We start from the raw sequence: 144,179 nt of genomic DNA, 5'->3' as shown, positions 1-144,179 counted from the left end.
TCTGGGAGACCAGAGTTCGAATCTTCACACTACCATGGAAACACACTGGGTAATTATAGGCATGTAACATATAACTTCCAATATTTCACAGAAGAAAACTGGGACATGTGTGACCAAGCGACATCAGAGTGTAGTCAAGATGGCAGGCAAATTCAGGAAGAGGTGGCCTTTCATGGCCCTTGCACAGTACTGAATTACAGAAAAGTTCCATCAGAAGCAAAAGCCTCAGCCCTAAATGGGAATGGCTTGGTGCCAGGCAATGGAATGGGGCCGTTTGAGGACACTTCAGTATGCAGTAAAATCAGTTTTTTCTCAGTCGCGCGTGGCCCCAAGGGGCCCCTACCTGTGCCCAGAACGTTTTAAAAAAGAAGGTCCTTAGAGAATATTGAAAAATAAAAACCAGGGCTCCATTCCCACTGGGTAAAAAAGCGGCTTATTTTGCTGTGATTCTGACTCGGATTCTGACTCGAATCTGACCCATCGCTCCCATTAAAAACAGGTGCAAAGAGACCCAGTTTTTTTTTTACCCCTGTTTTTGTTCCCATTAGTATTTTCCCTGTGGTAATTTGAAGCAGGTTATTTTGCTCCCCATTCCCATTGCCCTTCTGGAACCTCTTTTTTTAAAAGCAGCTGTCAATCAAGCGCTTAAGCGCTTGATGTCACAGCCAATCAAACGCTTAGGCACTTTTCCACTCAAAGAAAGGGGAAAAAGAGACTCTACTCCCCTAAAATCTATTCTCTGGAAGAGAAAAGGAGCCTCTATTTGCCCCAGATCCCTTTGCATCTGAGGCTCTTCTGTGTCTTCCCATAGTTCCTCTGGGAAAGAGAGAAGGAGCCTCTATTCCCCCCAAGTCCCTTTGCCTCCCCCATTGCTCCCTGGGCTGTCTAGGGGGCGATCAAGAAGGCATGTACTGCAAAGCCCATCTGCTGCTCAGGCGAGGCAATAGAAAAAAAGAAAAAAGAAAAAAATAATAGTTAAAAAAGGTGTTCAATGGCTCTCCTCACACATCGGTCTATGAATATGGAGCAGGGGGGAGATTGAAGGGGGCGTAATGTGTTTACTGCATTTGGAGCTCAATGTAGTGTGATCGCCTTACCCTGCTTCCCACTCCACCGGGGGAAAGGCTATGCGAATGGAAGAAAATGGCGCTGGCAATGCAGGAAAGACCACAAGCGGGTGACACCCCCAGGCCAGCCCCTTGAGCGCTGCTCCTCCCATCCCCAAGTTCCCGAATCAGACACCCTTTCGTTCCCATTCGTATGTTGCAAATCAGACTCGGGAGGCACAGGAAAACTTGCTAAAAATGCGCTGTTAAATTAAACCGCTTTATCAACCACAGAGATCTGCCTGAGAATTCTAAATACCCCTCCTTAAAACTGCAAATCCCAGAATGCAGCAGGAGGCAGCTAGAGCAGTTAAAGTGGAATAGTAGCACTATAAGAGTATAGTGTGATAAACACCAGAGTTTCCGGGAAAGAAAGAAACAATTGTAGTTAGTGGGTGCAAATATTTTATCACTTTTGGGAACACTGGGGGAAAAATATGCAGTAATTGCTGATTCCCCTGCATCAAATAGCTAGGGTCACAATGGGTTAGAGCTCATCAAACTACAAAACCCAGGATTAGACCATGGTATCTTTCTGGAAGGCATGAAGGAGTTGGGTATCAGAGGCACTGTTGTACAGTGGTTCCATTCCTACCTCTCAGGAAAATTCCAGATGGTAGTGTGTGAGACAGTTGCTCCTCTAAAAAAGAGCTAAAATCTGGCATCCCCCAGGGCACCATCCTGTCTCCTATGTTGTTTAGCATTTATATGAAGCCGCTGGGTGAGATATTCTGGAGATATGGGGCGGGGTGTTATCAGGACGCTGATGACACCCAAATATATTTCTCCATGTCTCAGACCCATGCAGTGACTAAGGATGATGTCTTTCCTCTGAATGGAAAAATCGACTCAAGCTGAATCCAGGTAAGACGGAGGTACTTGTTATTGGGAACCCGAAACCAGGAATGGAGTTATGTCAGCCAGTTCTGGATGGGGGTCACACTTCCACTGAAGGACTCTGTCTGCAGCTTGGGGGTGCTCCTTGACTCGTTGCTCCATCTGTCAGCACAGGTGTATGCGACAGTCAGGAGCACTTGTTATCAGCTTCGGCTGATATGCCAGTTGCGCCCCTTCCTGGAGCTGGGAGACCTTGAAACAGTAGTACATGCGCTGGTAACCTCTCGCTTGGACTTCTGTGATGCACTCTACTTGGGGCTACCTTTGTGCCAAGTTGAGAAACTTCAGATGGTACAAAACTTTGCAGCAAGAATAATTACAGGTACTTCCCGAAACGATCATATAACACCTGTTCTGAAGTCCCTCCAATGGCTGTCAATTAGTTTCCGGGCAAGGTACAAAGTATTGGTGATTACCTTTAAATCCATGCATGGCTTGGGTCTAGAATACGTAAGGGAACACCTTCTTCCATACCGTCCATCCCACTCATTGAGGTTCTCAAAGAATAGCCTACTTCAGCCAAAAACAGCTAGGTTAACCTCAATCACACAAAGAACCTTCTCTACTGCTGCTCTGAAGTTGTGGAATGACCTGCCGTATGACATTCGCCACATTTCTACTCTTGCAGCCTTCAAAAAGGCTCTTAAGACAAATCTCTTCCGGCAGGCCTTCCCGACCTAATTAACAAACTCTAGCTTTCTCTCCCCGTTTATGATTATGATTTCAACTGTGATTTATATCTCTCTGCCTGCCAAAATTTTCCTCCAATTTTAAGCTAATTATATATTGTATTTTATTGTTTTTAACTTTTGATTATTTAATTGTAGTTTTACCATCAGGATCAGGGGTTGGGTAGGGATTAATTTTGTATTTTATTGTAATTTTAAATGTATTTTTACTGTTGTAACCCACCTGGATCCTTCGTAATTGGGTGGGCTATAAATAAATATAATAATAATTATGGATGGAGCCACAACAGTTAATGTATTACCAAATTGCTGTTAACTGTGGAGTGTGCATACGCTGTAGTGAACAAAGGTAGCTTCTTTTTAACATCAGGATGTCAGGGATGATGGGAGTTGTAGCTCTTCACCTCTGGCTCGAACTCACCACCTTGTTGCGCACCGACGCTGACCAGTTTTGGCCAGTGGATAAAGCTTTGCTCTAAAGCAGCAGAGTTACAGAGAATAGGCTGAAGACCCTGACAAACTCTCCAAGCCTTCTCACTCTTGCTTCCACAGAAGTCTTCCCACTTCTTCAGGATTCTGCTGGCTCTTGTATCTTCAGTCAAGACACCAGACAACTCAGTAGTCTTATATAAAAGATCTACTTTATTCTACTATATACAGCTCCAAACTATCCAACACAACAATACTCCTCAATACTCCCAACTACTACCCACACAATACATTGGGATTCATAGTCATTAATATAGTCCTTGGATCATACCACCCACTCTTGTCAGTTTCCACCCAGTGGGCGTGTATAACCATTCTCATTGGCTCTCTTGTTTCTACCCAGAATTAGTGATTTCATCATCTCAGCCTTGACCACTTAACAATTCTCAGGTGTTTCCAATTATCCACTTTGCATTTCTGTCCTTGGCATTCAGGACTTGTTAATTGTATTACCTTCTACACCTGTGTGGCTTCTGATTTGCTTCTGCTGAGTCACCCTGACTCTCACATACATGTTTTATTTCAATCACTGTATGTCCCATGTTGCTTTTTCCTTAACACAGGATTACTACCCTGATGTTATAGGAGAGCCAGTGTGGTGTAATGGTTTGAGTGTTAGACTACAACTCTGGAGACCAGGGTTCAGTTCTCAGCTTGGCCATGAAACCAGCTGGGTAACCTTGGGCAAGTCAGATACTCTCAGCCTCAGGCAGAGGCAATGGCAAACCCCCTCTAACAAATCTTGCCAAGAAAACCCCATGATAGATTCACCTTAGGGTCGCCATACGTCAGAAATGATTTGAAAGTACACAACAACAACAACCCTGATTTTCCAGTCTTCTTGCTCACATAGAGAGCCTCCAGGAATGTTGCCTCTTCAAATCCATCACTTTCCTTGTGAAGAAAGTGATATAAGAAAAAGTCCCATGTGGGAAGTAATGTCAATTAAGCCTATTTACATAGTACACATAGTTGGGAATGCAGCTGTGGATGATGAGGTAAGAGAGAACTGAAATGCAGAAGGTACTGAAGGTGACAATCGATATTCTTTACCCTGGCCAGAAAACAATTGCTTATCACACAAGGATTTGGACATTAGGTAAACCAACTAACTCATCGAGTGTGATAAGAACTCTTGACCACATTTCAGTCCCATGGTGATAGACAGGAACTCCCTAATGAATTGTAACTACGCAGTCTTACGTAGTTCCTCATCCTTCCAGAACTCTCCTACAAATTAAGGGACGTTGTTTTCTCATCACACAGGCAAACACATCCCTGTCATTTAGTGGGTGAATTCGAGCTTTGGCCTGAGGTTAGGAAGTTAACTCTGGGGGGACAAAACATGTTGCATAGCTTACATACACAGCACCTTGTCCTCAGACACCTTACATCTGCTCCCTATGTCCCACCATCAGGCAACTCACTCTGGGTAATGGTAGAGTTGACTCTAGCCCAGGGACATGTTGACAATTTCAGAGAGAAGGAGGTTTTTGTATCTTCCTCACTTTCTTTAGTTTTGGAAGTCAATGCTCTTGCTCCAACTGGTGGCAAAATGAACCAATGCTCTACTTTTGAGGTACCACAATGGTTATCGCTGGGTACTTAGTTGCCTCTAATGCAGAGGGCCATAGGGCCACATCATCATTATCCTTAAACAATAATTTATAAAATCATAGGTTTCATAGGCCACCTGTAGTTGTTGTGTGCCTTCAAGTCCTTTCTGACTTATGGCAACCCTATGGGGGTTATCATGGGGTTTTCTTGGCAAAGTTTGTTCAGAGTGAACTTGCCATTGGCTTTCTGTAGGAGTTACCAAATGGAGTTTTAGGCCATCAATGATTTGGACTCTATACAAGAATTTAGGAAACAATGAAGTATCATCAGAAAATGTGAATGGGTGGACAATCTTTAGACTGGGTGTGATAAAAGACCATCACTTTTCTCCCCCTAACTATGGAAATTATCACATAAGGGTAAAATTGAGAGACTTTACCATGATATCTGTGTCTATGGCTGAATATTATCATACAGTCTTGTGACATATCTGTAGCTGATCTATTTGCACTCTGTTACTCTGCCGCACCTTTTCATTGATGGACAAAACCCACAAATAGATCACAATCATGCTGTTTTCCCAGAACTGAAAGTGTGAAGGTTCATTAATGCAATAGTCCCCATATTGATGTATCCACATGCTTTAAGTGGGCGTTATTCACTTCCTCTCCGCATCCCTGCTCCCAACCAGCTGCTGTGTAACTCACCTTATGGTGTAAAAGAAGTCATGGTGCAATTCAGTCAGTCAGCTATCTTACATTTACAATATTTTTAATTTTTTGTTTGTTTGTTTTATTAATAAATGTTTTTTATTTCATAAGAGATTACAAGTAAAGCCCAGGAAGTACAATTTTAAGTACTTTCATGATGATAGACAAAATTACAGTTATGCAAAAGAACCCACCCAAAATAATATTTATTAAATAAATAAATATTACAGTTTGTGGCTGTGACTTTTGTGGATTTGATTATTTGTGGTTTTGATGAATATGTTCTCTCTAGGAGTCTCTAGGTCCTCCAGCATAACTCTGCCAGAAGCTGATCATAAAGTTCTGCTGGAGAACCTAGACGTTCCAAGAGAAAACACTTCTCTAGACATTTGTAGGTCCTCCAGTGCAATTGTATGATCAATTTCTGGCAGATGTTGACCACAGAATTGAACTAGAGTACCTGGAGATTCCTAGAGAGGTGTTCTCTCAGATAAAAAGAATAGTGGTTTTTTTTATTTGCAGTTTTTCCACATTCATGGAAACTCCTAACCCCAGCGAATGTGGAGAGACTACTGTACTAGGAAGAAAACACGCATGCATGAGCGAGTACAATAGCAGATAGCAAGCTGGGTAAGCAATGCAGTTGTGGTAAGATGCTTCAATGAGCTGCCATTTACTAAACATTGGTATCGCATAGTTCTGAGATAATGCAAAATGGAGTATTGCAATCCTGGAGTCTTCCCATTTGCAAACAGAACATGACTGTAGTGGTAACAGAGCCTCATGTGGTAATGTCCAATCTCCGAAGGATGGGTGGGTAGAAGGACACAAGACTCTGCATTGCATCCTGAGTTCCTTGAAGGGAGGGTACTTTTCTTTTCTTTTTACAAATGACCGAAAGATAAATTACTCCTTGGCATAAATTTAAATGAATTGCATTAAATGAAAATCAAGAGTACCTGAGGAAAGGGGAGAGCAAAATCCAAATAAATATATAGTTTCTTTTCTTCTCTGTGTTCTGTGGGAAACTTTGGTAATGTAGATTTTGAAAGTATACTTCGATGCAGCTATGATAGCTTATAGAAAACCCCCACAGGTCCTGCTAGTACTGTGCCTGCCAAAAAAACATGAATGTGATGAAGTATTACTACTTGACACACCTAAAAGAAGCACCATATTATGACACCATTAAAATGCCATTACAGGCCAGCTGCCTTACGTTGGACAGTGCCAAGAAATGTAGACATGGCTCTTGATAAATTATTCACTTTAATGATACTCCCCAACTCCCTCTCTTTCTTTCATTCTTTTTTATTTTTACATAAAAAAGATTACCAAAAACACATATACATACAATTTAATCGAAATTAATAACAGTACCTAGATTCACATGGGTTGAAATAGCTTCCTTTGACACACTGGAGTCTTTGAGCAAAGTTACAGAGCTGTCAGAGTTGGAGACAATGGCCAGAATCTTCCTAAGGCTGTATGCTAGCAAAGACAGGGGTCACTGTCACTATACCCTCCAATTGTCCACATGTGGCTCCACCTCTGCAGCTGCCTTTAAAATATCCCAGTTTCTCACCCTTCCTTCCACTTTCCTGTTTTGCCCCTGATGTATTTCCACTGGTGCAAACTGAGCTGAAAGCACACAAAGTAGTTTGCATCCACTTAATTTAGCAGGGAAAGAAAAAAGAGGAGGAGTAGAAAGTTGCCTTTCCCAGTAGGCTCAGGCAAAAAGAAACTGTTGCAGCCTCTCCTAACTTGTGTGTTATTCTTCATTAATAAATTTGCCATCTTGACCGCACTCTGATGTTGCTTGGCCAGAATGTGTCCCGGATAGTGATAGGTTGGATGGTATGGATTGTGCAAGATGGTACATAGCAGGTACCTAGCCTTTTTCTTGATCCCAACACTTTTGAAAGAATATTTGGTGAAGACTCGAATGAGGTCTTTCTTGGTGACTGCATCCAGGCTAGTAAGGTCCCTTTCAGGTGAAGCTAGAATAGTTTCCTCACTGTTTTCTTTCCTCCAGAAGCTTTTTATTCAACTGACAATATACTGGTTGCTGCAGAAAGGGCTTTTAATGGGTAGGCACTGTATTGTTTTTAATTGGCAGGTTTTTAAATTTCTTTTTAATTCAACTGTGTTTAAATATTAAACACATTAAATACAGGAGCCCTGATGGTGTAGTGGTTAAATGCTAGTACTGCAGTCACAAGGTTGTGAGTTCGTAAACTGCTTAGAGAGTGCTGACTTCACTATTAAGTGGTATAGAAAGGTAAATGCTATTGCTACATTAGTATTTGTTTAGTTGTGCTTTCAAATTACACTTTTTGGAGTCTATTTCCCCTTGGATATTTCATGTCATGAGTTCCAGAATTAGGGTTAAAGGTGGGAAACAAAATGCAGAATTAAATGCATGCAGTGGAATATTGAAATGGTTTGTCATCTCTGGTGCTCCTGAAGTTCTAGACTTCAACTCTTATCATTCCTAACCACTAGGCCACTGGCTAAGGCTTCTAGGAGGTGAACTCCAAATTACTGGGAGGGCCAAAGGCCCCAAAGCACTGGACTATTATACCGATAGATGGACCCATGCTAGCAAGAAAGGGATGGTAAGAAGTCCCGATAATGAGGCTCCAAGGGACCTGCCACCCTCACATATGCTGTGCTAATAGGGAATATGACTGCCTTGGCATCTATCCAGTTGCTAACTAGCATCAAGGTTATTTCATGTGGTTTCAGCTGCACCATAGCAGGGAAGCCTCACCACCTGTGCGGAAGGAAGGGCTTTTTGATTGGCACCTCATTGATCACCATAACTCAACCCCTTAATTCATAAAAATGCTTCTCCTCAATTGCAGCCCATTAAGCTCTACTAGGAAATAATTGAGCCTTGTTTCTGTTTTTGTCTGGAATGAGTTTGCTTTGATCAGTAACCCAGCTCTGTGGCCTACTTGATTTAAGCTTTTTTCATGGCTATGAGGGATGGATAATGTGAGCTTCCTTGTTGCTGTCAGGAATATGTTCCAGTCAGTGAGTTGCGTCTGCAAGTTGTTAACCCACTGGTGATGGCTCTCACTGCGCTGCAGGAACAGAACTTTGGCAGGCTGCCTTGCAGGGTAGAAAGATTGCCATTTGCAGAGACTGTGGAGATCAGCAACAGAGAAAGGGAATTCACTTACTGGATCTATACTGAGTCTTTACTCTGAGGAACTTGGGGAGCTTTTTGGGCACTGCAACAAGCCTGTAAGGTAGGAAAGAGCTGAGTCAGGTGAGAACTATCCTCTAGGAATGTGCCCAATATGAGTCTGGTTTCTGATTTTCAGACTTGCATACTCCTGCAGTGTTCATCTTACTGTGAGCAAAGTTGGCCATGGAACTCAGAACAGGCATAGGAGGGCTTCAGTAGCCCCTAAGACTAGGATGGAATGGGCAGAGAAACCTCCTGAAATGGCAGGATTGAATCACAAAGACCTCTATGTAGCTGATCAAGGACTGAGCAATATTAAAATATCAATTGTCATTGAACCCTTCCAGGAATAATAAAGGCTGCCTACAGGATACCTAGAGAGTATGTCCTTTGTCCTCAGCATACTTCACTTGCTGAAAACTAAGTTCAAAGTACAAAAGTAGTTGTTATTCCATTAATTCAGTGGGGAGGCAGAATCTTGAGGGAGTAAGTTTCAAAGACTGGGAGCAACCACTATGAAGCCTTTGCCCCTTGTTTCCACCAAATGAGTCTGAGAAGGCGTGGGACAGTGAGAAGGGTCTCTGATCTTACAGCGGTAATGGGTTCATAAAGGGAGATATGATCCTTAAAATAACCTGGATCCAAGCCATATACGGCTTTATAGATCAATACCAGAACTTTGATTTGTGTCCAGAAATGGACTGACAGACATTGTTGCAATGTTGCAACAAGGAAGTTGTGTGCTCCCTGTAGCCAGCTCCAGTTAACAAACTGGCTTCAACTCTTTGGGCATATTGAAGCTTCTGAGCACTTTTCAAAGGCATCCCCATGTAGAGCACATTACAGTAATCCAAACAATATGTAACCAAGGCATGTACTACTGTACCCATATCCAGCTTCTCTAGGAATGGGCACAGTTGGTACACTAGTTTTAACTGTGAATCTGCATGCCAGATCACTGTTGAAACTTTGGCTTCCAGGCTCAGAGCTGACTCCAGGAGTATCTCTAACCTGTGAACCTGCGTTTTCAAGGAAAGTGTAACCCCATATAACACAGGATGAATCCACATTCTCAGATCTGTCTTTTGACTGACCAGATGCATCTCCACCTTGTCTGGATTAAGCTTCAATTTGTTTGCCCTAATCCAGTCAATTTCAGAATTGGGTGGAAAGGAGTAATAAAGATGGACACCAGACCCCAAAGCTCAACATCTCCCAGCAGCTTCATGTAGATGTTAAATAGCATAGGGGATAAGACTGAACCCTGAGATTGCACCTACAGGCAATGGCCAAGAAGGAAAGCAGGAAAACCTTTTGAGAGCACCCTTGCAGACCAAGTAATTCTTTAATTATTGGGGGAAAGACAAAATATAACTGAATAAAGCAACAACTATTTAATTGAATGGCACACATTGGCCCGTTATAAACGGGCACCCTAGGACGGACTCAGACCGTGCTAGGGTTAGAAAGGGGCATCTCTTCCAGATGCCCCTAATCCTAGCACGGACTGAGTCCGTAACAAATGGCGGTGGCCGTTCCACATGGCCGCCGCTATCATGACATAACGGACGCTCTGCGTCCACACATCGTGCCCTGGAAATGACGCCGTAAGTGCATGACTAGTGCCTCGCGGCGTCTCTTCCGGGGCCCAGAAAGGAGTGCGATTTTCGCGCTCCTTTTGTGCAGCATCCGGGAACCGCGCGGTTTGGCTGCTGCGGTTCCCGGACGCTGCAACCGGCGGCGGCGACAGACATTCAAATGAGTTGGATCTCCGTACTTAAGAACAGCTTCACCTAAATCAATGGGATTTAAATTAGTCAACATTAATATAGACTCTACATGATTTCAGTGGGCTTACTCTAGGTATGACTAGGTCTGTATCCAAACAATTCATGTGTACTGCAGAGATGGGAGATGTGTGGACCTCCAGATATTGTTGGACTGCAAATCCCATAATCTCTTCTTATTGGCAAGGCCTATCCAAGGCAGATGCAAGCAGCAGTCAAACAAACTCTGGAGGGCCATCCATATCCTGCCCTTAATATACAGAAAAATTGAATGAAACTTATTGTTCAACTGTTGTCATTTGCTTTACGGTACATCAGCCAGATGTGAGTACCACCATGATGCTGAAGTTGTCCAGACATCCAGTCTCATGGAAACAGCATGACAATTGAATAAACATAACATGCATTTACTCCAAGATACAATCCCAATTTGAAATTCAATACAAATAACAGGATAATTCTGTATTTTGTTTAAATGTTCTTCCATGAAACTTTAAAAGCATCTACTTTTTTCTGAGATTTGTAGCATCAGGTTGTATAATGTATTACAGTACTTACATTATGGTTCATTTTGAAGAATGTGAAATGTATCATTATGTTTATTGTATTTATTATGTGAGCTTTATTACAGTTCCCCTACCTTTCAGGTGTCTTTAACAATATTTCCTGTCAGGCTGGGGATGATGAAGATTGCAGTCCAACAACATCTGGAGGGCAGCAGGTAATGAGAGGCAGATGAACAATATTTGTACTTTGCTATTTAGCTCTATGGTCCCCAATTCATCAAATGACTGGTAACAGCAGGGGTGGAAATAACTTAGCTCTCCACATGTTGTTGGATTGAAACTCCGAGTATTCCTCACCACTAGCCACACTAGACAGGAGTTTCAGTCCAGTAATATCTGGTGGGCTACACAATTTCCACCCCTCTCAGCTATAGAGGCCACATTTGTACTGTATGCAAGGTTTTTGTTTTCTTTTTTTCTGGGCAGAATTTAAAATACTGGTGATACACCTTTATAATCTCCAGGAATCTGAAGACATCAGCATGTATCAATGAAAACTTGAAAAGCTACTCTTGAAAGTAGTGTGTTCTTGTTACTCACTGTGGTAAATTCAAAGCAATAAACTTTCATTTTATGTATTCATCAATGTAACTTGGTTCATAATTTTTTCTACCACTGGTTGCTCTTTAGTTACTTTGTGTTGTTTTTAGGAGGGGGGGAGACAACCTCCAGGATTGTAGAATCACACAGTTGGAAGTGGCTACAAGGGTCATCTAGTGCATCCGTCTGTCATGCAGAAATACATTGTGAGTTTGAGTCCACAGCACTCCAGGCTGACTCAGCCTTCCATTCTTTCATAGATCAATAAGTACCCAGTTTGTTGGGGGCAATTGGCTAACACATTGTAAACTGCTTAGAGAGTGCTTAGTTCACTATGAAGCGGTGTAGAAATGCAAAGTGCTAAAGCCCTCTTGAAGGATACCAATCCAACCTCTATTTAAAGACTTCCAAGGAAGGAGTCCATCACCTTCTGAGGCAGCTCATCCCACTGTTGGACAGCTCTTACACTGAAGAAGTTCTTCCTAATGTTTAGGTGGAATCTCTTGTAATTTCAATCCATTGATTGGTGTTTCAGTCTCTGGAGTAGCAGAAAACAAGTTTACCCATCTTCCACCCGATATCCCTTCAGTCTTTTCTCCTCAGTCTTTTCTTCTCCAGATTAAACATACTCAGCTTAAGTCATTCCTCACAAAGTTACAAAAGTTTTTTTTATAAAATCCCATTCAAATGGCTCTAACAAATATCATTAAAAGTAATTTTGAAAAGTAACTTAAAACATTATATTTCGAGCCAATACAATAACTTCACCCCAGAATTCTCCACTCATTACATTGTTTTTGATATGTGATTTTGTTACACCTCGTCTTTAAAAAAAAAAAAAAGGGGGGGGGGAGTTAACTTATAGGAAAATATGTTACTTGTTACTCCTTATTTCCAAACCCTAATATTAATTCTATAATTCTATAACAAATACATTTTATCTATAATTTAATTTAATGAATATTTCTTTTACAAGCCTCTGATAGCACACAAAAACTAGGCATTGTTCTTCCCTGTTGGAGAAGCCAAATGAATTAATCTCTAACATATCAAGGGGTAGTCACACTGCAGAAATAAAGCAGTTTGACATCACTTTAACTACTATGATTTTATCCTACAGAATCCTGGTATTTGTAGTTTGATGAGGCTCCAGAGCTCTCTAGAATACCTCACCAAACTACGTCTACCCAGGATTCCACCAGATGGAGGCAAATCATTTAAAGTGGTGTCAAACTGTTTTCTTTCTGCAGTGTGGATACATCCTAAATAGAAATGGTGTATGTCTTTTATATGCCAGATAATATATTTCAGTCTTATTTGAATAACACTGCAGCAACTTTTGCTGCAAGCAGAGATTCAAGGAGATGTTTCTCAGTTTTACAATAGGCTTCCATCATATGACTGTTGTAATAGATTCCAGCTTGTCTTATGTGCAGTCAGAACTTAATGGAAAGTAAATAAATCCCTTATTTAGGTATGTAAAGCACTTGAGGTCTAGAGCCTATAACAACAACTGGATATCACAACAAGATTTTAATTCCCAGATGATCTTATCTACAAATCTTAATTTAAGGCATGACTACCAAAAGCAAGAGAGCTAGTATGGTGTAGCAATTTGAGTATGGGATTATGACTCTGGATACTAGGGTTCAATTCCCCACTTGGCCATGTTAACCCGCTAGGTGACTTTGGGCAAGTCACATGCTCTCAGCCTCAGGGGAAGGCAATGGCAAATCCACTCTCAATAAACTTGCCAAGAAAACCCCATGATAGGTTCATCTTGGAGTCACCATAAGTTGGAAATGATTTCAAAGCACACAACAACAACAACAACAACTCCCAAAAGCTACTGCCTAAAGCAGCCACCTTAACCTACCCACTGATAGGGCAGCCCTGGTGGAGATCAGACACAGTGGGCAGCTATACTCCTTTTACCATAGAGACAAGAGCAATATTTATGCCCAGTTTTTGTGCCTTCCCTGTTATTCCCATGTGTAAATACACAAATAGAACAGAATGTGGTACTGGATGTGATGTAATTTTGCCACATCAGCTCACTAATCCAGGTGGCTTGGAATGAACTTTGGCTTTTATACTTTGATTCAGTGCCAGGATTTCTAAAATAAGAGGCACCGGGACTCATCTGCCTGGAAGTCAACCTGAAAAATACACATCTGTATTAACACAGCTGTGGAAGCAGTGAGGGACGTTATTCATTATTAGCAGAGTGGCTGTATTATTCTACAATTCTGTACAAAAGCAAGGGGGGGGGGGGAGAATCACCAAGGGAGGTATTGGGCTCAGAAGTTCGCTTCCTGAGAATCGTAACATTCATTTTTATAGCTGTAGAGTAGAAATTAGAACTGGAAGAGATTGTAGAGATCATTCTGATCAATTCTTGTTGAATACAAAATTTTCAATACAGAATGGAACTGACATCCCTGATTAGTGGCCCTGTTTGTTGTTATGTTGTTATATATCATCACATCAGCTTTGACTTATGGTGATCCTATGCATGAGAACATGGTCTTGTAAACTCAGGGCCATGGCTTCCTTTATTGAGTCAATCATCTATAAAGCTGCTATCCTCATGTCTTACAATCTTCAACTTTTCCCAGTATTACTGTCTTCCCCAATGAAGCATGTTTTATCATGATATGCCCAAAGTATAATACGTAGCCTCTCCAGCTTTTTCTTAAATATCACCATTGTTAGAGAATGCACCATCTTTTGAGACAGTCTGTTCCTCTCTTAAACATTATTATTATTATTATTATTATTATTATTATTATTATTATTAACCTTTATTTATGAAGCGCTGTAAATTTACACAGTGCAGTACATGCAATCTTTTTAGTTAGACGGATCCCTGCCCTCGGGCTTACAATCTAAAAAGACATGACACAGAAGGAGAAGGGAGTGGTGGAGGGAAAGGGTAAGAGGTCCAGCAGTTCCTCTCTACCTCCAAGGCCTGGACCAAGGCAGATGGACTGGAGGGAGGGCTTGGGTTCTTAATGGATGGTTAATCATTTTCCAGGGAAAATACATACTCTCAAGTAGGATAATGCATATACAGTACATAGCAATACAGGAAATGGTTTGATAAACAGGCACCAAAAGAACATCAAATAGTAAGCGACAATTATGCAATGCCTGGGAAGGCTTCTCTGAACAGGATGGTTTTCAACTCCGTTTTGAAGCTAGTTAAAGAAGTGATGGCTCTTGCTTGTGGGGGAAGAAGGTTCCAGGAGTGAGGGGCAGCAAGTGAAAAGAGGCGAATCCGGGATGGGGCAGAGGAAATCCTGGGCTGAGACAGGAACCCTTGACTACCAGAACGGAGGGCCCTGGTGGGAAGGTGAGGAGAAAGAAGGTCTGATAAGTAAGGAGGGGCCAGTCCATGGAGGGCTTTAAATGTCGACAGCAGGAGCTTATACTGAATGCAGAAGGGGAGGGGGAGCCAGTGAAGGGATGCCAACACAGGAGAGATGTGGTCAGCGTGGTGGGTGGAAGTGATAATGCGTGCAGCTGAATGCTGGACAGAGATTAAAGGATGGAGGTGAGAAAGAGGAAGCCCAGCCAGGAGGACGTTACAGTAATCAAGTCGTGAGATCACTAGGGCATGGACCAGGATCTTGGCAGTAGAGGCGGAGAGATATGGTCGGATTTTGGCAATATTGTATAAAAAGAATCTACAAGCCTTGGCTGTGGTCTGGATCTGAGGGATACACGACAGAGAAGAGTCAAAGATAAAACCAAGACTGCGGGCTTGCTGGACTGGTTGAATAGAAATGTTGTCCACAGAGACAGAAAAGGAGAGTTGAAGGGTGGGCTTAGGAGGAAAGACAAGAAGCTCTGTCTTGGACTTAAAGGTAGGAAGTGTCTTCAAATGTTTGGTCAAATTATACCAGTGACACAGTGCCAGAATCATGTGCTGTATTTTAATTAAGAGCAGAGGCCAATTGAATACGAGTCAGCAGTAACACTGCAGCAAAGAAGGCCAATGCCTTCTAAGTCAAGGGAAGTAATAGTCCCACTGGATTCTGCACTGTTCAGGCATCGTCAGGAGTACTGAGTTCAGTTCTGGGTGCTTCGCTTTAAGAAAGATAGAGACAAGTTGAAGCAAGTTCAGAGAAGGGTAGCAAGGATGATAAAAGGTATGGAGAATAAAACCTATAAGGAGAGGTTGTAGAAGCCAGGTACTATATGTTCAGATTGAAGAAGAGAAGACTGAGGGTTGACCCCACAGGCTGCCACAAAGAGAAGGATGCAGGCTTGTTCTCTGTTGCCTCACAGGGTAGAATTAGGTTTAATGGTTTGAACTTAATTGCTGATGTTATTGTATTGCTTTGTACTGTGACATGTGTCACATAGCTTGTATAGTATGAACCGCTTTGATCTGGAGGAAAAGCGGTATACAAATAAAAGTTTTATTATTATTATTTTATTACAGGAGGGTAAATTTCGACTGAATATTAGAAGGAACCTCTTGACAGTGAGAATGGTTTGGTAATAGAAAGAAGTGCCTAGAGAGTCGGTGGGATCTCCTTCTCTGGATGTCTTCAAAAAGAGTCTGCTCAGCTACATGCTGAGGATGCTGTAGCTGGAGATCCTACACTGAGCAAGGGGTTGGACTTGGTGGCCCACATGTCCCATTTCACTTCGATGATTCTATAAGATCACTGGCCATGAAGCAGAGTGAGGCTGATGGGACAACAATAGTCTAGGGAGATTGCTATAAATAAATGTTAATAATAATAATAATAATAATAATAATAATAATGTGCTAGCAAAACTTAGAATTTGTGACATAGGCTCAAAGTGGTTTAATAGTCAGTCTCTCTCCTCAGGCAGGTTTGAGGAATATACAGTGGTCCCTCTACATTCACTGGGGTTAGGCATGAAGGGATCCCATGAATGTGGAAAAACCACAAATAAAAAAAACCCCACTATTCTTTTTACCTAAGAGAGCACCTCTCTAGGAATCTCCAGGTGTTTCAGTGCAACCCTATGGTGAAAATCTGGCACAAGCTGATCATAGAATCATGCTGGAGATCCTACAAATGCCTACACAAGTGTTTTCTCTAGGAACTTCTAGGTTCTTCAGCACACCTCTATGGTCAACTTCCAGCAGAATTGTGCTGAAGGACTTAGAGATTCCTAGAGAGAACATATTAATCAAATCCGCAAATAATCAAATCCACAAAAGTCAAAGCTGCAAATGTGGAGCTCCAACTGTAATTCACTTTGGGGAGGATAGAGATCTCCCACATACAGCATTAAAATGTAGCTTTATTCACTATGCTATAACTTCTATAATCCTTTAGTGGTTAGAAAAAAACACGCACCATGTATTATTCAATAGTTTGCCCTCTCATAAAACTTCTGCCCTCTCCCCCTTTATGTTGCCAGCTTGTGGTTGAACAGAGTGGGGCAAAAAAAGAGGAAATCCCCCCATAAGAATTCTTCCTCTCCATGAAATGTCTCTTTAATTTCCAAATTTCTAGAATTGCAATAGCTTAAAATTTCTGTTGAGCATTTAGAAAAATAGTGAAGGTCACCAAAGAAAAGGGGCAGACAAAGTGACCAAGTGGAAAGCTATCCAACTGAGCACCAGCATTAGAATCCTATAAACCATATATTCCCCACCACCATGTATGAATGTGAGAGCTGAACAGTGAAGAAAGCTTGACGGAAAGCTGACAGTAAACTCATTTGAAATGTGGTGCTGGATGGACAAGAAGACAAACAAATGGATCCTAGAACTGATTGAGCCTGAACTCTTCTTAGAAGTCAAGATGACAAAACTGAGGCTGTTGTATTTTGGCCACATCATGAGAAGGCACAAATAATTAGGGGGAAAAAACAATAATGCTAGGAAAGGTAGAAGGTAACAGGAAAAGAGTAAGACAGGGTACCAGATGGACAGACTCAACCAAGGTGAGCACAGGCCTGAATCTGCAGAACCTAAACAGAACACTGGGGAAAAATTTCACTGGGGAAGACTCTTATGGAAGGTGAAAATGCCCTCATTTTGCTTCTCCTGTTGCTACACCCAGGCTTTTGTATCTTTAAGAACCTATGCAGCAGCATTTCTAAAAGCTACTGGAACACACTCTGGGGCTTTTGCTGGCTACCTTCCCCTCCATTCTTTCTGGTGCCAAAACCCACCTCAACCACAGCACAGCCAGTCAAATTAGCTTGTATTAAAATTCCAAGAACTTTAATACTGATGGAACGTGCTCATTATTCCTTTCTCTCCCCCCTTTCCTCCCTCCCATTTCACAGTCTGGGTTGCCGTATCCCTTAGTGGATTCACTTCTCGGAATATCGTTCCATTTGTAAAACAGTGCTAGATTTCTCCACCCCTCCTTAGATTACATGTGCTTTTTGCAGGCCTCCCTTCTCTTGGTATCACTGCAATTTTTTTTTGTTGCTTAGACACTAGCACTGTTCAGAGGCACTGTTCTGAGAATCAGAGCTCTGAAAAGTTACTTTTGGGGAATACAGCTCTTAGAATCCCCCAGCCAGCATAACCACGGCAATCTGGGCTGATGACAAGAGAAAAGTACTTGGTTTCTTTTATTTTTAAGCTTATAATTATTTATATATCCTGGTTGGAATCCTATATGATCTGTTATGTTAGGTAGCTTTATATATACCTAGCTACATAGCAGAGGTGCTAAGGATTCCCTTTACAGAACTGTGAAAGTGTGCTATAGGACACCAGGCCAGCCATCAGAGCGCAATGCAGACAAATGTTCATTCCACACCGATCTGCATTGGGCACTTTGCTGGTTCTTCTATGTGATACCATAACAACAGCACTCTACTGAATATAGTTGTTATGCAATTTGCACAATTATAATTTGCACAGATTTAAGTCCAGTTATGAAAATGTAAGGGCCCAACAGGATTCCAGCCCTCAACTAATTCCTTAGATTCCAGATGGGTGAGGGAAATTTAAAACTAAAAAAAAGTGTGTAAAATTTCAAAAAACACACAACCACCATAGGTATTGGTTTCAATCAAGTGAAATGTGTCACAGACAGACAGACTTCTTCACAAAATGCAGTTTGATACTGCTTTCACTGTCATGACTTCAACCTAAGGAATCCTGGGATTTGTAGTTTGTTGTGGAACCAGAACTCTCTAACGGAGAAGGCTGAATAACTCACAAAACTACAAATCCCAGAATTTGGTAGCATTGAACCATGGCAGCTAATGTGGTGTGCCACACTGCATTAATTCTGCAGTGTGGCAGCAGGCTCAGTTGAAAGCTTTGGCTCTATTGGAGCAATTTTGATAGTTGAATGGGGAAAGAAGTGATCTTCTCTGATTCTCCCTTGCTTTGCAGTGATATATGTCCCCAAAAAGCTTCTCTAGTGTTAGGGAACCCTGTGGAACAGTGACAGAGGTGGCATTGAGAACTGAGCAGTAGAGGGACGAGGGAGTTACCTTTTGCCTGGAAATGGGAATGTTCTGATTAAATGTCTGGGTCCAAACCATAAAGACAATGGCCCTATACTGTCCCATACTCTTTCTATGAGTTACATTCATTGCCATGAAATCCAGGAAGGCACCTTATGCTTTTGATCCATCTATCGCAGATTGGTAGCAGGCATTAAAGAATTGACTACAATATGCATTTAAACGTGCGTTGCTTTGGTTTTTTACATATCTTGTATTTTAACACATTTCAAATGGCTTTAATTCTATGTAGCTTGTTCATTGCTTTAAAAAAATAATATATCTATATCTATATATTACTGCCATTTTTGTATGTTTTTAATCTGTACTGCTTCTGTAAGCCATTTCAAGTGTCAATATCGGGGGAAAGGCAGGCTATAAATGAATAATATAATAATATAATAAAGAGATCCACAATTATCTGCAAAAACATGTTTGTACAGTCAGGAGGATCAGAAATCTACCTCCTTTTTTTAAAAAAAGCAGTCAAGTATGGGAAACAAAAGATGGGGATATCCTCATATTGTCCTCATTCATAATGCCTTGTTTCCTGAAAAGCCACTTTCTAATAACCATGAAGGCCTTTCCTGATAGATAGAAGATTACACAAACCATGAGTGTGTGTGTGATTCTTGGACTCATGCCCTTTTGCACTGCTGGTTCTGTGAAATTTGTATGTGTGTGTGCGAAAGTGAAATTAATATCCTCTGTTTAGTCTGTGTGCACTTGGCCCGATGCCTAAAGTGACAAAGGAAAGAAAACTGCAGCTTTTAAGGCACAGAAAACCTCACAAACCCTGTTAAAAGGAACAACATGAAAGGGAGACATGGGGGAGGGAGGCTGAAAAGGTGAGAGTCAAAAGGGACAAATGGCAGGAGGAGGGGAGCAAATGAAGGTGCTCCAGAGCAATCCCAGTTACACTGATCAGGGAATATGTTCCATTGAATTCAGGGCCAAATTAGGCATTACACATCTATTCTCAGTGGCTTTCTCTTACAGTATTTTATGGATTGCTCAGTGGAAAATAATTTAGTTTGCTATAGATTTTCATGTTTCATCCTGGCTGCTTTTATTCAGGAGGTTGGCTCTTACAGAGTTGTTAATGTAACTTTAAATTTTGCCTTACTTGCATTGTTTTTGCAAACTTAAAGACATCTTAAGAGGGCTTTTTAAAAACCCTTAGTGGTGATCTATAAGCAATTTCAGATGGCCTTCTGTATCCACGGATTCTTTATCCATGGATTCAACCATCCACGACTTGAAAATATTAGATTTTCAAAATGCCGCTTCTCTGTGGTCACGAAAACAAACAAGCTTCATTTATATACCGCTTCATGCCACCTAAGCAGTGTCTAAGCAGTTTACAACTGTAAGCTAATTTGCCCCCAACAATCTGGGTACTTATTTTAGTGACCTCGGAAGGATGCAAGCCTCAGTCAAGCTTGAGCCCTTTTTCTGGTCTTGAACTCGCAACCTTGTGGTTTTGAGTGAGTGGCTGAAGTACAGGCATTTAACCACTGCACCACCAGGACTTCATGCCCCAGGACACCCCGCCAGCACCCCGCCAGCATCATGGTGGCCCCCATGTAGATGGGAGGGCTCCATGATGATGCCGCTGCCATGTACTAGGGTTGTGGGGCGTGCAGACGCTCCGCCCCTGGGCAACCCTACTATGTGTTCAGGCTGGAGCAAAGCGCCGGTCTGAACCGGACCATAAACTCACTTAACCCTCTGTCCTTTGACTTGCTAACACCTGGGAGAGCAAGCTTGCAACATGTATAATGTGCATTTTGGTTGGCTCCATAAAGGTATCACTATTTTGTGGATTTTGGATGACAGTGTACTTTGAGAATGAGGGAAGCCAGAATCTTATTACAGTTGGCTCTCCATATCCAGGGATTCTACACCCACCAATTCAACTGTCAACAGCTTGAAAATACCCCCCCCCCAAATGAAAATGCCCCTCAAAAAAGCAAACCTTGATTTTACTATTTTATATAAGGGGCACTATTGTAGTACCCCAGTGTATATAATGGGACTTGAGCACCCACAGATGTTGGTATCCACAGGATTCTCAGAACCAAACACCAGCAGATACCAAGACACACTGGAGTTTATCACACTGGCCCTGAAACGGGCCCAGTGCGTTTTAAAATGTGCACGTGTGCGGGCACGCATGGAACGGGATGGGGCCAAGAACCCCATTTTACCGCCCGCTGGAACACCGCCTTTGCCGCCGGGCCTTCCAATTGCATCCCCGTTCCATTCCAGAGGGCGCCATTTCTGAGAACACTTTAGAACAGTTCAGCTATTGAGTGGTTCTGGGACTTCCTTCTACTTCTATGCCATGAGCACTGTTTCCATGCAGCACTGTCATGGTGAGGATGAATCTTCTTTGGGGTTTGATCCAAACTTTAAAGGAGCAATTTAGTGTGTTGACCTAGCAAACTAGGTTCCATACCTTTCATAGTTCCTTTAAAATATGGATTACAAACCTAGAATGCATCCCTCAATCTGGAAGCCACCAATTGCTACTGACATGTATCCAAATCATTTAGAATGAAAAGTTGCTGTGAAAAACTCCTCTCAACAAAGACACCCCAAAATAACCCATTTAGGTCAGTGGTAGTGAGAAGATGATATGAGCAAACAAGCATTGAGTTTGGATTCTGGGGTGGGCAGAGTTTGGCTTTTGAAGCTATCTTGGTCTCCATGAAGTTTGTTTATCCTCAGCTTTCATCTACCCTGCTTTATTTAAGAAGACAGCACAGAGCAAAAACAAACAGTAATTATGTTCAGGTATCATTAAAGGCCTGCTTTGAATCCACAAACACAAAACAATCTCCTCCCCCCCCCCCCCCCGCCACTTTCTTTTTAGCTTAAGCTGAAAACTCTATCCTTAAATCATTTGTTTGAGGAGTGAGACAACAGATCCACAGATCACCTCCACCTCCATTGCCCAGAAGATAAATAATTGCACATAAAACAATTGCATTTTAGCAATTGCAAATGCAAGCAGTTCTATTTGAGGGAAAACATAAAGCAGCAAAGTTTGTAGTGCTGCAAGTTTTTCCTGGTGTCCCTGTGGTTTTCAAATCAAACCACTCCTTCTCTTCTGCTAAAGTTAATACTTTGCCTTGAAAGCTTTCTAAGAAGTAGATAATGAGAGCATCTTCCAGATAAGCAGACTTGTAATTCTTCAGCTCTAAGGCCTAACAAGGACCTGTTCTCCCAGGTGTTAGCAGTTCAAAGGAGAGAAGCTTAGGTGAGTTTATGTTAACTAAATAAGTGTAATTTGCATTGGTACAATGGAGGAAGCAAACATTGCTTCTTGTCTTTCTTTTTTTGGTAGGACAGGAAGCAAAGGAGATTACATCAAAGGGTGCTAAAAGGTGCCTTGTAAATTCACAAAGTAAAAGAGGCCTCTAGCCTAGCTATCTAGGCAAGAAATCTCCTGGGAAACGTGCTTTCTCACAGCACTACCAGTCACTCCTAATCCCATTAGATCAGAAACATGCATGGGCCATTTTATTTCAGTTCCGTTGGTCAAACTCTGGCTGCAGTTGCATGACCGTTTTAATCCACATATGATTTTTTTAAAGAAGTTATTGTTTGCAACACACTGATTTGGGAGATCCATGTGGATTTCTAATTCAGAACACAGCATAACCTGCTTCTTTTTCAGAGTTCAGAGGTGGCTCAACAACCCAGTGTTTGTCAGGACAGCTTCAGGGTAGCTTTCTCTCTCTCATCAGGCAGCATGTAATGGCTTCAGCAATAATAATAATAACATCCAATCTCCGAAAAAATAATAATAATTTGTTTTATTTATATACCGCTATTCCAAAGATCATAGCGGTGAACAGCAAGTAAGCTAATTAGCAAGTAAGCTAATTTGCCCCCCAACAGTCTGGGTACTCATTTTAGCGACCTCAGAAGGATGCAAGCCTGAGTCCAGCTTGGGCCCTTTTGCTGGTCTTGAACTTGCAACCTTGTGGTTTTGAGTGAATGGCTGCAGTACAGGCATTTAACCACTGCGCCACCAGGGCTCCATAATAGTAGTGGAAGGCTGAAAGTTTACATCTTTGGGGAGAGACGGTTGGAAGACTCTTCCCCAACCATATTTTTTCATTTCTTTGTTACTGAAATATCATTTATGTAGCCCAGCTATTCAGTGAAGCTTATTTCTGGTGTAGAAAGTGAATCAAAGGCCCTTTACAAACGGGCCTTTTAGTATGTACTGTGTACATACTAGGGTTGCCCGGGGGCGTCTCTTTCAGATGCCCCCAACCCTAGTATCTACACAGTACGTACAAAATGGTGGCACCCATTCTACATGGGCGCCACCATTAGGACGTCATGGCCGCGCTGCCTCCAAACAGAATGGCACAGACGTGACGTCCTGGCGCTGCGGAAGGGCGCCTGTGGCGCCCTTTCCACAGTGCCGGAAGGAGCTCTGAAACGGAGCTCATTCCTTCATTTGTGTCACTGGCACAGCCTTTACACGGCTGCGCCAGCAACACAAAAGAGAAAGGGGCCAAGCAGCCCCTTTCTCTTTTTCTCCGCCGCTGTCCGGGTGTCCTTGGGGCTGGAAAAGCGGCGGATCGGGGCCTCAGGGCTGCCGCTGTGGCAGCTGAGGCCCCGATCTGTCGGGGAAAGGGGCGGGTACAGGCCGCCCCAAAGGGTTGGTCTGTAACGCGCCATAGAATCCTAGGGTTGGAATAGACCTCCAGGGCCATCCAGTCTAACCCCCTGCCATACAGGAATACAAAATCATTTGTTTGTGGAGTGAGACAACAGATCCACAGATCACCTCCATTGTCCAGAAGATAAATAATTGCACATAAAAGCACTACTGACAGATGGCTATCCAGACTCTGTTTAAAAGCCTCCAAAGAAGGAGACTCCACCACTCTCCAAGGTGGCATGTTCCACTGTAGAACAGCTCTTACCAGGCAATTTCACACTACAAAATTATTTAACAGCCATGACAGCATCCTATAGAATCCTGGGATATGGAGTTCATGGAGGGGCATTTCGAATTCTCAGCCAGAGAGCTATAGTCCTTCACCAGACTCCAAATCCCAGGATTCTTTAAGATACAGCTCTGGCACTGGAATTGAAATGGTGGTAAAATTGCTCCAGATAATAGGACCTGGAACAATGGATGCAAGCTATAGGAAAAGAGAGGCCAAGTCAACATTAGGAGAAATTTCCTGAGAATGAGAGCTTGTTTTACAGTGGAACACACTCCCTTGGAGATTGCTGGAGTCTCTTTCTTTGGGGGTTTTTAAACAGAGGTTTTATGGCCATCTGTTCTTTGATTGGGAGTTTCTGCATGGCAAGGGGTTGGATTGAATGGCCCTTGTGGTTTCTTCCAACTCTATGATTTTATGATTCTAATTGTGTAGGGTGAAAAGGCCCACCATCAGACAGATAGTAATCTGGAGCACTGTCAGAAAGTTTCTGGAGAAGGTGAAAACAAGCTTGCTCCATCTTTGATATGACATCTCATGAAATTTTTAAACATGGCTATCATGTCATCCTGAATCCTCTCTTCCTCAGGTTAAACATCCCCAGCTCCCTAAGTTGCTCTTCACAGGGCATGATTTCTAGACATTTCACCATTTTGGTCACTCTCCTTTGGACATGTTCCAGCTTGTCAACATCCCTCTTGAATTGGAACTGGATACAGTATTCAAGGTGAGGTCTGACCAAAGTAGAATAGACCAGTACTTTTATTTCCCTTGATTTGGACACTATGCACCTATTGATGCAGCCTATGATTGCATTGGCTATTCTAGCTACTGCATCACAATACTGACTCATGTTAGCTTGTGGTCCACTAAGACTCCCAGATCTCTTTTACATGCACTTCTGTCAAGCCAAAGTACCACCCACCCTATATCTGTGCATTTAATTTTTTCTGCCTAAGTGTGATACCCTACATTTCTCCCTGATGAAATTCATTTTGTTAGTTTTGGCCCAGCTTTAAAACTGTTAAGGTCATTTTGAATTCTGATCTTGTCCTCTGGGATACTGGCTCCCCCTCCTAATCCTTTCCTTACAGTTAGGATAAAAGAAATAATTGTAAAGAAAACAATTTTCCATTGGTGAGACAAACTGTGCAAAAATACTTACATTGTCAGTTGGTTTAATGAGGATGAAGTGCATTGGCACTTTTATGAAATCAGGTAACAATGAAAACTGCTTCTTTGTATTTACATTTAATTTTATTCTATGAAATCATATAACCATGAAACTATTGCATATTATTTTACTATTTTATTTTATGCATTTATTCCAGGGCAGTGTAAGAATTTATTAAATGACAATTACAGTAAAATGCAAATCCAAAATTCCATGGTAACCATCCCCCATTGCACAAAACCATATCCTGAAATTGGCAAATGTAAGTTTTAATATGTGCTAAAATGTCATCATGGGGCTCATTCACACTATGCCATTATAGTGCTATGGTTCTACTTTAAGTGCCATGACTGCATCCAATGGAATCTTGGGGTTTTTAGTTTGATGTGACATTAGAGAGTTTTAGGTACCCCATCCTAAACTGCAAATCCCTCAATCAGCACATATCACTGAATCTTGTAGATTTCATAGGTGATAGTTTGACGAAATACAATACTTCCTTTTATCTCTGTGAATCATCTGTTAGTCATCTTAATTGGATGATCCTCAAGCTTTAATACTGTGAGAGGGGGAGCAAAACATGTCATATTTCCTTTCTCCACCTCTATGCTCTGGTGCCACAACAAACTACAGTTTCCAGAATTTCATGGCATTAAGACATGGTAGTTAAAATGGTGTCAAACCAGATTATTTCTGCAGTACAGATGCAGCCAGTGACAACAGTTCTGTGGGGTAGATCAGCATGATCACTGTACTCTCATTATGTTTTAGGTATATCAGGTGCTGTAGGCTATATTTCATAGGAAGGAACTGGCAAAACCACCTCTGAGTATTCATTGCCTAAGAAAACCCTATGAAATTCATGGAGCTGCCATACGTTGACCGGCGACTTGAAGGCACCTACACACACACACATCCTAGTTGGCCAAGGATATGCAGTTGCTATCCAAAGGACCCTGAATAACAAAGAAAGGGAGAAGTCATGAATTGTGTAAATACCAAGTGACTTGGCCAAACTCTGAAATGTCTGAACAAATCCAAAAGAAACAAAACGAGAGGTGGTGGTGGCCAATTCTCTGTACTCAAAACATCATTATTATAAACAAGAGCTGAAAATTCAAAATAGCTAGACTTACGCTGGTGCCTATTTCAGTCAACAAGGATGTAAAATGGTCCATGATGAGGGGAGAACTAAGTCTTCCAAAGCACTTCCTTTTGACTTAGCCAAGACATCCATGACAAAGGCCAATTCTTATTTGGCTAACTTCTCTGTGCCATTCTCATCCTGGACTATTGTTACTCTTTCTCACAGTCTTTAAAGTAGATATCCCAGAATCCCCAGCCAGCCAGAGAGTAGCAATCCACACAATGGTTAAGATCCTACATGTGACACAGAGCTATGATGTCGTCATACCCAATAGACCCATAGTTGGTGACTGATCCCTCTTCCCTTCCAGACACCATCAATGGGTTTGTTGGATACAATTGCTAAAACATAGGGAGTGTGCACACTGAACAACCTTGCTGAAATTAAGACTTTAGAAACAGCCATTTGGTCAAGCTGTGTAGAAAATTATGTATTATGGGAAATGGTTCTCTGAATGTAGTTTCTTTGTCGCTGACTGTTTCCCTCCATTGTGTAAGCCTCCACCTGCAATCCAAATGGTAGAATGCAGAAACAGGTGGACTACCTTATCTGCTGTTAGTAGATTTTTCTGGAGACTTGATTCCAAGGCTTACATGCATGGTAAGGTTTTGCTGTCAGGCTAATTTCAAAAAGGGAAAGTTAACAAATGTGTAAGTGGCAGGAAGAACTGGAATGTAGGGCCTTGGGGTACTCTTCTTGAGATCTGTAATGTATGATTTAAGTAGCTGATGATAGTGGTAATTTTCTTCACATGTCTGTCCTGAAGCTGAATTAATATGTGTTTATAAAACATTATAAATTATTCAATCCAAACAATCCAGCAGAAGTGTGAGGAGGAAAGAATGTCCCTGGGACACACAGGAACAATCCATAACACTGGTAAAATTCCTCCTAGCTTAAATCCATAAATAAGCTACTTATGAGCCCAGACCTGATGAAAGGTTTCTATTTGCAAAGAAATATTTCATTGTTTGGTGATAATGAAGATATATACTTTGGGGAAGAGGGGAAGGTCTATTTTCAGTGACATCAAAGGTATTGAAAGACAGAAGAGGCCCAGCTTAATGGTAGGAAGGAAACTGGGGTGTATGTTCCTTCTCCTGCAATTTCTTGACACTATGGCTTTGGTGGGAGAGAAGCAGCAAAGCAGAAGGATGGACAGTGGCACTTTGCAGATGGACAGATGTACTTTAGCATGAGTAACATCCATGCAAGTTCAGGTTATTAGCTATATTATTATTAGCTTAATTTATTAAGCGCCGTAAATGTACACGGCGCTGTACAAAACCAAGTAAAATCCAGAATATATAAAAAAGAATATATAAAAAGGTTCAAATATATTACATCTGTTAGTTGCAAAGGTACCACAAGACTCTCTTTTTGTATTATGCTGGAACAAATCAACGTGGCTACTTCTGAGATGGCTGTTAAAAAAGATGGTGTGAAGGAAGGGGCAATTTGCCTGATAAACAGAGAAGAACAGAGCAAGAAGCCTGTACCCCCACTGTCGTCTCTCTTTTGATGCTTTTAAGAGCACTTATGCAGATGCAGACTTTTGCTTTTGTATTCTAGGGGGGTGTTCCCACTTGGCAGATAAAACGGATTATATTGGCGCGATTCTGATTCGGATTATGTTCCGGGAATAATTCAATTTTTTTCCATCATTTCCATTACCAAAAGGGGCAAATTACCTCAATTCATTTAGTCCCTGTTTTCGTTCCCATTTATTTTAAATCGCTTTATTTTAAAGCGAATTAACTTGCTCCCTGTTCCCATTTGTGTCCACAAGCTGTCAATCAAGTGCGTAGGCTTCAGACGTCACAAGTCTAGGGTTTTTTTATTTTTAGGGCAGCCAATGAAAATTGGCTGCATCCAAGACTCTTCTGTTGTGTCTCCCCAGACTAGAAGGAGGCTTGGCAAATCGGATCAAGGAGGAGAAGGCAGCGGGCTTCATTATTGGGGAGAGAATCTTTGGGGAAGAGAGAAGATAAGGCTCGACCCCCCCCCCTCAGATCCCTGGGCATCCAGGCTCTCCATTCCCCCAAATCGCTTTAACTCCCCCATTGCTGTCTGGGGGGCAATCAAGCAGCCCATCCCATAGTTCCTCTGGAAGGAGCCTCCTTTTCCCAAAATCTCCTTGCCTCCCCCATTGCTCCCTGGGCTGTCTGGGGGGCGATCAAGCAAGGATGTCCTGCAAAGCCCATCCCATAGTTTCTCTGGAAGGAGCCTCCTTTCCCCAAAATCGCTTTGCCTCCCCCATTGCTCCCTGGGCTGTCTGGGGGGCGATCAAACAGGCATGTACTGCAAAGCCAATCTGCTGCTCAGGTGCTCAGGCAGAGGTGAAAAAATAAAAAAGAATAGTTAAAAATTGTGTTCAATGGCTCTCCTCACACATTGGTCTATGAATGAGGAGCAGAGGGGAGGTTGCAATCCACCGGGGGAAAGTCTATGCGAATTGAAAAAAATGGTGCTGGTGATGCAGAAAGAGACCAAAGAGGGTGACACCTCCAGGCCAGCCCCTTGAGTGCTGCTCCTCCCATCTCCAGGTTCCCGCATCAGACACCCATGTCGTTCCCATTCGGATACAGCGAATCGTACCCCACTTTCAAAAATAACCCGCTTTATAATCTTCTATTTTTTTTAAAACCGGTTTATAGGCGTCTAATTCGAATTATACGATATAATTCGATTTTGAATCGAATCGCAGTGGAAACGATTCCAGGGCATTGAGGAACTAATTCGGGCATCAGTGGGAATGACACCTCTTAATTCGCTTCATGATCCGCTTTATAGGCAAGTGGGAACACCCTCTAGGTAAGGTAAAGGTATTCCCATTGACAAGGTTGTCAAATTGTGTCCGACTGTAGGGGGCAGCCCTCATCTCCATTACCAAGCCAAAGGACCAGCGTTGTCAGAGACTACTCTGTGCTCATGTGGCCAGCATGATTACACAGAATGCTATTTACCTTCCCACTGGAGTGGTACTTATTTATCTACTTGCATATATGCTTTTGAACTGCTAGGTTGGCAGAAGTTAGGACTAATGATGGGAGCTCACCCCATCATGTGGCACCCTGGCCTTGAACTGCCAACCTACCGATCTTGCAATCAACATAGACCACCACATCCCCTTTGCATGCTATGGAGGCATTAAGGAATAAAAAAAGCACAAGCAGGAGCAACCCTTATGACAGCATGATCCTAGATACCAGTTCATTGAGAAGTAAGTCCTACTGAATGAAGCAAGATTTATTGCCAAGACAATGTGCATAAAGATTGTCATCTAGATCTCTCTATGGCGGTATCCAGACCGGCACAAAGCCCAGGCCTGGATACGTGCTAGGGTTGCCTTGCGGTGTCCTTTACAGATGCCCCGCAACCCTAGCACGTACCTGCAGCGTTGTAATAGCGGCGCCCTGTCTACATGGGTGCCGCCATTATGATGTCATGGCCGCGCCACCTCCAAACGGAGTGGCATGGGCGTGATGTACGCACGTCGCTGCAGGGCACTTGTGGCGCCCTTTCAGCGGTGCCGAAAGGAGCTCCGTTTTGGAGCTCCTTTCGCCGTTTGTGTCACTGGCGCATCCTTTACACAGCTGCGCCAGCTACACAAAAGAGAAAGGGGCCAAGTAGCCCCTTTCTCTGCCTCCCTGCCACTGTTGGGGTGTCCTTGGGGCATGAAGCCCCAAGGACACCCCTTTCCAGGCTGCGGGGAAGCAGCGTTTTGCCGCTACCCTGAGGCCAGGAAAAGTGGCGAATCGGGGCCTCTGGGGCTGCCACTGTGGCAGCTCAGCCCCCAATCCGTCGGGGAAAGGGGGGGTGCAGGCCTCCCCAAAGGGGTGGTCTGTATCCCGCCTACGTGTGCATATGCATGCACACATATATACATCAATCAGAGCATGGAAGCAACTTTTTGGGGGCTCCTGGAATTCACTAACCAGCCTAGTGGATTCCAGGAGTTACATTCCAAAAAGATAACCTCCCCTTCTCATGCCAACTCAGATTTTAAATGTTTGCCTAGGAGAATTAATCAAATAAGTAAGGGTTTATTCAGATGATGTGGGTTGAGTCTTTGGTGTTCACATGCATTTCAAATGCACCTGAATAAGTTTTTGGGGAAGCTGCCAAAACCCCCAGTTAACCCAGGATAATTGATCTCAGTGTTTTTTCTGAATTTTCCTAAGAGATTCACATTGTCAGCTATGTGAATAACAGTTGTGGGAAGACCTGGGATAAACCAGAATAAAACTTTGCATGTCTTGAACATGTTTTGAATACATCCACATACATTCTCTGACAGTTCCCCATCCAAGTAGTGACCAGGGGTGACCCTGCTTAGGTTCTGAGAGCAAATGGGATCTGGTGTCCACAAATGCTCTCTTTCAAAAGGGAGAAAGAAGGGAATGAATGCACAAAACAGAAAGGAATGAATAAATGAATCTTTAAAAATTAACATCTATGTTCAGCATTCTAGTATCTCCATATCTTGTAGTTTCTAAAAAAGCCTTCTACAACTGGTTATCTCAGATATGTAAAACTACAAACTCCAACATCCTCAGAAATAATAAACATAACTGGAGGGTAACGGATCATGAAAAATAGGGGCTGGAGTAATTACTTTCCCTCCAGAATCCATTTTCTGGGGGTCCAGGAGGACATCTATTGGACAATCATGTTATTGGTCAATAAATCTCCAGTTTGAAACAGAACACTAAGCAAACATGAACCATGCTGTCTGTCTCCTGGCAGAAGTCTGAAGCTTGAGTGGAGCACTTTATGAATGAGATTTTTTTCCATTGCAGCCTGCAAGATTATTTTTTAATACTACATCAATCAGCTAGTAAGCGGGTCATTACTCAGGGCAGCTGTTTGCTTTTAAAAAACAGCTTCACTCCTGACTCCAAAAGGAAGCCACCTTCCATCAATGGACAATGGGGTGAGACTGTGTCAATCTCACTGTCATGAATGAACCCTCACATCATGCAAGCTAGCTCTTTGAAGCCAATGGGAAGATGTGGGGGAGTTTTTGGGTGCACAAGGGTGACTCAAGGATTTGGCAATGGAAGGGATGCAAAGAAAGGAAGCACCTTCCGTGCAATAAGCAATTATGCAAAGTTTGGAAAGCATGACCGGGGGGGGGGGGGGACTGACTTCCGAACTCCCAGACAGTGAAGTGATGTGATAATTATCAGCACCATCTATGACAAACTCCAGCAACTGGGATTAAGATAATCATATAATGAAGGGGAATCGCCTCAAACTTCCTGCAGAGAGTCTGGGCGGGTGTGCACCCATGAAAGAATGTAGACTCCCAATACAGTTTCAAGGAATAAAATGGTCTATCAAGTTGCCACATAATCATCTGAATTCCCAGAGGCCTGGTGTGGCAAAGCTATGAGAGTGTGCTTTCTCTTGCTTTTAGGCTCTAACACAAGGGGGAGAGCCAGTGTGGCAAAGTGGTTTGAGCATTGGGCTACAACTCTGAAGACCAGGGTGAAATTCCCACTCAGGCATGGGTGACCTTGGCCAAGTCACATGCTCTCAGCCTCAGGGGAGGGTTATGGCAAATCTCTTCTGAACAAAGCCATGAAAAACCCATTATAGTGTTGCCTTAGGGTCGCTGTAAGTCGGAAACAACTTGAAGGCACACAAAGGTGTATACTAGGTAGACTCTGGGCTTCACAGGTCTGTTTATATTTTTTTTAACTGAAAAGGGCTGAACAGGAACCAGAAGGGAGGACTAGAATCACATACCCTTAATGTTTCACAGATGCAAAGCAGGACATGTTTGGCCATGCAACACCAGTGCATGATCAAGATGTCAAAATTATTAATGATTAAAAATGTACTAACTGGAAGAGGCTACATCAGTTTGCTTTTGCCTGAGCCTACTGGGAAGGGCAAGGTTCTGCCATTTTCCTCCATTCCCCTGATACATTATTTGAATGCAAACTACTTTTGCACTTTGAACTCAGTTTTCAGCAATTGGACTAAGTTGGTGACAAAGAGGGAAAGTGAGGAGAGAGAAACTGGAACATTTTAAAAGTAGCTAAAAAAAAATTTATGATAGAGGATTAATTAGGATTAACTAGGATCCTGCCAAATGGGACACTTGGAGGGTATGCTGCTAAACGTTTTTGGTCTATAACTCCCATCAGTTCCATCCAGCATGGCCACAGGTAAGGGACTGTGGGAGTTGTGGGACAAAACATCTGAAGATATAGACACTGCATTCCCCCCCCCCCAAAAAAAAACCCAAATTAAGATAGGCCTAAAGGGCTTTGAAATTGATTGTAGCAGCAACATTGTGAATGGTGAAGAAAGCGAGCCATTTTTAAAGCAACTGAAAAAGTAGAAAAGTAGAAAAAGAATATTAATCAGGCCTCTCTCTGCCAAATCAGGACAGTTTAAGATTGTGGAACCAATGGGTGGAAATTGCAAAGTAGCAAACTTTGGCTCAACATTAGAACTATTTGATACTTCAATTGCTGAAATCTTGAGAGGTGATGGTGTTCTCTTAATAGATGTATTTAATGAAATGCTGAACAGCCACCATTAAGAAATGGTGTAGTTGTCTCCTGCTTTGTTGATCCTACATTGAGCAGGAGGGTGGAATAGAGCATCAAAGCGTGACCCATAGGCTATGTTACCCACCCACCCCAGTCCCTGGAGAAGTCTCAGGAGGACTTTTGGTGTACCTTTTAAACATAACTCCACCACTAGACACAGTTTAGCGCCCACAGTTGCTTTCTAAAAGGCAGAAAACATTGAGAAGAAGCAAGATGACACTCCAAGGTCAAAAGAAACCTGGAATAGGTCCTGCAGAATCCCTTCTAGATCCAAACATCTATGTTTTTAGCAACTGTGTGTGAATCACCAATTCCCTGATCAGAAGAGTAGCTGGGGACCCAGGCTCCTTGTGTGTTTATGTGCCTTCAAGTCATCCATGAAATTTCATAGGATTTTCTTAGGCAAGGAATATTCAGATGTGGTTTTGACAGTTCCTTCCTCTGAAATATAGCCTACAGCACCTGGCATTCATTGGCAGTCTCCTATCCAAATACTACCCAGAGCTGACCCTATTTAGCATCCAAAATCAGAGCAGGTAATTCTTTTAGTCTCTTAAAGTGGATCTTGTGGGGTATATGAATACAGTATGGATCTAGTTTTAATTCAGGAGGGGTAGAGGGGAAAGAAGTTTGAGAAATTCTTCTGGAAAACCACAACCTTCTGTTTCCTGGTTGTTGACTCAGAATATTCAAGGAGTCATACCAAATGTTGTGTTCTTCCTAGTTCCCATCTGTCAGTTTCTGGCTTTGTGTGGGAAATGTAACACAGTTTGCTCCAGACTCAACACTGTGAAAATGAGCATCAGTCTTTATTATATACAAAACCTCACACCCTGAAAGCAGAGAAAAGGAGGGGAGGGAACGGTATAAGATGTAGTCATATCTGTCCAGAAAAAACTATTTTCTCTCTTTTAAAAATAACAATTTTTACTACAATATTGTGCTAGGCTTTTTTTTTTAAAAAAAGCAGAAGGTATAATTTTCTTTGACCACTGGCCACAGCTGTAACCCACATGAAACAATTTGCAGTAGATGTTTAAGAGCTGGAACTGCTGATCACAGTTTTGTTAAGTCGTTTTAGATGATACAACCCACAGATTTGGATGTGGTCTCGACCAGCCCAGTCCACAACCCAGTTAAGCTGAAATGTCTGAATCTTAGCTAATCCCGTTTTGTTGAATTTAACAGCGGTACAGATGCTTACACACGTATCCATCAGCTTAAATGGGTCATGGATCAGGTGGCTTGTATTATGCCAAATTCACATCCTGGAAAGCTGAGACTGCCATTTTGCAAGGGAGGCTCTTTCAGATGTGGCCTGCTTATTGCTTTTCTAACTCAGCTCCATTTATTTACTAGACTTGTGTGAACGGAAACCAGAGGTTTGCTGAATAAATCACAGTCATTTGAGGTTATAAAATGGGTCATCTAATCTGGTATTATTCTGTAAATACACCAAGCACACAGATGGATTTGTGATCCCACTCTGATTGCTTGTGTTCTGTCCTTGATACGTTTAATACGATTACCAGTTGTACAAATTACAGATTTCTACATAGTAACCTCTGGTTTACCAGAAACTGTAGCAATTATTGTAAAAACCTGGATACATTTTATGGACCAAGGATTTCTGGGTCTTGGTGCCAGTAGAACATAGGCTGAAATTGCCCTGTCCTCAAGGTTAGATTTATATTATGCTAGGTATGCCACAGAGTAGAGCTCCTAACAAATGGTTTCTGTTCTTTTTCAGTCATCGGGGTAGTTGTGTGACATATATCTCTGTTTTCTCCCAGTTCTGACCTCCTTTAAAATTGCCTGCAATACAGAAAATGCTGGTCACTCCCTTGACAAGCTGTTGATCTGCTGGAAAAATTAAAACTGTTACCAGCAGGTATGCCATTATGAGAAATGTACTATGAGGGAGCAGGAAGTATCCATATTTAGAGCAGTATGAGAAAATTGGGTTGACTCACCAGACAGAGTAAAACTATAATAAAGCAGGAGAAAGAACAGAAAATAGCTATTAAAATGATCTGGAGAAGGAAGCATTATCCTGACGAAGGGCATGTAGATTCTGTTAAGCCTATTTTATTTAATTGGGACTCATTTAAACCTTTCCAGAATTACTTAAAAAAAAAAAAAACTAGATAAAAGCAAAAGTGCCATCATGCAAAGCTGTATACTGTATATATAAGAAAAGGGTCACACAGTGGCCTAAATATAGGTTTCCTTAGATACAATGCATTGTACAAAATCACACACACACAAAATTATGATTTGGCTATATAGAGTGGAAGAAGTAAGGTTTGATCTGAATCATAGAGTTGGAAGAGACTACAAGTCATCAGTACTTCATGCCTTTTATTTCTCTCTGACTTTACTTTTCCAACAGGCCTTTCCAGACTAGGTTAGATCCATTAGATCCATTAGACTTGCCTCTCCCTAATATCAAAATTGATTGAAACCATCACCCTCATCCCCCCTCCTCTAGAGGAAGACATTTCTAGTGCTAATCTGCCCAAAATTTTAGTGTATTCATATTGGACAGTTTACATTTTTTTTGATGTTTAATCTTTTTTAGGGATTGATCATGGTTTTTTTGATGGGGGGAGGGGTCGGGTTTTGGGGTTTTTAAATTGTAATTTTTAATTGTTTGATGTTTTATTTATACTGTTGGAATTCGCTTTGATTCCTTTGTGAAAAAGTGGAATACAAATAATAATAATAATAATAATAATAATTATTATTATTATTATTATTGCAAATCCACCCCTGCCCTCTATGTACAGTATCATAAGTGTCCAAGAACATAACTAACATTATAGGTTAGTATGTAAACAGATCTTGTAGCACCTTTGAGACTAGCATTTAGTCTCAAGGGTGTGACATACTGATTTTACAGACTAACATGGCTATATCTTTGAATTATGGGTTAGGAGAAAGAAATAACATGCAATTGTTGGATGATAGAACCAGACAACATTTAAGAAATATAAAACAATTTTGCAATGTATGTGATTGTTGTTGTATTTGCTGTCAAATCAACTTTAATTTATTGCAACCCAATGAATGGGAGAATGTCAAGTTTCCCTATCATCAACAGCTCTGCTCAGGTCTTGCAAACTTGGGTCCTGGCTTCCTTGATTGAGTCTATCCACCTATAATACATCTTCCTCTTTTCCTAATGCCTACTTTACCAAACATTATTGTCTTTTCTGGTGAGTCCTGTCATCTCATAATATGTCCAAAGTATGACAGTCTCAGTTTAGTCATCTTTGCTTCTAGTGAGAGTTCAGGCTTGATTTGTTTCAGCTCCTATTAATTTGTCTTTCGAACACCCCATGGTATCCATACAACTCTCCTCCCACATCATAGTCAGGCACAATGCAACAGATATTTTAAAAGCCAACAGTTGGTTTGTGGTTGTATTTTAAGAATACAGTGACCTTGGGCATGTCACACACTCTACCTCAGAGGATGGCAATGGCAAACCCCTCCTGAAGAAACTTGCCCAGAAAACTCTGTTATAGGGTCGCCATATGTCAGAAACAACTTGAAAGCACACAACGCATACAGACACACAGCCATGTACATTTTGGATTGCCTCTTTTGGATTTTTTGATATGTCAGTCTAAAATGCATGCTTAATGCACAGCTGCAAATGAAGAATTGGTTTTTAGGAAAGCTTTTTCATTATGTCTGACTTGACAGTCCTTGTCAACACTATTGCTCAGAACAAAGAGAGAAACTACATTTTGCCTCTCCTGAAGTTCAATATCCTTTCTCCTTTGGGTTTATTAGTAGCATGCTGTAACATGTTGTGTGCCATGCAGACATGCCTCAGAAGTAGCTCTCTCACTGGGTATAATGAGATTTTGCCTCTGCACAAGTTTGCATGGAATTGTGCTGCAAAGAAGCAGTGTGTTTATGTTGAATGAGCAGGACATCGAAAAGGGAGGAACAAGCAGAAAGAGCGGAAAACCACCATATTTCAGAGGCTCCAGAGGGGTATTCTCTACCTCCCAAGTGGACTTTTAAATCAAAGGGGACATTGTGATTAGATTAAGGCCTCAGAGTGACACAAGCTCTCCTTCGGTTTTGCTTTGAACTTTGGAGGGCTCCCAGGCTGAAGTGCTGTTCAAAGACACTTCCTTTGGATGAATAAATAAGGGGGAGGGTCAAATCACCACCTCATCTTGCCTGCATCCTCCTCTTCTCCATCCAGTCACACAGCTCAGGTTTCAGCAATTTCTCCTTTCCCCTCCAACAAAGGGAAGAGATGCAACTGGGATGGGAAAATGGCAACAACCAAGGCCCTACAGAGAGGCAGGGGGAGGAAGAAGACAGAAGAGGAGAACTGCTTTTTAAAAACAGAAAGAAGAAAAATACCCAATAAACTATATATAAACATTGGCCAACATTACACATTCGTGGCTAGTCATGATACAGTTGCACTGAAAAGTGGTGCAAGCTAGTCAAAACTAATTGCAATGCTTTCATGGGCATCAATTAATCCAGTACCTTAACCCATTAAAAACATTTCCAAACAGAAATTAGAAATGTATTCACTGCACTGCAATATAGTCAGAAAATATCATTTTACGTTAATAAGGCAAAAAGGTGACATGATAGCTATGTTTAAATATTTGAAAGAATATCATGTTGAGGATGGAACAAGCATTGGATTCAAACAATCAGAAAAGAGATCCCACCTAAACATAAGAAAGAATGGTAAAAGCTGTTTGACAGTGGAATACGCTGCCTCTGCAAGTGGTGGAATTTCCTTCTATGTAGGTTTACTTATTTAATATTTTTTAAAAATGGCCAATAGCAAGCATCTTAAAAGCAGCATTAAAAATGATGGAAAATTCTGGAAAATTAAACGAAGAGATATGAATACTTCTTTTAAGATGATGCCTGCTATGATTTCTGGCAAAGCTTAGAAGAGTTACTCTCTTGGATGATGATGTTTCACCAATATTCTACATCAGCTCTTTAGGTATGTATGCATAACTAAAAGTAACATCTGCTGGCATTAATGGTTATTTTACGGATTTCTAACACATTCCATGTAGTGTCTTGGCAGAAACTATCATGTTTAAGATTAATTCCCGAGCATTCTTCTCAGCCTCAGAAGAGAAATAAAGCTGCTTCTTTTCCAAAAACTGTTGGGATTTGCATGTAGTTTATAGGATGCAATTTCCTATATTGTGATTACAGTGACATTCTAATATTCTTCAATCCATAAACAGAAGCTTGCTTTGGCTCAGCTTGCTTGAGCCTGTCTGGAGTGCCTTAGTTTTCATCCCTGATGGAAGCATAAGATGCAAACTCCAAAAGGTTGTATAAAAGACCTTTTGAGTTTGACAAAAGCAGAATCACCCAGTGATAGCTGTGGGCTTCCATGTCAGTGGAGCAGTGAATCCACTCTGGGCTTTAGCCAAACTTTTAAGGAGCCATCTAAGGTGCTGAATCAAAGGTTCAGCACCTTTGATATCTAGGCCTGCATCTGCACTGCCATATCAGGACTATCTCGAGATTTCAGAGACTAGAGATGATCCTTTGTAATGTCATAGGGGGCAGGCCATGATGTTACAAGGGTGATATCACAAGTGGCAGACCAGTAGTGATATCACTAAGCATGATAAGTTCAGGATCAACCACAGTTGCATACTATTTCTGTTATGTACCTTCAAGACATTTCCAAGCTATGGTGACCCTTAGGCAAACATATCACAGGCTTTTCTTGGCAAGATTTGTTCAGAGGGGGCTTGTCTTTGCCATCCTTTGAGGTTGAGAAAGTTTGACTTGCTCAGGGCTACCCAGTAGGTTTCCACTGCTGAGCAGGGATTCGAACCTTGACCTCCAGAGTCATAGTCCAACACTCAACCATTGCACTGGCTTTCTTGCACTAAGAATACCATTCCAATAAAAACCAAGAAGTCTAACAAATGAAGAAAATAGATATATGCCTACTTTTCAAGGCAGTGCGCTTACCCAGAGGCATTACTATGGGAGTGCAGGGGATGCGGTCCACACTAGATGACACCATAAGAGGTGACACCATTGCTTCTCAAACATATACCTTTTGGCACAAACATGCTGTGGCATTCACCTGTGTCCCATTAAAATGCTGAAGAGGTGATATGAGTGGGGTGAGGCTCAGTGGAAGGTGAGGCTCCAGAGTTTTTTAAAAAATAAAATTTCAAATTTCAATTATTATAATTCTTTATTTTTTTTAAAAAAAATCTTTAAAAACATCACATGTTATCGTGTGCTAGTCTATGACCACAATAAAGATTCTATTCTATTCACATTTTACCAATTTTCACTTTAAGCTCATGAAACTATGTATATGTAAATACATTTAGGCTGTGCGTATGATATTGTAATTTAAAAGTATAATCTGTGCTAGGTGTTTATGTCACAACTATTACCATTGCATTCATATATATGAGATATATGGAAATTACGATTTATGAGTAACAGTAGTACAAAACCATTACTAAGGATTTTGTATGGTGTGGTATCAGAGAAGGTGAATGGTGTAGTGGTGATACCATGAGTTACCACACCCGGTGACACCAACCCTAGTGATTCTATTGCTCTTGCCCTGAGATTTCTCCCCTTGCCTTGCGAACAAGAGAAGCATGTGAGCATCGCTGCCCGTATGCACTACCTTTACACATTGCTCATTATGATTGCACAATGTGTTGTCAGCCATGCTTGTTGACCACTGATACACATATGTCAGGCTGTACTTGTAGTATAAGGGTTGCATAATGTAACTCTGCCAGCAGATATTTACACTATGTAGAATCTCAGCCAATGATTCTTCAACAAAGGGATTACTTTTCTGAATGCCGCCTTTCTCTAATATTCAACTTATCTCTCTTCAACTCTTCACAGAAAATAACAGTGTTTGCAACGATCCATCCATTGACACGATTTCAAGGTGGAAGTTACTTTTCAGTTCCAGCAAATCAGTGCTGTAACTCATTTTATTTTTGTGCCCACAAATTGTGTGTGGCCTATCCAGATATACCTTCCTGATTAATGTTATCCTTTCCTCCTCTCCTCCACCCACAAAACAGCTCCTCTTCTTCCTTAGATTTCTGTGTGGGCCTCTGGAGCTGGCCAAATGAAAAGAGATGCATCTCTGCCAAGGAACCTTTTTACCCTTATCATCTCCCTGGGAATTGTCCTTAATTTCTTCAGACATGTTGTCATTTGTCCCTGGATGGACTAACAGAGGTCAAACTGTAAAAGTGCTGCTAATTGCTTAGTAAACACCACTCAGTTACGACTGGCAAAGAAACTGACTTGAACAAATTTTACTGGCTGTGTAGGGGGAGTGATCCAGAAAAACTAGTTTGGGAGCAGAACCTAAAAAGGTAATTAGTTAACATTAATTAATTAATTAGGAGCCGGTGTAGTGGTTTGAGCATTGGACTATGAATCTGGAGAACCACAGTGACAGCTGGTGGCTTCCATTTCAGTGAGTCTACTCTGTTTTAGTGCCAATTTTAAAAGTGCTGTTCAAGGTCCGAAATACTAAACCCCAATAGTGTGACATTTTGCACAACTCCTTTAAAGTTCAGACTAACCCTGGAGAGATTCACTGACCCACAGATATGGAGGTGACCCACTACCACTGCTCACCTGTTAAAGGCATGGAGTAGCATCCAACATTGCTTTTGTAGACTCTACACCATGTTTATGATAAATTCCAATACTCAGTAGTAGAACAAACTACTCAGTAGTAGAGCATACACTTCTTCATGCAGAGAGGTATTGAGCTGATTGCTGTATATCCATGCACAACTGTAATATTTTGCCATGAGCTGCAAGATCTCTAAGAGACCTCCTGACATACTTTAACTTTAAACCATTCCAAGAAATATCAAACCAGAAAATTTAGTCTGGTTAGCTTAATTAAATCATCTGTTTGGATGGCTATCCACTACAGCTGTTGGGAAATGCCTGACCTTTCCCAATCTTTTCCTGTCTATCTCCTTTCCTCTTGGCACCTTGAATGGCCTTAATCGATTTAACAGCATTTTAAATAGCTTAGCTTATCACTTCCTAAGCAACTTAACTAAACTGGTCCCTGAGAGGGAGATAAGAATACAAGAATTGCCCGAGAGTCTAGCCTTGGAAGGTGCTGAGCAATTCCTTCATTGATTTTTGTTTTTGGAGAAAGCAGAGGTTAGATAGCCACTTGTCAGGGGTGCATTACATCTAGATTTCTCTACTGGTGGGTTGGAGCAGATAGCCTTTGGGGTTCCTTCCAGTTCCATGATTCAATGATTTATATGCCATCTTTTCTCCATATATTGCTCTCCTACTCCCCACTGCCTATTCACATAAGTTATGCAGAAAGTAAGTGGGGACTGATCTAAGTGGGGACTTGAACCTGGATCTTCCAAATCCCACTAGTCTCACCACTACAGTACACTGTAGTTTGTCTTGATGGGGTACAGATATTGCAACCTAGACAGAGGTCATCTTTAACATGTAAAGCCCCTCTTTGAAGTCCACATCACATTTTATAGTGTTAGAGAATCTTAGGACCTAGAACTAGAGTATATTCATCAGAATGATAAGGACAAGAGCCTTACGAGAGAGAGAGAGAGAGAGAGAGAGAGAGAGAGAGAGAGAGAGAGAGAGAGAGAGAGAGAGAGAATCTAGTATAGTGGTTGAGTGATTAGGAGTCAAGGAGACAAGCCATTGATTGGCAACCCACTGAGCAACCTGTTTTCTTGGCAAGCTTTGTTTAGAGAAGGTTTGCCATGCCTTCTTGTGAGGTAAGACTTGCCAAAAGGTTACCCAGTGGGTTTTCATGGCCAAGCTGGGATTTGAACCCAGCTCTCCAGAGTCATAGTCCAATGGTCAAACTACTGCATCACACTGGCTCTCTGGTTGCCAATGTCTGAGTGGGCTCAACTACATAGGAGATTTGATGGTCCAGTGTTGACTGATCATTTTAAGGATGGGCTTATCTCCCCCAGCCTACTCGTGGGAAGATGTTGCCCTCCCCTGCACTCCCTATTTCAGGGCCCAGGGTCTGAATCAATGTAAGCCAGGCACATACATTCATGTTGTCATTAACTGCCATTGGATTGATCTCAACCCATGGTGACCCTATGTATGACAGATCTCCAAGTCACCCTATACTCAACTGTCCTGCTCAGCTCCTGCAGACTTGTGGCCGTGGTTTCTCTAATTGAGTCTATCCATCTGGAATATGGCTTTCCTTGTTCCTATTTCCCCCCATTTTCCTAAACATTATACCGTAGTCTTTTCTAGTGAGTCCTTTCTTCTCATGATATGGCCAAAACACAACAACCTGTTTATTCATCTCTGCTTCCAGGGAGAGTTCAGGCCTGCTCTAGGACCCATCCGTTGGTCCACAGTGTTCTCAGAACTCTTCTCCAGCAGCACATCTCAAATAAGTTGATTCCCCCCCCCCCCCAAGCTTTCTTTACTTGCCAGCTTTCACAACCATACACAGAAATAGGATATACGATGGTATGGACAATCCTAAATTTTGGTATTTAATTATATATAGTTTCACTTCAGGATCTTGCCTAGTTTCTTCATAGCTGCCTCTCCAAGTACTAGTCTTCTTTTGATTGCAGTCGCTGCTCTGATTGATGATTGAGACCAAGTATGGAAAATCTTTTCATAGTCTGATTTAAACTTATGTAGATCATCTGTGTTCATAATTTTTTGTTTTCTTGATCTTCAACTGGAAACTTGCCTTTGCAATTTCTGCCTTGACCTTCTTCAATAATTGTTCCATAGTCCTGATATTTTCTGACAGTATTACAGTGTCAGCTGCATATCTTAGATTGTTGATGTTCCTTCCTCAGTTTTCAGGCCTCCCTCCTGAGTCCAATCCTGCTTTTCATATGTTGTTCTCAGCATACAAATTATACAGGTTCATAAGAGAAAGCCTTGCCTGACCCACTTGTCAATTGGAAACTATTCCATTTCTCTGTATTCTGTCCAAACAGTAGACTCTTGTTGTGAGTACAGGTTACACTTCAGGACTATCAGATGTTATGGGTGTAGAAAAAGTGTTTTGCTTGCAGAAAATCTCATGTTCATTCCTTGATGTTCTTGGAAAAACTGTTGTATGAACAACTTAAAAGCTGTAACCAGTCAGTGTGTACCAAAATTGGCCTCAGTCAGAATCAAAGGAAATTTCTTTTTGGACCACAACTCTGGTCTCAGTATATGGCTATGTACTCTAATCCTAAATGTTAACAATTGGAAGATGAAGTTTTCTTCTACAGGGGAGCAGAAAAACCAGGATCAGAAAAGGACAACACCTTTACTTTTTTGTTTGTTCCTTCCTTGTCTTTCTCCTTTCTGAAAAAGCCATTACAGCTGCTTTATGTTGGACTTTTCTCAGGGCCCTGCCCCTGCTGAGGCTTTTAGCACTTCCATTTGGGCTTGTATACGTGACTAGATACCATCACTAGCCAGGGAATGGCCTCAGTGCAGCGTTTCTGGGTTTGGGGAGTGTAAACATTCACAGAGGAAATTTCAGCTAGCAATGATGGAAGGGACAGGAGGTAATAACAAGGGGCATATGCCGACCATATCTACATGCTTGTTGTGGCCCTTGAAGTAGTTTTGCCAGTTGCTTATATCACAACTATTACCACTCAGTGATATATGGGAATTACAATTTATCAGTAAAATTCAAAGATATAGCCATATTAGTCTGTAGAATCAGTACGAAGAGAGATCTCGTAGCACCTTTGAGAATAACTGAAAGAAAGATATTGACAGCAAGAGCTTCCGTAGACTTCAGCTTACTTCCTCAGATGCATTTGAGGAAGCAGACTGAAGTCTACGAAAGCTCATGCTGCCAATTTCTTTCTTTCAGTTACTGTCAAAGGTGCTACAAGATCTTTCTAGGTACTGATTTATGAGTAAATAAATACAAAAAACCTTACTAAGAATTCTATATGAGTGCAGAATGGGAGGAAGTCAATGGTGGAGTGACAGCATAAGTTACTGCACCAGGTGAAACCAACCCTAGTGACACCACTGACCCTAAGGCTGTCCTATCACGAGGTTTTCTCAGCAAGCTTTGTTCAGAGGAGGCTTGCCATTGTCTTCCTCTGAGGCTGAGAGTGTAACTTGCCCAAGGTCATCAAGTGGGTTTTCATGGTGATTTGAACCCTGGTCTCCAGAGTAGCAGTCTAATGCTCAAACTACTACACTATACTGGCTCCATGACAACACTATGTCTATCTAATAGTTTAAAGAGCTACTCCCAATTGGAGTAGATAGTGGTAAGCTAAGTGATCACATTCAATAAGATAGGCATGTATGTTCACATGAGCATAGAAAAAGTATAGACATATATAGATAGCTTTGGTCAGGCCTCACCTGGAATACTGTGTCCAGCTCTGAGCACCACAATTCAAAAAGGATGTTGAGAAGCTGGAGCATGTTCAGAAGAGGGCGAACAAAATGGTGAAAGGTTTGGAAACCATGCCCTATGAAAAGCAACATAGGGAGCTGGGTATGTTTAGCCTGGAGAAGAGAAGGTTAAGAGGTGATATGATCGCCATGTGTCAGTATTTGAAGGGGTGCAATACTGAGGAAGGAGCAAGTTTGTTTTCTGCAGCTCCAGAGAATAGGACCCAGAACAATGAATTCAAACTATAGGAAAAGAGGTCCCACCTTAACATTAGGAATTATGTCCCAATGGTAAGAGCTGTCTGACAGTGAAATACATTGCCTTGGAGAATAATGGAGTCTCCTTCTTTAGAGGCCATTAAACATTAAAATTCCTTCTTGAATTGTGGTGCCCAGAACTAGACATGATATTCAAGCAGAATAAAGTAGTAGTGTTTCTTCCCTCCATCTAGGTACTGTATATAGCCTAGAATCACATTGGCTTTTTCAACTGCTGCATCACATTGTGGTCTACTACTTAGCTTGTTGGTCTACTAAGACTCCCAGATCCCTTTTGCATGTACTATTGTCAAGCCAAGTGTCACCATATCTATACCTGAGACTTTTTTTTTCTGTCTAGGTGTATTGTCTTTCTCCCTGTTGAAATTAATTTTGCTAGTTTTGGCCCAACTCTCCAATCTGTTAAGGTCATTACATACCTAGAATACCTAGAATAGCACACAATAATTTTAGAACTGCTCCAGGGCTCTTTTTGCTTTAGTCTGGCCCTGCATGTCACATTTGGACCATGGGCCTCTTTAGAAGTCTATCAGAATTGCAGAACCCTTAGTAAGAAGCAGGAAGAACCAGGATGGTGTAGTGGTTTCATTATTGGACTAGGTATCTGGAAGATTAGCATTTGAATCTCTGGTCATCCATGGAAACTCACTAGGCAACCTTGGGCAGGCCATTCTTGCTCAGCCTGAGAAGAAAGTAACAGCAAGACTCTTTTGAATACATCCTGCCAAACAACCCTATGACAGGGTTTCCATAAGTCAGAGTCAATTTGAAGGCACACAACACCACAACAAATAGGGAGGGAACAACGTTGATGGCAGCTTCTACTTCAGGTGAGTGGGACCAGTGGTGTCACTGGGAATGCAAATGCATGCCCTTCCTGGCTGTTCCATTACTGGGATGTCTCCCTTGGGGGAAGCCCAGCAATGGAGCAGAAGGAGAAGTGAACAGAACCCTTTCTGAGTGACATCCTTGGCACCAGGTGATGCCCTGGCTAGTGATGTTACTGAATGGAACATGTGGCCCTCGAAATGTTTTTGAACTGAAACGTCTACCAGCCCTAGGCCAGCACAGGCCATGTTGAAGGATGATGGGAGGTGCAGTCCAAAACATCATGGGAGCCATATAGTTCCTCCTTTTTCCTACAATCAAACCTTTGTTGTGACATCCTTAAAAGAACAATTAGGGATTAGGAAGTGAATTTCACACACTGCTTCCATTCTTTTAAGATGTCTTGGTAGCCCTCATCTGGCTGAGCTTTTTGGATGTCCAGCAGATGTCCAGGGAACACATGGCTTGCAATGGACTCATTCTGGAGCAGATTATGAAAAGTTTGCCCACTTACTAATAAGAGGAAATGTCAGGGAAGAGGCTTAGGCATACTGAAGAGAGAACCAGATGCTAAATGAATGCGAACAACTGTTAAGAGGAGGAATAATGACGCATTATGGGCAACTGGAACTTTTTGCAATGGACTTGTGCTGGATCAGCCTCAAGGGAGGCCAGTTGATACAGGCTTTTCACTCTGGTTTTCCGTGTGCATATATTAGCCAAAATATCATCAGAAGCCGCGTCTATAACCTTAGGCTAGACTGGAACGTCATGTTTTATTATTTTCTAAACAGTGCCACCTGGTGGTGAGTTCTCTTCAAAATGAAAAGAATGCACTGGAAGGTCCCACAGCCTTCAATCTGCAAAAAGTACAATGGATGGAAAGGGATTTGGCAGTAGGTCTTTGATTTCAGATCAGTTGGTAATAATAGGTACTAATTGATAATAACTGTTGAGTTTTTTTCGTGGTTAATATAATAGCCACATAAACAGAATCTGACTGTTTTATTTCTCTAATTTCCTATGAGTTCCATATAGTGCCTTGGGCACCATTGTGTGGAAAAGCAGGATATAAGTGTAAGTAATCATAAAGCCTACATGAAAGCATGCATTGCATAGTAGTTTGAGTGTTGGACCAAGAAACATGCAGGGGTAGCTGTGTTGGGCCATTTAACAAATCCAAAATAAATAAATAAATCCTTTTTTGTTTGGATGGCAATGGCAACCCTCCTCTGAACAAATCTTACTAGGAAAACCCTATAATAGGTTCACCTTAGGGTTGCCATAAGTTGGAAATGACCTGAAGACATACAACAACAACTATCTGAATTTCTTCAGTGCCTTATAGATTGAGGTGTAATACTGGAGAGAAGAGAATCCCATTCTTGCCTCTGTCACTGGCCTGGGGAACAAGGATTACAGTATCTCCACTTCCAATTATGCCAAGCAGAGAGGCAGCCCAAACCTTCCCTTGGCTGGGAGAAAGAGAGGAGCAGGGAGCTGGCTTCCCATTCCCTGACAAAAAGATATCAGATGCAGATTTCCTCTTCCCTCCCCATTCCTTTTTCCTTTTGTATCAAGTCTATGAGACTGGGGGCCTGCCAGCAGAATTCCTTCTTCCTTCTTCCTCCCCCCCCCCTTTTGCATTATGTCTTAAATTGTATCAGATCATGAGTCTGCAGGATGGGATTTATTATCCCTGTGGCACTAGGAACAGGTAAGTAGGTATAAATTAATAGTGATGATAGCCTTGATGATGGTGATGTAACCTTTGATCCAGATCATGTTCAGCACAGCTAGTCATGTGCCACAACTCACAGGACCAGATGGAAGTATGTGCCCACTACCGATCTTTGTGTGTGAAAAGCTGTAATTTCAATGGGGCTATATATTAATGAGACTATATTAATAAGGCTGCAAGTGTGGATGTATGGCAAAATGTGTGCATGTCATGAGCTGTAGGATCAGAAAAAGGGTATTTGTTGAACACACACACACACACCACTCTATATGGGCTAGTCTACATGCAAGTGTATTATGTGAATTGTTATGGATTTTCACACATTTGCCTCATTTGTCTTGACTTCCCTGCACAAATTTGCATCTGTTTTCCCTCCCTCTGCCAAAAATGCATAGCCATCTGAAGCAGATGAATGGCCACACTTTCTATAATGTGCATCATTGTGGATGCTCCAGCAAAGTCTTTTTCTGCAGTTCCTGCAGAGTTTGCCCCACCAAAGGCCTAACTCCTCCAAATCACTTGCTGTGGGAATCACATTCTATTTGAATAGAATGAGGAGTATTTTAATCATGTAGACAAGCCCTCTGAAAATGCAAAGTGTGCTTTTGCAGAGCACCCTCCCTTGCTGGACCCTAAGAACCAAGGGCTTTCCATGCAGCACTCCAAAGGGGAAATCTGAACCATCAGAAAGTTTGTTTTTGCTTTCATTTCCCCACATCACACCACTTATTTGGCTCTTTCTTCCAAGTCAGGCACATGGGCCCTGAATCAGTGATTTCTCTCTTTTTTTCCAACAGCCTGGAGTGAAAGGCTTTCATGGTTGGCATCCAATGTTTTTTGTGAGTTTTTTGGGCTCTGTGGCCATGTTCTAGAAGAGTTTATCCCTGATGTTTCACTTGCATCTGTGGCTGGCATCTTCTCTGAACGTTTAGGGTCCAGCAAAGGAGGGTGTTCTGCAAAAGCATGCTTTGCTTTGCTTTGCTTCTCTGAAGATGCCAGCCACAGATGCAGGTGAAACGTCAGGAATAATCTCATCTAGAATATGGCCACATAGCCAGAAAAACCCATCAAAAACCTATGCCTGGAGTCACTTCCCACAGCATCCCTTTTAACATGATCTTGCAAAGCTCCCCGGGATCAAGTCAGCAAAGCCAACCTGGTGTAAAACAAGTCTGATGAATCAAGGAACTATCAGAGACCCCTTTTCCTTAGTCTAGAGACACACAGAGAGAACATGAATCCCCTTGGATTTTCCAAACAGCAACTGAGAACTAGAAAATCCTTAAACAGCCAAATATACTCTATGATTGGGGGCGGGGGGGGGATTTCAAAATCCCAGCATCTCCCCCACCCCAGGGCCCTTTCCCCTCTCTACATGAAGAGGAAATCAGGTGGTGGTAACATGTGTGGGTTGCCTTGCTCTCCAAATGTTTGCAATTAAACTTAATTGAATTCACTCGAGTTTGAACTGGTCCTGGAGCCCAGCCTACACTGAATGGGCAGTTCTGCTTCTCTCTCTCTCTCTCTCTCTCTCTCTCTCTCTCTCTCTCTCTTTCCCCCTCCCTCTTGCAGGAGTTCCCTCCTTGCATCCCTCCCTCCTTCTCCCCCCCCCCCCTTCATCCTCTCCTCCCTATTAAAACAACCTCCAAGTCTCACTTGTTCAAAAGCCCCCATCGAGGCAGAGAAAACCCAACAGGCTAGGGGAAGAAGGAAAAAAGAAAGAGAGAGAGAAAGAGAAAGAGAGAGAGGGAGAAGAAGTGGAAGGAAGAAAAGAAGGAGTGGAAAGAAAGAAAGAAAAAAGGAAGGAAGGAAGGAAAGAAGGGAAAAAAGAAAAGGAAGATAGGAAGGATATATATAAAAATTTTAAAACTGATAAAAGAAGAAGGCAAGGGAGGTCTGGAAATTATTATCCAGCCACCGTTGCTCCAACTGCTGAGGCTGTCGCTGCAGATAGAAGCTCCATTCAGTTCAGACCAAAGAAAGAGCTTTCTTCTTCTCCTTCTTCTTCATTCCCTCCCTCCTTCCTTCCCTCCTGGACGGATGCTGGGGCTGCAACTTTCTTCCAACTCCGATGCCCGGCGCCTGGAGGACTCCTCCGGTGGAAAGAGCACAGCTGAGCTCGAAATCTCTGGTCTGGGGTCAGGGAAGCCCCCGGTTTGACTCCAAGAAAGAGGAGGAGGAGCAGGAGGAGGCCAAGGCAGCTGGGCAGCCTGCAAGGCTGAGATTGGAGCGATCCCAGGTGGCTCCAAGGCGGTCCTCTTCCATGCTTCTCCGGCCAGCGCTGGCCAGAGTTTGCCAAGCAGAGCTCCAGGAGAGGACCACTTGATCTCTCCCTTTCTCTCCTCGGAAGCTGGGAGGCAGTGATCCTGGGATTCCCCTCCCCACCCCATTGGAGATCCCTTGGGCTTCTTGGAAGGTCTTGGATGAGCAGCAGGAGAGCAAGGCGGCAAGGTGAGAGGCAAGGCAGCAATGAATGAATGAACGAAAGGGAAAGGCCGGGATGGACTTCTTGTTTGTTTCAGTTTTGCTGAGATTTATATACACACATACACATTTGCATATATATACACACACACTCTTAGGAGAAACTCCTTGCATATATATATGTGTGTGTGTGTGTAGGCGGGTTCTCCTAAGTTTCTATATATATGTATATATTTGGAGGGGGGTTCTCTTAAGTTTTTACACATATATAATATATATAGGGAGGATTCTTCTAGGTTTCTAGGAGAGTGCTGTCAGGAAAGCCCCCCATTTCCATGGAGCCCTGAAGGGCAAAGGAAAACCAATGGTGGGATCTCAGTCTTGAATGCCTTCCCACCCCTCTGTCTTTGGGGCTCTCCTCCCCAGACCACCCCCTCCCTCCCGCCTCTGGAGACCTTTAGGACGGCACCCCCCCCCCCACCCTTTTGGGCCACTTGTTGCCCCAGGCCTCCTCTGACAACCCCAACCCTTTCTAGCCTTGGAAATGTTTGGAACTCCAGCTCCCAGCATCCCAGCTGCTGCAGCCATGGCCCAGCGGGAGTGCTTTGGAGCTGAGGCTTTGGGGTGCTGCAATCCCAGGCAGCTAAGGCATCCCCCCCGCAAAGCCCCCGGACTCCTTGAGGGATGGAAATTTGGGACATAATGTTGAATGTGGATATTTTAATGTGTTGTGAGCCGCCTTGATTGCTTCCTCACAGAAAAGCGGGATGAAAATAAAAGTTTGATTTCTTTATTTATTATTAAGTTGTTTCCAACGTGTTCTGGCGATCCTAAAGCAGATCCATCCCAGGGTCTCCTTGGTAAGTTTTCTTCAGAGGGGGTTTGCCCTTGCCATCCTCTGAGGCTGAGAGAGTGTGACACGCCCAAGGTGGGCCTCCATGGCTGAGTTGGGAATCCAACCCTGGTCTCCAGAGTCATAGTTCAAGCCTCAAACCACCTGGATCTTATTGTTTTGCCTCCCTGATCTATGCTCGATCGATATATATATATATATATATATATATATATATATATATAAATCGAGCATAGATCAGTAGGAGGAGGGTCCTACCTGGTTTGAGCGTTGGATTATGACGAATCCAGCCTTGGCCATAGAAGCCCACCGGGTGGCCTTGGGCAAGTCACACTCTCTCAGCCTCAGAGGATGGCGAGGGCCACCACTCACCCCCTCCAGAAACTTGCCCAGTAAACCCCCCATGATAGGGTCGCCTCAGGGTCGCCCTACATCGGAAGTGACTTTGAAGGCCCACAGTAACAACATTACAATATATATATATATATATATATGAATGAATGATATATGTGTGTATGTGTATATCAACGATATGCTGGACGGACACACACACACACACACACACACATATATATATGAATGATACCTCTGTGTGTGTATGTTTGAGCGGTGTGTGTGTGTGTGTGTGTGTGTATATATATGAATGATGTGCGTGTGTGTTTCTCTCGTATATACAGAGGCTCCCAGGTCATAAAGGCGCCTTAGAGGGTTGAGGGCACTGATCTGCTTCCAAATGTCAGGAGGCGGTGGCAGGATCTGGGAAGTTGGGCTGCTGCTTTTTTTGGAGAGGAGGGTGGGAAGGAGGAGGACAGGACTGCAAACACTGTAGCTATTAAGGCACTTGTAAAAACCTGAAACGTGACTTGCCTCCCTCCCTCCCTCCCTCCCTTCCTTCTTGGCCACTTCAGGGGCTGGGAGGGGAAGGGGGCGGAGGAAGGGTGTTGGATTCCCAGATACATTCAATTCAAAAACCTAGCTGTGTGTTAAGTTTTTTTTTTGGGGGGGGGGCAGTCTGCCACGGGATCTGGGAGCACCTTTGAGACTCACGGAAATGAAGAAGCTAGGAGCATGAGGAGCACCTTGGCAGACCGATTCAACATCAGTCCATTTAGTCCAACCCCATTCTGCCATGCAGGAACTCTGAATCAAAGCATCCCTGACGGTCATCCAGCTTCTGTTTAAAGACCTCCAAGGAGGGAGATTCCACTACACTCCAAGGGAGTGCGTTCCACTGTCGAACAGCCCTTACTGTCAGGAAGTTCCTCCTAATGTTGAGGTGGAATCTCTTTTCCTTGAGCTTGCATCCATTGTCCCGGGTTCTGTTCTCTGGAGCAGCAGAAAGAAAGCTTGCTCCCTCCTCAATATGACATCCCTTCAAATACTTAAACAGAGCTATCATATCACCTCTTAAGGGTAAACATTACCAGATCCCGAAGTCTCTTCTTGTGGGGCATGGTTTCCAGACCCTTCACCATTTTGGTGACCCTCTTCTGGACACGCTCCAATTTCTCAACATCCTTTTTGAATTGTTGTGCCCAGAACTGGACACAGTATTCCAGGGGAGGCCTGACCAAGGCAGAATAGAGTGGCACTACAGTGGGCCCTCTCTTTACACAGGGGATCCATTCTGGACCCCCCCCCCCAAAAGGGAAAATCTATGCATGCTCATGCCCCATAGGAAACAAGGTGGTGCGTGCATGTAGTGGTGGCACACGTGTGAGGGTGCACACACCATTGTTTATATTGTTGCGCAGCTTCCGCATAAGCAGGAATCAGCGTATAGTGCACCCACGTATGGCTCAGGCACACTATATTATGCCCCTTGAGCTAGACACTATACTTGTGCTGATGCAGCCTAGAATTGCATTGGCCTTTTTAGCTGCCGCATCACTCTTTTGACTCATGTTCAACTTGTGGTCTACAAGGACTCCTAGATCCCTTTCACACACAGTCTCCCTCAGCCAGTTGTCTCCCATCCTATATCTATACATTTAATTTTTTTTATCTAAGTGCAATATGCATAAAGGTGTCGCTGTCCCTCCTTTTACAGCAGGTGGGGACCTGGAAAGAAGACCCCAGACCTCACAGGTCTTACTTCTCAGGACACACAGATGGCTTCTTGGCAGAAAAGGTTTTAGAGCTGGGTAGAATTTATGGGGAATGGTACAAGTGTGCTATTCAGGTGTTTGTGTGCACGCACATGTGTGTGTGAAGGGGGAGCAGAGGGTCTCAGGGGTTCCATGTTTAAACAATTTAAATATGTTGCTGTTTCTTCCCCTTCTGTGTGATTCTTTCTTCCTGGTCATTGGTGGTGTTGTGGGCCTTCAACTTGTTCCTGACTTACTGTGCTCCTAAGGCAAACTTATCTCTGGGTTTTATTGGTATGATTCATTCAGGAGAGGGTTGCCAGTCCTTTCTTCTGAGAAGTGACTTGCCCAAGGTCAAGGTGACCCTATCATGGGGTTTTCTTGCCAAGTTTCTTTGGGGGCAGGGTTGCAATTGCAGTCCTCTGAGGCTGAGAGTGTGTGACTTCTCCAGGGTTACCCAGTGGCTTTACACGGCTGGGCCATGATTCGAACCCTGGAATCCAGTCATGGTCGGCGCTCAAACCATCATACCACACTAGTTCTTGTATATTTATTATTATTTATATCTACCATGTGAACATATGTGTCGTCTTACTGAACTGGACCACTCGGTTTACTGTTATCTATCCAATTGTCAGTGCTTGTGGGCCTTCCAGTCGTTTCCAACTTAATGGTGACCTGAAGACAGCCATTTTGTGGGGTCTTCTTGCCAAGGTTTCTTCAGAGGAGGTTTGCCTTTGCCTTCCCCTGAGGCTGAGAGAGTGTGACTTGAGGTTTTCTTTGCAATTTTTTCAGGTTTTTTGTTGTTGTTTTTGCCCTGGCCATCCTCTGAGGTCTGTGAGAGTGTGACTTGCTCAAGGTCACCCAATGGGTCTGCATGGCCATGCTGGGATTTGTAGTTTGTGGCTGCACAAGAGCTCTCTGGCAGAGAACAGCTAAACATCTCGGGGGGGGGGGGGAAATGACACTTCCCAGAATTCCATAACATCGAGCCATGGCAGTTAAAGCGGGCTCAAACTGGATTATTGCTTCAGTGTGAATGCAGCCTGAGAGGCTTAGAGGTCTGGAACCCACGTGGCAGGGGATGCCGGCGATGAGGTCATCCTGATAGAAAGGCCCGCCTCCCTTTGTTGACGTAGAGCCGCACCCTCTCCCGATTGGCTCCCAGCTTCTGAAAGGGCTTCCCCAGCAAAGCAGAAACTGAAGAGCCTGGAAGAGAGGGCAGAGGCAGATATAACTGTGTTCTGTCACTATGCAAAGGGATCATGCAGCACACTGGAAACTAAGGCAGGCTGACAGGATGCCCTCCTTTTCCAGGACATGTCCTACATTTCAATCTGTTGTCCAGCAGGAACTTCCGAATGTCCTCCATTTTGAGCTGCATGACTAAGAAGCATGAATTTATATTTATACGAGTGGGCTTTGTTTAGCTTTTAGATCAGTGGCCCCCCAAACTGTGCGCTTTAAAGGATTTTGGACTTCAGCTCCCAGAATCCTAGACTATTGGTCAACATGGCTAAGGCTTCTGGGAGCTGAAGTCCAAAATCTCTTAAAGGGCACAGTTTGGGGACCACTGTTCTAGATTTTCTGGAATGTCCTACTTTTCCTGGTGCCTTTGTCCTCCTTTGCAGTAGGACATCTGGTCTAAAAGAGCACCAGAAGTGGTATCTTAAGCTTGCTTGCTTTCTTTTGCCCCCCCCCCCCCGCCCCCAATCTTTCTCATTGAAAGATTTTAAAACATAAATCATGCAAACACCCACACATAAAATCTGAATAGGAAACTGAAAACCACCCATGTGTGCCTTCAAGTCATTTCTGACTTAAGGCGACCCTAAGGCCATGAGCCTATCCTGGGGTTTTCTGGGCAAGATTTGTTCAGAGGTTTGGCCACTGCTTTCCCCTGAGGCTGAGAGAGTGTGACTTGCCCAAGGTCACCCAGTGGGTTTCATGGCTGAGCGGGGAATCAAACCCTGGTCTCTAGAGTCGTAGTCCAATACTCAAACCACAAAAATAAACTACACTACCCCTGCCCTGCAATCTCTCCAACTCTCTCCCCCATAAAACTACAGTATATCTATTAATAATCAACATAAAATCAACCTAAACTCAAGCCTAACAATATTAATGCTCACCATCTGAAATGTCTCAGTAATGCTAACTCATTTTTATTTCATGTCTTACCTAAGCAGCATATGTTTTTGTAGACTTCAGTCTAAAACATACTGCAGAAATAATCCAGTTGGAATGCTGGTAACTGTAGTTTTTGAGATATTTTAGCCACCTCTGTTGCAAATCTCTGGTGCCAAAATAAACTACAATTTCCAGGTTTCCTTAGCACTGAGCCAAGGCAGTTAAAGCAGTCTCAAACTGGATTATTCTGCAGTGTGTTTTGGACCCTAATCTATTTCCTCAGATGAGTATTGATAGTTGTGGCAGGGTCTTCTTTTACACATGCGCACTCCCTGGCACAACTGAGGGGAGGAGGAATCAGTGGCAGAGGTCATCAAATGATAAAACTCTTATTGTTGATGCATGATCCATGTCATGATGGAGTACCATGCAGCCAAGATAATGCATTTTAAAGTCCATTTGATCCTCTTCTCATTTGGGGGGCGATGTATCGTTACAAGTCAGGAGTAAATCTCATTGAGTTCAACAAATCATGCGACTGAATAAATGCACTCTTGCTTATCTTTGGCTTACAGGATCCAAATACAGCAGTCTGAGATTTCAGGTATTTTTTTTCCTTTTAAAAAACTGTTTACTGAAATTTGATAGACAGTAAAGAGCTTGTGTCAAATTGCTTTTCTTTTTTGTGGTATAGGAACCTGTTTGTTCCATGTTATTTTTACCTCTGGGACCAGATTTTCTGTTACAGATGTCATGCCCAGGAACACATCTACTTTGTTAATTGAGGTATACCTGTAACTTGGGTTTTGCACTTTTTCACTTTGATAATTCATCTGGAGTGTGCAACTACCACCAGCGTACCAGCTTCATGCTTGCAGTTGCTAAAATGACAGCTAATATGCATTTTCCTATCAGCCAAGATTGATAAAAGAGGTGGCAGAGATGGGGAGTTATACAGTTATAGCATTTCAATGTCATTTTAACTTCCATGGCTCTGTTGTCCAGAATTCTGGACAGCTTGATGAGGGACTTTAAATTCCTTACTGTGGTCCTATGGTGTAGCTAGCATGAAAGCATACCAGTTGTCAGTTCTAAGACACTTATCAACCTACACACTCCGGGATTCCATTGGAAGGTGCCATGATGGTTAAAGTGGTGTCAAACTGGTATAACTGTGTCGTGTGGCTACATCTTTATTAAAGATACAGTACATGAGCAAAAGAAATGGAAGGGAGGCCCACAAATTTTAATCCAGTGCTACTCAGTGACCCCCTAACAGGCCTTTCTTATGACATGTGAATGTGCAGCTGGTTTCATGTTTATAAAGATTTTTTAAAAAGTTTTTGGCTGTTATTGAAGGCTGGGCTCTCCTGTTCTTTAATTTGCACTTAAAACAGAAACCTGACGTTGGCTCTGTCTGAACCCTGCAGCGAAGATCAATGGCATGTACAATCTGGAAGTGATAAATGAGTAGGAGACTAAGGCAACTGTGCTGCTGTGGTTAAAGCCCTACAGATGTAACATAACTGTTCAGTTTCCCTTCCAGTGGCTGTTAAACTGGAAGAGGGGGGAATGCTGACAGTGATTTCATGTTCATAATGAATGAATGCTGGGAATCATTTGTACTTCAAAGATGGATTTACTTACTCTCCTGCCAAAGTAAGTCTCTGTGTCAGCTTCCCAGAAATGGGGTTGTTTGCCATTTTTGGGGAGTGATCAGCTAACGTTTCATCTGGAGGCATTCATGTACAGCATGAGTATAAATACAGTCAGTGAGAACATCCATCACTATCTACAAGAGCCAGAGTTCAAAAATATACCTTTTTTTGGACTCTAACTCTCAAAATTCTCCAAAGGATTCTGGGAGCTGTAGTCCAAAACGTTATATTTCCAAATGCTCTTCGAAACTCCCATTATCCCATTAACAAATAAGCCGGTTTACTGGATCCAGCTTGAATTCAGGATCCGGGATGCCCCAGATGTTATCATAACTAAATCGCTACCTATCTAGCCTGGGTGCCGTCGCCTGGATACATCCCGGTTTGAAGCCTTGCTCAGCCAGCCAATTTTTGAAATCAGAAGCTCCCTGACTTTGAGAAAGTGCTGGCTGAGCAGGGCTTCGACCTGGGATGCATGCGGGCAGTAGCATCCTGGCTAGATAGGTGGCAATTTAGGTATGATAACATCCAGGGGCATCCCAGATCCTGAATTCAAGCTTGAAGAAGTAAACCAGCTTATTTGTAAATGGGATAAGCTCCTTCTCCAGCACAGGATGTTTCCATGGGTAAAGCGAGCAGATTGTGTTGCAGGAAGACTACAATATTTATGCATCTAGTCTTATATACAGTACAAATAGTGAACTCACTAAATATGTAAGATGAGTCCTGCTGGGTCAGATTTATTCCAGTGTTCTGTTCCACAGCTTCCAATCAAATGCTCCTTATAGAAGCCCATGAGCAGGACATTATTGAAATAGCATAATTCCATCTGTGTCCCCCAGCAACTGATATTTGGAACCATACTTCCTCTGACACTGGAGGTAATCAATAGATATCCTGAGTAGCAGCCACTGATAGTCATATCTTCTGTTTCCCAAGTGTGGATCCTGATCTAGCTCAAAATAGCAACAAGCCTAAAATAATCCCAAGATTGGTATGAGTTAAGGAAAACATGAGTGTGGGACAGACAACACCATCCCAGAGGGTTAATGAAGATTCTGCATTCCCTGTGCATATAGAATCTGAACTCATTATTAGAGAGGAATAGAAAATAGGAGTAAGAGAAGAGTAATAGAATGAGGTACCTTACTTTACCTAGTTGTGAAGATAAACAGCTGAGCACTAAAGTCAGAATCATCCAAGCCACTTGCATTCCCCATCACCATGTACCTTGGCCGCACATGTTCCATTTTTGACCTATGAAGTGTTAGAAGGTATGCTGGTCTGAATACAACCAATATTGAATCTTTAGGCTGCCAGTTTGTTGGCATTCATGCCCCGAATTAGCTAGACTCGTGAATAAGGAATTCCCTGACTGAGTCTATTTTTGACCTCCAGTGCTATTTCCTTGCTGCTTGGACCTGTTCCAGTGATTGGGCTTTTCCTTTTGTGGGCTTATCAAATTTGTAACCAGCAGATTGGGGGCTGGAACAGTGCCCAGCAGCAGCAGCAGCAGCAATCCAGTACTGGTGGTTAAGTATCAGACTCTGGATATCACACAGCAAATGCCAGCTGCCCAGTTACAGTGTCTCTGGGGATGTTTTATTCTCACATGCCAGAACAAAAAAGTTTCTGAAAGTTTTCTCACGACTTGCAAGATTGTGTAAGTCTTTGCATATTTTTAAAATAATGATTTCCAGCATTTTTTGGTTTTTTTTGTTTTGTTTATGCAAGCATGTATAATGGGGAGGTGATGTCAAAAAAGCATTGTTTTCAGAAAAAAGATATTTCTTTGTAGCAGAGCCCACTCAAGCTGGGCATGCAATATTTTTGCATAAATGCAATTTTTTTCTATTAAAAATTGTGCAATGTTTGTAAAATAAGTACCCAAATAGAATAAATAAATAAATAAATCTTATAGCAACTTTTTTTTAGTGAGATGTTTCAATGTGTTGAAAAAACATTTCTTCATGAGAATAAGAAAGGTTGACAATATTTTTACATATTCTCCTAGATTCACATGTTAAGGCTGGCATCAAGTTAGGGAATTACAAGAGTGTTAGATCTGTGGTATGTTATCATAACCCATTTTTGGGATTCCTACAAAGAGGTCAGAATACTTTATCAACTACATAGCAATGAAAACTTCCCCTAAGCCCACCTTTTAACTGCACCCAACACAACCATTTCTATGATACTGGAGAGTGGAGTGATCAGTGGAGATGTGTCCAGCTGTAGTTCCTGTATCTAGATTCACTGCAAGATCTTAGAGCGGAGGACCTCCAGGACCCTTGGAGTTCTCTGTGAATGTCTGTTGCAGTATATCCAACTACAGGAAAATAGCTGGATACATCTCTACTGATTCCCCTGTTCTCCAGTGTCAAAGATGTCAAACAGGTATCATATGGTTCTCTCCATGGTTGGAATTGTTGTTGAAATTGGCTAATGAAAACGTTGGGGAAGTTCCATTCCATTCCTTTGCCAAGAATTTACCAGATCTTGTGCTGCATCTAAACTGCACAATTAATGCATTTTGCCATGACTTTAACTGTCATGACTCAATGCTATGGAATTCTGGGATTTGTAGTTTTCATTTAGCCTTCTCTGCCAGAGTGCTGTAGTGCCACAACAAACTACAGATCCCGGGATTCTCTAAGATGGAGCCATGACAGTTAAAGTGGTGTCAAATGGCTTAAATCTGCAGCATGGCAACAACTTTGGAAACAATGGGAAGCCAGTGCAATTGGTTCAGTAATGGGGATATACATACCTCCCAACATTTTAGAAAAGCATCTGGAACACATGTGGTCAAGCACCGTCGGAGTGTGTTGATGATGGTAAAAAGTTAATAATGATAAAGAACACACAAGCTAGGAAACGATACAGTAGTTTGCTTTTGCCTGATCCTACTGGGAAAAGTAAGATTCTACCCCCTTCTACTACCCTCACCTGAATTAACTTGAATGCAAACTGCATTTGCACTTTGAGCTCAGACTGCAGCAACTGAAATAGGCTGAAGACAGATGAAGAATGTAGGGAGGAGGAGAGAAGAACTGGAACATTTTAAAAGCAGCTGAAAAAGTGGGATGATGAAAGATTATTTGGGAAAGTTGGGAAAGCCCCCTTGTCTGCCTCCAAAGGACTGTGATTGCTGCTGTTGCTGCCGGGCGGCTCCCTGGGCTTGAGACAACACCTGCGCAGCTGCGCATTGGCCAGGGAAGCTGCCTACGGACTCTGCCATCTCCAGCGTCTCAGCTCCTCAGCAAGCAAGCCAGGACTGCGGAGGGACTAGTAACACCTGGGGGAAGGCGAGGAAAGGGGCGTGCTGGTGGCAGCAGCATGCATATAGCCGGCTTGCCTGGCTTCCTTCCTTGTCCCACCCCCTTGTCTGCCTCCAAAGGACTGTGATTGCTGCTGCTGTTGTTGTTGTTGCTGTTGCTGCCGGGCGGCTCCCTGGGCTTGAGACAACACCTGCGCAGCTGCGCATCAGCCCAGAGAAGCTGCCTACGGACTCTGCCATCTCCACAGAGATGCGGTGGGTGGCATTGAGGCGAACCCCTGCTAGCGCTGTAGCAGCAGAAATGACTGCTAGTGCCATTTCCTGGCTGCTGCCTTTGTATCGTGAGGAGGGGTAGAGGTCATGGGTATGGGGGATACGGAGGATGGGGAGGAGGTGGATATCACTTTTGGCTTGAGCGGGGCTCCTATTGAAGTAGTGTGGGGCAAGGGGAGGTATGGCGGTAGGAAAGTGGGAAGCCGTTACAGGGGAAGGCGGGATCGATGTATAATATCTATCTCACCTTCCATCCACCTTCCTAATCAAAGAGGCCTGAGGGTCAGACCAACCGTGCCACAAACCCTGTCTCTGCTCCTGTGCAATGCCAGGTCCATGAAAAATAAGACCCACATAATTCACGATCTTCTGGAAGATAAGAACTGTGACCTGGCTTGCATTACTGAGACCTGGCTAGGGCCTGAGGGAGAAGCTGTGTGGGCACAGGCCCTCCCTGCCAGTTTCTCAGTTAAGGACCAGACCAGGTTAGGTGGGCGGGGGGGGGGGGGGAGTTGCCTTGATCTATAAGAACATCCTTCCCTTAACTAGGAACCATGTTCGACAAACCTCCTATATCGAGTGTATTTACCTGACCCTAAAAGCCAGAGACAGTTTGGGGATTCTGTTGGTCTACCGGCCACCCCGTGTGCTAACGGACTCCCTGCTTGAGCTGACACCACTGGTCTCGGAGCTGCTGTTGGAGTCCCCCAGGCTTCTTGTCCTGGGGGACCTCAACATCCCCTTCGCGGCCATCTATAGTCCATCGGGTGCAGCTCAAGAGTTCATGGATACCATGACAGCCATGGGCCTGACTCAATTGGTTATGGGGCCAACGCATTCTGCTGGTAATACTCTCGATATGGTCTTTTGTACGGACATGGAAACCCCGTGGGCGGAAATAACTAATATTTCCGCCTTGTCATGGACGGACCATTTCCTGGTTGAGGCTAACATCAAGGCTTCTACCCAGATCCCCCCCGGGGGTGGCAGACCCATTAGAATGGTCCACCCTCGAAGGCTGATGGAACCCAAAAGGTTCCAAGAAGCCCTAGAGGGAAACATGGTTGGATCTGACAGCGATTCTGTTGACGCCCTGACTACCATCTGGGACACCAGTCTCTCCAGGGCTATACAGAGTATCGCTCCCAAGCGTCCTCTCAGGCCTGCTTCCAAAAAGCAGCCCTGGTATACCGAAGATCTCCGGGCAAGGAAGCAGGTTCTGTGATGACTAGAGCGCAAATGGTGGAGACATCAGGACTTAGCCTACAAGGCACTCCTGGACTCCCTTTTGGAGGACTACGGAATGGCGATAGACGCAGCAAAGAATTCGTTCTATGCTGCGCGTATCACGTCCGCGGAGTCGCGTCCAGCAGAGCTGTTCAGGGTAGTGAGGGAGCTTACTCAGCTACCCACCTCCCTGAACCCTATTTTGGAACCATCTAAGGCCTGCTGTGACGAATTTAACAACTTCTTCGTGGATAAAACCTCTTGGCTAAGGGCTGATCTTGACGCCATTATTAGTTCAGAAACCAGAGCAGAGGTCTCCAGAGCTTCCGTGGACTCAATTGTACTGGATCACTTTGAGTCTGTAAGTACTGAGCATGTGGACAAGATCCTTAGAAGTGTTAGGAAGACAACTTGCTCTCTCGATCCCTGTCCCTCGTGGCTAGCGGCTCAGGGGGGAGCGGTTGTAACAACTTTGTTACACCGCATAATTAATACATCTTTCAGGGAAGGGTAATTTCCATCCAGCTTAAAATTGGCCATTGTAAAACCGCTGTTAAAAAAGCCCTCCCTAGACCCCCTGATGCATAACAATTATCGGCCAGTTTCGCTATTGCCTTTTTTGGGGAAGGTGATCAAGAGGGCAGTTGCAATCCAGCTTCAATCGATCTTGGATGATACTGATTATCTAGACCCATTTCAAACCAGGTTCCGGGCGGGCTATGGAGTTGAGACTGCCATGGTCGCCTTGGTCGATGATCTCTGTCTGGGCATGGACAGGGGTAGCGCGTCCCTGTTAGTGCTCTTGGACATCTCAGCGGCTTTCGATACCATTGACGATGGTATCCTTCTGGAATGCCTGAGAGAGCTAGGAATCGGGGGCACTGTGCTCCAGTGGTTCCGTTCCTACCTCTCGGGCAGATTCCAGATGGTGCAGCTGGGGACAAATGCTCCGATAAGAGGGCGCTTACATCTGGTGTCCCTCAGGGAGCTATTCTGTCCCCATGCTATTTAACATTTACATGAAACCGCTGGGAGAGATTATCCGGAGGCACGGGGCGCGGTGTTATCAGTGCGCTGATGACACCCAAATAGTCTTCTCTGTGTCTCCGACTGATGCAGTGACCAGGGATGGCATCTCTCCTCTTGATGCCTGTCTAGACTCGGTAATGGGCTGGATGAGGGAAAACAGACTCAGACTGAATCCAGAGAAAACGGAAGTGCTTGTGATAGGTTCCCCCGGTCCGGGATTGGAGGTTTGTCCACCTGTCCTGAACGGGGTCATGCTCCCCTTGAAGGACTCTGTTCGCAGTCTGGGGGTGCTCCTGGAGGTGGATGCGACGGTCAGGAGCACCTGTTTTCAACTTTGGTTGATACGCCAGCTGCGACCCTTCCTGGGCCGGAGGGACCTTGAAACGGTGGTACACGCTCTGGTAACCTCTCGTTTGGACTTCTGTAATGCGCTCTACATGGGGCAACCCTTGTACCATACCCGGAAGCTACAGTTGGTTCAAAATATGGCAGCTAGAGTGGTTACTGGATCTTCCAGGGCCACCCATATAACACCGATACTAAAAGATCTCCATTGGCTGCCCATCCACTTCCGAGCGCAATACAAGGTGTTGGTTATCACCTATAAAGCCCTAAATGGCCTGGGCCCAGGGTACTTGGAGAACTGCCTCTCCCCATATAATCCGCCCCACACACTCAGATCGGCTGGGAAGCATTTGTTGACAGTCCCAGATTCTAAACACGCCACAACATCGCGTAGAGCCTATTCCATCTCGGCTCCTTTGCTCTGGAACACGCTTCCCAGTGAGCTCCACTCGGCCACCTCCCTTGAGCGGTTCAGGAAGGAATTAAAAACCTTCCTGTTCCAAACAGCTTTCCCCTAACTTTTTCCCTTTGTAGCCTCCTTCATCCCCCTCACTATTATTATCTTTGTTGTAAACATCTTATGCTAGTTGGATATTGCTATTGTGATTTTAATGTATAATTGCTGTTATTGTGTATTGTGTTTTTATTCTGTAACTGTTATTGCTGTAACCCGCCTTGATCTACGAAAGGCGGGCTATAAATAAATATATTATTATTATTATTATTATTATTATTATTATTATTATTTGTAGCTGCACAATTGACCAGGCTGACTGCGGATGGTAGGAATTGATAATCCAGTGACAACTTAGCTGTACTAATCTTGGAAAAGTTTCCTTTTGGACCAAATCCTCCAATCATATTAGTGGAAGATTCCAGACTAGTAAAACAAAAAGTAACACTTCAAGGTCTTAATCAATTTCTGTGTGTGTGTTGTGTGCCTTCAAGTCGTTTCCAACTTATGGCTACCCCAAGGCAAACCTATCATAGAGTTTTCTCGGCAAGGTTTGTTCAGAGGAGGTTTGCCATTGCCTTCCCATAATCAATTTCTGAGTTCATGTTAACATCCGACATTGGGTTAAAATAAAGTATAAGCAAATGGAAGGTCATAAGGATGCTTTTAAACATTATTTTGTATTAGCTATTTAAAAAAAACAATTTCCCTGACAAAATATTATGTCTGGCTTTTACGTTACACGTCCTACAGGATGGGTACAACACAATAGTTAGCAGCAGAAGATATGTCTTAATTATCACATAGCTGAAAAGTCTACAGGGTTTGGCTAAATCAATGCACATATCAAATCCCAGCCTTCAAAGTACTTGATGGAAAAATGACTTGAAGTCAAAAAATTCCCACAGACTGCTGCTCTGCTTTAAGTAAGTGGCAAAGCTCCCACTGAGTTCAAGGCAGCCAAAATTACATCTGTCAGCTTGGTTTGATTCATTTGAGACTATGGGCTTAATCGGCTACACCCAGGGCCTTTTTCACATGACCATTTGGCTCAAACTAATCACTCTTTAGCTCACATACATTTTGAATGCCCCTCCTTCTTCATTGCTCTCATGTGTAGCTCCAACAACATTTACTATGCTTTGCAAGATTTAAAAAACGTGCCTTCATGCTAACAGCACAGCACTGACAACAAAGGGACTAGGGCTAAACTTAAGGAAAAGTTTGGAAATTGTGTTGTATTTGGTTACCCTTTTCCCTGTGTGTGTTCTGTTCTGGTGTTTCTTGTATAGCATCTATCCAAAGCACATCTTACCACTAGGGAGACATTTATCTGGAGCGTACTATCTCATTCTATGGAGAGATGTGTGAGTCCCATGTTTAAGAGGCACACCAGAAATACCAAAAGAGGAAACACGAGAGAGCAGCTACAATCCTCTTCGGAGTCCATTTAGTTCAATGGGACTTACTCCCTTGTAACAGAAGAGTCTTAAGTAGAGTGGAGGGAACAAATGAGGGTCACCAGTTAATCTATTATTCTGCTGGCTAGATAAGATAAAGTAGAAGGTCTTGGAGTTGGGTTACCTATTTCCCACCACCACCATCAATAGAGCTCCCCTCACCCCGAATTTCCCTTCCATTGCTTACAACAGCTCCTCTGACAGGTGTTGCACAGGCAATATGAATATTAATTCTATATTGTTGCATCTTGGACATCTCCAGGATTCCCAGATCTCAGGGCTGAGGCTCTCTTTTCCAGTCCTGAGGGTCAGGCAGGATGACTCTCTGGGCACAAGCACTCAAAAGTGTGTGCATATATATATTTAAATATTTGAAGAGGTGTCATATTGAAGATGGAGCAAGCTTGTTTCTGCTATTTCAAAGAATAGGACACAGAGCAATGGATTTAAACTGCAGGAAAAGATATTCAACATTAGGAAGAACTTCCTGACAGTGAGAGCTATTTGACAGTGGAACACACTCCCTCAGAGTCTCCTTCTTTGAAGGTTTTTAAACAGAGGCTGGATGGCCATGTGTCAGGGGTGCTTTGACTATGTGTTCCTGCATGGCAGAATGAGGTTCGACTGGATGGCCCTTCTTGTCTCTTCAAACTCTATGATTCTATATCTCTGAATTATATTCCCCATTACCATGTATGGGCGTGAGAGCTGGGCAGTGAAAAAAGCTGACAGAAAGAAAATTCTCTCATTTGAGATGTGGTGCTGGAGAACAGTGCTGTGGATACCTTGGAGAGCAAGAAAGACAAACAAATGGGTTCTGAATTCTCCCTGGAAGCAAAGATGACGAAATTGAGGTTGTTGTACTTTGACTACATCATGAGAAAGCATGACTTACTAGAAAAAACGATAATGCTACTGCTAGGGAAGATAGAAGGCTACAGAAAGAGAGGAAGACCACACACCAGATGGATAGACTCAGTCAGGGAGGTCACAGGCTTGAATCTGCAGGACAGAAATATGTGTATCATGTGTAGACATTAAGATATGTGGACAATTTTAGAATTACAAAACCTTGCACAGTTAAATTAATGGGCATTAATACAGTGGGTGCTTGGTATCAATGGAGTTTGGTTCCAGGAGTCCCCATAAACAGCAAAATCAGTGGATACTTAAGTCTCATTATATACAATAGCATAGTAAAATGGTATCCCTTATATAAAATGGCAAAATCAAGGTTTGCTTTTTGGATTTTAAAAATTGCCATATATTTTCAAGACGTGGATGGTAGAATCTGTGGATCCAGAGAGCTGCTTGTACTTTCATTTGTTATGTAGGTAAAACACAAATTTGTTAATAGCTGCTTCCTGATGGTTAACTTTATGTATCATGAATTTTGACTCTCCCTTATTGCTGTTTTGAAAACCTGCCAACACTATCTGCTATATAACCATCTCTTATTGTTCAAGAGCCTCTTGAGGTGACCATAGGCCAGATAAAGTCTGAAGACACAGTGATTTTCTCCCCAGATTCTCATTTACACAAACAACTACTCTCCATAATGTGGTAATAACACCAGTAGTATATAGTCTCGCAGTCATGTAAATACTTGCAGAAGGAAAATTTTTCCAGAGTTATAGAGATTTCCTAGGGCCAAACTAGACATGATGGTGACAAATGTGTGTGCAGAATCAAGTCTGCTGCCAAAACTGTATAAAACAGTGAGCTAATCGGGTGATTTAAAGGAAAATATTTGGGGAAGGCAGTAGTGGATTCAGTCTTTCTTTTGAACATGTTCACTACCACTATCCCAAAGGCACGTTTTATCTTTTTCCTCCCAATGGGACTCTTTGGCCAGAAGAGAGAAGAGGAAAATAGTTGTAACATGCAATCTGAAATGGGAAAGCATGGGTGGATTTCAGCTGTTGCAACCTTCCTTCTCTCTGCCTGTCTGTCCTTATGTCCATCCATTTCTTTATTTATCCCCCACCTTTCCCTCAAACTAGGACTCAAGGAATCTACAAAATAGAAAGATTACAAATAAACACATACAGTCAAAACCACACCCAAAATTGTGATTCAAACAGCATTAAATTAACAACACAGTCACAACCATTGGAAACATTGATTTAAACCCAAGAGTAAAAGCAGTACAGAATCCCCCAAAGCTCTTTGTTGATGATTCCAAAAAGTCTACTGGAATAAAAGCAAAGATCTCACCTACCTCCGAGAAGACAGTGAAGAAGGAGCCATGCCATGCCATGCCTCCTTAGAAGGGAATTCCAGAGTCTGGGAGCAGCCATGGAGAAAGCCTTCTGTGTTCCCACCAAATGGGCATATGAAGTGGTGGGAATGAAAGAAGCGCCTCTCCTGAAAATCTCATTGTTCCATACTTTCTATGCTGTGCTTTATGTTGCTTCCTGAGCTTGGTAGAACATGGGTAGGATCCTACTGCAAAGTATCCCATGTAGATAGCTTTTATTGCACTGGAGTGAAGCTAGTGGTTAGGAGGAATTTGAATCATTTCCTTTAGTTTGAATTTTCCAGAAGGTCTTCAAGGTGCAGAACATTATCTCCAATACAGAAGACAGATCCTTTGTAATCTGGACTAAAACTCAGACCAGATTTACTATCCCACTGACATGGGGATTATTAGTCACCACTGCTAGAACTCTTTTTGGACTAGAGTTGACAGAACTCAGGGCCAGGCACTAAGTCTCCAGTTTTCATGAGTCATCTGCAGGTGGGAAATGAGGATGCAAATTATCCAGTTTTAGAGAATTCAGCTGCAGGCAAGAGGAAAGGGCTGTGTGCAATCTCGATCTCAGCCAGGAGAGCAGAAGCTTCCCTCAGTTTCCAAGCCTCCATTGATTTATTCCTGCAATTTACAAAGACTCTTCAGGAGATTGACTTAGGGACTCTACAGACTGCCCCCAAAGGGGCAGCCTGCAGCCACCCCTTTTCGCACTGGATCGGGGCTGTGACAACTCTGGCCTTTTGAGAGTGCAAAAAGGAGCCACAAAAAGTGGCTCCTTTTTGCACCCTTGAAAGGGTGCCATAGCCATGGCACACAGTGTCAGGTGTGTGTTGTCAGGATGCTGTGCCCCAACTCTGCCCCCAGGCCGGCCTTTCTGGCCAGTCTGTAAAGGCCCTTAGTTAGCTTCTCCCTTTCCTCCCAATTGTAGCACCAAGGCTCACCCTGCACTCTACGCTGCATCTACATTCTGACTATAAGCAAGTAGGCTAGATTAAATGTTCCTTATCCAGCTTCTTTAGCTGAGATCTCCATCTTACATTCCAGACTGGAAAACATGTTCTTTGCAAGTGTTTGAATGACAAGCTGTGAGCAACTATTTTTGTAGTCGTGTGTCTTCAAGTCGTTTCTCACTTATGGTGCACCTAAGGCAAACCTATCATGGGATTTTCTTGGCATGTCTTCATCAGAAGAGGTTTGCCATTGCTTTCCCCTGAGGCTGAGAGAGCGTGACTTGCCCAAAGTCATCCAGTGGGTTTCATGGCCAAGCTGGGGTTCAAACCCTGGTCTCCAGAGTCATAGTTCAACACTAAGACCACTATGCCATGCTGGTTCTCTTTGCGCAATTGTAGTTGATACTAAATGCACAATGCTTAATGACATTGTCAGGGGCTGTCTCTAGGTCTCAGGTTTTGCCCTAGAAACCTATATGCCTGGGACAATTCTGGCCTGGCAAACCTAGTTTGGAAGTCTGTTCTTAATGAGAGCTTTGAAAAGTTCATCCTCCAGATAACATGGCAATGTTAAGTGGGGGGATTTGAGGAGCTTTAGTCCCCAGAAATAAATTTTCTAAGCTCTGATAATCATCAGTTTTAAAATGATAAGAAGAGGTGGTTGAACCTGCCCAAATTCTGCCAGGATTATAATGTGAGAATGAACTATTGCGGATCCCATAATATCTAAAGAAAACTTTAATTATCACTTTCCATGAAGCCCACTACTTTTCACTGCAGCCAATTTATAGATTCAGTTGCTTGTCTACTGAGAATCCCAGACACAAACTTGTATGTGTGAAGAACAGCCTTAACACTTCAAACACTTGGCAAAAAATGTAGGGTGTGATCCTGTTGATCTTGCCAGACATATATTTAGAGGTCTTCAATATTTTCTCCATTACAGAATTGGGAATAAGTCCCCCCTGCCCACTCATATGCACAGCCATACATTTGCAAAAGTTTACATCCCCTTATAACATACCTTAAGTTCTCTGAAAATTTCCTCTCCTTTTATAATCCCCTTCCTTGTGATTATTTTTCTTCATGAGTGGGCAGGTTGTTTTTTGTTGTTGTTTGTTTCTAAATAAAAAAAAGATAAACTCTTCCTTCCCCCAGAAAGCTGTATGTTTTCAGGCAGCAATGTAAATGGACTGATGTGAACTGTATGGTCATACTTAAGTAGCAGCTCTTTTCCCAGACTTTCAAAGGGATGCTCTTCAAACATGTATGACTTCAGAGGGTGTAGTTCCAAAATCAGATGAGGCCAACAGATGCCTCTGTTGAATATTATCAGCATACTTACAGGCACTGATAAATGCAAGTAAAATAAGGATAATGAGAAAAGGAGAGAGAGAGAGAGAGAGAGAGAGAAATGAAAACTAATCTAGAACTACCCTCTGGATAGAAATAATTATAGGCCAGTCTTGTTGTTGCCATTCTTGAGCAAGGTGATTGAGAGGGCGGTCGCCAAGCAACTACAGGCAGTCTTGGATGAAGCCGATTATCTGGACCCATTTCAAACCGGATTCAGGGCGGGATACGGAGTTGAGATGGCTTTGGTCGCCTTAGTCGATGATCTCCGTCTGGGCATCTACAGGGGAAGTGTTACCCTGCTGGTGCTCTTAGACCTCTCAGCAGCCTTCAGTACCATCGACCATGGTATCCTTCTGGAACGCCTGAGAGAGTTAGGTATCGGAGGCACTGTTCTACAGTGATTCCAGTCCTACCTCTCAGGCAGATTCCAGATGGTGGTGCTGGGAGACAGTTGCTCTTCTAAAAGAGAGCTAAAATTTGGCATCCTCCAGGGCACCATATTGTCTCCCATGCTGTTTAACATTTACATGAAGCCGCTGGAGAAATCATCCGGAGACATGGGGCAGGATGTTATCAGTACGCTGATGACATCCAAATATATTTCTCTATGTCTCAGACTGATGCAGTGACTAAAGATGGCATCTCTCCTCTGAATGCCTGTCTTGGGGCGGTAATGGACTGGATGAGGGAAAATCGACTCAAGCTCAATCCAGGTAAGACGGAGGTGCTTGTTATAGGAAACCCAAGCCCAGGTATGGAATTATGTCAGCCAGTTCTGGATGGGGTCACACTTCCCCTGAAAGGCTCTGTCCGCAGCTTGGGGGTTCTCCTTGACTCGTCGCTTCACCTGACAGCTCAGGTGGATGCGACAGTCAGGAGCACTTGTTATCAGCTTCGGCTGATATGCCAGCTGCACCCCTTCCTGGAGCAGGGAGACCTTGAAACAGTAGTACATGCATTGGTCACCTCTCGATTGGACTTCTGTAATGCGCTCTACATGGGGCTACCCTTGTGCCAAGTTCAGAAACTTCAACTTGTACAAAATATAGCAGCCAGGTTAATTACAGGTTCTCGTAACGATCACATAACATTGGTTCTGAAGTCCCTCCATTGGCTGCCAATTAGTTTCCAGGCAAGATACAAGGTGTTGGTGATTACCTTTAAAGCCCTACATGGCTTGGGTCCAGAATACTTAAGAGATCGCCCACTTCCATACTGTCCGTCCCGCACTCTAAGGTCCTTGGGGAAGAATCTACTTCAGCCAATAAAATCTAGGCTAACTTCAGCCACCCAGAGGGCCTTTTCCATCGCAGCTCCGAAGCTATGGAATGACCTGCCGAAGGAGATCCATGACATTTCTACTCCTACAGCCTTTAAGAAGGCTCTTAATACGGATCTCTTCTGGCAGGCCTTCCCTGCCTAGTTCCTCTCCCCGTTTACTGTGACTTACGTCACTCTGTCCAGCAATTCTTCTCTTAAATTAATAAGAAGAATTAAATTTAAATTAATGAAATTATATTCTTGCCTCAAGAGCCCTCCCTCCATCCCAACTGTTATCATCAGACCTGGGAGGGAGTGAAAAAGACAGGCCTGATTTCCATCAGGCCTAACTGTGAATTTACTGTAACTAATGTCGCTTTCTTTTATTTTATTGGATTTTATTTATTTTTTGTATTTTATTTTATTCTCTATATTTTTATTGTTGTAACCCGCCTGGATTCCTTGTGATTGGGTGGGCTATAAATAATAATAATAATAATAATAATAATAATAATGATAATAATAATAATCTGGCTATGCCACTAGTACCAATAAAGATGGCCCTACCATATTTTTGTATTATGTACTGTATTTATTATGTGGCCACAGACCATCAAATTATGGTACAGCCAACATGTAAAACATAATACAAAAAGTAAACAATAGAAAATAGAACAAGTGCATGTTCTGCAACATTTCACAACCTGGACACATGTGGCCAAACAACATCAGTGTCATTGGGCTGGCAAATAGTTATTAATGAGGAAAAACATGCATGCTACCAAAGGCTGCAGCAGTTTACTTTAGCCAGAGCTTACTGGGCAGGGATGATTCTTCTCTCCCCCACCTAAGTTAATTGAGTACCAACTACAGCAGCTACCACATTGCAAAATTAATGCAGTTTTACACTGCTTTAGCTGTCATGGTCTTTCTTTAGCAGACTAAAAGGTAGATGCAGCCTACTTTTACACTTTGAACTTAGTTAGGCAAAGTAAGGTAATGCATTTATGACTGTATTTTCATACCTATGGTGAGGGTCTTGTTGGATTTCCTGCCTCAGGTGTCTCATTAAATGTGGCCAGTCTTGGCTGCTAGGCCCAGTGGTGGCTGATGACTTCCATGTCAATGGGGCAGTGAATCCATTCCAGGTTTTATTATGAACTTGAAGGAGATGCCAATAGGGCAGAACCCCATCCCAACTGGTTGTGTACCTTAAATAGCTATGGAGCAGATTCATCATTGGAAACTAAAATATGAAGCAGTCACCATGGATATGCTCTTTCACAGTTGTGTTGGGGAAACTATTAGCTGTTCTGCTCCAGGTAGCAAAGTATATTCATCATGGCAATGACCATCAATAATTTCTGTTCAGGAATATATTTATGTCTCCCTATTGTTTGTGTACAAGTCCCATGCTCAGCTTATCCTAAAATGTATGGCCTTGTTATTTCAACTAAATCTGCAGTTCTAAATTCTGGTATATACCAGAGTGTCTATTCTGCAATGATATATTTTTCTAAGACTTTTGTATGTATGCACACACACATACACAGTGCTCATTACTGTGTGGTAGCCTATCTCATTCACTTGTTAGATCTTGCATTTTTGTTAGATCATGAATAATGAAGCATTACGGAGACTCCAGAGACAGACAAGTTAAGAATGCCAAAAGTTGCCAGATTCTACTTCAAATTATGCAAGGTCTCAGACTATATATATATAGTCTGCCCTTAAAAAAACAAAAGACTTTCTAAGAATAACATAAGCAACATGGAATAACATGACTGATGAAGTTGCTTTGCATGTCAAACTTTTTCCAGCAAGTTCAGGCCTGAAGCTGCAGCTGACTGTGCAGAAGAAAATATGAAGAACTAGCATTCTGAGGGTTTCTATTGCTTTGCTAGGATCTCATGTAACATCTACCTGATGCTTCTCAATTTTTCAAATCATATTACAAGCTAGTAAAATGTGGGCTAGACAAAGTAACTGTTACATGGATTTGTAATTAGTTGACTGGCTGAACCCAAAGGGTGCTCAACTATGGCACCTTTTCATCCTGGAGAGAAGTGACCAGTGGTGTCCCACAGGGCTCTGTCCTGGGCCCAGTGCTATTCAACATCTTTATCAATGACTTGGATGACAGAATTGGGGGCACACGTATCAGATTTGCAGATGACACCAAATTAGGAGTAGCTAATACCTCAGAGGAGAAGATCAAAATTCAAAATGACCTTAATAGATTAGAAAGCTGGGCCAAAGCTAAAATGAATTTCAACACAGAGAAATGTAAGGTACTGCACTTAGGGTGGAAAAATGAAATGTACAGATATAGGATGGGGGACACCTGGCTGAACGAGACTACGTGTGAAAGGGATCTGGGAGTCCAAGTAGACCACAAATTGAACATAAGTCAACAGTGCAGCTAAAAAGGCCAATGCAATTTTAGGCTGCATCAATAAAAGTATAGTATCTAGATCAAGGGAAGTAATAGTGCCAGTATATTCTGCTCTGGTCAGGCCCCACCTGAAATATTGTGTCCAGTTCTGGGCACCACAATTCAAAAAGGATGTGGAGAAACTGGAGCATGTCCAAAGGAGAGCGACAAAAATGGTGAAGGGTCTGGAAACCATGCCCTATGAGGAACGACTTAGGGAGCTGGGGATGTTTAGCCTGGAGAAGAGAAGGTTAAGAGGTGATATAATAGCCCTGTTTAAATATTTGAAGGGATGACATATTGAGGAGGGAGCCAGCTTGTTTTCTGCTGCTCCAGAGACAAGGACCAAGAGCAATGGATGCAAGCTCCAGGAAAAGAGATTCTACCTCAACATTAGGAGGAACTTCCTGACAGTAAGGGCTGTTTGACAGTGGAACACACTCCCTCGGAGTGTAGTGGAGTCTCCTTCCTTGGAGGCCTTTAAACATATGCTGGATGGCCATCTGTTGGGTATACTTTGATTGGGAGTTCCTGCATGGCAGAATGGGGTTGGACTGGTGGCCCTTGTGGTCTCTTCCAACTCTATTATTCTATGATTCTATGGCGGGTTACAGACCGCCATTTAGTACGTAATGAATACGTACTAGGGTTAGGAAGAGGCGATGCTTCCACACACCCCTAACCCTAGTACGTATTCTGTACATACAATATGGCGGTGGCCGTTCCACACGGACGCCGCCATATTTACGTATCGGACGCTGTGCGTCCACATGTGTCGCAGCGTCTATGACGTTGCGAGTCCGCCCCTGTCATAGAGGCGCCGCTTAAAGAAGCTCCATTTTGGAGCTTCTTTTTTGCTCCGTAACAGAGCCGCGAGGTTTGGCTGCAGCGGCTCCCTTACGGAGCAAACAGCGGCGGCGGCAGATCGCCGCAAAGCGGCGGTTTATAACCCGCCTAAATATTTCACTAATAAGCCCATGAGGTGATTATTATATCTATTTTATGGACTAGAAACAGGGAATATTAATGCTGAAAAATTGTGTTTTATCATTATGAAATCATTTTATGAGTTTGTTGGTACAGTGAGTTTTGATCTATGGAATTCCACACATATACAATAGCTACACTGTCTCAGCTTATCTCTTATGGAGATCGATTATAAGTCTTTCTTCTTTACATAAATAATTAACCAAGCAATGGAAAATGAAGGTGTAGTGATAAATTCTGAAACAAAGGAACTAAATCCATATCTATAGAAGTGTATCAGATTGTCCAAATTTCCCAGTTTGGCAGGGACAGTCCTGATTAATCCTCCACTGTCCCACTTTTTCATCAGCTTTTAAAATGCATGTTTCACACTCATTTTTCCACTTTCCTTTTTCATCCTCATCTTTCAGTTGCTCCAAACTGAGTTCAAAGCAGCAAAGTGGCTTGCACTCAGCAGAGAGGAGTGGAGATCAGAGAAGGGAAGGGAAGAGAACAGGATTTTGACCTTCCCTGTAGGCTGAGACAAAAGGAAACTGCTGCAGCATATCCTATTTGTCTGTTCTTGCTCATTAATAATGTTTACCATTGCTGATGTGGCTTAGCCATATATGTCCAAGTTTTAATTTGTAAAATATTGGGAGGATATGAAAGTGCATATTATGCAGTTATTCTCCACCCTGTTTGTTCAGCAGAGGTTCTCCAACAGATATCAGTTGCTTCATCCCTAAGTATAATGAGTGGCTTCTTGGGCAAAGATATGTCCCTCCCAGTTACTGATTGATTGTGAGAGGGTAAGTTCTCGTAGGCCTTGAGCACTGGGAGAAGGAGTAGCTTCTGTCCTCAATATAATGCTTATCTGTCTTCCCTCTGTGGTCAAAGGCAGCCAAATGACTCTGGTGGGCCTGTGTCAGTAGTCAGGAGATGATATTCCAGCTGGAAATTTCCTGGCTGCTGTTGCACACTTGGAGCAAGGGGCTTCACAGAAGGAGAGACTAGATACCTCTTCTTGCAAATCCGTTAGTGTAACCAGAGGCTATGCCATCAGATGTAACCAACAGGTTTCATGCCGTAACAGGTAATTGCATTACTTGTCACTAATTATGTTCCAGCTATGGTTTCACATTCTGAAAGCTCCTAACAGGGACTGAAGGGGGCGGGGTTGAAGTTTTCTGAATTTACAGTCCTGGCTCCAGATTATCTTCAGTAGGATCATTATTATGTGGAGATAGTTGGGAAGCAGAGCAGGTCACAACACAGACTGCAAGAACAGGCAGTGCTGTAACAATGAACTAAAGCACTGTCATTACCCCCCCTCCCCCCTGAAATTTTGGTTTTTGGTTTGTGAGATGGAAAATGTGTTTGTCAAATGGATTTTTTGAACATATATCTGCCCCAAAGAAATCAAACAGCATTGAGAAGTTTGGTTTACTAGAGTCTTCTCGGCAACTGTTTTCAATTGTCCAGCAACTGCACACTAAATGACTCAGGCTATGTTGACCCAAGAAAACAATGCAGCTTAAGGCTGATTAGTTGGAAAATCTAGCATGAGGTACAGTGCCATTTTTGCTGAGATCTATAAAGCATTTTAGATACATATAATTGGAACATGGGCTTGTAATGGCCCCCTGTTGTATGTATAAATACATATTTGAAGTCGAAGGCTTTCGTGGCTGGCATCCATAGTTTTTTGTGGGATTTTCAGGCTATGTGGTCATGTTCTAGAAGAGTTTCTTCCTGGCATTTCACCAGCACCTGTGGCTGGCATCTTCAAGATGCCAGCCACAGATGCTGGCGAAATGTCAGGAAGAAACTCTTCTAGAATAATGACCACATAGCCCGAAAAAGTCACAAAAAACTATACATACATAATTGTGCAGAGGTGTAGCTACATTGTTTTTATGTGCCTTCATGAAATTTCTGGATTAAGGCAAACCCTAAGGCAAACCTATCACAGGGTTTTCTTGCCAGAATATGCTCACAGGGTTTGCCCTTGCCTTCCTCTGAGGCTGAGAGAGTATAACTATTGACTTGGTAACTTCACATGCCCCTTTTCTTTGGATGCATAAACAATATTTTTAAATGTATAGCTGTTATTTGAATTGATTGTGATGCTAGAAATTTGTGGTTGTTGTGTGTCTTCAAGTCATTTCTGACTCATAGTGACATTAAGATGAACCTATCATGGGGTTTTTCCTTGCAGGTTTCTAAAGAAGGTTTTTTTCCCCATTTGCCATCCTCTGAGGCTGACAGAGCATGACTTGGCCAAGGTCACCTGGTGGGTTTACATGGCTGAGTGGGGATTTGAACCCTAGTCGCCAGAGTCATAGTCCATAGCATTTATTTCATAGAGGCATCAAAAAAAGTGTAAGTGCAAAATTAAGTGCATTGACAAATCTTAACATGTTTCAAGATAGCATAATATCTTCTTTTAGGAGCCTCTTTTGAATTATGTTTCCCTTCAAGATAGAACTCTAACTTTTTTGGTCAAGACATGATTAATTTGGCGTGTTGCTAATATCCAAGGGAAATAGGTGCTGACATTTCATATGATTTTGCCAGCTCGATAACAGACAGCAAATGAATGTTTGCAACAAAAGACTTCCCAGCCAGCATGGTGTGGTAGTTTGAGTGTTGGACTAGGACTCTAGGAGACCAGGGTTCAAATCACTGCTTGGCTATGGAAAACCACTGAGTGAACTTGGGCAGGTCATACTCTCTCATACAGGCTGTTTCCGCACTGCAAAAATAATCCAGTTTAACACCACTTTAACTCCTATGACTCAGAGCTATGGAATTCTGGGAATTATAGTTTTGTGAGACATTTAGCCTTCTCTGCCAGAGAGCTCTGGTGTCACAATAAACTACAATTCTCAGAATTCCATAGCATGGAGTCATGGCAGAGAAAGTGATGGAATATTTGTGCAGTGCAGCTGCAAACACAGAGAGGAAGGCTCCTCTGAAGAAATTTTGCCAAGAAAGACCTAGGATAAAGTCATTATAGATGAAAATCAACTTTAAGGAACACAACAACAACAACAACAACAACTTCAAAAGTACTTATTTAGTTTTATTTTGCACACAAAAAAATAGTGAAGCAGTTCTACTTTTCAGCACACAGGAATAAGGCCTTACATTTTGTGCAATTACACTAACCCTGAGGCTCGCAACATCACAGGGAGGGATTCATCTTAGTATAATGTTAAGTTGTTACTTCATAATAAGTTACTTTTAAGTGGAAACAACTTACATAAATTGGTTATTATGTGCCTTCAAGTCGTTCACAACTTTTGCCTACCCTAAGACCATGGGGGTTTCTTGGCAAGATTTGTAAAGAGGGAGTTTGGTTTTGCCCTTCTCTGAAGCTGAGATAGTGTGATTTGCTCAGGATAACCTAGTGGTTTTCCATGGCTGAACAGGGATTCAAACCCTGGTCTCCAGAACCAGCATGGTGTAATGGTGCAAATTCTGAAAATTTCTATACCTTGTTTGTTTCCTGTTTCACAAATGAAATATGCTTGCGGACATTCAGCTGGAGGACACTTCTAGCATGAAACCGCATGATGGGTTTCCCTTAAGGTTGCCCTAAGTCAGAAACACCTTGAACGCACACAACAAAACTGTTAGAATCCTGGTGTATTCTACCAGATATATAGTGGTTGATGATAATGGGGGCTAGGGTAGGCTTAGCTTGGCTTGTAGAGGGTTGTAACTGTTAGCTCCAGGTGGCGCTCCCTCTCGCTCTCTGCACCTGGAGCTAACAGTTACAACCTAGCTTTCCCTCTACAAGCCAAGCTAAGCCTACCCTAGCCCCCATTATCCACAACCACTATATATCTGGTAGAATACACCAGGATTCTAACAAAAACAGACGTCTCACTGTTTTTCAGCCATATAGCCTTTCTCCTCCCTTGACCATAATTTGGAAGCTATAGTTTGTAACTCTCCATTTTTACACCTACAAGCCTGTTATCTTTAAACTGGGTGGGGGGGGGGGGCATATGGTCCTACAGATATTGCTGGATAGCAACTCCCATTGGCCCACTGGCCATCATCAATGAGGAGCGATGATGGGGGTTGCAGTCCAACATTACCTAATGGGCTGCAAGTTGTCCAACCCTTCCCTACACTGACCAGATTACCCCTCTCCCAAGAAGTGGTGTGTAAATTGACAATGATCTTTCTTGATCTGTTGCAGATGCATTGCGAGAGGTTTATATGTATCTTGAGAATACTTGGAACCACACTGTTTGGGGTGTCCCTCCTCCTTGGAATCTCAGCTGCTTACATTGTGGGCTACCAGTTTATCCAAACAGACAACTATTATTTCTCCTTTGGACTCTATGGTGCTATTCTGGCATCACACCTCATCATCCAAAGCCTGTTTGCCTTTCTCGAACACAGGAAAATGAAGCGATCTCTTGAGACCCCAATCAAGCTGAATAAAACTGTTGCCCTTTGCATTGCTGCCTACCAAGAGGATCCTGACTACTTAAGAAAATGTTTACTTTCTGTGAAGAGGCTCACCTACCCCGGAATTAAGGTGATTATGGTAATCGATGGGAATTCAGAAGATGATGTTTACATGATGGACATTTTTAGTGAGATCATGGGCAGGGATAGATCTGCGACATACATCTGGAGGAATAATTTTCACCAGAGAGGCCCTGACGAGACTGAAGAGTCCCATAAAGAGAGCATGCAACACGTCACTCAAATGGTCTTGTCCAACAAAAGTGTCTGCATCATGCAAAAATGGGGCGGGAAAAGAGAAGTAATGTACACAGCATTCAAAGCGCTGGGGAGAAGCGTGGATTATGTACAGGTAGGTATTAACAGCCTTGCCAAGTAAAACATGCCTCCCAAAGAAAGCCAGTCTTGTACATTTTGTGCTGGATGTGGCACAGCCCATCCTAGTCCTCCTGCAGAAACAGTGCCCCTTTCACTCTCCTTTAGAAAAGGTTGAACTTCCTAAATAGGGAAGACAGTGAGAGAGGACATAATGACATGTCACACCAAAGCAAAGCTTTAAGCGGGGATGGGCAGGAGCAGTTCCTAAGCTTAAGAATTTTTCTTGATGTTTTTTGATTAATGCAGGTTTCCAAACTAGAAATAATTCAGACATTCATGTGTAATCTCAGTTCATTATGGGTAGACTCTTGGGCATCTATACTATTGCCATCATGTATTCTGTGTGACTCCAGCTGGTCCTCTGAATTGACTTTCCAGTGGTTGCAGAGATGTCAAGGAAAGCTATTCTCCCTTTGACCAGTTTGGAATTCAGAGGAAGCTGCCTTATGTCAGGTCAATTCACGAGCCTATCTGGCTCAGTATCATGTACAGTTTTTCACTCCAAAAGCCCAATTAACCTCAGGTTGTGATATTTGGATGCTCTTTTAGGGTGGGGATAGACAAAACTGCTGGTATCCCTCATTGGAGAGACCCCCTTTCCCCTCTCTTGGAACTGGAAAAGGGCCAAGGTTAAGACTTCAGATTCCCATCATTTTCTACACTGAGTGGCAATTTTGAAGGATTTCAGGCAGGGGTATTTCTTAGCACTACCACATACCCTCCAACAGTTCCAATTTGCCAGGGACAGTCTCAGTGAATCCTTTCTCGTCCCACTTTTTCAGCTACTTCTAAAATGTCCCAGTTTCTCTCTCCTCCCACTTTTCCTCTTTGTCCCCAACTTACTTCAACTGTGATAAACTGTTTTTAAAGTGCAAAAGGAGTTTGCACTCAGCTAATTCAGCAGGGAGCAGAGCGGAAAGTAAGGAGTGGAATCTTGCCCTTCCCACTAGGCTCAAGCAAAAGCAAACTGTTGCAGCCTCCCCTAGCTTGTATAGTGTTCCTCATTAATAGCTTCTGCCATCTTGACCATATTTTGATGTTGCTTGGTGACACGTTGTCATGTGAAATGTTGGAGGGTATATAGTGATTCACAGAAGATTTGCAGATTTGAGGCAGGCATATTTCCTAGCACTACCAGGAGATGCTGGGGTTAAATCTGGGACCTTTTACACACAAAGCATATGTTCTAGCATTAAACTATAGCTCATCCCCACCTCTGGTGAAATTCCAGTTGCATCATTAATACATGCCAGGAACTAAATAGGTTTCCTAGAGATATCAAGGCCTAGCCCTTTGTCTCAGGACCTGGACTCTCTCCTCCAGTCCTCAGGGCAAGAGTGGGGAATCGCATGGTGAGAGCACTGCCTTTGAAAAATCTGTAGATAAATATTTTCCTTATTTGTTAGCATTTGTTAGGTTCAATCTGTGGCATTTAGGACAGCCTCCAATCCACCTGAGCATCTGCCAGTGAGTGCACTGAGCTAGATGGATGAATGGTCTGACCCAGTAAAAGGAAGCTTTTGGGGGATTTTCTTTCCTCAGTTGTAAATAAAGCTGGTCTTTCATATCTGCAGGGTTTCTATTCTGGATCTACTGTGAATAACAAAAAACGCAGGACCTCAGGTCCCATTGCTCCCAATGGCAGAGCACCATGTTCAACCACGCTGGCATGGTCATATGCATGTGCTGCCATTGGGGTGAATGAGGCAGGATGTTCAAATCCATAGATGGCAGGTGCCCTGGTGGCATGGTGGTTAAATGTTGGTACTGCAGCCAAAATGCTGTGAGTTCAATCCTGCAGGGCTCCAGGTTGACTCAGGCTTCCATTCTTTTGGAGGTAGATAAAATGAGTACCCAGCTTGTTGGGGGCAATTGGCTAATAAATTGTAAACCACTTAGAGAGTATTTAGCACTATAAAGCAATATAGAAATATAAGTGCTATTGCTAAGCATCAGTGTAACTGGTGTTAAATACAATGCACTTTAACTTGTGGAGTTAAGCAAGTGAAGGCATTTGCTATTCTCTTGCTAGTGCTGCTTCTCCACCCACCCACCCATCCGCTTCTTGTACTCTCTGTCCCTTCAGATTTTATAGATCTGTAACTCTAATAGTTGTGTGGCTGGGAAAGTTTTACTGCACAGGCAGCTGGAGTTGCCTTCAACTGAGGAAAAGCTCCAATATTTGGGTTCTTTTCAGCTGAGAAGAAAGACACCTGGAAGAAGGTTATGAGAGGTGTATAAAATTACACTCCATATGCTGTGGAGAAATCTGATAGTCAGACAATTTCTTTTTTCATTCTTCCGTTATGGTAGAATTTGGGGACTTCCAGTGAAAGGAATTGGCAGGGGCTTGAGGTCAGCTAAAAACCAAAAATACTCTTTCACAACAAGGTATTTGTACATTTACAGATATTGGCTGACATTCTACATGACTGAGCATAGTATAAGAGTTACCCATGCACGATACCACTATGCCCCCCATCACCACTCCCAGGACTCCCTGTTGCATTGCAATAGCCCCCCCCCCCCCCCCCCCCCGGTATTCGATTGTTGATTCCATTACTGGGGAAGTGGATTGAAGAAGCATCTGGCTATGGTCCTATACCCATACACAGACTGATGACATCTTCCCCTGACACCTCTGGAGGCCTCCGGTGGATCTCAGTGGAAGACATGCAAAGGAATCTTGTAGCATCTTTGAGACTAAGGGGCTGTACAGGCTGGCTTGAGGTGCTGCTGTGGGGGTGTGGTGTTTGGATGACAGATGCCCTGATGCTTCCCCCATGCCAGCATCACATTGCCTGCCTGCACAGCAGACAACATGGCGCTCCTTTGGTGTGGCATTTATATGACTCATGCCGTAAGGAGCGCCGAAAATTGTCACAGTGGAGGCAAGAGCACCTTTTTGCCAACTCTAAATGGAGTGGCATTTTGCCATTTTTTTTAGAGCTGGCAAAGCACCAGATTGGGATTGCGGCATGTGGTTGCCGAAGCCCCAACCCAGCCCTGAAAGGGGCAGTGCAGAGCCACTCCTTTGGGGCAGCCTAACTCAGAAAAAGAAGTTGGTAGCATAAGTTGGAGTTAGAATGGCATGGCATGGCATAGCTGAATAATGGGGTTTATAGTCTGGGGAGGCACTAGGGTCCTCTGGCTGAAAACTCTAGAAGTCCTTCCCTATACTGCAAACTGCAGGATGGAACCATGGCAGGTGAGGTGGGATCACAGTGCTATGCTTCTGTAGTGTGAAAAGCCCCATGTAATACTTTGTATCACCCATGAGATGGCTTTAAAAGGGACTAGACAAATTAACTGAGGATGAGGTTATCCAGGTCCACTAGTTATCAAGTATGGATACATGCAGTATTCATGTTAAGCTCCAGTATTTCACAGACTACCACCAGCTACTGGGGAACGTGAGTGGGAGGGGGTTATGGCCTCTGTGACCAGAGTGGGAATCATGTGGCTTTTAGAGGTCATTGGAGTGCAAGTCATAGCATTCCTCCCCAGTCTCCCTGATTTGCAAAGTAGGACTGCTGTAAGTTGCAGTAAAATGGACTACATGATTCTCATTCCTGCTTTATCAGCTGATTGTAGGCTTTCCATAGGTGTCTGATAGGCCACTGTGGAGAAGGATTGATGGACTAAATGGGCCATTGGCCCAGCCATGCAGGGACCTTCCTATTTATTCATTTCTAAAAGATTTGCATGTCATCCTTCAATGGAGTGCCCAAGGTAGCTTACAAAATAATAATAATAATAATAATAATAATAATAATAATAATAATCAAGTGAACAATGATAAGTGTATCACAATAAATAACAAAAAGAGGCTAAAATACCCCAGGGAAATTAACTTTGTCTTTGCCTGGTGCCAAAAAGAACAACAGCAGATTCTTATGTTAATCTGGAGGGCCAAGGTTTGAGAGCCTTTGGCTGGAGCAAATAAGAGTTGACATAGAAGCTGGAGACAGGGTGTGGGTAAATGAAACAGAGTAGAAATGCTTACAGCTGATCTGAAATCGTATCTGAAATTGTATACACAATTTTTAATAACTGTGTTGTGTAGTTGTTGTATTGTCAAGTTTTGTATTAGTCAGTGACCGAAAAAAATTTTTTACTTACTATTTACTTTACATACTGTACAAATAGTCCATTAACTTGATTTTCTGTGAAATTCACTGCAGAAAGTCAGATCAGAATTTTAATTGTGGTTCAGAGATTAATTCCTGTTGTTTATTCCAGCATTTATGCAACTGATGGGCCACATTCAACCATCCTAAAGCAATTTTAGTAGCACACTAACCTTTCTTGTGCGTTTACTTTACAAATGATGGGAAAATTGTGTTATATGGCACTCTGATACATTTATTTATGTTATTTGCTAGATAATTAGAATCCATATGTAATGTCATATGTAAGTTATGTTTGCAATTGGCTGATGATAATAGATAGAGTTTGACTCTGCTGTACGCTCCTCGAATTGAATTTTAATAATAGTTAGTAATTGTGCTGTACACTTATTATTTTATTGGTTTTTATTATTTTATATTGGTGAATGACTGAATAAACAGATACAGATATATACAGAAACAGAGTAGAAATGAATAGAGGGAGTTGCAAGGGACAACCCTCTCAATCCAGCATAGTGTTGCCAGTTTAAGATCATCCTAGGCCCTGAGAGTTCCAGGTCAAAACTTTACACCTAAGAATAACCCCAATAATGTCATGAATCATTATGCATTAAATACAAAGTGAAATTGTTCACAGATTGTCGTGCAAACCCTCCCTCCCCCCAATGTTCCTGTTAGGAAATTAAGAAATAAAGCTTAGCCAAAGGAACTGTTCCCAGATCAGGATGAAATGTGGGGGAAACTCCTTCTCACTTTCTTAGAAAGATGGGGTAGGGAACGTTTAATCTAGCCTACTAGCTTCTAGCCAGATAATGACTGCAGAGCAGAACTGAGGGTGAGCCTTGGCAACACACTGACTGAGAGAGAAGGAAGAAGTTAACTGAGGGTCTAGACAGACTGGCACTTTGTGCCGGCCTGGGCCCGAACTAGGGTTGTGTGGGGGCTGAGTGTTTACATGCTCAAAAATCCTACTGTGTGCCCTAGGCACCACCTTGGCATGCCTGTACAGATGGCACGTGCCATGATGACATCTGTTGTGCACAGCATCCAAATGGTGTTGCTCATGAAGGGCATCATAAGGCCATGCCACAGCCCTTATGGCGCCTGTTCTAGGGCGGAAATAGGAGCTGCGTTTCACGGCTTCTATTTGCACCGGGTTGGGGCGTGGCATGTGGCTGCTGCGTCCCCAACCCAGCCCTTCTAGGGGTGGCATAGAGCTCCCCCAGCATGGGCTCTGTTCAGCCCCTTAGTTACAGGAAAAGAGATTCCACCTTAACATTGGGAAGAACATCTGGATGGTAGGAGCTATTCCAGAGTGGAATACACTCCCTCAGAAAGTGCTGGGGTCTCCTTCTTTGGAGGTTTTTAAACAGAGGCTGGGTGGCCATCTGTCAGAGCTGATTTGATTGTGAAGATTATTACATTCCATTTAAACCGCCTTATCCCTGATGGGATAGAGGTGTGTTTAAATTAAAAAATGGGTCTTAATGCATTTACCCGTGGCCAGGCAAATGCAGCCCATATACAGCCTGGATGCCAGCTGGGCTTATTCTGTGATTTTTCAAGAACGCCCAGCCACAAGTGAATGCGATAAGACCCATTTTTAAAATTAAACACACCTCTATCCCGTTAGGGATAAGGCACTTTAAATGCAATCTCCTGTGTCGTCATGTACGGCAGTGGGTTGAACTGGATGGGCTTTGTGGTCTCTTCCAACTCTATCATTCTAAGTAAATAAATAAATACACACATGAGCATACATCCCGGAGAAGGTACTGCAACAACAGATCAATGAGGCATTTGAAATTGCAGTGAAGCGGTGATCTCCTAGCTAAGGTGGTGATTGCACACAGCCCTTTCCTCCTGCCTCAAGCTTAGCCTTGCCAAAACTGTAGAACTTCCTTGTCTCCTGTCTGGAGATGACCCATGAAAATTAGAGACTCGGGGCCAGGCCCTGAAATCTGGTAACCCAAATCCAGCAGCAATTCAACTACAAGAATTCATCAGCAATTTAAAAGCAATTTGACTTGTTTTGTCCCCATTAATGGACAATCTTATGCAGGGCTCAGTGCCACCATATTCCCAGAAATTTGCAATGGACATTTCTTTCTCTTTTTTTTTTAAATGGTCTCTTTTGTTGTTACTTTTTTTTAAATCCCCTAAAAGCTTCCCAATTTGCCAGATATATGATGGGATTCAAGGCCATGATTGATCCTGTGAGAAACTTGAAGGCCCTGCTAGGCGAACATATGCTCCTGCTGCTCTGAAGAGTATATCAGAGGATTGGCAGAGTCCACAAAAATGGAAAGATTTTAAAGCCCTATAAAAACTTGTTAAGAAGCAGGGAGGGAAAAAGGTCTGGATGGAAGGGAGAGTTTAGAAATACAAACAAGAGAGATCCTTCAGCCAAGTAGTGTTGGCTTCATCATTTACAGCTGCATTACCTCACTCTAGGCAAAAGCTTGGCCTTTAAAGCCGCTGTGACACCGTTCACTTAAAAATGAATTAGGCAGGACCCACTCCCCCATTTCCAAAGTACAAGCTGCAGGCAGGGATTATTCACCAGCTGTGCTGGATCTGGCAGACTTTTTTTCACCCTCTCTCCCTTGCACTAGCCCTGAAAAATGATGCACTTACACAAAGAACTACTACTCACTCAGACAAGCTACTTGTATTAATCGGATTTGTATTCCCAACCTTCCTTCTTTCAATTTACTGTATCTATACCTACCTAGAGTTGTCATATCTCAGGGCCTGCCTGGAGTCTCGTTTTTAGGGTCCTCTCCAGGCAGGAAAAAAAGTGCAGATTCTTCAGTTTTGATGAGCCCACCTCCAGAAAAGAAGAAAGAACTGTATATATATCTTCACCTAGTAGAGTACAATTTCCAAGACTTTACTGACTTGCAAAAAATCTCCGGAGCTCTATCTATTTACTTACATTCTTGCTCCTTCCCTCGCAGTCACTGTAGAACCAGGGCATACCTTCCACTATGCTTTGTACCAACCTTCTGGCTAGAAGCAAATAGGCTAGATTAAATATTCCTTCTTGTGTCTTCTTAAGTAAGATCTAACCTGGGATTTGTAATTTTGTGAGATATTTAGCTTTCTGTGACAGAGAGCTCTGGTGCGACAAGAAACTCCAGGATTCCATAGCATTACGCCAAGGCAGTCACAATGATGCCAAACTGCATTATTTCTACTGTGCAGATTAGAACTAAATGAGATGGAATAATCCCCTCATTTCATCTGAGAAGAACCTCTTCAGCTAAGATTGTGTTTTAATTTCCAAACAGAAAAAGGTGGACTGTGTCTGTCTGTGTTTGAATTACAAGCTGAGAGCAACTGTGATTGGTATTTAATGCATAATGTTTAATGACATTACCAAGGGCCATCCCTGGGTCTCAGATTTTGGCCCAGAAACCTCAGGGCATGAGATGATTCTGAACTGGCAACCCTACCAGTTATCATCTGCACTGATGCCAATTGGATACCACTTTCACTTTTGTTCCTCCATCCTCTGGAATCTGGTAGTTCAGTGAGGTACTTTTGATTCACTGCTGGAGAGTTCTAGTGCAGCAATACAGGCGAATATCACACCAAATTACAAAAGCCAGGATTCCTTAGGATGGAGCCAGGCAGTTAAAGTGGTATACCACAGTGACGTTTCTAGGGTTGGTGTCACCTGGTGTGGTCAGTCGTGGCAGGGGACAGGACTTATGGGGGCGGATCTTCTGGTGTGGGTCTTCCGGTGCACATGGGAGCGCATGTGCACAGCCAGGATTCCCCCACACACCCCCACAAAGCAGCCGCGCTTCCCCAGGAAGGGCTGTGGAGGAGCCCTTGGGACCCAGGAAGGGTGGGAAATGCTGCGTGCATCCCTGGGGAAGGCCAGGAAAGAGCCTCCGGGACCCAGGGAGGGCAGAAAATGCCCCACGCATACCCAGGAAGGGCTGGGGAAGAGCACCCAGGACCCAGAGAGGGCTGGGGACTGACCAGGTGTCACCCTCCTTCTGGGGTGTCATCTGGTGTGGTCTGCACCCCTGGCATCTGCCTAGGGACGCTACTGGTATACTGTATATACTGGACCAGAAGTTGACTTCATGTATAACTCAAAGGCAGGTTTTGGAGCCAAAAGTATGGATTTTGATATGGCCTATGGATAAATTGATCTTAAAACTTAAAGGGCATGTAACAAAGAATCTAAAAGATGCAGCTCAGGAAAACAATGCCAAAGAACTTACAAAATTCCAGCAGGCTTAACTGTTTGTGCTCACACTAAAGATGGATGGATGTGAGAGTAGAGGGGTGTCAGTGCTTCCAGGACAGATTACATTCTTGCCTTTCAACAGGGTATCGTTCTTTTTAAATAAGAGTTTAAGTATAATACCCATGGATAAGTTGACTCAGGGTTTTTTTGGGTCAATTTTTGACTAAAATTTCTAGACGTATACATGAGTATATACAGTAAATTGCTATCAGTGTGGAGTGGAGTGGAGATAAACCTTTAGAGAGTTATACATGGATGGGGGTTACTGCATGTTATCTTTGCAGTAATCTAGATTTTGTTGGATTTATTGAAATACAATTGTCGAGAAGGGGAAAAAAGAAAGAGATTAAAAAGAAGAAAACATAAAGGAAAGGAAGATTATTGCACAGGATATGGACATGGGCTAGGTGTATTCATTAATATATGCCTGAATTCTCCTTCAACACCAAGTGAATAAACTGAGGCTGTCCTACTGTGGGCATATCATGAGAAGACATGACTCAGTAGACAAAAACCAATAATGCTTGGTAAATTGGAAGGCAGTAAATAATAATAATAATAATAATAATAATAATAATTAGTTTATTTATATCCCGCTTTTCCAATTTGATCAAAAAAGAAAGACCGCATTACAGGGAGATAGGCTCAATCAAAAAGCCACAGTCATGAGCTTGCAAGACCTGAGTAGAGCAGGTCTTATATGTTAATAAAAGGGTGTCATGGAAGTCTGTTGCTCATACTTCTTGAATTAAGTAATTTTAAATGAGGAACAATTTTGTTTCAGTTAATTTTCCAGGAATTTCTCAAAATTTTTAGGCTTCATATTTATACATGAGTACTGTATAAGGTTAAAAAATTGATATAGGTATCAAATTTTATTTCCCTTTCTAAGGACCACAGGCAAAGAAACATAGGGCTGTTCATCCCAACTAGCATAAGCCATCAAATCTACTGTTGGATGGTGAGTCAACATGTATGTAAATAGTAATGATTCAATATGTCTACTCTAGCCAGGAGAAACAGTAGGCCATTGTCTTTCCACCTACTTGTAGCTTCTCTTCATAAACTTGTGAAAAGGGTTGGACTAAGGCAATGGTTCTCAGCTTTTGCTCCTTCAGGTTTTTTGGAGTTCAGCTCCCAGAAATTCTGGTCATTGGCAGTGCTGGTTGGGGATTGAAGCCTAAAACATCTGGGGAACTGAAGGTTGGGAGCCACTGGATGAAGAAACCAGAACTGGGCAAAGGTCACCTAGTGAACCTCATGTCTGAAAAGGATCTTCAACCTGGGCCACTCTTACTGAACTCCAATAGGGATGGGAAGAATCTCTGAAAATACTTTTAAAATGGTCAAAAATCATGTTTCTTGAATGTTGAGTAACACTGATGAAAAGAACTGTGTGTGGCCTGACAATTATCTTTGCAGCTTGGGACTTATGTTGCATAAGATTTGCATTTTTTTCCCAGAATACAGCATTTTCTATTCAGAAGATAATATACATTTTGCATGTAGGAAATGCATATTATTTTCTCTACAGGTAATGCTATTTTCTTTTCTTTCTTTTTTTCAAAAATACAAATATTATCTTTAATATGTAATGATGCTATTTTGTGTGTGTGTGCGTGCACGCGCACGTGTGCGTGCTTGTGTGTGTGTGTGTGTGTGTGTGTGTGTATATATATATATATATATACACACACATACACATATAAAATCTTAATTCCAATTGAACAGATACTAGCAAACATCAACCAACATATGAGCAAACAAAAAAATCATCTAAAATATGATATGATCTGTATAAATGTTACACTCTATTTTTCAAACTGATCCTACTCACGTTTAAAATGTATCATCAGATCATATCAATATTAACTCAAATACTGTCATTATAGTACAGATAGAAGCAACAAATATCCTCTATTAGCTTAAAAACCTATTATTAAGCCATTTCCTTTTGTCCATATTCTCACCTATTACTGCCTCTTTCCTTACTGCTCTACCATATCCCTTCTCTCTTCTGCCATATCTTCCCTTATTCTTAATCATTCATACTTTATCCTTCCTCTCACTGTATCTTGTCTTTGTCCATACAATGTATTTCTCTATGGCCCGTTCCAAATGGGCCTTTAAGTACGGACTCAGTCTGTACTAGGGTTAGGAAGGGGCGGTGCTTCCGCACCCCCCTAACCCTAGTATGGACTGAGTCCGTACAAAATGGCGGCGCCCCTTCCACATGGGGGCCACCATGACAACGTCACGACCGTGCCGCCTCTATACGGGGCAGTGTGGACGTGACGTCATCGCTCTGCGCAAGGGTGCTTAATGCACCCTTTGCGTGGAGCAGGAAGGAGCTCCATGTCGGAGCTCCTTCCTGGTTTGCGTCGCTGGTTTGCATCGCTGGGCACAGCCTTCAGACGGCTGCGCCCAGCAATGCAAGGGAGAAAGGGGCCAAGCGGCCCCTTTCTCCTCCTCCCCATCGCCACGGGGTGTCCTTGGGGCTTGAAGCCCCAAGGACACCCCTTTCCAGGCTGCGGGGAAGCGGCCTTTTGCCGCTTCCCCTTGGATCGGGGCCTCAGCGGCTGCCGTTCTGGCCGCTGAGGCCCCGATACACCGGGGAAAGGCGCACCTACAGGCCGCCAATATCTATATTAATAAAACCATACTAGCACTCTCCTCTTTTTCCATTCTTCGTCCTCCATCCATTCATTTCCTCCTCTCCATCTATCTGACACCCTCTTTAACTTCTACTCACCTACTCAAACCATCATTCACCTGCCATACTTCTTATAGGGAATGTTGTTTTCTATACAGAAAATGCAATTTTCTGCACCAAACAACCATATGTGGATTTTTCACAGAATAACTGCCAAACTGCAAATAGTTATCCAGAGCTGCTCAGTTTTTGAAGACTTTTGCACAGCAAGTAGAAAAATACTAAAATTGCTTCTGTTGAGAAGAAACATGTCCAAGAATTACACCCCTAAAATGTAGTGGCTAGTTTTTCCCACTGGCTCTGATATCATGTTTTAGTCAATAATGAAGCCTCGCCTAACCTATCCTCCTTATTTCCCACACTCTGGGTAGGGAAAGAGTTTATCTCATGTATGGATTCTCATGATATTGAAGGCTCTGGACATTTTCCCATACTCCTGGAAAGAGTGAATGATTCTTCCTCCCTGCTTCTTCTCTGTAGTGCTTTCAAAGATAAATTTCTTCCGATGTTCCACCCATGACTTCAGTCCAAACTTACCATTCCTTAATTTCTTTTTGTAGGCGTTGCATAGCAAGACAATATTAAAAAGAAATGATCTTATATCCATAGGAATAAAGTTATCTCTCTTGAAGAAAATAAATAGATAACTTTACTCACCTTTTGAGCATTTATTTATTTTAGCTGAGTGTGAAGAAATCAAGCCAGGCATCTGGCATATGGTCACGACAGGCTGTCTCAACATGGGCATGATAGGGTGCAAGGATTCTCAAGTCTCTGTGAGAAATCTCATCTCAAGAGCAAGTGTGAGATACCAAGGGATTTCCCCTCCTCTCAGGCTCTTGGCAATTTGAGCAAAAATGTCTCTGGACTTTTTCCCCTTTATGAAACCAATTACTTTGGGACACAAAGCAAGCTAGAATGGGGAGATTTACAACTCTGAAATATAGAAATAGCTTACCCGTTAGTTCTGTTCATCTAAAGTCCATGCAATGACAGCAGTTATCATAGTTTCACATATGGTACATTTACAGAAATGCACAAAAGTTGGTCTCATAAAGGTCCAAATTCCCTCTGAAACCAATAGCAACTTTAAAGATCTCATCATCTCACAGCAAGGAGAAAAAATATTTGCACTTCCTTATTTAGCAGGCAAGTACAAACCAAGCTGCAATTTACATCCCTAATTTTAGCACATTTATGTTGGTTCTTTTTAAACTTCAAGTCATTTTTGACATATAACCTTAAGGCCATTTTTCTTGGGGCTTTCTGAGAAAGACTTGTTCAGAGGGGGGTTGCCTTTGCTTTCCTATGAGACTGAGAGTGTGACTTGCCAAAGGTGTGTTTCCACGGCTGAGTAGGGGTTCGAATCTCGGTCTCCAGAGAATTAGTCCAGTGCTCAAACCATTACACCATGCTGGCTCTCAACACATTTATATCTATTTATTTGTTTATTTACATGGCATGGAGCTTAAGAAAAATCACTTGGCTTGCTTTTTGATGGGTCAAAATGTGGATCTTTTGGATCTTGACTTTTAAACTGTTTGTTATAATGGTTTTATTTATTATTTATTAATGGCATTTTTTGCCCATCAGCACACAATGTAGAAGTACAGTATATATATAAAAATAATAATTTTGTAAAAATTATTATTAAAATCATTTGTAACAAGCAAAGGTCAGATGGGATAATATAGCATTGGCCACCAGCCTGAAGCTCATCACATGTTGGAGCCAACCTGACTTCCTTTGAGGAGGAGTTTCTTAGCTGAGTTTCTAATACCAAGAAAGTCATTTTCATTTCTGTACCCTAGTTAGTTTCATGGGGAAGTGGGATAAACTACAGAGCCTCTGTTAAAGTTCCTAAATTCTGGGCAAGTGCATACAAGAAGAGGTGGCTTTTCACATTACAAAATTATGGTTCTGTGGTTCATTTTAATCACTGTGCCACCAGCCTTTGGAATCCTGGGATTTGTAGTTTGGTGAGGCCCTACAGCTCTGTGGCTGAGAATACTAAATATCCATACTTTTTCTCCAAAGTTCAGGTTTCCTTTGGTTCAATCTATGGCAGTTAAAGTGCAATCATAGTTGTATAATTCTATATTGTGTTAGAGCCTTCAGATATCCTGGCCACAAGCCATTTAGGGCATCATTGCTCAACCCCAACACCTTTCATTGATCTCAGAACCATATTTCATAGATGAACATTGAGACGTATGTGGCCAAACATGACTAGAGTATGTCAAGATGACAAAATGCTATTATTGAGGAAGAACACACAAGCTAGAAAAAGGCTGCAGCATTTTGCTTTTGCCAGAGTCCACTGGGAATCACAAGATTCCTTCCCTTCCTCTCCTCCCTGCTGAGTTAGTTGAGTGCAAACTGTTTTTGCACTTTGAACTCATTTTGCAACAATTGAAGTTTGCTGAGGACAAAGGATGTAAGGGGGGAGAAAAGAAGCCAGGACATTTTAAAAGCAGCTGAAAAAATGGACAATGGAGAAATTAGCGAGACTGTCTCTGTCAAACTGGGACATTAGGGAGGTATGGCTATGGGGTCTCTAAAGAGCATGCCAGAGAGCCATGTAGCAAGCATATATTGCATTTGGCTTAGCTCATAAATACTTTTCAAGGGCAGCCCCACACAAGGGCATTACAGTAGTCTAATTGTGAGGTGATAGGCATGTATCACTGGTCTGTTCTGCTGTAAGAAAGAAAAACAGCTAATGCACAGTCAAAACTGGAAAAGAACATTGCTGGCCATAACAGCCATCCCTCCACCAAAAGTCTGGATCTATGAACCATTTTAATGGTTCTACTGTCTTAAGTTGTTTCAAATTGTATTTGTTGGCTGCCTTGAATTTTTTTTTTAAAGTGTAACAGCTGGGGAAAAAATGTAAAAGGGAATGAAGGAGATGTTGTGCAGCAGGATCCCAGATGATGTCTTCCATCAAGGCTGTGACCAAACCACTTTAGCTTCTATTTAGCAAGATGGCTGCATTACTTGCCCTTAGACTATTTCCTAGATCGTAGTTGAGCTTCTCTGGTTTTATATACAGCTTTACAAGTTGTATATGAAGCCCAATTTTGTCCCAAGACTTTGCTCAAGAAGCTCTAACCTAGGTTGCTACCACACTGCAGAATTTATGCAGTTTGACACCGCTTTAACTGGCTGCATCCTATGGAATCCTGGGATTTGTAGTTTTAGGGGGCACCAGAACTCTGTAATATAGACAGCAAATGTGTAACAAAACTATAAACCACTGAATTCCATTGCACTGAGCCATAGCAGTTAAAGTGGTGTCAAAGAGTATTAAATCGGCAGTGTAGATGCAGATGCAAAGATAACGAAGGCCTTCTCTACATCAAGACACAGTGAAAAGTGAGGTGAATGTATTTCCCAGCTCTCTTTCTTTCTTTTTGCTGGGTGCGGATAAGAAACAGGAAATGGAATAGCCAAGGTGGGTAGGTTGGCATTGCAACACCCATGGACATTGCCTGGGAAAGATGGCTATATTTAGAGGAGTCAGAAACAAATAAGCTTTATGGGTTTGCTTTGGCTCACAGGACAGCCACATGGTTTTAGAAATGCTCAATGATCTTAAATGGCCCACTGCATGATTAACAAAATGTGTAATTTAGCCCTTAGTCCTGCACCCAGAAGCCAGCAACTGAGGCACAAGGGGATACAAGGAGCATCAAAGTATTCAGGTGGCTGCTTCACATCTGGGCAAAGGTGTGGGAAAAATTAAGGTTGTTAGGGAAATAGAATTAAAATACTGTTGGCCTACTGCTTTCCCCACGTCTGAGGTATATCTGTTTAGGGCTAGACATGATGGCTAGAATCCTGTTGGGTTCTTCTGCATGTGTAAGTTCCCCTAAGGAAGTGATTAGTGGATATATAAATTTTGTATTCAACTCAAGTTTGTGGAAGTGATGTTGTGCACATGGTACTCTTTTATATGCCTGTACATATATGTATATGCACACTCTTTTGCACATTGATGTACATGTTCAAGGACGAACATTGATGCCCATGTTTGCCCATTGATGTGCATTGTGTTTGGCTGCACATTTTATTGTTGCACAGCATCACAATTCACTAATGGGCTGGTGTTGCACAACTACCAATAAACTAACTGAATGTAAAGTTATACACTTCTAGCATGCCTCCTCCTTTACTTCCCTTTCAACATAGTGGAAAAAATTATCCATCCAGCTCAAGACTGTTTACACTGACTGGGTGTAACTATCCAGAGTTTTAGAGGAAGTTCTTTAGAAGGCCTACTTGGAAACTGCAGGAAATGAAGCTGGGACACTGTCAACATGCAAATCATCAGCACCTGATGTGGCCGGGCCGGAAGGTGTCCCCCCAGCACTGGGCTTCTTAGCGGCATCCATGACAAACAAGGCAAGAGACTCCCAACTAGGGTTGCCATAATTTGCTACCATGAAACCGGGACAAAATGTAAAAAAAGGTAGGGCAAATGTAGGACAGATTTCGCACAAAATGTAGGACATGTAAGAAAAATGGAGGACACAACCAGCTAAAAGCAAGAAATATTAATAATTTTTAAAAAATTATTATAAATCCTTATTTACAGAAAACTTTCTTCCTAGACAGAAGGCACACAACAACAAACATAATAAAATACTCAGGAAGTAGAATAAAGATATAGAGATCTTATCTGTGCGACTAAGCTACAGTGGCCTCCCTCTATTTTCTTGGGGCCCAGCCAGTTGGGGCCCAGCGACCGTCTCCTTCTTCCCGTGGCAAGGCCTCCTTCTCTGGGGCTTAGTCTGTTGGTTAAGCCCCACGTGGCTCTGCTGCCACTGGAGGAGGCTGGCTCAAGCCCTGTGCAGTTCCGCTGCTGCTGCAGGAAGCCTTGCCACCAGCATTCGAGGCCCTGCCCCTAGCCCCTCTTTGGGCCCAGCAAGTCCTAGCAAGGCAACTAGGCCTTGCTTCATGCTGCTGGTGTCACTCTAAAAGTGCAGCAGTGATAAAAGCAATGGAAGAGGCAGAAGAGGGAGCCAGGAGCCAGGACTGGCTCCAACCCGGGATGGGACATTCAACACGGTTAAAAAACTGTGAATGTCCTGCCAGAAACTGGGATATGGCAAGCCTACTCCCAACCAAAGGATGTTGATAAACTTTAATTGGTAACAAACACAACAACTTCCTAGGTGTTTCGTCACACCAACTCCCTTTACTCCTAGTTAGCCTCGCTGGAGTTTTAATGGAGTTTCCTTGCCCTTTATAACTCCTTTTCTTCTTCACTGGTCAATGAATCTGCGGGCCAACACCTCCCTTCCAGATTCCAACGGAATGGCCCTTTGGACCAGTAACTCCACCTGACTCCCCTGTTTGGTGGTGGACTAGGAGCCCTGGCTGCTCTCAGGTGTTCTCGCAGGAAACCTTCTTCAAGGGGATTCCTCAATCCCTTTCACCCCAGGCTCCCAGCCCTTGAGCATTGGCCCTGCCTTGCCAATGCTGCTATTTTTCCTTCCTCTTCTCTCCTTTTCCCTGACAGCCTCGCTGACTCCTCTTCCGCTCCTCCCTCCTCTGGCCGCCTCACCCTCCTACCTTTTACTCTCCCTCCATCCCTTTAGGTTCCTCCTTTCCTTCCTCACCCAGTGCTTGTCCCTTTTCAGAGGCTTGTGGGGATTGTAGTTCTCCTTCGCCGGTTGTTATTGCCATATCCTCCTGTACAGGGCAACCCAATCTCTGCTTAGAACCCCCATCCCTTCTATCATACCTGGAAATGGGACGATGACAAACATCCAACAGCCAAAAATTGCGGGAGTCCAAAAAAATAACTCTTCCAACCTTTGTCATGGATTACAGTTAGCCCTCTGTAACCACAATCCTTTTCCACAGATTCAACTATCCACAGCTTGAAAATATTTTAATTTTTTTATAAATTCCAAAAAGCAAACCTTGACTTTACCATTTTATGTAAAGGACAACATTTTACTTAGATTGTATATAATGAGGCTTGAATATCCACAGAGTCTGGTATCCACAGGGTGTCCTGGAACTAGGGTTGCCATAAGTGAGGACCTCCAAACCGGGACAAATGTAGGACAAATGTAGGGCAACATTTTCAAATGTAGGACACATTTTTATAACAATGGAGGACACGCAAAAAATGAGGTTTTTTTTAAAAAAATGTTAATATAAATGCATGTTTTTAGGCATGATCAAAATGGAGGACATTTTGGCATTATTCCTAGACAGATGGCAGAAATGGACTTGCCCTCGAGTTCAACTGTACTTCTCAGAAGTGTGTACTTGGGCAAGGGACTGTGGTTTTTCTTCACTGCGCATGAGTTTGTAAAAATCACAGCAAGTTACATTGGCCGTGCCTCAGAGGCTTGTTGATATCAATATCACCATCATCATCATCATCATCACTATAATTGTCCAGGAAAGGCATTTGTTAGCATTCAAAGCACCATAAATACACAAAAAATGCACTTGCATATATTTAATAATAAAAAATAATGAAAAAATAAATAAAAAACAAGGCAAGGGTGTATATATTTGATAATAAAAATTAATGTAATAAAATAAAAAACAAGCAATAATAAAATTAATAAAATAAAACAAAAGCAAGCAATAATAAAAATTAATGAAATAAAATAAAAACAAGCAATAATAACATTAATAAAATAAAATAAAAACAAGCAATAATAAAAATTAATAAAATAAAAAATAAAAAGCAATAATAAAAATTTAAAAAATTAAATAAAATAAGTATTTTATATATTTAAAAATAATTTAAAACCCCCCAAAAACCAAGGCAGACCTAATGGCCACTGACTCAGCTTTCCTCCTCCTCCTCCTCCTCCTCCTCTGCCCCAATTCTGTCCTGGCCCTTGGCCTAAGTTCAGGCACCCTTCCTCCGTCTCCTTGCTGCTCCTCCTCCTCCTCCTCTGCCCCAATTCTGCCCTGGCCCCTGGCCTAAGTTCAGGCACCCTTCCTCCGTCTCCTTGCTGCTCCTCCTCCTCCTCCTCCTCCTCCTCCTCCTCTGCCCCAATTCTGCCCTGGCCCCTGGCCTAAGTTCAGGCACCCTTCCTCCGTCTCCTTGCTGCTCCTCCTCCTCCTCCTCCTACTCTGCCCCAATTCTGCCCTGGCCCCTGGCCTAAGTTCAGGCACCCTTCCTCCGTCTCCTTGCTGCTGCTGCTGCTGCTGCTGCTCCTCTCCCCCCTCCTCCTTATGAAGGCTGGTGCGCGTGCAGAAGGAAGCAGGCAGGTGTGCACGCGGAGGGAGGCGGGGAAGGCAGGCGCGCGCGCAATGAGAGAAGTGGGGAAGGCAGGTGCGCGTGCGCGCACGGAGGGAAGTGGGGAAGGCGCGCACGCTGCCCCTGGCCCCTGCTGGGGCCTGGGCGGCGCGCAAGCCCTCCCAGTGGGGGCGCGGTGGCGGTGGCGCTTCTGCCGCCCGCCAAGGAAGAGCAGGAAGGCAGAGCCGGAGGAGGAGGTGTGTTGGCGCCACAGCAGCTGCGTTAGCGGCAGCGGCAATGGCTGGAGCGGCCCCCAAACCGGGAACAAGGCACGGGTGGGGGCCCAAACCGGACCGGGACCGGGAGGGCCCCCCCGAAACCGTGAATGGCACGGGGGCCGCCGGGTTATGGCAACCCTACCTGGAACCCAACCTCAGTGGATTCCAAGGGCCCACTGTACTGCTGTCTTCCAGGAAAGGCAAGAGGGGGTATACATTTTGTGTGTTCCCACTGAACCTTACAACAAGCTTACCAGGTAGATTATACCAAGAGGCTCACACCCAGTGGCATAGTGTTTGTGTCACCCTGTCATTGACCTCCTCCCATTTCACACCATACAGAATCCTTAGTAATGCATTAGTGTTACTTGTAAATTGTAATTCGCATATACCACTGAATGTAATGCTAATAGTTGTGACATAAACAACTAGCAAAATTAAAATTATACCTTCAGATTACAATATCATACACACACCTAAATGCATTTACATATCCATAGTGAAGATTTGGTTAAATGTTGTTTTTAAGGAAAATTTTAAAAGATTCTTTAATTATTTTTTTAAAAAATTAAATTTAAAAATTTAAAAATTGAAATTATAATTTTTTAAAATTCTGGGGTCTCTCCTTTCTCCTCCCACCATCTTTTAAAGCATTTTAAAGGGAAACAGGTGAATGCCACAGCCTCTTTATGCCAAAAGGTAGGTGTTAGAGGAACAGTGGTGTCACCTCCTAGTGACTGCCACTGCTCACACCATACCATCCAACTGTCCCAATTTGTTAGAGACTGTGCTGATTAATCCTCTTGTCATCCCACTTTTTCAGCAGCTTTTAAAATATGCCAGTGTTTCTTTTCTTCTCCTGCTTACCTTCTTTGTCCTTAGCTTACTTCAGGTACCGCAAGCTGTATTCAACGTACAAAAATTACACTCAGCTCAGCAAGGTAAAAGAAGAATTGGGGGTGGAATCTTGCCTTTCCCAGTAGGCAAAAGCAAATTGCTGTAGCCATTCCTAGCCCACTCATAACATTTGTCATCTTGACCACACTCTGATGTTTGGCCATATGTTATGCTGCTTTTCATCTGTGAAATGTTGGAGGGTATTTTACACAAGATAATCTCCTGAACTTTGGGCTTGTCAGAGCCTTGAATCCCAGTTCAGGTTCAACATTCTACTTCATATATCACATCAGCTGTTAAATCGGGGTGTGAATTTTGCAGTCTCTAGGTCACATTCTGCCTGCCAGTGCCCTCAATGCCACCTGCATTGCTTCTAAATCCCCCTCTCCCCATTGTCAATTTTTATTCAGCCCCCAAATGCAGAATCACATGTCCCTGAAACTCGAAGAGGCTGCAGATCTGTTAAAACTTCCCTCTCTGAACCTTTTGAAAGTCTAAGGGTGCATCTGCAATAGAAATATTGCAGTTTGACACTACTTTCACTGCCATGGCTCCATCCCCCAGAATCCTGGGATTCATAGTATTGTGAGGTATCAGCACTTTGGCAGAGAAGGCTAAAGACCTTGTAAAACTCCAAATCCCCAGTTTCCATAGGCAGGAGCTACAGCACTGAAAATGGTGTCAAACTGCATTATTTCTATTGTGGAGATGCACCCTTCAGTAGCCTTTTAAAAGAAAAGGTTGTTTTGAAATGTTTTCCCAGTTTCGGAAGAGTGAGGTGTGTGACCCTCCCCCCCTCAAAGGTCTAGCAGTGAGGCCAAAAATGGGATTGATGTAACCCTGGACAACCTGCAGCTGCCCACTGTATAAGGGTGTTTTGAAAAGGTGGCAACCCTTGGTAATATTCAGAAAACATTTTCTCTTACATAAATGAGATATCCTCCCCTTATGCTATACTCCATATATGCATAGGGTCCCTTGGGGAACTGTAGATTATTGTCAAGACTGCAGCTGCTCATTAACACTTCACTCATATTTACAATAGTGGTGGGTTTTTTCTTTTTCTTTTCCAAAGGAGAAGGAAGCCAATGCCTGTAATACATTTGAAACATGCAAGAAGTGAGGTTAGCAAGTCTTTTAAAACAATATGAGCATATAATAATAACAAACAGAACAACATTAAATACTCAAAACAGGAGTAAGTGATTATGAGAAACAGTTTCGGATGAGCGCTTTCTATCACAGAGCTCCATGAAATACAAGTTCAAAAGAATCTGGATGGCATAATTAGCTTCTGGGACTCAAGCGATCTCACTTGTGAATGGTTAAACTTTCTGTGAGTAATAAAAGACTGTTGGGTTTCTTCCCAGATCCTCTGCCAATTTTTATATGCATCTGTAGGCACATTCCCCTCCTCCTTAGGATAGAAGAAAACGTTTGAACTGGGGGCACACCAAATGCATCGGAGTTCTTTTTGTAAAGTGGAAGGAGAACAGAACAACCACAAAGTTATATTTCTTCCCATATGTACACTCAGTGCCCCACTTTCCTTAACTTCTACCTACTTTGATTAATAGTGTTGAAAAAAATAAATACATCTGATTCTGGGAACAAACATTTCCTTAGTTAATTAAATAAATTAAATAACTAAAATATAAAAGGCTCAGGCACCTTGTGGCCCATCACATATTGCTGGAATGCAGTTCCCATCAGCCCTAGCTAGCAAAGCCTAATGTGAGGATGATGGGGGTTGCAGTCCATCCACATAGAATTTATAGAATTATAGAGTTGGAAGAGACCACAAGGGCCATCCAGTCTAAACCCCTGCCACGCAGGAACTCACAATCAAAGCATCCCCAGCAGATTTGGAATATCATGGGTTGCCCACCCTTGTATTGCAACCATGGTAGCTACATGGCATGTTTATTAGCTTTTATACATTTTTTAAAATAATTTCATACTGTTTTAATGTGATTTTGTAGTGTTTTTGTATGTGATGATTTTAATTGGGCCAGGTTTTAACCATTTTGTTCTGTAAGCTTCCTTGAGTCCCATTCAAGGAAAAAAGTGGCATATAAGTAAATTATAAATAAATAAATGACTGCTATTTCATGCACATGACATTACAATTATTTGGTTCAATTATGGTAGAAAATTGTTTCTAGGAGGTGGATTCTTTGTTGCTTGAAAAGAAGTAGCAATATAAATATTTCAAGGAGGGTATTGAGATACTGATGTAACTCTGAAAGTGTGGGTTTGCATCTTACACTATCAAAATATGTGTATTTTGAAATCTTTCACTCAAAATTCAAAAGTTGTCATGCATGGGGTTTCTATGGGATGTCCCATCCTTGGGGGCTTGAAGACTGGTCCAGATCCCATATTGCTTGATGTTCAGAGCCAGTAATAGCCATGCTCCCAACAGACCAGCCCCTGAGCATTTGGTAAGCAGTAAAATGTACTTGCCAAATATTTGGGTCTGTGTGCTGAGATCATGATTGGTTGGCACTGCTATTCTTCCTCTTCCCTGGCCAGTGAAGTAGGGGAACCCCACATTGTGGTTCAGATGCTTACCCATCAGTTGCTTGTAGAGTTGAGATTAGGAAGAACAGGTACCAGTTGTACCTGCAGTAGACTCCAACCTGAGGTCACCATCAGCCTGAGGTCACAGTTTTTCTCTCTTTGTCCCATTTTTTCCTTTGCGGTCATTGTGGAGCAGACCCAGAAAATGCAATGTGAGGCTGAAATTTTTAGTCAGCATTGCTGTAGCCTAAAAAAGGAATACATGAGGCAGGACTACATGAGGCCTACCTTAGGTTCCACAAGAGGAAGTCCACTCACAAAAGATCTCAAAAATCAACAGCAGGTCATATCCAACTGCTTGTAGTTCTACTTTTCAGCAATTTCAGCACATAACTCTACTGTTTCTTCCTTGTGGGTAGGTATGTGATTCCGATACGATGCTTGATCCAGCTTCATCGGTGGAAATGGTAAAGGTTTTAGAAGAAGATCCAATGGTTGGAGGTGTTGGGGGAGATGTTCAGGTGAATATAAACAATTTCTATGGTGATTCAGACTGTGTATCAAAGAATATTTCTTAAATTAAGGGACGCTTCAGTTTTACCCTTAAAATTTTGCTGTGTAGAGAAATGGTACATTTTATTTACTTATTTATCTGGATTTCTAATCTGCCCTGCTTCCACAAATAAGGATCTTACAATAAAGGAGAACCACAAAAATAATAAAATTGTGCAAACTGGAAAAAAAAGTAAAAGTAATACAGTCTCCCCTCCTAACTTGTGGATCATGTATGGTTTCAGCATTGGACTACCACTATGGAGATGATAGTTCAATTCCCTGGTCAGCCATGGAAACCCACTGCACATCCTTGGTCAAGCCACAAACTCTCAGCCCCTTGTTGCTGTGTACCTTTAAGTTGTTTTCAAATTATGGCGATCATAAGGCAAAGCTATCACGAGATTTTCTTGGCAAGATTTGTTCAGAGATTTGTTTGCTTTCCTCTGAGGCTGAGAGAGTGTCACTTGCCCAAGGTCACACAGTGTGTTTCCACGGCTGAGTGGGGATTCAAACCCTGGTTTCCAGAGTCATAGTCCAACATTCAAACCATTACACTATGCTTATCTTCTATTAATGATCTCTTTAAAGAACTCTTGATAAGCCCACCGAGCAATGCCAGGTTTTACCCAAACATAGGGTCAGAATAGAGTCCCTCAGTATTGAAAAAGCATGTGATTTGCCTACTTGTCATAGCATGTGTTTTTGCTGAAGTATCTATTTGGAATGTAGCATATTTTGTTTTATCACTGGAATATAAGAATGGGCTTTATTTGCAAGTCTCAGTGTTAGAGCATGAATCACTCAGGAAACCTCTTTGTAAGAGGGAAAACATGTAAGTCTCAGTAATATGGGCAGTTTGATGCATAATTTCAGAACTACTGCTACTTATGAGTAACTTCACACATATGTCTAATATTGCTATTAAATATATGGAAACCAAAACAAAATGTATGAAAAGATGCAGGAGGAGGAATTCAAATTATTAAAAATAATATTGGTACCATTATTTTTAATAACATTTACATCTCATGTTCTTTTTCTTTGGAGCTAATTTTCAAACTTCCTTTCCATTTATGCTGCTTGTAGATTTTGAACAAATACGATTCGTGGATCTCCTTCCTCAGCAGTGTTAGATACTGGATGGCGTTTAATATCGAAAGAGCCTGCCAGTCCTACTTTGGCTGTGTCCAGTGCATCAGTGGACCTTTGGGGATGTACAGAAATTCCTTACTCCATGAATTTGTGGAAGACTGGTACAATCAAGAATTCATGGGATCTCAGTGTAGCTTTGGAGATGATAGACATCTCACCAACCGAGTCCTGAGCCTCGGCTATGCAACAAAATACACAGCTCGATCAAAGTGCCTTACAGAAACGCCCATAGAATATCTCAGGTGGTTGAACCAACAGACCCGTTGGAGTAAGTCCTATTTCCGAGAGTGGCTATACAATGCAATGTGGTTCCACAAGCATCATTTGTGGATGACCTATGAAGCTGTCATCACTGGGTTCTTCCCATTTTTTCTCATTGCCACCGTCATTCAGCTTTTCTACCGAGGGAAGCTATGGAACATCCTCCTTTTCTTGTTGACGGTTCAGCTTGTAGGCCTTATCAAGTCTTCCTTTGCCAGCTGTCTTAGAGGAAACATTGTCATGGTGTTTATGTCCCTTTACTCAGTGTTGTACATGTCAAGTTTACTTCCAGCCAAGATGTTCGCAATTGCCACGATAAACAAAGCAGGATGGGGCACATCGGGGAGAAAAACTATTGTGGTCAATTTCATTGGACTCATCCCTGTGTCTATTTGGTTTACAATCCTTTTAGGTGGTGTTATTTTCACAATATACAAGGAATCCAAAAAGCCATTTTCTGAATCAAAACAGACAGTGCTGATTATTGGTACGATACTTTATGCCTGCTACTGGGTGATGCTTTTGACTTTGTACTTGGTTCTCATCACCAAATGTGGCCGGCGGAAGAAAGAACAGCAGTACGACATGGTGCTCGATGTATGATTTGACCACTGTGTCTTTATTACATATATATATTTACTGGCTGCCCATGGGAAGTTTTTCAAGTGACATGATCAGGTTTCAAATGGCCTGAGGAAGAACTTTCTAGTGTTTGTGGCACTGAGTTTGATATCATCAAGGGAAAAAAGATCACTGCTGCTTGGAATCGAACATGAACAAATTCATGACCATGCCAAAGCAAAAAAAAAAAAAAAGAAAAAAAGAAAGAGTGAATGTGCCTTTTAGGGGAGGGGGGAGGGGGAAACAAATCATGTAGATTCAACCCATCCCTATGGGTGGTCTTTGATGATGCACTTTCTTCTGTTGTGCGTACACCCAAAAGTGTTAATGTCCTCTATATACCTCATTGGTCATGCTCATGATGTGGACGGAAGTGGAAGAAAGGGAGTTTTGGAGACACAAGCAAAGGATCTGACAACCCCTTGCAACCTAATTTATGAACTTCTTCTTGTTCTGTGATTTTTCTAGGAAGGTCTTTTTGTGTTTGTGTGCGTCTGTGTGTGACTCTGTGTGTCTCTGTATGTTAGACTGCCAATTGGTAATTCCAAAGTCAATTTTTATAAGGTTTGATGACCAAGTTGTATTTTTATATAATTGCAATTATTTGTCTTTGTTTACTTTTTACACCATTTTTTACAAAAACAAAATCTCATATTTTATATTTCTGCCAAAAAGTACACCACACCACCCCTACTTTTGCCGTCTTTTCTTTTTCTAAACAAGCTTTGAATAATTCCTCCTTCAAAACAAAACAAAACAAACAACCCTGCCCAAAATGTGAAAATGGATGCTGGCTTTTTTTCTCTCACAATGGAAAGAATGAAACGTCTCTCTATACAGTACTTTTAAACTGATGAATGACTATCTGTGAAAGTATTTAAAGATGTGCTTTTGAATTTCATTTGTTATGAAAATGCCAAGCTCGCTGTTGGTTTTTGGAGACAAAATTTTTGTATGCAAACACGAGCCTAGTCTTCCAGGAAGTTCTTCTGCAGAGGCTGCCATTGAAATGAATGGGAATATGAGTGAGTCCTACAGCAAAACATTGCAGTGCACAATGCTTTTGCACCTGCTCTGACTGATGTGCCCTCTGCTAGGATATCACACTCCCTGCCCTACTTCATAGTTTTCTCATATTTCTCCAAATAGGAGCCCAGGCGGCACACTGGTTAAATGCTAGTACTGTAGCCACAAGGCTTCCAAAGTTGACTCAGCCTTCCATCCTTTCGTAGGTCAGTAAAATGAGTACCCAGCTTGTTGGGGGCAATTGACTTACATAATGTAAAACGGTTAAAGAGTGCTGAGTTCACTCTTAAGCAGTATAGAAATGTAAATGCTATAGCTATTGCTAACAGACTATCATCATTCTGTTGCTGCTGAGTGAGCCTGGGGCTCAGTTGAACACTTGGGTTTCCACTTCTCCAAATTTTAATGTGAGTGTCCAAAAATGTGCAAAAAGCTTCCTGGGGGATTGAGCCCATGAAGGCCAAAGGGATAGATATGTGCAATCATTTCCCCCCAGAAAATTTGTAAGAGGGAATATAACTTCTATCAGATGATGCACATTTTGGGATTAAAAATATTCCTTAATAGCTCTTCTCACAAACTCTAAAGGATCTGACGACCAATGCAGTGTTTCCTACATTTTGTGAAATCCTCCTGTATTGATCACTTTTCTTATTCACTCACCCCTTCCCCATTACTTGAACAGTGTTCCTATAGAGTGAATCTCTTGCTTTTGATTTTATAGTCATTTCACACTATACAAAAATAGTGCTATGATTCTGCTTTAATTACCATGGCGGCCCTCTATGCAGTCCTGGGGTTTGCAGTTTGGCGAGGTGCTAGAGCTCTCTGACTGAGAAGTCAAAATACTCAATAACAACAGCAACAACAACAACAACAACAATAATAATATCCAAAAATTCCATAAGATGTTGTCATAGAAGTTGAAGTGGAATCATCATGCTATAATTTTGTAGTGTGAAAGAATCTCTTGCAAACTATAGTGAAATCCTAAGTGCATCTGGAGCAATTTGGACAGTTTTCATGTGGTGAAGGATTTCAGCTTCAGGGTTACTGCTCAGGCCTGGTTAGATACAGGCAACAGGCTGCAGAAAAGGTTGTCTATTCTCACCTCAGAATAAAGGTGTGATTTTTTTTTTAAAAAAAATCCCTTATGTCAAAAGGACCTTGTATATATTAACTTCATCCATAGGCTCAAAGTTTTAGCACAGTGGTGGGTATCATCCAGTCCTCCAGATGGTGGTGGACTGCAAGACTCAGCAGCCCTAGCCAGAATAGCCAATGATGAAGCATGCTAGGAGATGTAATCCAATGTCATCTGGAGGATTATATGATTTCTTTCCCATAGCATGCGATTTTCAGTGATGCACTGTTTAATAACATTAATTAAAAAAATATCAGGGAGGTTTTTTTTTTAATTGGGAGCATTTAAAATGACATTCCACTCCTCAGTTATACAGTCTAGCATTCTATCACTTCAATTTACCATCTTATTTTCTAAAATAAAGTTCCAAATTAATCTGTAATGCATATCTGAATTGGAAGCCTTAATTCTGTTTAGTGTAGTTAATAATGAAGAGAAGAACACAAGCTCATAGGCACAATTTTAGACTGGAGTCAAACTTAGTGCTGCTTAAGAACAGAGCACTTTACATCAATGCAACTTGCATTAGACATGGCTAGTTCACATTCTGTTGATTCCACTGGATCAGTTCTAAGTCTGGATCCAGCCTTTATTATTATTATCATTTTTATTTCACATTCCCCCACATCACTATAGATGAATTCCCCATTTATTTCAATTTATAGAACAGCTTCATAGAAGTGAATGGTGAATGCTCTTTAGATGGAAAAGAATCCTATTTGTGCATAATAAAGCCTTGCACCAGTGAAGGACTGAAAGATCAGGAAGGCTACCTACCATTACTCCTGTGGCAACATAAAGGTCTGGTTCAGAACCACTTGCATCATATAAGTTTTGTTCTTGCAAGGGATTTGTCCATCTTTCCAAATGCTTAGTTGGCTGATAGGAATTGTTCTGTGTGTTTTTGAGCCAGAAAGCAATAAGGCACCTCAAATTCCTAGATCTCTGGGTTGCAGATGAGTGAATCCTCCAAGGAAGCATCTGTTAATATTGTTAATAGAAATCTGGAAAGAGAATATTGAGAAGTAAATTGCATCTTGTTCGTATTGAACTAATGTTTTGCTGAAAATAACATGTTTTTGAATGCTCCAAACTAGAACTAAGCTGCCTGAATGGTCAAACTGAATGACGTTAATCCAGTGAAATAGCCTGTCATAAGCAAAAACAAGGGTCAAGAAGTATGAGAAGGTAGAGACTAAGGGAAATTCCTTAGCTTCCCAAATGGTTTACTGGTGGCAAATCCAAACATTGGCTGGGATCATGCATCAAGAGATGTATGTCTGGCTACATCTCCTGGTGCTACCCCACCAAAACCCATCCTTTAAGTCATCCAGAGCCCAAACAGACGGGCCAAATGGAGCAGCTTGTGGCCACTTTGAAGGCATTGTGTTTAAATGATGCACATCTCCAAAGCGGCCAGAAAGCCACGCTGAAACCGTGCTCCAGTCCTAAGAACCAATGCAAAAAGGAGCCGGGATAGTCTGACTCCTGGCAATGCAGGTCAGCCCCTGTGTTCATGGCCTGCCTTAGGAATAGGCCATGCAGACAGTGGGGTCCTGACCCATTTCTGGCCAGGGCGGACTTGGGCTGCTCTTTCGTGCCCATCTGTTCCACCCCACAGTCCCCTCATTGTCATTTCAATGCTGTTTAAGATCAGGGGATCAATATGCATGTCTCCAGATATTTTCCTATAGCTGGATATATCCTTGCTCATCTTCCTGTTCTCTGATAACATGGAAATGCATCACTTAAAAGGTGGGGTTTAGGGGAAACTGTGGTCATTGTGCAGTCAATAAAGAATTCCAACCTCTGCAATGACAAATAGTTGGTTGTGATAGCCAAAGTTGGACTTATGCTATTGTAACCTCAGTAGGCTGTCTGCTAAACTAAAACTTTAATCCTACCAAAATTAATAGGACAGGGAAGTCATGATTAACACGAGTCCTATTGATTTTGGTAGGATGAAAGTTAAGCATGGCTATCTTGTACCATTCTTTTAAATGAAGTTGAAGTGTAACTGACTTTTGGGACAACCCTGTATGTGTCTACTCAGAAACAAATCCCATTAAATTCAATCTTGTGTTGTAGAAACTTCCCTTGTCTCCACCTCTCACTGATACAGTTTGGTAGACAGATTATCAATTTATTTATACATACCACTCTTCCTCCCCCCCTTTCCCCCTGGCTGCAAATAAAAATCTAGTTTTGAAAAAGGAAAAGCTGGGTCCCAATTCCTGCATGTACAAAATGATATATTATTAATCCCCTTGAATATTTACAAAGAAGTGAAAGGATGGCAGCAAGATCCTAATCCATATTTTTGGGATCCCTGCATGGAAATAACACTGTGACAAAATCTTTGTCTTCCATATAATGCAGATATGAATTAGACATTTCTTCTGCTGTGGAATGTGTAACACATATACTACCTTCTACTTGTTTGATGAACACATTTGCTTGCAAATTTGCCTTAATGTATGCTCACAATTGGGATGAGTGGGAGTGGAGATTGAGCCTTTTTGGTGACCCGGTGAATCAGTATTAAAAAATAATAAGAACAAAAATGAGCAAAGGACACAAATGGGAAAAAAGAAACTTGACTTTGCCTTTTTAACTATTTATATTATATAAATTAAAGCTTTGGGGTAACACCGTTCAAATGTCAAATAAAACTCACTCTATCAAAGATTGAATTAATTGCCTATATTTATTTTAGCAATTATTCAATGCATTTCAAGTATAGGTTGTTTAGTACAATTGTTACTTTAATAAATAAAATATTTTTGATACAACTGTGAACAGTTTGTGTTCTTTCCGGATATAAAGCTGCAGTGTATGGATAAGAATTAAACTAATTGTTGGGGCAATTAGCTTACAGTTGTAAACTGCTTAGACACTGTTAGTTTAGTATGAAGCGGTATATAAATGAAGCTGTTTGTTTGTTTGAGTCAGAACAGACCGGCACCGGCCTGACTGCATAACTAGGGGTGAAGAAGGGCTGAGCGTCCACATGCTCAAAGCCTTTCTTCCTCTGCCTGGGCGTCACCTTGGCATGCACCCGTTTATGCGGAGCGTGCCACATTGAAGTCCCTCATGTGTAGTGCCCAGACAGCGCTGCACAACGGGCATCATAATGCTGTGCTGCAGCAATTCTGGTGCCCCTTCTACAGTGCAAAAAGAAGCCCATTTTTGGGGCTTTTTTTTTTTTTTTTTTTTTGCTCCATGTGCAGGCTGTGGCGTTTGGTTGCCAGGGCCTGCTTCCGGCGTGCCAATTTGTCGAGCCCCATAGTCTAGTATGTTCTAACTTTAGTTTGGCATCTGGTGTCTAAGATTTCATCTTTCCTAGCCCTGAGGCACACTACTACTACTACTACTACTACTAGGGCTAGTAGTAACAGTAGTTCCTCCTCCTTCAAATATTTATACTTCACCGTATATAAATGATCTCAGAGCTGCATAAAAATATAATTAAAACAAATTAAACAGTTTAAAACTATATAATAATTAATCAATCTAAAACTATATTAAACAATAATACATTACAAACAGATTTAGCAGATTTAATTTTTTTTAAACATTTTTATCTGTACTGCCAGCGACTGAAGCTGAGATTTTAAGCAAGATCACTTAAGTTTGGTGTTTCACAACAAACACGGAATGTGGTGAAAATTTTGGAATAATTGAACTACAACTCTCAGAATTCCCCAGCCAGCCCGCCACCACCCACAGCAAACTTGAGATAGCAATAAGTGTCAGCACTTGAACCATATAATATTCATCTTCTACAGCAAATATATGAGGCCAAACTGTAATAACTAAAACACAGAGGTTATACTCAAAGTTGTAATCATAATGTAGGCCATTGTAACCCTGTATAGCTTGTGGAGAAGAAGAATTAGTTACACATAACTAGTAACACAACTAGCTGTGTGCACTTGGTTACATTACAATTCTGCATATCACAGGACACAATATTGGGCTAGGTGGTATGACACGGTAAGCTACTTTCATATGTCTCAAACAGGGTCAAAATTATTGTATACTTGTGGCCCTGTGTATTTTGAGCTCAATGGATGTAATAGAGATGGGAGAGAAAAAGTTCTTTCAGCCCCGTTTTCAGTGTGTGCCTTAATTTAGCTGCAGTTCAGGCTGATGCAAAAGGGCCCTTGAAAAAGAGAACATCTCTTTAACCCAGTCGATCTTAATAGGAGATCATTCATTGGCTGCCAAAATGGTTCCAATCTGCTATCATTTATAAGCCTGTGTGTGTTTGTTGCAAACCCTCTACCCTTTCCAAGAGGAGGCGGGAACTTTAGCAGAACATACAAATCAGAATTGTTTAAAAGAAGCCATGAAAAACAGAGTGTTCTAATTTGATAAAGATGTTTTAAATGCAGGACTCATCATCATCATCATGATGATCACTCTCACCATCATCACCTAACAACATCTGGCAATCAAAGTTCCGTACAGCTAAGTAACAAAATATGCCCATCTGTCTTTTATATGGTCGTTATGGCCAGAATCATTTATAGCAGTTAGGAACATACAACCTAGACTGAGTCATACACTTGTGACTGTTCCATATTCACAATCCCTACATAACCCCTACTTTATTGGCTACATAGAGACAGGTGAGAGCACTGCCTTCAAAAGTGTGTATTCTTTTTTGCTAGACCGTTTTATTTTATTTTATTGTCACAATTTGAATGACATACTCTGAAAAACTAGTTGATATTTCATGTATCATAACCAGGGACCATCCCTTGTGACACTAGCCACCTATAACATGCATCTACAATATAGAAATCATGCAGTTTAACACCACTTTAACTGCCATGGCTACATCCTACTGAATCCTAGAATCCTGAATTGTAGTTTTGTGAGTCAGGTTTCGTCACTGAATTCTTAAATTCTGAGATGATACTGGCAACACTACTAGATGCTGTTCTCTAGCTACTCACACATGATTACACCTTTTGATTTCTCCAGATGGCCAGTTATTTTTAATATCACAAACTGGCATCCCTATGGCTTCAGTTTTTCACTTTAGATTCGACAGAGCTCCCCACCACCACCACTAGGATGTGGTTAACAGATTACCAAGCAGAATCTGATGTCTGTCACAAAACCCCTCAATATGGGTTTGATAAATATGGTGACTGCTAGACAGAAAAGTGTCTGTGAGAGGGCAAAGGAGAAACTCTCCCCCTGGCTGATCTTGGAAAAGGAGCTGAACTCAGACATCAGCAAATTTATCTTTTGAACTATAACTTTCAAAATCATCCTCCTAGCATGGTCACCATAGAGGTATTCTGGGAGCCGTAATCCATTTTCCCCCTATACTCTAACTGTAATCACATGTAAGCCCCCTCCTTGCCTTGTCCACTACATTGCTTGCACAAGCCGATCATCTGGATTAACATGTTTGAGAGCACATCATTAGTGCAAATAATCTTTTCCAGAAGGCCTTAAGCCTGTTCCTACATATTCGGCAAACCTCTAGGCATGGTGAAACTGTGCGTAGAGACCAGAAACATCTTTTGACAGAAGAGGATTTATTATACCAATGCTGTTCCACTTACACCTGGATTTTCTCTGATGAAATCATGCTGGTTAAATAAACAGGATTTAAACTAGTCCATGGTTAATCACAATTAAGCATCATATATTTAAACAGAGTTTTAAGTAGCCTTAATTATTTCAGTGGTATACACAGCCATGTGCCTTATTCTGGGGTTATTGTGTTATTATAGGGTGTGAATGTGTGTGTTTTAAATAGTTTTTTAAAAAACAACACTAACTTTCATATGGTATTGTGAAGACTTCAAATAGAATTTTAAATGGCAGTACACTGACTTGTGTAATCATTAGTATAGCTTGGGTAATCATTCCATTACACAAACACAACCATCTGAGGTGGATGGCAAGGAATGATGAGTAGGTATATAATTCAACACGGATGTTCTTCTTGAAAGAGGCAGTGAGTAATTTGAGCATTTTTATTCTCACTGCAAGAAAGTCCTTGAAATTTTTGCAGCTTTTGAAGACTATTCACAATTGGAGACTAATCTGCATAAAATTCACACATTTAATCTGTACACAAAATGCCATGTGTGAATTTTGTGCAGAACAAGTCTCTATGTGCAAAGATTCTCAGCAGTGCAGGATTCTTCTCGTTAGAGTTTCTTGACCGGGAGAAATATGTTTTTTGAGCATTTTAAAAAAATATTCATCCCTTCAATAATTATGAGTTTAACAAACTAGCTGTAGCAGTTCATGCACTGGTAACTTCCTAATTGGTGTACTGCAATGCTCTTTATATAGGGCTTGGCTTGAAAAAACTACAGCTAATGAAAAACACAGTTAGATTGCTGAGTGTTAGTTGCACACTACAAAAAGAATAAAATTATTCTTTTGCAAGTTGTAATTGCAGCATAACTTAATTAGGCTTTAATTATTGCAGAAGGGTAACATTGTAATTAAATAAGCCTAAATATCCTTAAGGCACCAGATCCTGTCTGATCTTGGAAACTAAGAGGGGTCAGCTCTGGTTAGTACTTGGATGGGACAGCACCAATGAGTACCATTGGTAAGAACAGACAAAATCACCTCTGAGCATTCATTGCCTAAGAAAACCCTATTAAATTCATGGCGTCACCATAAGCAAAAAGGCAACTTGAAAGTACACACAAACACACACCATCTTAATTGAGAGCCAGGGTAGTGCAGTGGTTTGAGTGTTGGACTAGGACTTCAGGAGACTAGGGTTCAAATCCCCACTTAGGGACAAAAACCCACTGGATGACCTTGGGCAAGTCACATTCTCTCTCAGCCTCGGAGAAAGGGAAGGGCAAACCTCTTCTGAACAAATCTTGCCAATAAAACCCCATGATAGTTTAATGATAGAGTCACCATAAGTCAGGAAAAGCTTGATGGCACATACAACAACAAAAACATTTAATTTCCCATTCAAGACTAAGGCACTTCAAAATATTTAAGATTAGAACATAGATAGCAATAACAAAGCCCTCTTCCCTACCTACTACTGGGTAAACTGCAGCAAAACTCAGTGGGGATAGAAGAATGTAAGGAAGAAGGCAAATGATGTCAGTACCACAGCTTGTCAAAAGATTCCAGTGCTTTGTGTATGCAAGGATGATGGGAGTTGATGTCTGACAATATCTAGAGGACAATACATTCCCCATCGCTGTTTTGCAGGATAGTGGCTCAGCACAAAAAAGAACGGCACAGAGATCAAAAGATTCTCAGTTCAAACCTTGGCAACTCTAGTTCAGGGAAGTGGCCTACTGCCGTGGTCCTCAAAGTTTGGCTCTTCAAATATTTTGAATCTCCACTCCTACAAAACCTTGACACTGTTGGCTGTGGCTTCAGGCAGTTGATGTCCAAACCACCTGGAGGACCAAAGGTTGAGAACCACTGCACTAGAGACTGCTAAGTCCTTCAGCAAACAACAAATCCCATGATGCCCTAGGATGGAACCAAACTGCTCTTATTACGTAGTATGGATACAGTGCTAATTAGTTTTTAAAACCAGCTTTTGAAGTTGTGTTCATGTTACTCTATACATCTAACTATATATACATGTATGATGCTGTCTATATCTCAAACCCTAAATTATCTGCTTGACTTTCCAGATAGCCGGACACATACTGTCTTGCACACATGCTCCTTTATCTTCCTCCCTGCCCCCCCCTCCTCTTTTAACAGATTTCCATCTTCAAGTAGATTTCCTCCTCTGGACTGAAAAAGAAAATGGGGAAACTTCAAGAGCTGGTGACTACAACCATTCCCACCCCTAAGTTTGAAGGCATCTCTGCCCTTCTTTGATGTGGCTGACCCCTGTTGAACCACAGAAGGCTTCTGCTTGTGAACTCAGATTCCCCCAGGGGCAATGAATTATTCTGACAATAGACTACTTACAAACTATCCAGGCAGTGCAGTGAGGGAGAGAAAAAGAAAGATAAGCCTTTCAATAGAAGTCTTGTAAAAAAGAGAGGTGCCCACATAGAAGTTAATTTAAAGGGAAGTTTCACATCTGAAACTATGAAAGAATTCAAATTCTGACCACAATTATCACTGGCTGCCTTTGGCACATTTAGTTTATTTCAACCACATATAAGGATAGACCAACACACACACACACACACACACACACACACACACACCCTTAATTTCTCACAAGTAGAAAATATCCCAAGGTGCTGTAAATAACTAATTTTAAGTTTATTCACGCTGCACCACTATAGTAGCTTGATACCACTTCTCCTACCAGTGCTGTCTCTTACAGAATTCTAGGCTTTGCAGTTCATTGAAGGACTTAGGCCCTGTTTGCATGAGCCAAATAAACTGCCCCCCCCCCAGTGCACCTTTCTCTTGGTAGGAAGTTTGGATGATGCATGGCCCAAAACATGGGTCTGGTGCAAACAGACCAGAAAATATCCAGCTCGTTCAGCACGAGATCCGAGGTATACTCCCTTAATGTGGATTAAGAAAACTTACTGTTTTGCTCTGCGTCCCACCTCTGCCAGTTTGAATTTTGCAGAAACAAAATGTTATGCAGCAGGAAAAGAGAGTCAGTCTGACTGAAGCTGCTGTCTTTGCTGGTTTTAATCTTGTGCAATGTCCAGTTTTTGGTTTCTGTGCTAAAAGCTACACAATTTTCTGAGCAAGTTGTACAGGTTTGTCATCCCTGTTTGCTTATCACACAGCCAGGTAACAAGCAACACCTGCTGAAGTCTCCTTTTCTACAAAGCCATTAAAGGTACAAGAGTCCTCTTCGGTTTTCACTTAGACAACCCTAACATACATATACCTACTGATTTCCCCCCTTTTATTATGGTTTTGTTACAAAATTAAAGCAGAATTGTTTATTTATTAAAATATTTATCACTTGCCTTTATCTCCCAAGGGTACATCAAGGTAATTTAAAAAAACTTCACAAAAACATATTGGAAAAATATAGAACAACAAGAAAAATATACCATTAAAAATCATAACTCTCCATATATCATTTAAACAAGCTTTTTAAATATCTGGTTAATAATGTACTGGTGAATGATGGAGATAACTATCAGTAGCATGTTTTGAGGACTAATAAAATTAGCAGGTTACACACACACACACAAACATCCACATCCATTTACACAGATAAGTATATAGAAAGAAGGAGAGAAATAGATGATGTATTATTCAAAATGTTATTAATTTTACCCTTAAGAGGAAATGAGCACCAAAATTAAATCTTACAAAGAAAAGATAGAGGAAGTAATAATGAAGGTAACAGAACTGACTCCCGCATGGAAAGATGGAAATACCATGTTTATCCTACATATAAAATGAAACATTAGTATATTGAGAAGACCTGTATTCTGTATAATTTTATATAATTTTCCTTGTTAAAAATATTATTTAAATAAATCTTTTGGAGGAATAAACCAACTATGCACTTACCTGGTTTATGCTTATTTGTCTGATTTTCATGAGCTCAGATGACATGTCCTTCTTTGGCATTCCTTTAATACCTGGAAAAACAGAAGTCAAATGTTTGGCCATGCAAATGATTGTTGCTACTTTGTATGAAAGTTAAAGTGCATAACTCATTGTGTCAACTCTTTTGAATGCTAACACTTCAGGGTGGAAAGACAAGTGACACTTATTTCTTTTGATTCTAATGCTATCTTGTTTTAAAAACTGACATGCTCACTTTCATTCAACACAATAATTACAAGCATTTCTGGGTTGTTTTTCACTTGCAACTATTCTTCCCTTGAAATGTCATAATTGCTCAGTTGACATGTTTAGTGCTATAAAATTACCATAATTAAAATCAGTGCTTAATTTCCCTTACCTTCTCTGTGATTCAGTGGAGTTTGACATGTGTGTCTCAACAAACCATTGGAGTACAACTTTCAGCAGCTCCAACCAGCAGAGTCAGTGGTCAGGAAAGATGGGAAGTAGTCAAAAAATTCTAGAGAGTCCCAGTGTGGCCAAAGCTTAGGAATGTAACTATTAATTTTGTGGTTGTTATAAAGTTCAAGAGAGCTTGTAGTGCTCTATTGAAAAAAGTAAAGTCAGAAGGTGGGGATGGTCTATTATAGTACATGACTATAATACTACAATTCTACTAGGCCAGCCATGGCAACATCCTATGGAATTCTGGGATTTGCAATTTAGGAAAGGATGTTTAGAATTCTCATCCAGAGAGCTCTAGTGCCTCACCAAACTACAAACACCAGGATTCCATAGGATGATGACATGTCAATTAGATTAGAATCATATTGCTATAGTTGTATAGTGCAAAGTAGGCCCAGGGCTAGTCTATATGTATATGCACATTGTTGTGGATTTTCACGCATTTGCATCGACGGTTAATCATCTTCACTTTTCTGTCAAATTTGCCTCTATTTGCATCTATTCACCCTCCTTCTGCTGGAAAAAATACAGCCATTCAAATCCATGCAAAGCCACACATGCAATAGTATGCATTTCTGCTGATTTCTATGGATACTCTGGTAAAAACGATGAAGGCTTTTTTTGCAGAGTTTAAGGAGTTCTTTGCACCCCCTTCCAAAAAGCTCAAACTCCTGTGAATCACATGTGGCCGGATCACATTCTGTTCAATTGGAATGAGAAGTTTTTCAATTGTATAGACAAGCCCCCAGTTTCCTCATATTTACTGCAGATCTGTCCATTCCCAAGGATTCAAGTGGCTTGCAAATTGTAGGGTCTGATGTTACATACCCATATTCTGTGCTCGAAAATGCCTTCAAGGGCTGAGCACCCACCAATCACTAGAAAGTTTGTTATGTTCAGCCCTGTATTCAAACCATGAATTCCTGGGTCTAAGACTCTGACAGATTCATCTTTGCTAGCCTTCAGTGACAACAGCTGTTCCTTTACGCAAGGCCATGTTCTTCTGTTTCAGGAAATGGAAGGCACACATAGCTCTTCTCTTCTCCCCATGGCCTTCAGAACACTCCCTTCACTAAACCAACATGAAGTCCAACAGAGCTATAGCAACATGATGCCCAGCCTTCAGCTATTGCAAACTATTTCCAGTCAAGAGAAGCAAAGTTAGTTTTCCTAAGACATACCTGTGGGCGAGCAATGTGAAAAGTCAAAAGAACCTCCCCTAGCAAACTGTCAAAACAATTAGGCCCTTGTATGGCCATGGCTCGCTAACACTTTTTTTCCTCTTTCCTTTTTTATGGTGTGGCTTCAGGCACAGGAAAATTATAGCTCCTTTTCTAACAGCCATCTGTCAGTGTTTTAGAAACATCTCTCTGAGAATAACATGCCAATATTTGCTTGTCCAGAGGTACAGGAAAGCTGGAGAAAACCTTACTGGAAATACAAACAAATGCATCATTTAGTGATGTCATGAGAACATTTGCCCTTCATTTCACAGGAATGGTGAATGTGTATGTGCGTGTGTCAGAGAGAAAGAGAGAGATGTTGTACTGCTTTTGTACAACTAACTTTTTGAAAAAAACATGTGGGTTTGTTCAGTTGATTAGAAAATCCAGTAAACATTATACTACCGTAGGCACAACCTCTGCTGGTGGAGTCCAACTACAACCTGTAGCCAAAGCTGCTGTATTTATCTTCTTTTAACTACTGACATGTCCCTAAATGAACCATAAAGCAAACACTGCACACACACACCCCAGTTCAATGTCTTTGCCACCATGGCACTATGACTTCAGCCTGCAAAGGCTGATCTTGTTTACAGTTTCTTTCCAGTTCTAGAGTGGTTCTAGAATTACCCATCTGAGTAAGGAAAAAAATACATGAGCATAATGCAACCTTTGATCAAGAAAACAGGATACAGAGGGCAATCAAGGATTGACAGAAGCAAGCCTTTAATTAGACAGGGATAGGTCTGAATTTGAGGGATTTATGCTGACATTCGCATTCTTGACAGTGGATCTGAACATATGGAATTGCACAAGACATTCAAGACTATAGAGGAGAAATCAGATGCGGAAGGAAGGCTTGAGTGGTAAGCCTCAGAAGGCAGTAACTCACTCATGCAGCTTATTGAACACCATGCAAGAATTGTCCTCTGGCCTGTTGTTGGCAAGCACATTGTACTTGTAAAACAGGCAATGGACAAGGGGTGCAAATATTCCAAATTGACTGCTTAGTTACATATATGTAAGTAAGGGCCTGAACAGACAGGCCAAAGTAAAGCTGCTTCAGGTCACTTTGGAGGTATGCTGTTTAAATGACACACATATCTTAAGAGGCCAGAAGCTGCGCCAAAGCTGCGCTCCAGTCCTTAAGACTGGAGCATGGCTTTGGCATGGCTTCCGGCCTCTTAGGATGCATGCATTATTTAAACAGCATACCTCCAAATTCACCCAAAACAGCTTTATTTTGGCCTGTCTGTTCTAGCCCTAAAATAACTAAGGCGCTACACACCGCCATAAGAGATGTCCTTAGGACGTCCCATTTTGAAAAAGGGGCGTCTCTTCCAGATGCCCCTACTCCTATTACGGACAGAGTCCATAACAAATGGTGGTGGCCGTTCCACATGGCCGTTGCCATATTGACGTAGCGGACGCTCTGCGTCCGCACGTTGCACCCTGGAAGTGACGCCGCGAGTGCGCGACTAGCGCCTCGCAGCGTCTCTTCCGGGGAACAAGAAGGAGTGCAATTTTCGCGCTCCTCCTTTGCTGCATCTGGGAACCATGCTGTTTGGCTGCTGCGGTTCCCGGATACAGCAACCGGCGGCAGCAGCAGACCACCGCATTTCGGCGGTCTGTAACCCGCCTAAGTAAAATCTCCTGGTCTCACACTCCCCAGCTTATTAGCCAGCAGTTGGATCCAGTTAAGGAGGTCTATTCACTTCCAATTAGGACACAAAGAGGATGAGAATTCCACCTCCCACCAGCAAGCAAGGCTGCAACAAGGAATTGTGACAGGAGTCCTGCCTCTAATAGAAATAGGGAAAGAGAAAGACTGCATTGAAGATGGATAGACTCAGTCAAGGAAGCCACAGCCCTGAGTTTGCAAGACATTTTGATGCCTTGGAGGCCTCCCATTCATATGACCACTGTAAGTCGAATTACTTGATGACAGTTAGCAACAACTACAGCTTTGTAACTCTAGATTATGAATCTTTAACTGTAACTGGCCCTGCTGCTGAGGAAGGCAGTGCTGCAGCTTTCAGACAGCTGCTTAGCATCTAGCACAGTTGTTCAGGGGAGCAGCCATGCCAGATCCCAGATGAAAAGCACTGCTCCCCTCCAGCAATGCCTGCTGCTGTGGGGGCAGTACTATAGTTCCAGAAGGGCTGTTTGGTGTCTCACATGGCCACTTGGCACTTGAAAAAGGGACACAATACTCTTTCTTCCAGCAGCCATCCCAGTCCCACTTGGTATACCACCCCACCTATGGGTTGAAACCTATTGTGGTCCGTACCCACTCCACTCCCCTGGGGTTTCCAATATCTTTCTGTGAGGTTGAGAGAGGCTGACTTGCCCAAGATCACGCAATAGATTTCCATGGCTAAGTGGAGATTCAGTCCCCAGTCAACCACTTAAATACTATACTACATCAGCTCTGAAAAAAGCACTACTCATTGAACTATCCCCGAGGTCTGCTTAGGCTCTGGAGAGTTTTTGCAACAGTGCAGAAACATTTTGAAAACCAAACCCTGTTGAGTACTGGGAACAGAGGAGCTGTGTATACATCCAACATTTCATATATAAAAGCAGATGCACATGTTTCTATGTAGGAGATAATAAGGGGAGTTTAGGAACCCAATGGCATGCTTTTGTGCAAAACTGGAGTCAACATAATTAAGTAGATAAGATCTGGATCCCACTGGTTAACTCCAGCTAGAGGAGATGCAGTGAAGCAAATGTTGATTGGTGAGTCAACACAAAGATAAATCCAATTTTTGCAAAAAGAAATGCACAGTGTTCTGTGCAAAACTTTGCAAAAAATTAAAAATTTTTTTTATCAAAAATGTGCAAGAGTGCTTGACATTTTTCCCACCAAGCAAAAAACTTTTGAAGTTTTTTTTATCTGGCATTTGGGAACAAAGTATGCAAAAACCTACATCTCGAGTGTATAAAGTCTCGTGATAATGGATAAATTCATTTAGTGAATTTGCAACAGTTTTTTTTAATGAATCACCCTAATTTGCACTTTCCATACCAATACACATGAGCATGCAATTACTAGTATCACTATCAGAACTTCTCCAAATTTTACAATACAAAATTCGATAGCTGGTAAAAGTTTGTACAAAAATACTTATATTAGGAGGTGAACTGCATACAAAAAGATGTATGTATGTGTGAGTGTGTGTGTGTGTAAAATTGTACGTGCAACTCAGTGATACATACAAAATGCATACATTAAGGTAAATTGTATATACAGAAACTAACTATGTATAATTACATGCCTAATTTTTCATAGCCCGAAAAACCCACAAAAAACTATTTTCATGAAGACTTTCTAAAAAATCCCACATCTTTTGAGATGGTACAAACGTATACTTAAGAACAATGAATAGTAGAGAAAGTGAAACAGGCATGTCCCTAGTAAGTCCTTACTGAAAACTCAGGATCATGTTGGCTGAAGTAAATGGATAGCTTTCCTTTCTTAAAAGGAGAGAAGTGTGTGTTCTTACCTGCATGATTTCAATGAGCTGCAGGATATATCAAGGTTAATGGGACACATGGATGTTTATTGTCCAAAAGGTCAACAGTAAGATTGCAGTCTGGCCAGTTAAAATTTCTCTTTGAAACACCTGCTTGCAGTTGTTTCTTCCTTTGCTATTTAGGGACATGCTGATTCTCTTAGACACAGCCATTGCAGCTGCTGGATCTACACTTTAATCCCATGAGAATGTAGACATCTCTCTTTAAAAAAAAAATCCACAGGATTTCCACTGTAACTTATTTTCCTTGGATTTATCACAAAAACAATCTGATTGCACACCTTTCCCCTTTTTCAGCAGCAGTTCTGCTGTGTGACTCCTGTCTGTATTTTAAAAACAGTATATTATATAGCTACATTTGCTTCCAGTTTCCTGACTTGGCATAGGAAGGATGTCTTCCCCCATGTGGCTTTCTCTAACCCTTTGTATTCCTTCAAAACCCTGCCTGATCCATGCAGTCCACTCACAACATCCAAAGGGGATGCTGCCTTGCCACCCTTATGATTGCAGACACAGATTGGGTTTCATAATGGGAAGTTTTAGCAGATTCATGGTGTTATTAGCAATATGAAGAATCCATTTGGAATTACTCTCAAGATAGTTTAAAGTTACAATGATTAATCAAACATCCGGGGAAGACGGCATTAATCATTTGTCTCAGCAAGCAGCTGGGATGTTCTGAAAGTCTCTCAATTTGGCTTCTTCTCCTCTGTCAGTGTTAAGAGAAATGGCAAAATAAAATCTGTAATGACATCAATATGGAAGGAAGCTTCTAGTTAGGAGCAGCTTTCCAACAGGATCCCTGCTACACAAGAAGGAAGTAGTGATACAGAGGGGAGTCAGGCCATTAGCCTATGGAACTGTAGCCAGTTGGACTATCAGTTCCACAACTTGGCCAACTCTATATTTAAATACTTGACAAGCTGCTCTTCCAGTTGATACACTAAATGTAAGAGTTCAGTTCTCAGCAGAGTCACATTAACACATTAAGGGTAAGGGTAGCAAATCCTGCATGGCTCAGCATAGTATAATAGTTCTGCACAGAGAATAGGCTAGCTCGAGCCATTTAATGCTCTTCAGACCTACTGTAGAGTCACTGGAAGTCCATCATGACCACTCAGGGATGCAGAAGTGGCTGACTATGTGCCTGTAACTAGATGTGAAGTGATCACAGCATCTGCTGAGATATACCAAATCCCTCAAGCTCTTAGGAATCATATAATCATTTTTGGGGGCATAGCCAAATGCTTCTGAAATCCACCTCATACTCCACTAGGAACAGAATGGTTGTGGAGAGTGCTTCAGTGGTTCTGTATTAGGTCCAGGGCAGGTTCCTTTGGTCACTGTAGAGGGAGGAATGAAATACTGACTTCCACAGTGACCAAAAAATGCCTTGTCACCCTTATGATTGCAGACACTGATTGGGGGACCACAGCCATAAAATTAACTTACACCTGTGTAGGCTACTAACAGGATGCCAACCAACGTGTCTGCTTACCACAGAACAATCCATTTGAAGGGTTGTCAGAGGACAGAAACTCAATTTGAAGTTATGTTCCTGTAGGACAGGCTATGCAGTCCAAGTCCAATTTAAATATAAATGACAATAGAAAGGTGGGAGAACATGGGCCTTGAAGTTGCCCATCATGAGTTAGTGCTTGGCCAGCAGAATGGGCCTATACACAGATCACCTAGTCACAGTCTTCGCCACTATGGTTGAGATGTACTAAATTTGATATTATATTCTAACAATTATTTATACATTTTTATCAGTACACCGAGAAAACGTTAATTATGGCAAAAGAAATAATGCTGGGAACAGTTAAAGGCAGAAGTAAAATAGGGAGATTGCATTACAAATTAATTGTCTCAATATATGAATCCATGGCTCTAGGTCTGCAAGGCTTGGGCAGGGCTGTTAATAACAAGATCTCTTGGAAAGCATGTCATTCATAGGGTTGTCATAGTTTGAAACCAACCTGCTAGCACATTGTAAAACTTGATGCATAAGTTAGCACATGGAAAATGTATGAAGACTGGTATCCTCCTCTGTCTTCTTTTCATTTTTATTGCTTACGCATAAGTGGCTTCTTCTCAAGATGCCAGGACCTGAAGCATCATAACACTGGCTTAAAAGTGGCCTCAAACCAAGGGTCTCCAACAGAGGAGCATTCAACTTTCCAACAAAGTCACAAAGAAAAATACACATGCAACTATAGGCATTCAAAGGCCACCTCACCCTGTACTCATCACCACAACTTTCTCCCTTGTTTCTTCATAAGTTGTCCCCGGGGAATCTTATTTCATTCTTCTTTTCTAAGAAATAATTGTTTATTAATTTTTCATCAGTTAACAAAAATCAATACTTGTGCATAACTATTTAAAACATCTTACAATTATGAATTTCCCTGTTCCATAGCTTGCAACAGAAATACATACACACATACATACACACAGTAATGAACCGGTAGCATCATTAAGAGAACTCACATTGCATAGGAAGAACAACACATCTCCAGACTGTTTCTGTTGTAAATAGCAATAGCAAGTACATTTCTGTATTGCTTATCAGTGAACTAGCACTCCCTAAGCAATTTACAATGCATAAGCCAGTTGCCCCCAGCAAGCTTGGTATTCATTTTACTGACCTATGAAAGGATGGAAGGCTGAGTGGACCTTGGAGCCCTCCTCTAGGATTAAATTTACAACATTATGGCTGCAGTACCAGCATTTAACCACTGTGCCACCAGGGCTCTCTAAATTATCTAGTGGTAGGAAAAAGCCAAGACATTCAGTACAAAATGATTCACTTGCTTCTTTCTATAGGTCTAATATTCTTTCATTCTTTTGTTACAAGGAGGATAAGCAGGCAGCTATGGATCCAGTGGTGCAAGAGATATAGGAGAATACCGCACTGCGTTCTGAGAACGTTCTGGGAACCCGATGGGAACGGAACGCATTTAAGTATACTGCACGTATGTGTTCCCATCGGGTTCCCAGAACGTTCCCAATGTGTTCCACATGTGTTCCGGGGAGGGGATGGATTAGATGTGTTCCCAGCGAGCTGTAACGTTCTCAGAAAGTTCCACAAGAGGTCTGTACAGTATTCTTCCGTTCTCAAATCTGTTCTCTCATTGCTCCGTCTCCTGATTGGCTGAAAGAATGACAGGCAGGGAGGCAGGCAGGCAAGCGACCGCAGTGAGGGAAGGTGTGTGTGTGTGTGTGTGTGTGAGGGGGGAAAGAAGGAGGGAGGGAAGGAAGGAAGGATAAAGGGAGGGAAGGTGGGACAAGGGAGAGAAGAGGAAAGAAGGGAAAGAGAGAAAGAGAGAGAAAGAGAGAGGGAAGGAGAAAATGGAAAGAGGGAGAGGGAAGGAAGGAAGGATAAACAGCGAGAAAGAGAGTGAAGGAGGAGGGCAAAACAGAGGGAAAAGAGAGAAGGAAGGGAAGGAGGTGATCAGGGCAGAGAGCAAGAGGGAGAAGGTCTGGCTGCTTCTGTGGGGGCCTCTGGTGTCGTGTCCAGCGGGGGCTCCTGTGCTGTCAGCCTGCAGGAGGCAGGGATGCCAGGGATGCCAAGGACCCTCTCCTCCTTCCCTCCAGGAGGGAACCCACAAAAGCTCCTCTGTTTGGAGCACCACACAAAAGCAAGCAAACAACTCCCAGAATTCCATATCAAAGAGCCAGACAAGAGTTAAAGTGGGGAGGGAAGCTCACAACCTGAAGGCACACAGTACATGCACACACACAGGAGGCAAAAGGATGACAAGCTGCCAAAAAGGGGAATTGGAGTGACAGCAGAGGACTCTTCCTTTCAAACCAGTTTAAAGAGCTGCAATGGCTGCCGGGGCTAAATGCCCCGATTGAGGTATTTGTAGTGGGCACTTGCTTCCAGAGGCATTCGGAGGGGCAGAAACAGAATCTTCCCAGTTCCTTCCAGTTAAAAACCGCCAGTGGGAATGAGCCCTAAGACAATGAAGGGAACGAGCGAGGCAAGCCAGAAGGACAGCGGAGACAGCAGGGGCTAAAGCAGAGACTCAAGGAGCGGAGAGGACCCAGGGAAACAGCGAGGGAGCAGAAGCTAAGAAACGAAGAGAACGATCGAGGCAAGCTTGAAAGACAGCGGAGACAGCAGAGGCCAAAGCGGAGACTCAAGGAGTGAGTTTTTTTGAGTACTAGTAGTCTTCCCTTAAAGAAAAGGCTAGCAGGTCCTACAGTGCTTTTACTACGTAGGACTCCAAAGTCCATGGGCTCCTTGGCAGTCCAGACGCAGCTCCAAGAGCTACTGTCAGATGCTCAAAAGGATGGAAGTCCTTTTTAACTCAGTGAAACACTATTCTTGTTCTCCTGCATTGGCATGCATTGTGGTAGCATTGAGAGCAGAGGGCAAGAAAATACAGAGGTGTCAGGACCAGAGGTCTTACAGCATTGGATCAAAGGGAACTCAGAATCTTAGTAGATGTGGGGTAGAGGGGGGGAACAGACACAGAGGCGCGTTACAGACGGGCGCAAGAGGCGCCGTCATCGCGCCGCGATTATGCGTGAGGGGCGGCGCTTCCAGACGCGCCTTGCCCCTCGCATGTAATCAATACGTCAAAATGGCGGCGCCCTATACAGATGGGCGCCACCATCTTGACGTAGTGGACGCTCTGCATCCACACGTCCCAACCCAGAAGAGACGTCGCGAGTGCATGCTTTGGCACTTGCAACGTCTCTTCCGGGTTGCCGGAAGGAGCACGATTTCCGCGCTCCTTTTTTGCAGCGCGGAGGAGTTGTGCGGTTTGGCTGCTGTGGCTCCTCCGCGCTGCAACTGGCAGTGGCCCAAGACCGCCCCTTTTGGGCGGTCTTTAACGGGCCAGAGAACCTCAAAAGGTATCAACAGACTTCTCTGCCATATGCTCAGCAAGATTCCCTAACCCGTTCATTTTCTTTCAACCTCAGCTTTTCTCTGTCTCTATTTTGGAAGGATGTTATTTGCAGACTTTTGCAAAGTTACTTTCTGAACTACAGCTCTCAGAATCCTGCAGCCTGCATTAATGTTGGCCATACTGGCTGGTAGCTTCTGGAAGTTATCTCTCTCTCTCTGGCTTTGCTTCGTGAACGAAGATTCAGGAAGGACTCATCCCGCGCTTTGTACAAGCGTGTTGGTGACTAAAAAGGCCAATTCGGGATAAACTGGTCCGGTTGCAGAAAGCACAGCAGAAAGTCTCCTTGGGTTCCAGGTTGCGGTTCTTTCTGCGTTGTCGTTTCTCTTCGAGGCTCGTTCGGCGTGAGCTTTCGAAGGAGGCTGCAGCGTCTTGGATAGTGCGTCTCCATGCCTCCCTATGCGAGGCCAGGGAGGACCATTGTTGGTGATCTATCTGGCCAAGCCTGAGATGTTGTTTCAGGGAGTCCTTGTATCTCTTCTTTGGGGCGCCCCTCTTACGCTGACCTGTGGCGAGTTCACTGTAGAATACTATTTTGGGGAGGCGATGGTCCTTCATCCTAGAAACATGTCCTGCCCTGCGCAGCTGCGTCCTCAATAGCATGGCCTCAATAGCATGGCCTCAATGCTCGAGGATAGCAACATTTGTCACATAGTCAGTCCAGTGTATATTTAGAATTGTGCGTAAACAGCGCTGATGAAAGCGTTCAGGGAGTCGTAGGTGTTGGCAATAGGTGACCCATGTTTCAGACCCATAGAGGAGAATAGACAGTACAATGGCTCTATACACACTGATTTTTGTGCTTCGCCTCAAGTGTTTGTTACTCCAGACTCTTTTGTGAAGCCTTCTGAATGCGCTATATGCCTTTGCCAGCCTGTGATCGATCTCTTTATCAATCTTGGCGTCTGAGAGATGATGCTTCCCAGGTAGGTGAATTGCTGGACGGACTTAAGCACAGATGTGCCTACGGTGATGTGGGGATGGTAGTGTTCTTCCTGAGGTGCCGGCTGATAGAGAATTTTCGTTTTCTTCAGACTGACTTCCAGTCCAAAGAGCTCTGCAGCTGTTGCAAAACAAGATGTGAGGCGCTGCAGAGCTGCTTCCGTATGGGCAACGAGGGCAGCATCATCAGCAAAAAGCAGCTCACGGACTAGATAGTTTAGAGTCTTAGTGCGGGCCCTCAGGCGGCTTAAGTTAAACAGGCTACCATCAGTACGGTATATAAATGCCGTCTTCTTCTTTGAGATCTGCCGTAGCCCTTTGGAGCATCATGCTGAAGAAGATTGTAAATAAAGTTGGAGCAAGAACACAACCTTATTTTACACCATTACTTATTAGAAAGGGCTCCGAGACAGCATCGCCATAATTGACTTGACCTTGCTGGCCTTCATGTAGCAGGATGATCATTTTGAGGAATTTGGGGGGGGGGGGGGGCATCCTAGTTGTTCCAGGATCTGCCACAGACCTTTTCTACTCACAATGTTGAAGGCTTTGGTGAGGTCAACAAATGTTACATAGAGTCCTTTGTTCTGCTCTCTACATTTCTCTTGCAGTTGTCTGAGGGCAAATACCATGTCTGTAGTGCTCCTATTAGATCTGAAGCCACATTGGCTTTCAGGGAGAAGTTATACTGTAGTCCTAAAAAGTGACAGTCTTAGGACTTTATCACACGGGGACAATTGGAAGTAAAAACAGGGATTATTCTGTGAAAATTGCGCATTCACAATTAAGATTTTCACAGAACATTGCTATTAAACGGCCATTATCCTGGGAATACCCCATGAATATAATGCAATTGCACTAAAGCTTTCCACACGATGTCGTGTTGAAAAGGGATTAAAGTGGCATTAATCTGTGAAGAACCAGGCAATAAACAGCAACAAATCATTGACAGGAAAATCCCGAGAATGCTTTCTTGCTGTTTATTGTTTAGTTATTCCCTGGTTATTCCTCGGATAATGGCTCCTGTGTCTGAAAATCTTAATTGTGATTCAATAGTAATTGTGCGATTTTCATGGGATAAACCCCATTTAAACTTCTAATTTTCCTCCATGCGATAAAGTCCTTAGATTCTAGTTATTTGTTAAATGGGCTGCAGGGACAGTGCCACAATGGATAATACATTTAAATACAAATCAGAAGACTGCAGGTTTGATTCCTGCCTGGCTCATTACTGTCTTTTAGAACAGGAGATCTTTGCCCATCAACCTATAAGTGAGTCCCTTTACCGAACAGTGCTGAAGGAGTCCCATAACTTCATTCATACAAAGATGAGACATCTAGATAGAGTCACAGGGAAATGCATTCCCTAAGATGGCAAGCTTCAGAAGGTCTCCTTTGCTCATCATATCCCCCTAATGGGCTGTGTTCTTTCATTCTTTGGGGGAGGACACAACATATTTCATAAAGGACCCGGTTAAATTTGGATTTTATCTCTTTTCAAGATGTTAGCCTACAGGCTAAATGGCTAAATGTTAGCCTACAGTGTCTCCCCCATCTGAGTGCCTGGAGCAATAGCTAGTGCTTGGGCAGGGCTTTGTGGGAATGCAATGAGGAGATGACAGGGAATGGGTGGTGGTGGCAAAGGCAGGCCAGTGACAGAAACAATGATGCTAGCTGCAGTCACTGCCACTGGGACAGCATAGCTTCCAACTGTCCCAATTTGGCAAGGACTGTCTTGACTAATCTGTAATCTCACTTTTTCATTTGCTTTGAAAATGTCCCAGATCCTGTCTCCTTCTCCCCTCCATTGTCCTCAGCTTACTTGCATTGCTGCAAACTGGATGCAACGTACAAAAGTACAGTAGCTTGCACTCAGTTAACTCATCAAGGGAGAGAGGAGAGGAGGAGGCCGAATGTTACCTTTCCAAGTAGGCTTGGAGAAAAGCGAACTGCTGCAGTTTCTCATAGCCTGTGTGATTTTCCTCATCGATAAATTTTTCTATCTTGACCTCAAGAGCTAGTGTGGTGTAGTGGTCTGAATGTTGGACTATGACTCTGGAGACCAGGATTCAAATCCCATCTCAGCCATGAAACCCACTGGGTGATCTTGGGCAAGTCACATGCTTTCAGCCTCAGGGGAAGGCAATGGCAAACCTTCCCCTCTGAACAAATATTTATTTTATTTTATTTTTATGCTTCCTTTCTCGCAAAAAAGGACCCAAGGTGGCTCACAAATAATCCAGTTAAAACAGCATAAAATTAACATTGAAAACATACCAAAGTTAAAAAACATAACTAAAACACACCCCCCCATATAAAATCCATATTTTATGGCTTTTTTGTTTGCCAAGAAAATCCGATGATAGGTTCGCCTTAGGGCAGAGTGATCAGATGTCATAACCGCAAAGGAGGATAAAGCACTGGGAAATGTAGGACATTCTAGGAGAATGTAGGACATTACCAAATAAAAGATTAAAATTTTTGCTATCTTGACCTCAATTTACTAATGTAAAATCATTCTTCTTGGTCATGCTGAAAATGAATGACATTTATATCGTGTGTGTGTGTGTTAATTTTCTGTTACTAAAAAGGATTTTTAATAAATGGAGGACATTTTGAAATTCCTCCTGGACTGAGGAATGTAGGACATGTCCTGGAAAAGGAGGATGTCAGGTCACGCTACTTTAGAATCGCCATAACTCAGAAATGAAGGCACAAAACAAGAAAAAATCTTGACCAAATGTGTTGCTTGGCCACATGTGTTCTTGTTTTGATCTATGAAATGTTGGAGGGTATGGCAGAGGAAGGAAGGTGGTAATTTCAGTTGTTCAGTTGGAAATGTTGGAGGACATAGAAGAGCAGTTGTGCAAAGTTCTCCTGGCCCTATGCTCCAGAAGACTCCATGTCCTCTTTCCTCCCACTTTCCTGGGTCCCCTTCTTTCACTTCTGACCAGTTCACTTTTCTCTTTTGGAAAGAGATGTGTGAGACTTTACAGGCAGCTATTGGAACAGTGGCACAATGGATAACATATCTGACCAAGGATTAGAAAACTGTAGATTTAAATCCTTCCTGGATCAATGCTTCCGTGGTTCTTGCAACAAGTTGAAACTAACATTTTTTTTAAAAAAAGCTATCAGTAGGCATGGAAGGAAGCTTCTAAACTGGGGTAGGCAACAGTGAGGAATTGAAATTGGCCAATTTTAGCCCCCCTCCCCATGACTGTCATGAGCCATACATGACTTTAGCACAGGCTGGCACTGGGGACAATATGGACCATTTTAAAATGATTTTGGGGGTGTCAGGGGTTATGTGGCTGAGTTAAAGTGTCTTTGACATGAATGAAGCTGATTTCAAGAGGAGCGAGGGGGGGGGGCTCATACAGCCTCTGAGCCCCAATTTTGTAGTCCTCAAATCCCTACAATTATTTGTATAGAAGAGTGTTCCTGGCCCTATGTTTCAGTAACATAGGGCCAAGAACACTCTTCTATACAAATAATTGTGGGGATTTGAGGACCACAAAATTGGGGCTCAGAGGCTGCACGTGTCCCTCAGGGTTCACTTGTGCCACCCTTGCTATAAACATTACCACTGCCATTTTGGGCTGGTGAGTTTTACAAGGCTTCATCTTGGCATTATGAAGGATTAATGAAACATTTCTTTCCTCTAGTCTGTCTCTGGAAATAGGCAGAGAAAGAATAAGGGCAACTTGTTGAGTCTTGTATCATCTCTTGGATCAAGGAAAGTTATAATTCTTGGTTTCTTAGCAGCAGCCAGATGCCAGTAATTTATCAAAGATCGCAGTCTTTCTTACTTCATCCTAGGGTTGCTAGTTCTGGATCATCCCAGGCCCTGAGATTTATAGGCCAAAACGCAAGGTCTAGGAATGACCCCTGGATATGTCCTTAAGCATTATGCATTAAATACCAACTACAGCTGATCAGTTACTTCTTATTCAAACACAGACAGAGAATGTATATTCCTGTGGCCAAAGACAGAAGTTTTAGCTAAAGTCTAGGCTGTTCCTAGATTTGACTTAAATTGGAAGGGGGGATTATTCATTTTCACCTACTCAGGAAGATGGGATAACTAACATTTAATCTTGCCCACTTGCTTCTAGCCAAAAGGGAGATGTAGTTCAGAGCAGAGGATGAGTCCTGGAGCCACAGTGATGGGGTGGGAGGAAGAAAGAAACTAACTATGGTCCAGTACAGATGAGAAGAAAGGGACAGCCAGAAGCCGTCCCTTTCTTCTGCGGATCGTTGCTGCAGCAACCACACAGCTGCAGCAATGATCCACTACCAAAAGGAGCTCCAAAATGGAGCTCCTTCCCGTGATGCTGCCAAGGCACCATTTGCGCCCTGGGGCATCGCGGTGACATGTCTTGTGTGCTGTGCTGTTTGGATGCATCGCACAAGACACGTCATTGGTACACGCGCTGTCAAAACATGCACGCACCAAAATGGGCATGCCCATACGTACTAGGGCTCGGGAGCATGCGGTATCGGTGCAGCCACACCGCTTTGGCCTGTCTGTACTGGGCCTAAGTAAATACAGAGACGCCCTGGAGAATCTTTGTAAGTAATCAATGAAGCCTTGGAAATTGTAACAAGCAGCTGCTCTGCTAAGTGATGTAGAAATGTGTAAATAGTCCTTTCCTTTTTCCTGGAGCTGAGCTCCCCAAAACTGGAGAATTTGCACCCTCATTTCCCACTTGGAGATGATGTATGAAAATTGGCACCTCAGAGTCAAGAACTGAAATCTAGCAACCCTACATACCGTCTTTCCTATCATGATTAGACAACTTCATCTTACATGGAGGGACATCTGTCAGGGATGCTTTGATCTGGATTTCCTGCATGGCAGGGGGTTGGACTGGATGGCCCTAGTGGTCTCTTCCAACTCTACGATTCTATGATTCTATGATTCTATGACAGGCAGCACTGTTTTGTTTTTGTTTTCACAGTGTTATTTAAAAATTATGAGATTTCATTATATTTCCATCACAAAACAAATGTATGTCATGGATAGAATGATAATTCCTGTACGTTTCTTGCATCCTGGCCTGTTTTGTGGGCCATTTTACTCCATCAGATTAATTTGTTGGAGTATGATTTATTTATAGGGTTTTGTTTTGTTTTGTTTTGTTTTTCTCTGCTTGCAAGACAGATTTTCAACTGCATGTGGAGCAGATCTCTTTGGAAGTGAATCTGTTAGACTTGGGAGATCATGTTTCCCCCTTCTTGTTTCACAGAGTTCCCTTTCTCTGGCAGGAATGAAGCTGTCAATTCCCAGTGACGAGATCAGCCAGACAATGGGTTTCCTTGAACAGCAAAAACATCTGGTTACATTAATTAGCCAACAATATGTTTACACTTAGCCAAAAGGCCTATGCAAAATGTTTCCCAGGAATAAGATGATGTCTCTAATCCAGCCCTTAAATGCTCTTTCAGCAGTGTTGGCCAATTCCATTTTATTCCTACAAGCCTTCATATTAATAGGGTGGGGACTCAGTAGATTATACATAATGTCCTCTTGGGGGATGATTCGATTTCATTTATTGGGGTAACCACCCTTTTCTCAATGCTGGGAGGGCTGAATATTGGCAGATCACAAATCTACAACCAAAAGTCAAGCCAAACAATGAGGTCAGCAAATCTACTGGGTCAGTGAAATCTCTGCCACCTGACGTTCATAAGGCAGAAGCTCCCATAAAACAGTCACCAGATGCCAGCCACAGATACTGGTGAAACGTCAGGAAGAAACTCTTCTAGAACATGGCCACATAGCCTGAAAAACCCACAAAAAACTAATCCCCAGTTTCTTTGTAGGTGCAATTCAAGGTGTGGTCTTAGAGCAGGGATTGTGTGGGCCAACTTTAGTTGGGACTAACCAAAAAAATTGCAGCCCTCATTTGTAAGTAGCTGCCCCATATGTTGAATCACTTAACTGCAGATGACAGCCTTCAGACCCTGGATTTACTCTGTCCACTGAGGCTGGGCATTGGAGTCTCTTGACCAGGAAGGCATATTATAAGATTTCACTTTGCAGCCGAGCCTTCTTAGAGCATTAAGGCCTTTCTAGGTTATGTATCTTTAGTTATATGTTTTGATCCTGATTTAAGTAAGCCCTGCCTTCACACTAATACCTTTGGCACTGGTTTACAAAATAATGATACAATGGGCCTGTGGTATCACTGGGGTTTGGTTCCAGGAACCCTCATGGATGAAATTTCTGGATGCTCAAGTCTCATGAAATACAATGGCCTTGTAAAATGGTGTCCCTCATATAAAATGGCAAAATCAAGGTTTGCTTTTTGGAATGTATATATGTTTAAAAATATTTAAGTTGGTTGAATCTGTGGACATGGAGAGACTATTGGAATAATGAATCAGTATCCAAAGACATATTGAAGAATTATAATAGCTAGTTTGCAGAATACCAGAAGGGGAAAATCCAAAATGACTAGGCTGGTGGAAGGACATTATACTATCCTGCTTCCTACAGAGGCAACTCTGGCCACTCAGTATCAGGGAATCTATACACAGTTTTCCTCAACTGGCCTTAAAACTGCTGGGATATTTATGCTAGTTGGGATATACAATTTTTATATTATGTAAAAACATGCATTTAGTTAGGCTGTGTCAAGGAAGTTAGGCTATAACTCTCTTAGTTCAGAAATCGAGGGTTCGATACAAAAACTCAGAAAACCTTTATTCAGCAACTAGAGGTGTGCACCTGAGACATTGTCATTGGTACCATAGAATCATGGAAGAGTTGGAAGAGACCACAAGGGCTATCCAATCCAACCCCCTGTCATGCAGAAAATTTAAATCAAAGCATCCCTGACAGATGGCCATCCAGCCTCTGTTTAAAGACCACTAAGGAAGGAGACTCCACTCCGAAGGAGTGTGTTCCACTGTCGAACAGCCCTTACCGTCAGGAAGTTCCTCCTAATGTTGAGGTGGAATCTCTTTTCCTGGAGCTTGCATCCATTGTTCCAGGTCCTAGTCTCTGGAGCAGCAGAAAACAAGCTAGCTCCCTCCTCAATATGGCATCCCTTCAAGTATTTAAACAGGACTGTCATATCACCTCTTAAACTTCTCTTCTCCAGGCTAAACATCCCCAGCTCCCTGAGCCTTTCCTCATAGGGCATGGTTTCCAGACTCTTCAGCATTTTAGTTGCCTTCCTTTGGACACGCTCCGGTTTCTCCACATCCTTTTTGAATTATGGTGAGCAGAACTGGACACAATATTCCAGGTTGGGCATGACCAGAGCAGAATAGAGTGGCACTATTACTTCCCTTGATTCTAGACCAGGGGTAGGCAACCTTTTTGAGCTGGGGGCTGGGTTGCTGTCCCTCAGACAACTGGGGGGCCGAAGCCGGGGGGTGCAGCTTCCACCCTCCGGGGGCAGGGCCATGTGCTGGGGCAGAGCTTCCACCCTCCGGGGGCGGAGCCACACGCCGGGGGCGAAGCTTCCACCGAAGCCCCGGGGGAGGAGGAGGCGTGTGCCCACCCTTTCCTCCTTGGTCCCTTTCTGGCCAAACACCCCCAACCTGCATTCCAAAACACACACAGCACATTTGTGCATTTCACATGGCTTTACTTAACGTGGCCTCTTGCATATTTCAGAGGCTTATTCCATAACCAAACCCCTTGGGTTTAACACTTAGCATGGTTTAACATGGCTATGCATATTGAACATGTCAAGGTGGTTTCACCGTTCTTGCACCAAGTGTACTTCTCAAAAGTGTGTACTTGGTCAAGGGACTTTGGGTTTTCTTCACTGCGCGTGAGTTTGTAAAAATCACAGCAATTTACATTGGCCTTGCCTCAGAGGCTTTCTGATATCAATATCACCATTAAAGAACCCAAATGTAAAATTAACAAAAATAAATCAGCACTAATAACAAAAAATGTTAGAAAAGAAGAAGAGAAGTGGTTAGAGGAGAAATCGGGAATTGCAATAAAGAAAAAAGTAAAATATTTGGGAATTTGGTTATCAAAAAAACCTAATGAATTATTTGAAAACAATTATGTCAAACTGTGGTTGGATATTAAGAAAGACTTATCGAATTGGAATAAGTTAAAACTATCGTTTATGGGTAGAATAGCTACAATAAAAATGTCTGTTCTCCCCAAAATTCTCTTTTTGTTTCAGATGATTCCTATTATTAATTCAAAGAAACCATTCGTAAATTGGGAAAGAGATATATCAAGATTCATTTGGCAGAATAAAAGACCAAGAATTAGATTGAAGCTATTGCAGGATGCCAAAGAAAGAGGAAGAATGGGATTACCGAACCTGCAATTATACTCAGAAGCTTGTAGCCTTATTTGGCTAAAAGAGTGGATGAGTTTAGAGGAGAGAAAACTTTTGGAACTAGAAGGAGAAGGGCTTAGTTATGGCTTTCATGCCTATTTAATGTATAATAAAGAAAAAGTTAACAAAATAATCAGTAATCATTGCGTGAGAAGGAATTTATTAGCGGTATGGAATAAATACAAAAGGCGGATTATTATTAAACTCCCGATGTGGCTATCACCCCATGAGGCTATATATAGAAAAGAAATGATCAGAAGGGAAAAATGGTTCAAATATAATGAACTGACAAAAAAATATATGGGTAAAATAATAATAAAATCACAAGTAGAATTGGAACAAGAAGGATTTGATATGGGATGGTATGCATACAGAAGGATATACGAAAGAATGATGAAAGACCTAAAAGAAATTGGAGATGAAGAAAATAAGACAGATTTGGAGGCATTATTAATCAATAATCAAGAAAAGGAAATTGGGAAAATATATAAAAAACTACTAGAATGGGAAATGGAGGGAGAAGTGGTTAAAGAGACTATGATCAAATGGGCAAATTATGTGGGACATAATATACAATTGGATCAGTGGGAATTTATGTGGATTAAAGGATTGAAACACACAGCATCGCAAAACATAAAAGAAAATTGGTTTAAAATGTTCTATCAGTGGTATTTAACCCCTGAGAGATTAGCTAAAATATATAAAAATAAAAACAATCAATGCTGGAAATGTGGAGACACAACTGGGACGTTTATCCACTGCTGGTGGAGTTGCAAGAAAATAAATAATTTTTGGAAACAAATCAGAGATTTAATAGGGGAAATATTACACATCAAATTAGAACTAAAACCAGAGAGCTTTTTATTAGGACTTTTCGATAATGAAATAGAAATAAAATTTGGAAAACAATTATTTTATATGATGGCGATAGCAAGAATCTTATTGGCACAGAAATGGAAATCAAAGGTTATTCCAAAAAAAGAAGAATGGATAATAAAATTGATGGAAATTATAGAAATGGACAAATTAACACAGGTAATAAGGGATACAGCCATGGTGGATGTTGAGAAGAAAATTAATGATGAATGGCAATTGGTGTTTGAATATATGAGGAAACAATGTAAAGAAATAATACTGTAAAATAGTGATATCGATAAATTTGATGATAGATTGTACTGATTTGTTAATAATTTGTATGTTGATTATCTGCTGAAGAAGCGTAGTATACACAATGAAGTAATTGTAATAAGATAGAGAAAGTGAAGTATTTAAAAATGGAGAATGTACTTAGGAAAACTCTTAGTATAGAATAGATCAAATAGAACATATATAAGAGATACAAGAACATTATAATTCAAGCAAAGAGGATGGAAGTCTCAGGATGTGTGAGAATGAGTTAGAGTTGTATGATAGATGATAGTTTAGATGTAGAGGTAATTAGGCGATAGTAGATGATAAGAGGGTAAATTGAGTTCCTTTTTCTTTTCTTTTCTTTCTTTTTTTTATTCTCGTTAGTAGGTATAGGGGGTCGGGGGAGGGAAAGGGGGGTGAGGAATACGTAGAATAAATGACTTGGGAGGGGAAGGGTAGGGGTGGATGCCATGTTTGTGTATGTTTGTCGGACTGTATATACTTGTATTGTTTGCATTAAAATTTAATTAAAAAATTTAAAAAAAAATAAAAAATAAAAAAAGAACCCAAAACACACAGAAAAGGTACTTTGGAAAGTCACACTCTCTCGGCTTCAGAAACAGTGCCTGCATGCCTCTCAAGCGGTCTCTCATCATCATCATCATCATCATCATCATCATCATCATCACACTATCATTGTCAAAGCAAGGGAGACTTGTTAGCATTAAAAGCACCCAAAACACACTTTGGAAGGTGACACTCTCTCGGCTTCTGAAACAGTGCCTGCATGCCTCTCACGCTGACTCATATCATCATCATCATCATCATCATCATCATCATCATCATCACCACCACACTATCATTGTCAAAGCAAGGGAGACTTGTTAGCACTTAAAGCACACAAAATAAAATTTAAAAAACCTTGAGGCCTCTGGCCACTCACCACCTCCTCCTCCTCCTCCTCCTTCTCCTCCTTCTCCTTCTGCTCCCCTCCTCCTCTTCCTCCTCCTCCTCCTTCTGCTCCCCCCCTCCTCTTCCTCCTCCTCCTTCTGCTCCTCCTCCTCCTCTTCCTCCTCCTCCTCCTCCTTCTGCTCACCCCTCCTCCTCTTCCCCCTCCTCCTCCTCCTTCTTCTGCTCCCCCTCCTCCCCCTCCTCCTCTTCCTCCTCCTCCTTCTGCTCCCCCCTCCTCCTCTTCCTCTTCCTCCTCCTCTTCCCCCTCCTCCTCTTCCTCCTCCCCTCTTCCTTCTCCTCCTCCCCCTCCTCCTCTTTCTCATCCTCCTCTTCCTTCTTCTCCTCCCCTCCTCCTCTTCCTCCTCCTCCTCCTCCCCCTCTTCCTTCTTCTCCTCCCCTCCTCCTCTTCCTCCTCCTCCTCTTCCTTCTTCTCCTCCCCCCTCCTCCATGCGCCGCGCGGCTTGGGGGCGGGATGGAGGAGGCAGAGGAGAAGGAGGTGGGCAGCCCTGGGAGCCAGGGAGTACTGCGTGGGGCCATGCGGGGAGGCGGGGAGGGCCACATGGAGCTGCGCAGGGAGGCGGGGAGGGCCGTGCAGGGCTTCCCCCTTTGCCTCCTCTGCCCCAGGCCACGCGGCCCTCCTCCGCGTGGTGGAGGAGGAGGAGGGCAGCACGGTGGAGGAGGAGGTGGCGGCAGTGGCGGCAGCAGCAGGACCGGGCTCGGGCGGTCCTGCCACCTCTGCGGGCCGCATCCGGCCCACGGGCCAGGGGTTGCAGACCCCTGCTCTAGACACTATACTTCTATTGATGCAGCTTAAAATTGCATTGGCCTTGTTAGCTGCTGCATCAGACTGTTGATTTATGTTCAATTTGTGGTCTACTTGGACTCCTTGATCCCTTTCACACGTAGTTTCATTCAGCCAGTTTTCGTCCATCCTATATCTGTGCATTTCATTTTCCCGCCCTAAGTGCAGTACCTTACATTTCTCTGTGTTGAAATTCATTTTGTTAGCTTTGGCCCAGCTTTCTAGTCTATTCAGGTCATTTTGAATTTTGATCCTGTCCTCTAGGGTATTAGTTACTCCTCCTAATTTGGTGTCATCTGCAAATTTGATAAGTGTGCCCCCAATTCTTTCATCCAAGTCATGAATAAAGATGCTGAATAGCACTGGGCCCAGGACAGAACCCTGTGGGACCTCACTGGTCACTTCTCTCCAGGTTGAAAAGGAGCCATTGTTGAGCACCCTTTGGGTTCGGCCAGTCAACTAATTACAAATCCATGTAACAGTTACCTTGTCTAGCCCACATTTCTCTAGTTCGTTTGCAAGAATGTCATAGGGAACTTTGTCAAAGGCCTTACTGAAATCAAGATATACTATATCCACAGCATTTCCTTCATCTACCAAGCTGGTAATTTTATCAAAAAAAGAGATTAGATTTGTCTGGCATGACTTCTTTCTCTGAAACCCATGTTGACTTTTTGTAATTATGGCATTGCTTTCTAAATGTTTACAGACTCTCTGTTTAAGGATCTGCTCTAGAATCTTTCCTGGTATAGATGTCAGAGTAACTGGACGATAATTATTGGGATCCTCTTTTTTCCCCTTTTTAAAGATGGGGACAACGTTTGCTCTCCTCCAGTCTGCTGGGACTTCTCCTGTTCTCCAGGAGTTCTCAAAAGTTATTGCCAATGGCTCCAATATTACATTTGCCAGTTCTTTTAATACCCTTGGATGTAGTTCATCTGGTCCTGGAGACTTACAAGTGTTAGCAATACATAATTAAAACATACATAGGCACGTTCCAGACGTGCCCTATTGGGCGCCATCGTTACGTGTGAGGGGTGGCGCTTCCTGACACGCCTTGCCCCTCACACGTAATGAGGGCATCAAAATGGCGGCGCCCTATACAGATGGGCACCACCATTTTGACGTGACGGACGCCTAGTGTCTGCACATCTCGGCGCCCTTGTGATGCTGCAAGGGCACCATTGGCGCCTTGCGACATCACAATGGCGCCGCAAGAAGAACCCGCTTTTTGCGGGTTCTTGTTGCTGCGCAGGGGAACCGCGTGGTTTGTCCGCTGCGGTTCCCTCGCACAGCAAACACGGGCGCCAGCAGACCACCCTTTGGGGCAGTCTAATTAAAGCACCGTAATTTCAAATCTTTGGCAAGCTACTCTCTCATTCATTAAAAAGCAAAACATTCTTTTCCTTTTCTGTTCCCACTAAGCACTCCTTCTCTACTTCTTCTAGCCATATTCTCAGGAAAGTGACCTTGGGTATTCTTGAGACAAGCTCAACTCCCTTCCTTCTGCTTATTAACCACAAAGGAATGTGGTCTACAATCTCTAGCAATAAAGCACAATGTATGTCCCATCATTTCCTCCTCAGTATTGTAGGACACATTAACACCATTAAACATCAAGCAAAGCAGCTGTTGCCTTCTAGGTTAACACTTTAAAGCATGGCAGGCAAGATGCATGATGCAGATCCTGACCAGCTGCTGCCAAGTAATTGCAATCTGTGGAAATAAGATTGTGGCTGCCTCTTCTCAATGGTACTCCAGCACAGTAAAATAAATAGAAGGCAATAAAATAAAAAGGAAGACAATGTTTATTTATTTTTAATTGTAAAGGTGGCAATAGCTCATGAGCATTGGCATTTGTCCCACCATTGTTGTATTGTTTTTGGTATTTGCAGCCATGTCAGCTTCAACACATGCCAACCGTATCAATGAAAGACCTCCAACAGTCCTGCTCATGTTTTGCAGGTTCAGTGCTGTGGTTTCCTTGACTGTGACAATCCACCTGAAATGGGGGTTTTCTTATTTTTCTACTGCCTTCTATTTTACCAAGTATTAACATCTTTTCCATGCCGTCATATTGTCTCTCCTGAAGTACGATAATCCCACTGTGCCTGATGTAAAAGCCCTGCCTGAGTTTTAACTCCGTAGTGCTTATAGTTAGTTTGACTTATGAGAACAAGAACAGTAATTCAGTTAAGTCCCCCCCCCCTTTTGGGGGGGGTATTGCAATGCAGTTTTTAAAAATTTAGCCATCTTCCTGAGAAATATATGGTATATATGCTGAATATATCGTGGAGTGAAAGAAGATGGTATAGCATTTGTATTTGCCACTCAATTCTTTGCTTGTCTGTTTACTTGTCTGAGCCGCATTGAGTCCCAGTTATGAGAAAAAGGCAGGATATATGTCAAAGAAGGCTTAGTTATTTGTTCATTTTAAATTTTCATTTGTATACTCTCTTTCAGTGAGGACCACCAAGGTGGCATACAGTAGGCACTCAATGAACTCAAGACATATTAAAACCCACAAAATCATTAAAAACATTTTTCAGTAACGGAACAACAGTAAAACCAATTTAGAAACAATTTAGAAGACTATATTCAAAAAATGGGTAAAACTATCTCAAAAGAGATTTTCTTACAGATTTTAATGACCTCCCGAGTCATAATCATCTTTAAAAATGGTCTGGGACCCATAAAAGCTTATGCTGAAATAAAGTGGTCCATCTCAAAGGGGGCAACATGGTTCCTATTTTCCCTTCTCTTGTAATAAATGAGACAAACAGACCGTTAGCTCAGACACTTTATAGGCTAGACATTATGGCCATAACATTTGAATTTCCTGAGGATGTTATAAAGAAGAGTTTGCAAGTATAGTCATGAATACTGCCCTCCACTTTTCTCTTAAATGCTGAAATTCCCACATAAGCTGGAGAAACATTAAAGGCAAAGTAATAACAACAACAATAATAATAACCACAACAACAACTGATTGGCTCAGATTGTGAAAGTTGACAGTCCTGACCATCACTCTTAGTGTCTTTGCCAAATATTGGGTGTCATTGCAGAGAAATGTTGATTTTCTTTATCAGATGAAATGCATTTTGACACTTAAAGTTACCCAAGCCAATATGGGAGTGAACACTCATGTGTTTTACTTCTTAACTGCAAATGATGGAACAGTTTCAAATTTTTATATTTTTCACAGTTTATGCCTTACTGACAGTTGATAAACTGTCTTTTAGGGATGTTTCTTTCAAGTAGAAATAATGTTCTGCTTTTTAAGCTTTCGTGGTGCTTGATGTCTGCCAATGATCTTTGCTGTGTGATGGTTACTAGCTACTGTTAATTTATTTGTATGTTCAGTCTGTTGTGGTGTGGCTCAGATTAATGTGTCTGTGCGCCATGTGCACACATACATGTGCCAGTGGAAAAACAAATTGGCAGGTTGTCCATATAGACAAGGAAGGAGACAGAAGTCTGAAATTTCACATCCTCAAGGCTGAGAACTCTATACAGATTAAAAAAACATAATATTATTGAGAGAGAGGATGACGCTGCTTTAAAGTGTCAACTTTTGAGGGCAGACTGGCTCTTTTATTAGGCAGCCTCTGGCTTTCATGGCAGCTGATTTGGGCTGTCATGAAAGGACAGCAAATTGTTAGTTAATCAAATTTGTTGCTACTGTATTTTTAGGACAAGGGAGAATGGAAAAGAATCTCTCAACTTGTAAGATTTTTCTGTTTCATGTGCCAAAATAACTTGGCTGGCCATTGAAATGCACAATGGCAGTGCATATAGGCAATGAGCATTCATATGCTACTGTTTGTATTTTAATGTACTACCACATGCTCAACGGTCCTAGATACACAACTCTTGTCATCAGCTATTGTGCATTGTCCAAAAAATAAAAATAAAAATACCCATTCTGCATGCATAGAACAACTTACATTTGTGTCACTAACAGGCCATACTTTGCTAGCCCATTCTAGTTCAAAGCATTTAGCAAAGAATAGGGAGCTTATATATTAGCATTTCAAACTGGCTCCAGCCTCCCAGGCTGGAGCTGCAACATGGGATGGAGGTGGGGATTATTGCACACTAAATTGCTGCTGAATCTCTGGCTGCCACCGGCCCAGGTCCCAGCCACACTCCATCAGCACTTTTTAGAAGTTGGAAAGCTTTCCGACTTCTAAAAAGTGCTGGTGGAGCACGGATTGGACGTGGCTGGGACCCAGGCTGATGGAGCAGGTTTAAAATGCTGAGCGATAAGCTCCTAGGTCTTGAGGAAGTAGACTTCTATTACCATGCCAGTTGAGCAGACTATAAAAAGTTACATTGGCGCTGTACAGACCGGTGCTTTGCGCCGGCCTGCACACGTACTAGGGTTGCCTCGGGGCGACCTTTCCAGATGCCAGTACATTGTAATGGCAGCACCCATTCTACATGGGTGCCGCCATTACAACATCACGGCTGTGCCGCCTCCAAATGGGGTGGCATGGATGTGACATCTTGGCACTGCGGAAGGGCGCCTGTGGCTGAAACGGAGCTCCTTCCTTTGTTTTGTGTCGCTGGGACAGCCTTTACATGGCTGTGCCAGTGACACAAAGGAGAAAGGGGACGAGCAGGGACGTAGCCAAGGGGGGTGTTCTTGGGCTCCGGACCCCCCCTTCCATTAGAAAAATGAATGGTGTGTGCTTCTGTGCTGCCACACACAAGCCCCATTATAATGGTGGCACTTAGTCTGGACCCCCCTTCCTAAAATCCTGGCTACGTCCCTGGGCCGAGTGGCCCCTTTCTCCCTTTCCCTGCCACTGTTGGGGTGTCCTTGGGACATGAAGCCCCAAGGACACCCCTTTCCAGGCCGCAAGGAAGCGGCCTTTTGCTGCTTCCCCGCGGCCTGGAAAAGCGGCAGATTGGGGCCTCAGGGCTGCCGCTGTGGCAGCTGAGGCCCTGATCTGTCGGGGAAAGGGGTGGGTGCAGGCCGCCCCAAAGGGGCAGTCTGTACACCGCCATTGTGTACTATTTCAATTCTGCCATAGGTGACATATCTCAAAAATCATAATGTGCAAATAGTCAGATGACATGGTTGAGGTCATAGCAAAACCTTTGAGGAGCAAGAAAACACTTTATTCAGTTGCTGAACTCATAAGTTCATCTAACAGTGTGATAAAAGGTGACACTAGTTGATCTTTCAGAAAATAAAACAACAAAGGAAGAGTTTAGCATCAACTCACAGCATCCTTGGGCAACTACCAGGATGCCCCCAAACTGGCAGTCTACCACTGAGCCTTGACACAACTTAGAAAATTTCTTTCTTTCTTTTCTTTTCTTTTCTTTTCTTTTCTTTTCTTTTCTTTCTTTCTTTCTTTTTTTTTTTTTTTTTGGACTACAACTCCTAGAATTTCCCTGTCAGCATGGCTCATCCTGGACTTCCTATAAATAATAATTTCTTCATGGATTCTGTGTTGCTGTTCTTCACAGTAGGGAAAAAACTACTGTAATTGTTAGCCTTTAGATGGGTGGATGTCATATTTGAGAAATTGCATCTCCGGTTATCTTGTTCTTCGCTTCAGGCAGCGAAATGCCTTGCTGGATATAAGTGGTTATTATTATTTATTTATTTATTTATTTATAACAGACAAAATAACATGAAAGACAAATAATACATAGTCATTTGATAAAAAATAACTATTGATGTCTTAATATGTACTGACTAACATAACATAACTTGCTCAAAATCGAAATAGGACAGACAAAATAACATAAAAGACAAATAATATATAACAGTTGCAAAGACATGATGATTAATATCTTGATATACAATAACTAACTCAACATAACTTACACAAAATCAAAACAAAATTATCCTTCTGATTCCCCTCCCTCCTTGTTTATATATTTTTCTCTTGAGTCAAATTCGCTTTCTACTTCGAATTCCTACTATTTCTCTTTCTAACTTCTTCCAATATCCCTCTAACTATCCTTGTGGGATAAATCTTCTTGCCTTTTCCTTCCTTAAGGAAGGTTAAGTAAGGCTGGACCACTTATTATTAACCTTTGATCCTCTGCTTTCAGTGATAATCTATCTCCTTATGAATCATGTCTTAATGTTCTTACATTTACCTTACCCTTTTCCAATTTTTTAGGTCTCTTACACACATTTCTCTCCTCCGTTGCAAAAAGAGAAATATTGTCAATTGCTTCCCGTTTCTGTCTCCTCAAAAACTCCCACTGACAACAAAGCAACAAAAAGAACAAGTCCAAATTCTGCAAGGGACCCCGTTGTTCATATGCCAGCCCAAGCCCAACATGGTGGCTATTGCCAGCCCAGCTGGGTCCTCGCTGGCACAGTTGCTACTACAGTTGCCAGGCAGCAGCCAAGTCAAGAATCTTCAAGCTTGGGGTGGAGGAAAATTATAATCAACTCCATGTGCTTCTTTCTTTTTGTTTATTGCCTAGCAGAAAGTAATTTATTCAGAGATTCCAAATCATATTTTAGAAACATAACAAACAGTCCATTGTGCATCCCTGGGTTTGCCTGGGTTGGAAAATGTCCATTATGTGAAGTATTATAAAGGTCCCTTCTTGTTAATTCCAAATATTGTGACTGATTTATCTTCTTCCGTGTCCTGCTGAGAGCTGCTCTATACAGTCCTGCTCCAGTAGACAAGTAAAGCAATGTTTTTCCCCTCATGAATACCATAAAGAAGGAGGTCCATCTACACGTCTGACTTTGCCAAGTGGAAAGATCTCACCATGCATATCTCACTTGATGTGTTCTTTTTAGAATACTGCATCAGCACTGAACATCTTCCAAACTTGCATGGTCTGGACCAAATCACCTCGGTAGACAGTAAACATAATGAGCCTTTACACATAACTGAGATATGATCACTCAGGTTGAGACAATGTAGAAAGATGTCTCATGGTGTTTAGACTGAGAAAGAGATGGGAAAATCCCAGGATTCCATAGGATGGAGTCATGGCATTTAAAGCAGTGTCAAACTTCATTATTTCTGCAGTGCAGATGCAGCTTTATTTAGGGAGATGGGATAAGGAACTTAAATGCAGCCTTTTGCGTCTAGCCAGAAGGTGGCTACAGAGAAAAGTGAAGGGTACCACAATAACCAGGAAGGAGGCCAGAGGTTAACTAAGTA

At 42.4% G+C, this 144,179-nt stretch overlaps 1 protein-coding gene across 1 annotated transcript; it reads left to right on the top strand.

Annotated features, from left to right (window-relative positions):
• Positions 1-49,508: 49,508 nt before the first annotated feature.
• HAS2 (hyaluronan synthase 2) lies at positions 49,509-103,278 on the top strand. The gene is made up of 4 exons (XM_089518944.1): positions 49,509-49,611; positions 77,817-78,443; positions 100,916-101,017; positions 102,138-103,278. The coding sequence occupies exons 2-4, from the start codon at positions 77,817-77,819 to the stop codon at positions 103,065-103,067; spliced, it is 1,659 nt and encodes a 552-aa protein (XP_089375070.1). The 5' UTR covers positions 49,509-49,611; the 3' UTR covers positions 103,068-103,278.
• The last annotated feature ends 40,901 nt before the right edge of the window (positions 103,279-144,179 follow it).

This window comes from Sceloporus occidentalis, unplaced genomic scaffold, assembly GCF_023333645.1.
Source record: "Sceloporus occidentalis isolate IW3139 unplaced genomic scaffold, rSceOcc1.0.p SCAF_3, whole genome shotgun sequence".
Classification (NCBI taxonomy): Eukaryota; Metazoa; Chordata; class Lepidosauria; order Squamata; family Phrynosomatidae; genus Sceloporus; species Sceloporus occidentalis.
Note: the sequence above shows the minus strand (reverse complement) of the source record. Positions and strands in the feature narration are given on the sequence as shown.

Coding starts and splice junctions, on each gene's coding strand:
- HAS2 (XM_089518944.1), top strand. CDS start 77,817: ATGCATTGCGAGAGGTTTATATGTATCTTGAGAATACTTGGAACCACA. Junction 78,444..100,915: donor GAAGCGTGGATTATGTACAG/GTAGGTATTAAC, acceptor CCTTGTGGGTAG/GTATGTGATTCCGATACGAT. Junction 101,018..102,137: donor GTGTTGGGGGAGATGTTCAG/GTGAATATAAAC, acceptor TGCTGCTTGTAG/ATTTTGAACAAATACGATTC.